This window comes from Macrotis lagotis, chromosome X, assembly GCF_037893015.1.
Source record: "Macrotis lagotis isolate mMagLag1 chromosome X, bilby.v1.9.chrom.fasta, whole genome shotgun sequence".
Classification (NCBI taxonomy): domain Eukaryota; kingdom Metazoa; phylum Chordata; class Mammalia; order Peramelemorphia; family Peramelidae; genus Macrotis; species Macrotis lagotis.
In genome coordinates, this window is record NC_133666.1 from 637,763,690 (window position 1) to 637,898,676 (window position 134,987).

Here is a 134,987-nt window from a genome sequence, read left to right on the forward strand (position 1 = left end):
CCCACCCTTCCTTTTCATCCCCTTCCCCCCACTGGCTCTTGAGTTTCTATTTTTTTTTTTTTTGCCCCCAACCCGCTTCCCGGCCGGCCAGAAGGCGTGGTGATGGGGGCGAGGACCCTAAAAAGCCAGAAGTAGGTGCAAGGGGCCCGCTTCGGAGGTCCGGGGGTTTAACGGCCAGATGCGTGGCTCCCCTCCCCCCCGCGCCCCCTCCCCATCCCGCGAGCACAGCCAGGGGTTGCTAAAGAGAGCGAGTTTATTGTCGGGTCCAGCAGGGTAGAGGGAGGGCCGGCGCCGGTCTTGGCCATCACGGGGCGCCTCCGGGTCTCGTGGCTGCGCCCCGCCTTCGAGTAGGGGCTCTGCGCGCCGCCCGGCGTGCCGACGGCCCTTCCCCCGGGCTCCCTACGCGGCAGGACCCCCCCCTTTTTTCTCGCTCTGTCCCTAGCATCTTGGACATGCCCCTTTCCATACCCGCCCCTCGCCCGGCCCCAGCCCCCACTCCCGTGGGTCCCATGGGGAGGGAGGGGCAGTCCCCTGTGCACGCCCCCGGATTGGGGGACAGGGCGGGGGAGAAGGGAGGAAAGGGACGGAGGGGACGAGGCCAGGCGCCCTCCCGCTCTTCTCCCGCCGGTGCGCCCTCGTGCCGCCCCCCGCGCGCGGGGTCGGGGGTGAGGGTCGCGTGGCCCGGGAGGAGGGGAGGAGGGGAGGAGGAGGAGGAGGAGGAGGACGGAGATGGGGGGCCCCCGCGAGGTGGGCGCTAGCAAGCCTCGCCGCGCAGCCAGCTGTTGCGGGCCACCTGGCCGGCGGAGGGCCGCGCGGACGGGCTGAACTGCAGCAGTTCGGCGATGAGCGCCTTGCAGCGCTCTGCCAGCTCGAGGCCGTCGGGGTACAGGACGCCGCGCTTCTGGCGGCGGGGCAGGCCCGCGATGTCCGAGTCGTCGAAGGGCATGCAGCCGGTGACCATGACGTAGAGCACGACGCCCAGGCTCCACACGTCGTACTTCTTGGGGTCGTAGGGGATGCCCAGGAGCACCTCGGGCGAGGCATAGGCGGCGGAGCCGCAGTAGGTGGTGCTGAGGTCCGGGTAGCCGTGCGCCTGGCGCCCGAAGCCGAAGTCGGTGAGCTTGATGCGCCGCTCGTCGGGGCTCAGCAGCACGTTCTCGCACTTGAGGTCGCGGTGCACCAGGTGGTGGTCGTGCAGGTAGCGCACGGCGCCGACGATCTGGCCGAAGAGCTCGCGCGCCTGCGCGCACGGGATGTGGCCGCTGCGCTGCACCACCTGCAGCAGGTCGGTGCCCGCCGCTTCCATGACGATGTACAGCTTGCCGTTGCACACCTCGATGAACTCGAAGACGTGCACGATGTGCGGGTGGCGGATGCCGCGCAGGATGGACAGCTCCCGGGGCAGGAACTTGTTGACAAAGTCCGGGGGGGCCCGCCGCCGGTCCACCACCTTGATGGCCACCGTGCCCTTGTACTTCTTGGAGGTGGCCACCTTGACTTTGGAGTAGCTGCCCTCCCCGATGGTGCGGCCCAGCTTGTAGCCCAGCTCATTCAAGAGTTTGTCTCCAGACATGATGGACGGGGCGAGAGCGTCGGGAGGGTTTTCCGAATTTCGAATTGGGGCTTAACCCATGGCGCTTGGCACCCACAGACCTTGACCCCCATGTGCCCACTCCTGCCCCGGGCCCCCCAGCCGCCCTTTATCGCCCGGGTAACAATTTCCGCCTTGTGAAGTGACCGGGGGCGTCACGGGCTCCGGAGAGGCGCCCCGGCCTTTCTGGCCTCCGCGCGCCGGGGCCCGGTTTGTGACGTGGGGAGGGGGGCCCTGGCGAGCCAGAGATGGGGTGCCCAGAACCGGAGCCCCGCCGGGACCCCAGGGGAGGCTGGGCGCCGCCGAAGAGTCGGGTGATGGGGACCCCCCCCCGCCCCCCGGCGGCAGCGGGACCCGGACCCAGCCCGCTAGGCCGACCCCCCCCCCGTCTTATTGATGTGGAAACTTGACCCCCCGCTGGGGTTGGGGGGGTCAAGGTCAACCGCGGTTCCAAATCCTAGGGCTCTAAACTCCCGGGAGATTCTTGGACACCCCTGACCCGGTTAACAGAGCTGCCCATCCATCGGGGGAAAAAGTGTTTTGCAAACTTGAAAAAGATCTTAGTATTGTCACGGGTGGGCCTTCCCCTCCCGAGAGTGTGCCCCCTCCCACCCAACGGGCGCATCCGCTCCTTTAAGAAGCGCTCCTCCGGGTGCTTCCGCCACTCTTAAGATGGCGGAGCGTGCTCGCGCCCTTTGACGCCACTTCCGGCCTTTTCCATCCAGGGTTCCCGCTGTCCGGAAGTGTTTTGGGCCGGAAAGATGGCGGCGTCCAAGGTGAAGCAGGACATGCCCCCGCCAGGGGGCTACGGCCCCATCGATTACAAGCGGAACCTGCCCCGCCGGGGGATATCGGGTCAGTGTTTCGCGGGGGGTGGCGGGGCGCGCTCGGTGTCTGGCCGGCCTCCCCCGGGAGACTTGGCCCCGCGCTCTCCCCCGTTCGGTCGGATTCACTAAGAGGGGCCCGGGGGGGAGGCGGCGGGAGGCGGCGGGCAGCGGCCCCGACGGCCCCCGGTGCTTGGCTGCCGGCTCCACCCACCCGCGAGCACCCCAAAGAGACGTCCAGCGGCCACCAGGGCACCCCCCCATTCCCTCCCATTCAGGCCGCACACCCAGCTAGCTCAGGCCATTGAGAACCGAGGACCCCTAGACCCTGGAGATGGAGGAGTCCCGGGCTTTAAAATGGAGATGGGACGGGCTTCGGCCTGGGGAGGGGGTTTCATAACTGAGGACAAGCTTTTGCTTAGAGCTTTGCCCGTCCCAACCGGAGGGCTTGAAGCAGAAATGAATGTGGGAAGGAGATCACAGGTCATTCCGAGGACCTTGGTTAGACCTTATCACCTGGAAAAGGACCTCAGAGGTCATTAGATTCAGGGCTTCATAGAGCTTGCAAATGGGAAAACTTTATTGGCAAATATCCCCCCCCCCCAAAAAAAAAGATTGTTTTCTTTTTAACCTTAGTTACTTGGTTTTGTTTGTGAAAAGCATTTTAAATTTGCACAATTAAAGTTTAGCCGTTCCATTTTCTGTGAATGGTCAAAGGGTCTAGTGAGGTCTGGAAGCGGAGACCTAGAAAGTGTAAGTATATATTATATATGTCTATACATTCAAGGTCACGCAACTTTGAATCCATTGCCTTATTTTTATATTTTAAATTTTTTATATTCATATTTTTATAGTATATTTATTTAAATTTTACATTAAAATTTTTTTATACCTTAAGATCTCCCTCTCTTTGAGGTATTACCGGATCTCTACATCCTTTTTTTTTCTTTAGGTTTTTGCAAGGCAATGGGGTTAAGTGACTTGCCCAAGGCCACACAGCTAAGGTAATTATTAAGTGTCTGAGGTAGGATTTGGACTCAGGTCCTCCTGACTCCAGGGCCGGTGCTCTATCCACTGCAACACCTATCCGCCCCAAGGATCTCAGCATCCTTCAGTGAATTTCTCCTTTCACTTTTATCTACTGCCTGTGTGCCTAGTTAACTACCTACTACTATAGGAAATACTGCCATTAGTGAAGTATAACAGACAAGGAGGGTGGTGAAGTGGATAGAGCAGGGGACCTAAATTCAGAAAGACCCTAGTTCAGATCCCACCTCAGACTGTTTGCTGTATGACCCCTGAGCAAGTACCCTAACCTCTCATTCTGTTTCCTCAACTCATGTGAGAATAACATGAGATATTATTTGTAAAGTGATTTGAAAACCTTAAAGAGTTATATTGTTCATAATGTGGAAAAGACCAGTAATTGATAAGAGAGACAGCAATAAGAACATTAGACATTTGATTCTTTAGCAGGCACAGTGAAATTGAGATCCTAACATAATGAGGTAAATTTGACTTTGTAAGTCATGTCTTTGCAGATGATTTCTAGAATCCCCTAGCCCTAGTCTTTTTTTTAAGTTTTTTTTTGCAAGGCAAATGGGTTAAGTGGCTTGCCCAAGGCCACACAGCTAGGTAATTATTAAGTGTCTGAGGCTGGATTTGAACTCAGGTACTCCTGACTGGGGGGAGGGGGCGCTCTTTCCACTGCACCACCTATCCCTACCCTAGTCTCATTTTGAGAATCTCTAATACCTACTGTGTAAGACATTTCAAGTTGTAAAAATCAGCATGACTAAAAGAGAATTCATTCCTTTCAGTTATCCATGTTTTCCACCTTGGAGTGATCTTTTGACTTTTCCTTGCCCTGAAAATCTATCATTTGCTGATTCTTTACTCTGCCTCCACAGTCTGCACATTCTTTTTTTTTTTTTTTTTTTTTTTTTTGTTGAGTTGTTTCAGTCATGCCCAATTTTTGTGATCCCATTTGAGGTTTTCTTGACATAGATACTGGGTTGTTTGCCATTTTCTTCTCCAACTCATTTTACAGATGAGGAAACTGAGACAAACAGGTCAGAAGATGAATCTTCCTGATTCCTGGATATATTCTGTCCACTGTGTGGCCCTATTCCTCTTATTTTCACTCATAGCCACCATTCTAGTTTCATTACCTTGGTCTTTGGGCCTTCCTGTCTTTTCATTGCTTATTCCATACCAAATGCCAGACCTCTATTCCTCTCATCATTTACCTTTTTCCCTTTTACATACTGCTGAATAGAACTAGAGGAGCCATGCAACTGTACTGATTAGGCATACTACATTTTTGTTAATCTAATCTCAACTGAGTCCTCACTGTAGCAAGGCAGTCCTTTTTTTATTAATGATTTCCTTTCACAATCCTCCTTGAAGCTATAGCAAATCATTTCTGCTCAGGCCTCCCAGACTTTCCTCCTCTCTTCTTTCTGATAACAACCTTGCTTCTGTATTTGGAAAACTGAGGCCATTGGCTGTGAGTTCCTTCTCTTCTCCTTAAAGTTCCCTGAAGTCACTCCTTATTCTCTTTTCCTTTCCTCTAGTCTCTGATAATGTGGCTTAACCTCCACCTGTGTCCTTGTTTCCATCCTGTCCCTTCCAGCTAATTGCCTTCTTATTTGTCAGCTTTCTCTTTCTAATCTTCAGCCTTTTTCTTTTTACTACTACCTTCAAGCTTTTTCTCTAATGCCTGTGCTCTGGTCTTTATTAAAAAAAACCCATCTTTATTAAAAAACCTTCACTAGTCCCTACCACTCCAATTAACTTTAATCTTGTATTTCTCTTTCCTTTCTCACTCAGTTAAAGACCTTAAGGCATCTAGACCAGGTGCCTCTATTTCTTTCCACTTCCCATGCCTTTTCATTCTGGCCCTCTTGACTCCAGATATTTCTCTAAAGTTACCAGTGATCTAATTGCCAAATCTTGGAGGTAATTTGACTGGACCATCAAGTGTGCTTAATTTTTAAGGTAGGGTAGGATAGTCCTGGTTGTGAAAAGTTTTAAAAGTTGACAGAAAATATTTGCTCCTACAGGTAATAGAGAGCTCTTGGTGGCGGGGCTGAGGAGGGAAGAGAAAGAAAAAAAAACTGTTTAGGACACAGTTGCATGTTCTGGTCAGATCTGAACTTAAGGAAAATCATTTTGACAGCTCTGTGGAGGATGGATTGGAGAGCAGAGAAACTTGGGGAAGGAGACAATTAGGAGGCAGTTATTGCAAAAATCTAGGTGAGAGGTGATGAAAGACTTGAATGATGAAGGTAGTTGTATGAGTAGAGAGGAGGAGACCTATCTGAGATAGTTAGAAAGAAATGACAAGGTTTGGTAGACAATTGACCTTGTGGAATGAGAGTGAGGAGTTAAGGATGACACTGAAGTTTGTATGATTGAAACAATGATAGTACCCTACAGTTATAGGTAAATTCAAGTGTGCTTGGGCAAAAGGGAATAAGTTCTCTTTAGGTCCTGATGATGCCTGCAGAACATCTATTTCAGAAAAGCTTCAAAAGGTAGTTTTGTGATGTGAAACTGGAGGCAAGGAGTGTAGCTTTTTCATATGGTTTGATTTTGAAAATGAAGAGAGTTATAATTTTTTGAGGGATAGGGTCAGTTTCTAAGGCTATTCATTGGTAGTAAGAGTTCAAAAGGAGCATTTTAAAGATCTACATAAGTTAAATTCCTTTTATAGATGAATTAAACTTTGGTTCAGAGGTGTTTGGAGAAGACCTGTGTTCATATTTGGCCTCAGATGCTTACTGCTGTGTAATTTTCAGGCAAATGTCTTATCCCCTGTCTGCTTCAATTATAAAATGTGGATAATAGCATGTTTCCTAGGTTTGTTGGAAGGCTCAGATGAATATTTGTACCATGTCCTTGGCAACTAATAGACTTTCTAGAAATTCTTTCTTCCCCAAGGGACATTTGTGGAGTTTATGGGGAGAGTGCATTGCATTTGGGATCTCCCATTCTCAGGGAGAGGTCCCTGGATACTCAAAGCTTAGCAACAGTGCCTCCCACATAGTAGGCAGTTAAAATATTATTAAATTTTACCCTTAGAATATATAGAATATATTAGAATATCTAGTTTCCCCCTTCAAAGTTCAGATCCAGTGCCTTCTTTTCCCACATTTTGCTGATATTCCTCCCATCCAGAAATTACTTTGTTAGTTTTTTCATTTTTTTGTTTAGTTTTTTTTAGTATTTTACTTTTTTTCCAATTACATGTTTTCAACGTTTATTTTTGTAAGATTTTGAGTTATAAATTTTTTACTCCCTCTCTCCCCTAGATGGCAAGCAATCTGATATGGGTTATAGAAACATTTCCACATTAGTCATATTATTAAAGAAGAATCAGAACAAAGGGAAGAACTAGGATAAAGAAAAGCAAAAGCACAGTATAAATAGTATGCTTCTATCTGCTTTCTCTGGATGTGGATGGCCTTTTCCATCATGAATCTTTTGGAATTGTCTCCGATCATTGTATTACTGAGGAGAGCTCAGTCTTATCAAAGTTCAACATCACACTGTTACTGTTATTGTATACAATATTGTCCCGGTTCTGCTCAACTCACTGAGCATCAGTTCGTGTAAATCTTGTTTTTTGGGAATTCCACCTGGTCATCAATTCTTACAGAATAATAATGCTTCGTTGCGCTAATAAACCATAACTTGTTTAGCCATTCTCCAATCGATGAGCATCCCCTCAATTTCCAATTTTTTGCCACTATAAAAAGAGCTTCAATGAATATTTTTGTACATGGGTCCTTTCTCCCTTTTTTATGATTTCTTTGGGATTCAGAGGTTGCATTGGTCCTTTTTTTTGTTTGTTTTTTTGTTTGTTTTTGTAAGACAATGGGGTTAAGTGATTTGTCCAAGGGCACACAGCTAGGTAATTAAGTGTCTGGAGCGGGATTTGAACTCAGGTCCTCCTGACTCCAGGGCTGGTACTCTATCCATTGCACCAACTAGTTGCCTTGTATGCTCTTTTGGGCATAGTCTTGAAATTACTTTGTAAGTTTTGTTTTTATATACTTTGTTTTAACTCGTGGTGCAATTAGGAGGGAAAGTGGACAGAGTGCCAGGCCTGGAGTCTGAAAGACTTTATCTTCCTGAGTTCAAATGTGGCCTTAGACAGTTACTAGCTGTGTGATCTTAGACAAGTCATTTAAACCCTGCTTACCTTAGCTTCCTCATCTGTAAAATAGGAGAAACAAATGGCAGACCACTCCATATCTTTGCTATGAAAACCCCAAATGTGGGATCAAAAGGAGTCAGACACAACTGATGACAATAATAGCTAAATTTACCAATGTTTTTGCATGTTTAACTTGGTAGAATGTAAGTTCCTTAGGAGCAAGGGATTTTTAATTTTTTTTTACCTATAAAACTTTACCATTTAGTTGTTTTTTCAGTCTTGTCTGACTATTTGTGATTCCATTTAGGGTTTTCTTGGCAAAGATGCGGAGATTTGCCATTTCTTTCTCCAGCTTTTATTTTACAGATGAGGAAATTGAGGCAAACAGCAGTAAGTGACTTGTCCAGGGTTACATAGCAAGTAAGTGAGTGTCCGAGGCCAAATCTGGTGAGCCTTCCTTTCCTGACTTTTGGTCTGACACTCTACTCTCTATGGCACCCCCCCCCTTAGTAAGTGCTTGATAAATATTTACTGCAATAAGGTATCATTGAGATTTGGTGAATGAAGATCATAACATAAATTTGGATGTGGAAGAAGATACCTTATTCAGAGAGAACAGAATTAGTTTTAAAAGGATTCAGAGCAGCATCACATATTAAAAATTATATTCTTGGAGAAATCCAGGAGCTGGAGGAGAGAGAAGAAAAGCTTGTTTGAGAGCCATTCTTGTGAGGATCAATGGAGGAAGAAAATTAATATGTCAGGGTAATAATACACAGTACTCTTCTTGCACAGGAGAAGAGAGGGAAGGACTTGTTCTTTTGAAATGATAGGGTGGTCTCAGATGTATCTGCCAGAAGCAGGGCTGCTGCTGAATTTTGTTAACTTCTCAATGATGATTTCATTCTTCAATTGGTAGACAAAACAGCAAGCTGAACTGTATTTCTGGACTTAATTCTAATCAGTAAGAGGAATTAGTTGCTGAAGTAGAAATGTGGTGAAAACTTGTATAGAAAGCGACTGCCCCAGATCAGAATGTGTGCTCAAAACAGAAAAACTAGATATGGTTTGATTCACATCCCAGGTTTTAGATGTGTAGCTTTTCAAAGAGTTCTTAGGAAAAAGGTAGCTAGGATTCTGTGGCCTAAACTTTATCATCAGTACAAGAGAGAAGTGATAGGAATTAAGCACTTAATATAATTTGGTAGGGATTAGGCCTATTTGAATGCCTTGAAGCCCAAGTTATTAGTAATGAATTAACAACTTGGAGGAATGTTGAATTATTTCAATGCATTTGTTTTCATCTTCCCCCACTCTGAAACTATTTCCTCATTTGTTAAAAAAGGGATCAATTAGTCCCCACACAATTGTTGTTTGGAGTATGATGCCTGCTGGTAACATCATTTTTTGGGGGAACCTGAAGCTGAGGTTGTGCTACAGTAGTGCTGAAATCCATTGAGGGTTTGTGCGCAAACCAGAGGCAATGAAGAAGCCTTAGAAAGAGCTAGTTAATTCAGTTCCTGTTCTGATCAATATTGGCATTGATCCAGGAGTGAGACCCAGGCTAAACAGCCATTACAAATTCCAGATACTTATCAGGTGCTTGTCTCAGTTTCCAGGTATGGTAATGGGCATATGGAGTCAAAAAAAAAATGAAATGCTTCTGCCTCTAAGACCCTAGAGTTTATTGGAGGAGATGATGTACTCAGATAAGTTTATAGAGAGAATTTCAGGATGAATGCTTTGGGTGGAGGGCACTAGCAGCTGGTGAGATCAGGAAAAACTTCTTGTAGGTGTTCCTTGAGTAGAGTTTTGAAGGAAACAAGATTCCAAGAGATAGCAATAAGGTGGGAGTGCATTCCAGGCATGGAGGGCTGCTGATAACAATGATGGTGATAAAGATAAAGAACTAACTTTATGTAGTGTTAGCTGTGCTTTAAATACATTTTATAAAGCTGGGTTCTTTACAAATATTGTCTCATTTGCTCCCACAACAACTTTCTGAGGCAGCTGCTATTTTTATCTTCATTTTACAGTTGTGGAAATTGAGGCAGAGAAAGGTTAAGTGTCTAGCTTGTATCTGAGGTCAGACTGAACTTGGATCTTCCTGACTTGGCTCTCTGATTATTTTTGTCTTGTTTACTTTGCCACCTAGCTTCCTAATCCATTGTACTAGAGACTATTTGTACTTTGTCTGGTAGTTAGGGTGGATAGGAACTTAGCTTGGGGCGGGGGGGGGGGGGGGGGGGGGGGTGTCAACAAGACCTGGGTTCAAATCTTGCCTCTGACAAATTCTAATAGGTTTTGTATTTAATGCTTTAGGCATTTTAAAATACAGATGAATGACATTTGTTTCATTGGAGGGAATTTATGTACCCAGTTTTCTACACTGAAATCTAGACCAAAAAAAAAAATGACTCTCTATATTGAGTTACAAGGATTGAATGAGAGACATTGTATTGAAATAATTGTGTAATCTTAGTTTCAATTATTATTAAATTAAGATCTTGTCCTCACTTGACTTTATATTCTGTGGTGTTCTAAGGGCCCTTCTATACTGAGAGCTTGTTTTCCACGGATACATATTTTCTGTTCTAAATCCTTTCTATACTAATAGGTCCTCCTCTGATCTTATTTTTTATGTTCTAAGGGCCCAGCTATCATGTCTGATTCTTAGACACTTCCTCCTTTATTAATCAAAAGCATATCAACAAAAACATCTTGACTGTTTGCCTTGGGCTCTAATATGAAGATCATCATCTATTCTATGCCTTCCCTCCCTCTCTTTTCCCTTCCAGGCTATAGCATGTTTGCTATTGGCATTGGGACGCTGTTATTTGGCCACTGGGGCATTATGAAGTGGAACCGAGAAAGAAGGTATGGTCCTGATCTTCCTTTTCCTGCACTGGTTAATATAGCACACTCTGGGAAGTTGTCTGGTAGGTGCCAGATACTGATCCTTTGTGGCTAAACTCATGTCACAATCTGATGGCCAAAATGTTGAGGTGAGACCTTAGATCCCTATAATGGTCATTAGCTATACTGTCTTTACTGATTTCAGATGCTACCTGCTCTCTCCTTCCTTCCTGATGTTTTCATCTATCCTCCTTTTCCCCCTAATCCTTACTTTATATGACATTGGATAAATTGTTTTCCCTTTCTGTTCTTTATTTACTTTGTAAATTGAGGAAATTTGTAAAAATTGAGGAAATTTGGTGGATGATTTCTAAAGGACCTTCCATCAATCAACTTAGATTTTGGCTTCTTCATCCACAGCCCCAAATCATTTATTTGGACCCAGGTTCCATCAGTTTTTCTCTCTGAGTGTGTCATCCTGAAATAAGGAACACAAATGTAGCTGACTGATGACTTATCCCCTGCATGGGGAGAGTAAGCTTGTTGTATATGGTTCCTGATAGGGGTCTGGAGCAACCCCTGGACATACAGGTTTGTTAAGACAGTCTCTAGGCACTTTGTATCCAAGGCAGTATCAGTAACTCACGTTGTGAGAAACTGCCTGTGACTTACATTGAAAACACAGTGAATTTCTTCTAACTGATGCGAATCTGACATTTAACTGTCAGTGATATTCTCTCATGTTGTTTGCTTTGTGACACATTTATCCCCAGACTTATTTTCCCTAAGTCATAGGATCTGGAGCAAAATCCCTTGGGTACAAATGTGTGTGTTGGGAATGATAACTGCTTTACATAGGCTGAGTTGGTTTCCCTGGAAGACCAAGACTTGAAGCATTGGTTGTGACTTCCTTGTCATCTGAGGAAACCCCTAGTTGCTACTGATTAGATAATGTGTGGCTGTATTATTACTCATCCTCTAGAATGACCCATTATCCATTATGAGTTGGGTGATGCAAGGTAGTCCCTTTAAAAAGATGGGTAGCATGCAGGAAAGTTCTGTTTTTGGACTGTTCATGATTTATTACATTGTCATAATGGGCCTAGATCTTTTGTCTATGCCTCTTTTGTTAGCCCAGAGGGTCCCTAACTATTAAGACTAGACAAATGGCATCTTGCCTAGTTTACTAATAGTTCTGCCATAAGAGAGTCATGTACAATTGAACCTTAGCATTCATTAATCCAGTAATGGGGAATACACTGAAGGATGGCTGGCTTGGTCAAGAGCCTTGAGGGTTCAGAGAGAATCTTCATTTATACTGATTTTTTGGGGAGTGGTCTCTGAGGTCATGATTAATAGAATGCCTCCCATGGCCTACAATTATTTGTGGGACATATTATTGCCCATTAAAGATAGTAATAAACCCTCAGACAAGTTAATGCCCTATGGGGAAGTTAAAAATTGAGAACTAGGTCCATCATTAATCTGGACATGGGACTGTGATGCTATTTTGTTAGTTACAGTAACTGTCAGAGGTATTATTATTGGTCTTTTTAACTTAGGATGGGGCAGCTGCTTCTGTTTAATGATGCTCCTGCCAACTATGGTGTCTGCCTTTGAAAGATCAATGTGACAAGGTCCTGCATGGTTCTTAACCCTCCTCTAATCAGCAAATAGATTATATTGACTCTTCCCCCAAAGAGATTTTTCCTTACTGCAATCCTTACTGTTTTTTTAACATCAAAAAGTTTGACAGTATAGCAGGAACCAGTATAAGGGGCAGCCAGATAACACAGTGGATAGTCATGAAGACTTAACCTTCCTGAGTTCAAATCTTGCCTCAGACATTTCACTAACTGTGACTTTGGGCAAGTTGCTTAACCTTGTTTGCTTATTGTGTGGAAGAGGAAATGGCAAACCACTCCAGTGTCTGCCATGAAAATTGTCATGAAGAGTTAGCTACAACCGAAAAATGACTGAACAACAAATATCAAGAATCATTGGTTTCCCAAACCAGAAATACACTTTTCTTTTAACACCTTTCTTATTTATTTATTTGTTTGTTTATTTATTTATTTAGATTTTTCAAGGCTATGGGGTTAAGTGGCTTGGCTAAGGCCACACAGCTAGGTAATTATTAAGTGTTTGAGGTCGGATTTGAACCCAGGTACTCCTGACTCCAAGGTCAGTGCTCTATTCACTGTGCCACCTAGCCACCCCTAACACCTTTCTAATTTCAAGTACCTTGTTAGGCTGGGTTAAGACTTTTTTTTTTTTAAGGTTTTTGCAAGGCAAATGGGGTTAAGTGGCTTGCCCAAGGCCACACAGCTAGATAATTATTAAGTGTCTTGAGACCGGATTTAACCCAGGTACTCCTGACTCCAGGGCCGGTGCTTTATCCACTATGCCACCTAGCCGCCACCTAGCTGCCCCAAGACTATTTTTCAAGAATGGCTTCTCCCTGGGCTTGGTTGTTGTGACTACTAGGTGGTTGTGGGCTGTAGTTACTGGAACTTTTATGGTTCTTCTGACAAGTTGAATCCACAGAGTTGAAAATGGGTTAATTATTTCTCCTATACTCATTAACCTAAAATCAAAAAATAAAGAGACAAAGAGAAATAGTGGAGCAGTGTGTTTACAATTTCATGGTAGCCGGAGCAGGGATGTGAGGTATCTGCAGTAGAATAGCATTGACTTCTGTTGCTGACATACTGTTATTCTGGATATTGTATTTCTTTCTTTTTTTTTTTTGCAGAAGGTGGATTTTTTAAAAATTTTTATTAAAGATATTGAGTTTTACATTTTCCCCTCAATCTTTACTTTGTTTCCATGTTGTACCTTGTTCCAAATTGGGTGTGATGAGAGAGAAATCATTGGATATTGTATTTCAGTGCCACTCAGTCTGCTTCCATGACAGCCAAGATGGAAATTTTTACAGAACAACTACTTCTCTCTATTGACTCCCTCTGTGTCATTGATCAGGACACCCAACTTATTATTCAAAAGTTCTGAGGTAGACCTTTGCCATCACATTTGCTAAGTTTTCAAAGACTCATTTCCTTCCCCCCCTTTTATTTCCCCCCATTTATGTGGTAAGATAGTTTTTAACATTTGTCCTTTTGCAAGCTATTGAGTTCCACAATTTTCTACCACCTTCCCTCCCCTTCTCCTTCCTCATGACAGTGAACAATTTGATATAGGTTGTACATGAAAAAAAGATCATGAGAGAGAAAGAAACAACATAAAAGTATTATTTAAAAGTGAATTTAGGGGTGGCTAGGTGGCACAGTGGATAGAGCACTGGCCTTGGAGTCAGGAGTACCTGAGTTCAAATCTGACCTCAGACACTTAATAATTACCTAGCTGTGTGGCCTTGGACAAGCCACTTTAACCCCATTGCCTTGAAAAATCTAAAAAAAAAAAAAAGTGAATTTAGTATGCTTGGCTCTCTGCATTCAGACTCTAGTTTTTTATCTGGATATGGATGACATTTTCCATAGCAAATCTCTCAGGATTATCCTTAATTACTGAACTGCTGAGGTGATCATCTCACAATGTTACTGTTAATAGTACTATGTTCCCCTGAATCTACTTGTTTCACTCAGTATCAGTTCATACAAGTCTTTCTAGGTTTTTCCAAAGTTCATCCACTCATTATTTGTATTCCGTAGGAATCATATACCTTAAGCTGTTTATTCATTCCCCAATTGATGAGCATCTTCTCAACTTCCGATTCTTTGCCACTATAAAAAGAGCTGCTATAAATATTTTTGTACATGTGGGTCTTTTCCCCTTTTTATGATTGTTTTGGGATATAGACCAAGTAGTAGTATCTCTGGCTCAAAGGTCATGTTCAGTTTTATTGCCTTTTGGGTATAATTCCAAATTGTTCTCCAAAATGGTTGGATCAGTTCACAAGTCCACCAACAGTGCATTAGTATCAGTTTTCTCATTGTCTCCAATATTAATCATTTTCCTTTTTTGTCATTTTGACCAATCTGGTAGGTGTGAGGTAACTCAGAATTGTTTTAATTTGCATTTTTCTAATCAACCATTTGGCCATTTTTATTTTAAAAGGAGTGAATTTCTTTTTTTCCATTTGTGTCAATTTTCCTCCATAACTCATTTTTATCCAATTTTTCTTCTTCCCCTCTTCTTTGGTTTTTATTTTTCATCTTCTTCCAAGAGCTTTTTGAATTTGATGTCAATTTGAAAATTTCTTTGAGGCTGCATATGTGGGCATTTTGTCACTGCTTTTCATTTCCCAGAATGGTGCTTTTATCATCCCTCTCAGAAGAGTAACTTATATGATTTTGCATTTTTTTTTTCTCTTTGATTTGAAGTCTGCTCCTGGGGCAAAGAGGACACAGTTCCAAGCTTTTTGTATTGGATCTGATAGTTTGTCCCTTGGCTTACTGCTTGCCTATGGCATTACCTTTGGTGTTTAGGTGCCCAGTAGTTCATTCTCTGCATTAGGATTACTTAACACAATCCTGCGTGTTGCCCCTGTGCTGGCCTATACTCTCCTTTTCCCCATGTGAGATAAGACTTTTTTTTGTTGTTTGTTTTTTAGGTTTTTGCAAGGCAGACCAGATTTGAACTCAGGTACTCCTGACTCCAGGGCCGGGGCTCTATCCACTGTGCCACCTAGCCGCCCCTGGGATAGACTTTTACTGAAGTTCCTCCACAATATCTTGAGTTGAGAATTTGTTTTACTCTTTTTTTTTTTTTTTTAAGTAAGTTCTGTCACTTTAGAGTCTGTTTAGGGACTTAAAGTTCTTTTGGGAAAAGCTACAGGAGCTTCTTACCTTTGCATGGCCATGTTGGCTCCACTCCCGGAAATCCCATAGATACTTGAAATGGCAGCTTCCCAATTTGGAACTATACCATTAATATCTTTGAAAGAGGAAAATTATTCAGAAGGACAAAATGTTTATGTCATCAATTTTTCTTACAGAAATAGAAGCAAAGAAGGGAGCCTCTCAATTAGAGAATGACTGAACAAATTATAGTATATGAGCATAATAGAATATTATTGTTTTATAAGAAACCATGAAAGATGAGAAACCTGAGAAAACTTGCATGAGTTGATGTAGTATATGAGTAGAACTAGAAAAACAATTTTTTACTTTAGTTAAAACATTGTAAAGAAATATAATTTTAACAGATTAACCATATGATGGATCTTATACTAATTCATACTTTCTGAGATAAAACTGTTGAATCAGAACTACAAAAGACATTTTCTGATAGAGCCAAAATGAATCTCTTTTGCTTGACTAACTTATTTTTTAGAAGGGAATGTATAGGGGCGGAGCCCAGATGGCGACAAGAAGGGATCAAGTCTTAGGAGCTCTCTGATAAAACTCATCAGCTAAGGACTCTAACTAAACTTTCGAGAGACAGAACCCACAAAGGGACCCAGTGAGGCAGTTCTCCTACTCAAGGTAACCTGGAAAAGAGCAGAAAGGCTCTGCTCCCCGGGGTCGGAGGGGCGGCCTGCCAGAGGGGTGGCCCGCCAGAGCCAAAGAACTTCAGCCTCCCGGAGGCAGCCCCAGGGCGCTGGGAGTCTCAGCTCACAGCTGCAGGGGAGTCTCCTGAGCTGCACCCTCAGGAGCACCAGCACAAAGTGGGGAACAGCAGGGGACCTCTGCCAGAGTGAGCACATGGAGCCCAGGCCTCAGGGCACACAGCAAGCAGCATGGTCTTTCTGCAGCCCAGAGCAGGAAACAGAAGCAGGCAGAGCCGGTAAGCAGGAGCCCCCAGGGTATGAGCCCATTGAGCTGAGGGGGGGAGTAAAGAGAAACTGCTAGCTCGGTCCTCTGCCCCTGGAACAGGACTCTGGGGCTCTGACCACATTGAAATCCTGATCGCAGTCAAGGGCCCCCCCATAGAACAGCAGGGCCTCCCCACCTCAGCCCCGTGGCAGAGGGGGGCGCTTATGGTCATTCACAGACCAGGAGGGAGGACAGAGCCACACACACTGAGACCCTTGTGGGAGTGTCCCAAAAGCTCAGGAAGCACCCCCAAACCAGGCCCAGGCTGGGAAAATGAGCAAGCAGAGAAACAAAAGGAAGACTATTGAGAAATATTTTGCAAATGAGCCCAAGAAGGATCAAAATACTCAGTCTGAAGATGAGGAAGCACAAGCTCCTGCATCTAAAGACTCCAAGAAAAACAGAAATTGGGCTCAAGCTATGACAGAGCTCAAAAAAGACTTTGAAAATCAAATGAGGGAGTTGGAAGAAAAACTGGGAAAAGAAAGGAGAGAGATTCAGGAAAAACATGAAAATGAAGTCAGCAGCTTAGTCAAGGAAATCAAAAAGAAAATGCTGAAGAAAATAGCATGCTAAAAACCAGCTTAGGTCAAATGGATAAAGCAGTTCAAAAAGTTATTGAGGAGAAGAATGCTTTTTAAAAAGCAAAATTGGCCAGATGGAAAAAGAGATAAGAAAACTCTCTGAGGAGAACAAATCCTTCAGACAAAGAATAGAATTCAGGGAGATTGATGAATTTAACAGAAATCAGGAATCAATACTTCAAAAAAAAATGAAAAATTAGAAGAAAATGTAAAATATCTCATTGAAAAAACAACTGATATGGAAAACAGACTTAGGAAAGATAATTTAAAAATTATTGGAATACCTGAAAGTCATGATTAGGAAAAGAGCCTTGACATCATTTTCAAAGAATTACTACAGGAAAATTGTCCTGATATTCTAGAAGCAGAGGGCAAAATAGAAATGGAGAGAATCCACCGATCCCCCAGAGAAAGAGATCCCAAAAAACCAACCCCTAGGAATATTATAGCCAAGTTCCAGAACTCCCAAGTCAAAGAGAAAATATTATAAGCAGCCAGAAGGACACAGTTCAGATATTGTGGAGCTGCAGTCAGGATCACACAGGACTTAGCAGCAGCTACATTGGAAGCTCATAGGGCTTGGAATACAATGTACCGGAAGGCAAGAGAGCTTAGAATGCAGCCATGAATGAACTACCCAGCAAGGCTGAATGTCCTCTTCCAGGGAAAAAGATGGACTTTCAATGAACCAGGGGAATTTCAAAGGTTCCTTTTGGAATGGCCAGAGCTGAACAGAAGGTTTGATCTTCAGATACAGGACTCAGGTGAAGCATGGAGATTGGAGGAGAGGGGGAAAATATGAGGGACTTAATGAGGATGAACTGCATGTATTCCTGCATAGAAAAATGACACTGATAATGCTCATATGAACCTTCTCAGTTAATAGAGCAGGTAGAGAGAGCTTTTATAGTTGAAGCACAGGAGAAAGCTGAATTCGAAGATAAAATATGGTGTAAAAATGGAATCAATAGGAAAAAAAGGGAAATGGAATGGGAGAAAGAAAAAGGAGAGGGGGAATAGTCCAAGATATTTCACATAAGATTTTTTTTATTACAATGAGCTATTGCAGTGATATGGAAGGGGGGAGGCAAGGGGGAATGAGAGAATCTTTGCTCCCATCAGACGTGGCTAGGAGAGGAAGCAGCATATATACTCAATGGGGTATAGATTTCTGGAGTAAGAAGGAGGGGGGGAGCAGGGGGAAGGGGTGGGGATGTGAATAAAGGAGGAGAGGATGGACCATGGGGGGAGAGTGGTCAGATATAACACATTTTCTTTCTTACTTCTTGCAAGGGGCTGGGATTAGAAGGCCTACCCAGGACCATAGGGCCAGGTGGATTCTGGGCCTAAGGGGTGGTATGGGGGCTCAGGGCTTCTTGGCCCCAGGACCAGGGATCTGTCTGCTGAGCCAGTCAACGACCCTACAGCAGAGTCAGAGTGAAAGGAGAGAGACAATATAGTACATGGTAGTGGATAAATAAGAAAGGAGGGAGTTGCGATCAGCAGTGGCAACGGTGGAAAAATATGGAAGTAACTTTTGTGATGGACTTATCATAAAGAATGAGATCCACCCATGACAGAGTTGTTGGTGTTGGAACAAAGACTCAAGCACATTTTTTGTTATTATTTGGGGGAGGGTGCAGGGCAAGTGGGGCTGGATGGCCTGCCTGGGGCTGCATAGCAGGGTGATCTTTGGGTGTCTGGGGCCGGATTTGGACCCAGGTGCTCCTGGCTCAAGGGCCAATGCTCTGTCTGTCACCCAGCCACCCCTACTATTATTACTATTTTATTTTATTTTGGGTCTTTTTTTTTTTCTTCTTTTTGGTTTTTGCAGGGCAGTGGGGATTGGGTGGCTTGCATGTTACATGGCTGGGCGATTGTTGGGTTTACGAGGCTGGATATGGGCTCGGGTGCTTTTGGCTCCAGGGCTGGTGCTTCGTCCATTGAGCCACCTGGCCATACCTACAATTATTACTATTATTTTTTTTTATTTTAATTTTTTTCTCTCCCCTTTACTTTTTTCGCCCAAGCAAGTCTATCTGTATTCATGGGGGAGGAGGGGTATTTTGTTTACTTGTAAACAAGAATATTTTATTAATGTAAAAAAACATTTGTACAAAATGAGAATAAAAAAATAAATTAAAAAAATAAAAATAAAAGAAGGGAATGTATAGGGGAGATTATTGTGTTCTGATAGATAGTTTTTTTCTTTTTGGTAGGAAGCTTGGGGTCATTGAAAACATCATGGAATATTCTATGTAACCTGCTTTCCTTTTTCCATGTAATTCTGGATCTAGACCATTTTTTTTGTCTGAAGTGTATATCCAGAATGCTTTATATGTACCTGCCATTTAATTGTACATTTGAACTTATAAGTTTTCTTTATCCACTTGTTTTTTTCTTGTGTGAATTGTTAGACTGAACTTTCAGGTGACTGTTAATTTCATTTACAATACTACAGTATTTATGCTAACTGTATGAAGTTCTGAATGTCATTTGCAGAGAAATCACCTGGAGGTGATTCACCTGCCTATTCAGACTATGCTAGTTATTTCCTGAAACAATGAAGAAAACCTTTGATTATATGTAATACCTTGTTTTATGTGTCACTGTCAATCAGAGGATCATTGAGCAAAGTCATCCCTCTTGTATCTGTAAAGGAATCTATATAATATAAATATATGCAGGAGAAATAACTTGGTTGAAGAACCCGGGAGACTACATTTTACTCTACTAAAATCAGATACTTTATTTTATTTTATTCTTTGTACATGTCAGTGATGTGACATTAAAGATGTCTGCTATAGGTTTTTTCTTTTGAAATATTTTATTAATGTTCTGTTTTGATGTTATTTCCCATTGATTCCTTTCCATTCAGCAGAATACTCCATGTTGTAAATGAATTTAGTCAAGCAGCACAAATCAGCATATTGGTTATATTTGAAAATGTGTGTGCTTTATTTCAAGCCTAAAGTTGAGAATTGCTTGACATTGAGAAACAAGGGGAGTGTTCGTTATCAATCTTCTGAAATGGTTGTTGAACATTGCATTCACCAGAGATCTTGTCTTTCATTGTTATTGTCCTCTACATTATTATAGTCTTATAAATTAATCTCTTGGTTTGATTTATTTTGTTCTATATCAATTCATACAAATCTCAAGTTTCTCTGAATTCTTTATAGTTGTCATTTTTATGGTGTTAATATTGTTCTGCTATATTAATATACTATTACAGTTTATTCAGCCATTTCTTACTTGATGGACACACCTGCTTTCTTTCCACTTTGCTATTACAAAAAAAGTTATACAAATTGGTTAAAAGATGCAAGTAATGGGAATAGTCAATGTTTGAGGAATTATGAAAAGACAGGCACTCCATTGTATTGTTAGTGGAGCTGATTTTGTACAACTTCTGGAAAGCAGTTTGGAATTATATGAACAAAATGACTCAAGTGTCCATACTCTTTGACCCAGAGATTTCACTACTAGACATTCCCCAAAGAGGTCATTAACAAAAAGAAAGGCTCTGGGGCAGCTGGGTGTCACAGTGGATAGAGCACCAACCCTGGAGTAGGAGGATCAGAATTCAAATCCAGCCTCAGACACTTAATAATTACCTAGCTGTGTGACTTTGGGCAAGTTAACCCTATTGCCTTGCAAAAAGCCCCCTCCCCCCCTCCAAAAAAGGCTCCATAAATACCAAAATATATTGCATTAGTGGTAGCAAAGAACTAGAAACAAAATAGATTGAGGAATAAACAAAATTGTGGTATGTGAATGTAAAGGACTGTTAAGAAACAGTGAACATGACGAATATGGAGGAGCATGAGAAGTTTTAGATGAACATGTGCAAAATGAAGTTAGCTGAGCCAGGCAAACAGTATACACAACAATTCAAACAATGTAAATAGAATAACCACTACAAAATAATAGAACAGAATATCATAAAGTAGAAAGAACAAATTTGGTGGTTTTTTTAAGACTTTTTTTTTTTTAGGTTTTTGTAAGGCAAACGGGGTTAAGTGGCTTGCCCAAGGCCACACAGCTCAGTCATTATTAAGTGTCTGAGACTGCATTTGAACCCAGGTACTCCTGACTCCAGGGCCGGTGCTCTATCCACTGTGCCACCTAGCCACCCCTACAAATTTGGTTTTAAAGAAGAGATATGAGAAGATACTAACTGTTAATCAATTCTAAAAATATTAGTCCAAGGATGTGGAATCTACATATGTCAGGATTTTTTGATATGTTTCACATGCTTGTGATGGCATCACCTCTCTGTGATGGTCTTTGAAAATGAAAGATGAACATCATCAAGATGGTATGTTAAAGGGGCGGCTAGGTGGCACAGTGGATAAAGCACCGGCCCTGGAGTCAGGAGTACCTGGGTTCAAATCCAGCCTCAGACACTTAATAATGACCGAGCTGTGTGGCCTTGGGCAAGCCACTTAACCCCGTTTGCCTTACAAAAAATCTTAAAAAAAAAAAAAAGATGATGTGTTAGGGGTGGCTAGGGGGTGCAGTGGATAGAGCACCAGCCCTAGAGTCAGGAGTACCTGAGTTCAAATCTGGCCTCAGACACTTAATAATGACCTAGCTGTGTGGCCTTGGACAAGCCACTTAACCCCTTTTGCCTTGCAAGAACTAAAAAAAAAAAGTTTGGTAAAGCAAAAAAGATATGTTAGTTTTATTGAACTTATTATTTTATATCTTTCTTTTCCTGAGAGGAATGAGGGGGATATAGGTGATATAAAGACAAAAATAGTATAAAATATATTTTTAAATTTTACTCTTATTAGCACTATTTTTGTATTTATGGGAACTTTCCCTTTGTTTTAGGCCTCCTTGAATTACATGGCTAATAGTAGTATTACTGTGTTTTACAATTATTGTCTCATTTGTTCCTTACAATAGCCCTGGGGGGAGGATAAGTGTTGTTATCATTACAGATGGGGATTTAGAGTTAAAAAAGGTGACTTGCTCACAGCTACTACTAAGTGTCTGAGGCCAAATTTGAACTCAGCTCTTCCTGATTCCAGTCGTGGAATTCTATCCACAGTGCCACCTATTTTGTGTGTATGAATCCTTTTCCTAATTCTTTGATCTCTTTGGCATATAACTGGGTCAAGGATATGCATAATTAAATAATTTTTTGGGTACAGTTCCAAATTTCTTTTTGGAATGTCTGATCCAGTTGAAAGCTCCACCAACACTACATTATTGTACCTGTTTTTCCACAATGCCTCCAGCATTTCTCTTTTTTTTTAAGTCAACTTTGAAAATCTCATAGGTGTTAAATGGAATTTGAATTTCTCTAATTATTAGTGTTTTAGGATATTTTCATGTGACTATTGATAGATAACTTGGAATTCCTCCTCTGGAAACTACCTGTTCCTCTCTTGAGGTGTATGGACTCTCTTGGTGTATGGACTAAGCCCATTTCTCTGTATTTCTGACCATGGCTGTCCCACTCATTTAATTGATAGGCTGTGCTTGTCCTGGAACCATTCCTATGATAAGCCATGAGTGATCTGCATAGGGTGTGTTCTTTTCTGGGATTCCCCTTCTCTGGGAATAATCTATCAGAGATCAGGGAAATTGAGAGAATCTAGAATGGGGAAAGTAGGGAGAGAGCTCACTTTGGTGGCCTCTCTGGGAACAAACTGAAAGGCATCTTGAAACACACATCAGTGCCTGGCAGAGCAGGAAGAGATTTCAGGGATCTATTTTGACTTCACTGTTTTACAGTCACTTGGAATTATTGTTCTTTCACCCCACACTTTTAAGTGACATCACTTCCTCCTTGTGAGTCGGGGTGGGTGTGGGGGGTGGTGGAGAGAATTCTGTAGGTGCTGGGGTGGAGTGTGTCTTGGTTCTAGCTGTATCTTTAGCAGTCAGAGGACTGAGGTCTCACAGGAAGTTTTACTTCTGTTCAGAGACATCAGGGCAGCCCTTAGCACCTAACTCTCTGCTTATATTTGCTGTAGACGGTGGCTGATTGAAGACTTGGAAGCCCGAATTGCATTGATGCCACTGTTGCAGGCAGAGGAGGATCGGAGGTAGGAATCTCTTGAAGGTGGGGATAGGAGAAGGATTTACCAGGGAGAAGGAGGACCATGGCTAGAGGGTTGAGGGGGTTGTCTCCAGGACTGTGGGAGGATCCTGGCACAAGAAAAGACCCAGAAGTGTGATACCTTCAGTACAACCCAGAAGAAGGCTATTGTAAGGACTGGCCTTGACACAGAGATTTCTCTTTTGGTACTATCTCAGACTGAATGTGTTATTTTGCCTGTGATTGATTAAATTTATCTAAATAGTTGAGATTTTTATTTCAACTAGCATGAGACTTCTAGATTTTACTGGTTTTGTTTTTTCCCCTTCTGTGTGGCTATAGCTATAAAATGAAGATGGGACTGGAAATTACAAAGAAAATTCTTTCTGTCCCTCTGAACTCCCAGAGAACAGGGATTCCAGATACTGTCCACTTGCCTTCCTTAGGAAGGAAATTTTTCCCATTGAGGACAGGTAGGAGGACAAACTGGCTGACCAGGTTTAGGTGCCCCTTTCTCTACCAGATCTCCCCTTTTCTCCACACAGAGATTATTTAAAGGGACCAGCAATACTGTGTTAGTTTTGGGCTATAGAGTCTAACTGTTGTCTGTTTGTTTGAAGGAAGCTTCGTATGTTGAGAGAGAACCTGGAGGAAGAGGCTATAATCATGAAAGATGTTCCTGGCTGGAAGGTTGGTTCCTTTAAATTGGGTGGGAGGATCTAGAAGTGGTCTCTTTATTTGACTCTGTGGCTCTAGGCAAATCCATTATTCTTTCTGGGACTGAGTGTCTTTGTTTATAGAATGATGATGTCAAAAAAGATGATCTCTAGATTCCCTTCCAGCTCTTGACATCCTGGGTTCAAAGGTCCCTTTCACCTCTTCCATTCCAGCTTCTAAGGGCTCTTCCAATTCCCTGAGATAGGAAGCAGTATGTTAGAGGTTAGACATGTGCAGTCATGCACAACATAATGAAGGTATTTTTAGGGCATCCCAGGCTGACTCTGTTCTGTTAATATTGTTTGTTACTGTTAATACTATTTTATAAAAGAGGAGAAGGAGAAATGGTAGTCCAAGATCATCCTGCAAGTTTGGTGGTGATGGTAGGACTAAGGCTCATGACTCCCAAAATGTTTTTTTTTTTTTCCTTAACAGCCTTAGGAGAGAAGAGAGGTTAAGAAGTTTGTGGGGCTGAGGGTTGGGTAAGATTCAGAGAATCATAGATTTAGAGCTGGAAAGGACTAGAGAGGTCCTCCAACTGCTCCCTCCAATTTTACAGGTGAAGAAACACTATCCCGGAGAGAATAAATGAGCTCCCCAGGGTGTGAGCAGCTCAGCTGGGATTTGAAGTCATGTCCTCTGACTCCAAAACCAGCAGAGTTTCAGAGATATCCCAGTTAGGATACCCTTGGTGAACCAGGAGTGTAGGAATGTCCACTCACTGTGGTGTAGACTCCATTTGGTATCCATTTGGGCTGGGGACTGGTAATATTTGCCTGAGTTTGGCAAGTGTAGAGTCAGGTATATAGGTATCCCTTGATTGGGGGCCAGTCATCTTCCACAGAGGTTGGAATTCACAGTAACAGCTCTTTCTCCTCAGGTGGGTGAATCTGTCTTCCATACTACCCGATGGGTGCCTCCAACGTTGGGTGAGCTGTATAGTCTCCGGACCAATGAGGAGCGGGTCCACGCTAACTATGGCTTCATGTGGTACACCTAAAGGTGTGCCAAAACCTGTCCATCCCTTGGAGAGATTAAAGGTTCACTTGGAAATCTGTGTTTGTGTATGTGTGTTTGAGGAGAGGGAGGGACATGTCTTGCTATTATAGTAGAAACCTGAGCCTCTTTCCTGCCCTAGGGGACCATATTTATTCAATTCTGGAGTCATTAATATTTCCCCTGGATGAAACACAACTCATAGTGACCCCAATCCCAGTCATAGACTGATAACCCAGCCTTGTCCCATATGAAAATCTTGATATAGCAAAAAATAGATTTCCCCATCACTACCATCCCTACCTCTCCTAGCTCATCTTTCTGATGTTCTCATTATCTGTCTTTGGAGAATATGGAATATGGATAACTTAGTTTTCCTGTTTCTCTGCTGGTCCAGGAATTGGGAGGCACTGGCATCCTGCTAAGGTTCTTATCCTTCTATACTAGGGATGATACTTTAGTAAATCCTCTTTATGTCCAACCCTGATAATCTTTTGGGAGGGTGGGGGAGGAGAGGGGGGGAAAACCTCACTTTGGGTAAGATGATCTCTATTCTCCTATCTTTGCATAAGATGATTGATTACCTTTTCTTTTGTCTGGTTGGGGGAGGAAGGACTGAGTTTCTTCTCTGCCCTTGTGGGTTTCTCCAGATCTAGAAGCCTCACTACTGTCTGAGGCAGCTGCTGGCACCCTAGATGTTGGAAAGAGTGAACTAGGCATTTTTGTCATGGAGCTTGGGCAAAGGAGGGGAGACTGGACTGGCTGTAGAGCAACCTGGGTCTCTAAACCTGCTTGTGGCTTACTTGGTTTGCATTACTCTGAAGAATACCTTACTGTCTGTAGATCTTCTGGCTCAAGAAAGTCATGGGAGTCAGGTTAGAAGAGTGTTTAGAAATGAACTCAGCCATCCTTTTATTTCATAGTGGGACAGACAGATTCAGAAAGGGAGGTGACTTACCAAAGGCCACTTGGTGAATTAGGGGCAGAGCTGGGATCTGGTTTAGAGAATCCCACAGTTCAGTCCTGTTTTCCTTCTGCAGTTACAGTCCCCAAAGCTGTCCCTGGAAATGTATGCTAGGATCATAAATGGGAGCTAGGGCTCTGAATAGTCCAGTTCTCTATCAGAGAATTCTAATAAAATGTATACTTCTTTTCCCAAGGATGCACACCTCCCCAAAGCATGAGAAGTCTGTGGTAGAGCAATCCCTCAGTCTTCATTCACCATGAGAGAAGATGGTGCCTAGGAAGTGTGAAGCATGTTGCAGTACGCCCATTATTGAAGAATGCCTGCTATTTGTAGTTGTTATACCAGGGAGTATATTCAAGAGTAAGCTAAATTTTGACCAAGAAGGAACCTAATATCTGTAGTAGAGAGAGAGAGGAACCTTGGCAAGAGTAGTTGAACACACACTTTCCTTGGGGGGGGAGATCTGATTTCAGTGGTCAGAGAAAAGAGGTAGCAATCAATGACCTGGGAAGCTCCTAAAAAGTTATTTTGAAAATTAGGAATTCAGTGAGGTTGTTTTCAAGGTGGAAACTGTTTAGAGATTGATGAGGATGCAAAGGAAATTAACTCATTGACAAATGATTTTAAAGATAAGTAGAAGATAACTAAGGGCTGACAAATTAAGTGCCTGCTCTATGAAATGCAGTATACCCATGTACAAGAGATACAAAAACAAAATCGAAAATGTGTCCTGCCCTCAACCTACAGAAGAGTTGAAAGATGATTTTGAATTAGCGAATATTAATTGAGCACTTGATATCTGCTGCTTTCAGTTCTTAATGTTTGTAAGTGACCAATAAAATTAATAAAATCACAAAAATTTAATAAATAAAAATTAATAAGACAAAAGTTTGTTGATCGACTGATAGAACATTGAGTGCTGATAATAAAATGGAAAGCTAAAACAATTTGTCGTCAAGGAGTTAACATTCTAAGGGTAAAGAAATGGGTATAGGGACAACTAGGTGGTGCAGTGGATAGAGCACTGGCCCTGGAGTCAGGAGGACCTGAGTTCAAATCCTGCCTCAGACACTTAATAATTACTTAGCTGTGTGACTCTTGGCTGGTCACTTAACCCCAATGCCCTGTAAAAGCTAAAAAAAAATAATCATTAAAGTAGATAACATTTATATAGAGCCTATATGTGCCAGGTCTGGTACCACATGCTTTTTTATCTCATTTGATCCTCACAATTATTCTAGGAGGAAGGTACTGCATTATTATCATCCCCATTTCACCATTATTCAAGATGTATTCAGAGAAGATGGAAGGTGATCTCAGAAGGTAAGGGACTAGCAGTTAGTGATTCTGAGAAAGGCCACCTTGGAAGTCATGGAGTCTTAAGAGGTGGAAGTGAAAGGAATGGGGCTAGGAGACAGTGTATGATAGGTGGGGAATTACAGGAAGGTTAGTTTGACCAAACTGACTAATACCTAGTGAAAAATCTAGAGATATTAGAAGGGATTGGATTGGATTGCAAGGGCCTTTGGTGAAAGAACTTTTTGTTTGATTTTGGAAGTAATAGGGAGTCACTGGGGTTTACTGAGTTAGAAAAATGATATGGTTAGAGTAGTGCTAGCATGGCAGCTGAGGAAGGCACATTGAGTGGGAAGACCAATTTGAAGGCTGCACTCAAACCATAAATATCAAAGTCAAAGAAAAAAAAAGTGACAGGTTACAGGACTGGGCTCTGACAACTCTACCAAGTGTCCCCAGTTCTGTTCAGCTCCCAAATTCAGCTGGCATTCTTACTGGCCCTCTTGGGTAATCTCAGATCTTACCAGCAGACTCTGCTGCCCCTAGTGGGAGGTCAAGTCAGATAATGTTTACATTACAGCCCAACAGCCACCATAACCCTGCTCCAAGCCAGGACCACTGCATTAGGTGGTTCTTACTTCCCATATAGGGGGAAAAGAGGCCTCTTTAGGGCATCTGGAAAGAGGATATTGGGGTGGAAGAGGGGGGACGATGGTCTGATGAGGATTCATCTTGGAAAATGTCATAGTTCTGTTAGAAAGTCACCTGTAGCACAAAGTCTGATTCTGACACTGAATACTCAACCTCTTTACATAGCTTTAAAAAGTTCAAAGAAAAGAGTAGAATGATTTATCAGGCAATGATAGATCCTTTGTTGAGCAGATCAAATGTTTGAATTTTGCTTTGCTGTTGATCTTAGGATTGAGGAGGTTAGGGCTAAAATGGATAAGAGTTGAAAATCAGAATAAGTGAAGAAATGCTGAGAGGCCAATTAGTTGCCTTCACTGATTTTAAGTCATCATGCTTAGAAGAGCTCTGAAACAACTGGTGGAGGTAATTGCTAAGCAGCTGTGTCTAGTGATCTTTGAAGAATCATGGAGAACAGGAGGAAGGTACTACAGACCTGGAAATGGGTAAATGTTTTTCAATAGAAAAAAAAAGGAAGAAGGAGGAGCCTACAAATTATAGGTCAGTGGGTTTAACTTCAATTCTTGGCAATGTCTGAAATGTATGAAAGGGATGGTTTGTAAGCATTTAGAGAGGAAGCAGTTATTGGTAGAGGCCAGCATGGCTTTGTCAAGAAAAGGTCATGCCAGAATAGGCTCATTTCCTTTTTCTGACAAGATTATCAACCTGGTGTACCAAGGGAGTGCTGGATGTCAGGGATCCTTAGATTTTGTTTTTTTTTTGTGTTTGTGTTTTTTCATCTAAAGTTTTTTGATGTGTTTTGTTTTTAAATTTCAAACATTCCCAGGTTGTTCCCATCTTCTAATCAAGTAATAAAATTAAACCAAATTAGCAATGCAGTGACCTCTTTTGAAAATGAATACAATATTCCACATCTGTGTACCAACCCCCTATTTTAAGTGTTTTAAAAAAATTAACAAATCTATTTTCTTTCCCTCCTAACACTAACCCCATTAAAAAAGAAAAGAACAAACATAACAAATATACATAGTCAAGCAAAATAAATTCCCATTATTGGCTACATATAAAAATATACATGTCAAATTCTATACCCTAAATGTGCTGTCAGGAAATGGATAATATGTTTCATTATTAGTCCTCTGGAATCATGTATGATCATTATATTGATACCAGATCTTAAAACTGGTATCTTAAAATCAGCCAGAATCTGCCTTCTCCCCTTCATCTTTCAATTTCTCCCCACCCCCATTAAGAACACAAGAAAATCTATTATTAATCAATCAAAACAAATTTCCATGTTGGTTGTGTCCAAAAAAACTGTCAGGAAGAGGGTGGAATATTTCATTTGTCCTCTGGACAAGTCATGGTTGATCTTTATGATAGTATTTTGTCACATTTATATACCATTCCCAATTTATGAATACCCCCTCAGATTCTTTGCCACTCCCACAAGCTATATTTTTGCATGTTTTGAATGTTTTTCTTAGCATTAATCTTTTCCTTAATGTAGACTTCTTTCTAATTCCATTTCTCCCTTTCCCCACTTTCCCTTTATTTTTCCTGTAGGGTGAAATGTATTTTTATACCCAACTCTATGTGTATGTATGTATATAGCTCCCTTTTTTTGAGTTTCAAGATCTTAGTGACAGTTTGGGGAAACTGTAAACTTTCAGTGTTCCCAGAATGATCTGTTTCAGGGTAAACTATAATTGCTGCCCTTTGGTCAGAGCTTTGCAAATTTCTGATTCTGGATTTTATTCTGAGAAAAAGTAGACTGCTGATAGATTCCTTTCTATTAGCTATCTGGAAAGTTAGCTCTCTTGGTTAAAAGTGGTAGAATTATAGACTCCTCTTCAGTATGGGATTCCTGCCTTGTAATTCCCCCTCACTACTACTGGCTTCTGAACATCTTGCTTTCTCCATACACTATCTTCCCCTGTGGGTTACTAGATGGTTTAGTAAACAAAGTTGAGCTACTCACTAAAATGGCAACTTGTCATTTCAATAAAAACTTTTAAAAGTAAGGTTGGACAGCCCTGGGTTATATAATGGTAGATTTGGGATTAGTTGAATGACCAGACCCAGTGAGTTGTTAAAGGGTTAATGTAAACTTGGAGGAAAGGATTTTTAGCATTAAATGCCTCAGCAGTTTGTTCTTACCTTTATCCTATTCATATTTTTTCAATCAGTGATTGAATGAAAATTTGAAGGGAGGGAATATTTAACGAATATACAATTACAATTACAAATTCAAAAAATTCACATTTATGAAATAATCTCAGTAGTCTAGAATGAAAAACCCAGAAAGAAGAGAGTATCCAGTAGGAGAAGGATTAGAACTGAGAAAAGACCCATTAATTCTGGCAATTAAGAGATGATTAGTGACTTTGAAGAGAAGTTTCAGTTTAATGTTAAAGTAGGTGCTTAGCTTAAAGGAATATAAATTTTGATCATTTGAAACTTTGAAAGATATCTTGGAATTTACAGGAAGGACCATAATTTATACGCCCAAATCACCCTGTCTTTCACTGATTGAACAACAACAGGTCATGGCCCAAGCCTTACTTGGTCATTGTTTGGGTTTTGATGACCTATAGTGAGTACAAATAGCAATTGTTTCTGTTTTTATTTTTATTTTTTGACTAGTAAAAGGGACTACTTTTTGCCTCATTTCTTTCCTAACCTTAATCACTAAATGATCATTATCTCAGGCAAATTGAGACCTAGGAAAGACTTAGCCTAAAAACTCAGCATCTTCCACTGTGTTTGGGCCATTTCCAGTTACCCTAATCCATATTTGGCCAGTGGACCCAGATGACTCTAGAGCAGAGAGTGAGGCTGGTGACATTGCACAGCCCTGCCTCATTTAAATCCAATTCACTTGCAAGTCATGGCATCACCTTCTTGATGTTATGGTCCTTTTTGAGAACAAAGGACAAACAACAGCAATTAATGATAATTATGGAGTTGAATGAATGAAAGAAGAGCAGTGAGAGTAGACAGTTTTTTTCAAGAAGTTTATTTGAGAAAGGGAGGAGAGAGATGTTTCTAACTCTTGAGAAACTGTGATTATAAATGCAATGACTTCCTTACTGGAGTGAAAAAAATTGCTGATCTTGGAAATCCAAAGACTTAGTTCCAGGTCTAATTGGATGTGAGGCCTTGAACAGCCATTTCTCTGTGGTCCTCAGTTTGCTCATCTAAAATGAGGATTTGGGCTAACTAGATGACCTCATTCTTTTCAGCTCAAAAAGACTGATTCCATTTCCAGGCTTGGCTGCTCTGACCTGTGACACTGAATTACATTTTTGACCTTCAGTTATCTAATCTGTAAAATGGATGAAGGTAGGATGTGGGTCTATGTAATCTCTCTTTTTTTTTTTAGGTTTTTGCAAGGTAAATGGGGTTAAGTAGCTTGCCCAAGGCCAAACAGCTAGGTAATTATTAAATGTCTGAGCCGGATTTGAACCCAGGTACTCCTGACTCCAGGGCCGGTGCTTTATCCACTGCACCACCTAGCAGCCCCTCCATATAATCTCTTAAAGGCCCTTTTGTTTCTATGATCTTTGAACTCTGAGGCCTCACTTTGGTTCTGCTCACTTTCAGACTATAGCCCCTGGGACATACTATACTGTTGGTCAAGACCCTTTAATACTCTTCAGTAACTACCAACCTGGTTCCCTCTGGAACAGCTTTCATCTATAAAGTTAATTTCTGGGAGCATCTGACCCCCAAAATTTATCAATTTGGCTGTTTGTTTCCTGAGATTATTTTAGGAACTGGTCTGTTGCACTACCTCAGAGGTGGGTAAAACTACTTGTTATGACCAAGCCTTCATCTCACACCTGCTCTATGTCCTCAAGCTCTATCATGGTTCTTTGGCTTATAAATTTCTCTAGTATTGGAGTCTGTCTTAGCTTCCATCATCTCAGCAACACTCTTTCCTGCTTGGTCTACTTCCTGGTACCCTCTCCTGGACCCTAGCCCTGGTGCCATGCCTGCTTCCAGATGTTCTGCACACTTTAGATTTCCTCTTAGTATTATTGCTGGGACCTCTCCTGGTTTTTGCATTTACCCATTCATATTTCCCTTTGTTATCTAGCTATTCGATGTCAGTGGCCCCTGAGGTGTTCCCCTCCATCTTTCTCACTGCTATGACCTTTGGCAATCCCATTGGGTTTTGCAGACTGTTTTTAAATGCTGTGGGAAAGGGATAATTTAGGGGAAGGTGAAGATTAGGTATATTGAATCTCAATATGGAAAAATCTTCCTAATAATGATGTTCCATAATGGAAAGAGTTCTGTTACTTGAGTGTATAGGGAGGAGCACTTGGTAGGTATATTTTGAAGAGAGGATTTCTACTTAAAAAAGTTGAAGATTGAACTAGATAGAAAATAAGTTGGAGTCAGTGGATCTGGGTTCAAATTCTGCAACAGCTAGTTGCTTTTCTCAGGCAATTCTTAGGACCTATTTGGGCCTAAAATAGCCTCATTTCTAAAACAAAGGTGTTGGACTCATGATCTCAGAAGGCTTGTTTCAGTCCTGAAAAACTTTGGATAAATTGAGAAACTTTGGTTTAAATCTCATTGCTGCCTTTACCGATTTTCTAATCACATTGCTGGCTATTGTAATCTCTGAGCATCAGTATCTCCTCTTGTAAATGGAGACAGTATCTACCTCACAGGTTTTCTGTGAAGATCAGATACCTAGTATATATTTTTCTAAGTCCCAAAGTGCTACAGAAATGATCATCTGTAAAACATGGGCCATAAATCAATCCATACTTTATAGGGTTGTGACTAAACCTCGAGCAAGTCTTCCAAGCCTCAGTTATGGTAAATGAAACGGTATCGTTCACTAAGAGTTGTTTTAGGGAGATGCTTTGTCTTCCCCCAAACTATTAGGGATGTGGAGATTTCTGACTTGGCGCTGGCCCGACCTGCTGCCCCTGCTCAGCTCAGCCTGTGTAGACGGAAGGTGGTAAAAACTCATTCCAGCCAGTGAAGAGTGGTGGTGTTCTCTCAGGAGTGTTGGGAAGAGATCAGGTGGGAGGGTTGGGCTTTGCTAAAGGACTGGGCCGGGGGCTGTGCGGGAGAAAGGGCTGCGTCGGGGAGGTCTCCCTCCTGCAGGCTTCTGATGAGATTCTCCCCTTCGGATAAATTCGGGGTCCGGGATGGGGGCGCTGCCGGGATAGGAGGGGGAGCCTGCATCCTTTCTGCGGGTGGAGGGTTGGGGGCGGGGCGACGCGGAGAGTGCTTTGGAGCCGACCCTCCAAGGCGGCGCGGCCCCCGTCGGGAGCCCGGGAGCCCCGGCCCCGCGGCCCCAGCCCGGCCCCGCGGCCCCAGCCTCGCCGGAGCGTCTCCCATTCACCAGGCTGGCGGCGCCGGCGTCGGAAAGGGTTAAAGGGCTCCCGGCTTTGCGATTGGGCGCCGAGGTTCCGTTCCTCCGGCCGCAGCCAATCGGCAGGCCTCCCGAGGCGGCGGCTGCCTCCTGACTGGCCAGCCCCGCGCCCCGCCGGGGCCGGAGTAGCGCGCTGCGGGGGGCGCACGGCCCGCGCCCCTAGCAAGGAGGGAGGGGCGGCGGGGGGATAAAAGGCGGCGGCGGCGGCGGCGGCGGCGGCAGACTGCTCCGGAGCCCCGCGCAGGCAGGCGCCCCCGGCCGGCATGAGCGGCCCCGCAGCCCGCGAGGGCCCGCAGCCCGAGCTCCCCAGGTTCCTCAGGTGAGCGGCGCCCGCCGCGCGGGGGGCCGGGGGCGGGGCGGCACTGGCCCCCCGCCGGACCTTGGGAACTAAGCCCGCCCCTCCCCCGGGGGAGCCCGGGGGTCTAATAATGCCCGGGGGGGCGGGGGGCGGCAACCCGAAAACCTTCCCGGGGAGAGGCGTGGGGCCCACAGACCTCGTCCCGAAGAACTAAGGGGGGGGGCTTCCTGCGGGGTCCAGTGCCCGGTCCTTCCCCCCGAGGAGCAGCACCTTTGCACACAAGGCTGGGTGGGGGGGAGAACGAGGGAGACGGGGGTCCTCCTCAAGGGGGGGTGGGGGCGCCTCAAGGAGAATTAGAGTGGGCTCGGGTCCATCACACCGGGGAGAGGGGGGCGTTGAACTCTTTCCCCTTCATAACTGTCCTCCCAGTGACGGCCCTAGTTTCAGTTACTCCTCTGCCCACTTGCTAGCCCCAACCCCTTCCCATGGGGATCCTCTTTCCTGGAGACCAATCTCCCCCTTACCCTTCTATTCAGGGCTTTTTGGTCTGCTGTTACTTGGGGGTCCCTCCTCCTCCTCTCCCTCCTTCCCAGAATTCTCACCCGTTTCCTGGGAAACTGCTGTTGCTGCTGTCTCTCCGGTCTCAGCCCCCTGGTGTTTCCTAGTAGGGGAGTGAGGGAGCCCATCCCTGACAACTTCCTGATCTCCCTGGGGCCTCCCCTTCACCCCAGGAGTCAGGATGGGGGGATATTGGTAACCGGACTGGAGGCTTTCCGAGGCGCCCCCCCCCCCCCAGGATCCAGAGCCCTTGGAATAGTGATTCTTAAGAGCTCTCCCTCAGGGCCTAATAGCCTTCTCACTAGGGTGGCTGGTCCCTCTCCTACAAACCTTATTCCAGCCCTGATTGATATAAATTCAGAAAGGTCTTGCAGCTGGTGGAAATCATCAGTCCAATGGATAGAGGGTGAGTCTATAAACCCCGAATTTAAAGAATAGGGAGGAAACAGCAAGACAAAGGGCCCTGATCCAGATACCTGCCCTATCATCCAAGTCAACTGGGGAGAGAAGCTGACAGAGGCACAGGAGTTATTTCTTTGAGCTTTCTCTTGACGAACCAGAGACAGAACGTGGGATTGCCTATCCATCAGCTTTCAGTTAGCTACCTTTCTTTCCTACAGTCCCTCCTCCTCTTCTCCCTTTCCCCTCCAAGGAGAAACCTCCCAGCACCAGGGAGTCCAGACTCCTACCTTTTACCTTCTCTCCAGATGATAACTACTTTTTTCTTTGAGCCCCCTGCCTGGATAACACAGTGTCTGAAAAATAACAATGTTTGTTGATTTGTATCAGAATGCAAAGATGATCCAGACCAGTTATTTTCTCTCTCTAGGCCTCAGTTTCCTATCCTATAGAATGAGATCCAAGTTCTGTAATGTTACATGATAAGCTAAACAGATGCTGTTGTCAGAAGGAAGCAGAGATAAAATTCAGGGCTGGGGAGAGTGGGGGAAGGTGTGACAGAGGAATTATTTTAGAGGAAGGAGTTACTGACCAGATTCCTTCCTCCCAGGATGAATGAGGAGCTGTCCAGGTAGGGATGTTCTGATGGCTACAACCCTTCACCCATGTACGCTATTACATCATGATGTCCATCCACTACCTTGCTCCCACCTCTTTGGAACACTTTGGAAGGTTTATAAAGGAAAGAATCAGAAAACCTGAGATAATCGAATCTTGCTTGATCATGATGTTAACCAGGCCCCAGTTTCCTCATTTGTTCAATCTGTACTTTAAGCATCACATAGCTGTTGTGAGGATCATGCATCAGAAAAGTGGTTCTGACATGTGGCCCTGAAACCTGCTCCCTTGGTATTTACCTGCAAGAAAACTTGGAAACCTTTTAGAGAAAAGAGGTCCTTGCAACACTGGGATGCTTAGCATTCAGGTTTAGCAAAAACTCTTTAAAATGTTCTCATTTGATTCTCAAGACAACCCTGTAAGACAGGTGCTTTGCTTATTCCCACTTTGCAGTTGAGGAAACTGAGACTCAGAGACATTAACTTGTCCAGGGTCACATAGCTAAATATCTGAGGAAGGACTGAACTCTATAGTCTTAACTCCAAGTGTCACCTACCTGCCTGGGCTGAGGGAGTAGAGACTTAGGGCTTGGGTCTCACATTAATTTAAGAGTTGATCTTTCAGAGATGAGTTGAGAGACTTGGCTTTAACAATCTAGAAAAGGAACTTAGAGAAATGTGCCCTCAAGTGGAGGTAGGTGATGCTGACCTTTTGAACCCAAGCTGATCCACTTCTCTGAGGTGGTGCTGAAGAGATCATTGGGATGGAAAGGACCTCCTCAATTCTCTCATTTTCCATGGAATTCAATGGCTTGCCCAAGGTCACACAGTAAAAACCATCAGAAACAAGATTTGAACTCGAGTCTTCTGATCTGTGCTGCTTCTGTTCTTGTGGATCTGGTGGGGTAGAGGACTCAGGCAGGGTTCAGACACAGTGGGAAGGGCTTTTGAATGAGCTGATCTCCTTGCCTGGGGAGCTGAACCAGGAGTGGAATTCCCAGTCCCCCTCCCCACCCTCACTTACAGCCTCCCTTTCTCCCCTGCGTAGGTTGAATTACAACCCCCCACCTATAGTTATTTTGAGGGCTGGTGACGTGTACCATGAAGCTTCATTGTCTCCTGCTCCCTAGGAGCTCCCGCCTCTGCCTCCCCCACAGTTCTCACATGGGATCCCACCTTCTCCACAGGTCTTCAAGCACGGATACCTTTACCACCACTAAAACTTCTTCCTTCTAACTGCAGTTGAGCTAGTCTGCACATTCCAGAGTCACAGAACATCAGCTAGGATGGATAAAGAAAGGGTGACTTGTGTCATTCCTGATGGGCCACAGACTGAGGATGGTTAAACTTACTTTGAGAATGAGAGATGGATGATATTGGGGTTGGTCAGATTTGGAGTGGAATAGGAAAGGGGGAAGTGATTCCTTCAAGATAATCAAAGTCAGCAAGAAAAGAAAACAAAGTATCCTGACCCCCAACTCTTGTGCCTTCCCACAGCCGACTGTCTCCCATATGGGGAATGCTCACTTCTGCCTCCTGGCTTCCCTTGATGTCATCAGACCTTAGCTAAAATGCCACCGTCTGCAAGGAGGTTTTCCTTGTCCCTGAATGCTCTGAATGCCAGTAGCTGCTCACTGAGATGACCTCGTTTACCCCATATAGATCTCGCACATTTCATAGTTGTTTGCATGTTGAGAATTAAAATGTGAGCTCTTTGTAGGCAGGGTCTTGAGTTTTGCCTTTCTTTGGATCTCTAGAACTTAACCCAATATTTGGCACATGATGGGGCTTAATCAATTCTTGTTGACTGACTTCCAGACCAGGGCTTTTCAAGTGCCAGCGACATATCTCTTCCCCCCCCCCCCCCATGGTTCCCTGTGAGTGCTTTAATTACCACTTAAGCAGGGAAATGATTCCCAAATTGGCTGAGGGAAGAGCTGGTGAGATGGTACTGTCTCCTGTCGGCCTGCTCCTCCCTTTCTTTTGTTCCCCCAGAGAGTGGAACTTTTGGGAACAAAGTGAGGGGAGGGGAAGGGAGGCAGGAGCAAACAGTTGCTTTCAGCTCTCTCAATTTCCATCATTCCTCCCCTCCCCCTTTCTATTTCCTCCAACCTAAATTCAGAAGGGAGGCTGGGAAAAGTGGGACGATTAAGTGGTAAGAACTTGGAAAGGTGAGGTTTCTTGCTGCACCTGCTGAAGTTGGCTTCTTTCTTTTAGGTTTTTTTAGGGCTTTTTTTTTTTTTGCAAGGCAAATGGGGTTAAGTGGCTTGCCCAAGGCCACACAGGTAATTATTAAGTGTCTGAGACCAGATTTGAACCCAGGTACTCCTGACTCCAGGGCTGGTGCTTTATCTACTACGCCACCTAGCAGCCCCTGTTGGCTTAGAAGCCCACCAGGAGAAGGGGGTTGGCACCTTGCCTGTGGTCAATGACTCTTCTTCCTGTCCACTGAATTGACCCTTTATGCTCTCCTTTCCTCATCTTCATTCTGCTCTCCAAGTTCAGATGCCCCATAAGGGTTAGTAATCCTCTCTTTCTAGGTGATCTCATCCATGCCCATGACTTTACTGAGTAGATGATTCCCTGATTTTTATTTTTAAGCTTCTGTCTTGGATTTCTACTTCCCTTGATGGATGTCTCTGGAAAGCATCACCTCACATTTGGTTTGAGTTAAGATCATAGATTTCAAGCTGAAATCAACCTGTGAGGTCAACCAGTACAACCTCCTCCTTTTATATATAAGGAACGTGAAACCTAGAGTGACTTAAGTGACTTGCCCAGTTAGTCTAGTTAGTGGAACAGCTGAGATTTTGTGGCTCTAATTTTGTGATTCCTCAAAATGTCCTAAATTGATTTCAGCATCACCCCCTCCCCCACTTCTGTCAAATTTGCTATTCCAGATTCTCTGTTTCAGATGACATCACCTTTCTCCCATTTACCCAGGCTCAGAACCTGTCATCTTAAAATTTTCCTTCATCTTCACCCCCTCACATCCAATCATCTGCTAAATCTCATTGATTTTACTCCCTCAAAAAATCCGTTTGGTACATCTGTCCCCTCTCCTTGGTACAAGCATCCTCATTCATGTTTGAGATTAATGTAGTAGCCATCTAATTGATTAATGTAGTAGCCATCTAATTGATCACCCTGTTTCCAGTCAATTCATTTACAGTTTCTCCTCCAACAGATTCATTTTGGAGCAGCTTGTCAGGAAGTTCTTCCTTATTTTTAGCCAACATTTTTCTCCTTATAACCTCTTCTGGTACACCTCTGCCTTCTCCACCCCCTCCCCTCCCCACCCCATGCCTCCATGACCCTAGTCCTGTCCTCTGGAACCAAACAGAATAAATTAAATCCCTCTTTTCCCATCCCACCCAATAGCCACAAATTCATTTGTGGGGTCATTAGGGAAGGACATTGAATTTATTAGCAGTGTGAGTGGGGAATAAGTCACTTCTGCTAAGGTCTCTATTCTTCCTTTGTAAAATGGGAAGAATCAATGTTGCTATGTCTCAGGGCTGATGGAAAGATAATGGATGGAGAAACACCATATAAATGCAAAGCATTGTAGATCTTGAAGCTATTAGTAGTCATTATTAATCTCTTCTGACCCTTGGCTGCCCAAAGCACTTAGTTCTCAAGTGGGGAGCTTTCCCTACCCCAGACATTATTGCTTCCTAACCTCAGAAAGAGAGACTTCAGATACAGGTCTACTGAGGAAAGAGCTTTTCCTCAAGGGGTCTATTTCAATTCCCAGGATCTTTTTTGGATGAAAGTCAAAGGGAGGGAAAGGTTGGAACCAAATGTAAATCTACTAGAAACATGAGCTGCCTCTTTAGGAGCCATTTCTCAGTGGAATTTCTGTTACTATAGAGAAAAGGACCTGTCTTCACTACCCATCATCATCATTTCCATCTCTGTTTTCTCCTTACCTTCTGATAGTCTGCTGCCCAAATCCTAAGAGGCCCTTCCAACTTACTTAGAGAGATTGGAAAGACAAGAGAACCTGAGGATGTGGTCAGCAAGATTTATCTTTTGCTACTATTCTTTTTTCAGTGGCACCTGGGCTGTGATCTAGACCCTATGTGCTAGCAATGTCTCCCTTTTTCTTTTCTCCTTCATGGTCTTTGGTACCTAGATCCAAGTCTAAAAAGTACTGCACTTTAGAACATCAGCTTCAGAAGCTCAGAACAAGTAGACCTGAGATGATACTCATAGAATTTTAGGACAAGGGGGGAATTATCCAAATCTTCAATAAGTATGAGTCCCTTAATTGATAGAATATTAGAGGTGTTTTCAGGGGCTGGGGTTTTTGGACCTAGCAGTGTGATGAAGTCTTTAGATGTCTTAGAATCATGTCTTTAAATGTATAGAATAAAATACATAGGATTAAAAAGAAAACCAATCACATTGAAATACAATAATCAAAATATATGTAACCCCACCCCCAATTTATGGACTCCAGGTTAAAAACTTAGATATTCTAGTTCATTCCCTTCATTTCAGAGATGGGGAAAACTGAATAGGGGAGGTGACTTGTCCATGATCACAAATTGAGTTGGGGCGGAGCTGGGAGGGTGGCTTATAATTACTGACAAATGGGATTTTCATTGTCCTGGGCAGGATGGGCACAAGATGAGCCCATGAGCTGGTCCTTGGGGCCCAGCCAGTGCCACACAGCTGCTACCAATCCCCTTAATTAGCTAGACAGGAGATGAACAATGTACAAATGACCCCTTTCAGACTCTGGAGAACAAGAGGTGCTGACTGATGCAAAGAATCTAACCTACTATTAGCTTGGGGGAAGAACGTGCTCTTCCCCTTCCCTCCCACTTAACCACCCACCCCTTCCCTCACTCAGTTTGGTACTAGGTAGTCTATTCCTTGGGCCTATCCTCAAAATTCACATTCCTTCATAGAAGCTCAGTTGGTTATCAATTGGATCAGAGGTTATCTGAACGAGAAATCCCTTTCTGTATTCCCAATAAGAAATTTTTCTACCCTCCTTGAAGACCTCTAGGAAAGCAGAATCTGCCATCTCTGGAAGCAACTCATTTTACTTTAGGATGGTTTTCATTGTTAGTATGTTTTCTCTTGAAGTAAGCACAAGAGTCACTTTAACTTCTCCCCACTGAACATCTCCACATGAATGTTCCATTAGCATTGAAAACTGAAATCATCACTCCCTAACTCATACCTCTTCTAATCTGAATGGATTAAAAAAAACATTAATTCTCAGCTATATGAAGGGCACTGTGCCAGGTTCTAGGGATACAAAATACTTAAGTGAGACAGACTTAACTATCCTCAAGCAACTTGCATTCTAATTGGAGGAGATAGCACATAAAGGGGAGTGGTGTCCAAGAAAGGGAATTTTGGTCTAAGATTTCACAGGGATGGAAGAGTTAAAGATTGCCCCAACTTTTCTATTAACAAGGGTGGCATTGGTTTGATGACCATTCTGAGAGGAAGAGGTGGATACTTAGGGAAGTAGCTGACTGAGGATGAGAAGATGGCAAGAGGTCAGGCTGTCCCAGGTTCCTGGTGATTGATTGGACCCCATTATGTAAGTTATATGAATTTGTACTCATTCACCTATCAGGACAGATAAAAGAGTTCTAAAGTTGAATGGTTCATGGTCTTTGGAATCTCAAAATGTAAGGTGGTGTTCTATGTTAGAGGCATCATAATATGCCCACTTATTCAACGTCCATGACTGGGAATCCTCTGTACTGTCACTCTCTACAGCCAGTCATTTGCCAAGTGCGATTTATTCTACCTGCGCCGTATTTCTCACATTCCTCCCTTTATTTTCTCTTAACAATGATAAATTTTATTTTGCATCACATATATTTTTCCTATATCCCTTCTCTTCCTCCATCCTGTCCCTTTTCTATCCAGAGAAGCCACCCTTATAATAGAATTTTTTCTAAAGAGGAAAGACAGATAAAAATCAACTTGTTGAGAAAACCTGATAATATACACAATATTCTATATTTGTAGACCGACCTTCTTCACTCTTCCCCTCAACCTTTTCAAAGGGGCAGGGATAGTGTCTTTTTTCTTTTTAAAAATATTTTTTTTCTCAGTTACATATAAAGACAACTTTTAACATTGAGAATTTTGAGTTCCAAATTTTCTCTCTCCTCCTTTACCCCATCTCTCCCTAAGATAGAGAGCAATTTGTTTTAGGTTATGCATGTTCAGTCATGCAGAACATGTTGAAGGTATCTTTTCATATCTCATCTTTGGGATCAAGTTAATTCTATTCTTTGACCTCAATCCATTTTGATTGATTTGTGGTGGTTATTGTTCTCATTTACATTATTGTAGTTATTATACCTATTGTTTTCCTTGTCTTGCTTATTTCACTTTGTATTAATTCACATAAATCTTTTCAGGTTTTCTGTATTCATCAAGTTTGTCATTTCTTATAGCACACTAACATTCATATATCATCATTTGTTTAAGCTATTCTTAACCCATGGACATCTGCTTTGTTTCCAGCTCTCTTTGCTGTCACAGAAAATGCTGTTATTTTTGTTAATAAATGCCTTGGAGTAAATGGATCAAAGGGCATGGATATTTTATATATGCTTTATTTGCATAGTTACAAATTGCTTTCCAGAACAGTTGTACCAGTTCACAGCTGCACTATTAATATTTGAGTATGTCTATCTTTTCACAGATCTTCCAGCATTGGTTATATCCATTTTGGTCATCTTTGACTCTTTTCTAGGTGTGAAGTGTCGACCAGTAACTGATGCCAGGTGTTGTAGTAATAAGTTTGAATCAATTAGTAATACTTTTTGCATTTCTCTTATTAGCAATTTGAAGTACTCTTTCTCATGCTTATTAATAGTTTGCAATTATTCTTTTGAGAACTGTTATATTCCTTAACTACTTTATTGAGGAATTCCTTATAGATAGTAACCTTCTAAAGCCCTAAATTATGGGTTTGACAATGCCTCTCATATTTGGCTGCAATGGCTCCCTGTTATTTTCAGGCTCAAAAATAGTCTTATTGGGCATTTAAAGTCTTCACAATCTGGCATCAACCTTAGATTTATTATTCTATTCTCCATCACATACACTATGGTACAGCCTTACTGGCCTACTTGTTTCATGCCTCCCTCACCCCAATCCTCCCTACATCCCTATACCCCTTCACACCCATACCCACACCCACCCCTCTATCCAGTTCTCTTTCCTCCAAACAGATGCCACAGGAGACTTCATCTGTCATTCTGAGGCTTCAGAAAGTCATATTTTCCACTTCTCTTCCTGAAATATAAATCCATAATATCTAATCTCTCCTTTTCCTGAACTCTTTTAAAGCCCTTCTCCCCAAATTCAAGTGTGCATGTCAGACCTTGCCTGCCCATCCTCCATCCCAGACTTTAGGAGGGTAGAGTTATTCCTTGACAAGGTCCCCATTATTTTCACCCAGTACCTATCTTTTCCTCAGGTCCATAATAGAATTCTGCCTTCGTTGGTTTCTTGACATTTATCTTTCTAGCCATTTTTTTTTATATATATCACACCCCTCTCTATACAGTCAAATTAGCCTTCTGTTCCTCACATAGGACATTCTATCTCTGACCTTCATGCATCTGTACAGGCCATTCTCCATGCATAAAATACTCATTCCTCAAAGAATTCCTCTCTTCTTTTAGAATTCAGCTTTCCACATGGAGCCTTTCTGGATCCTCTCTAGATACCTCATTTTTATTGGAACTAGGTAGAGAAGTTGGTAGAGTAGAACATCTGAGTGCAAATTCCTTCTCAGGTTGGATGAGTTTATCACTTTCAGCCTCAGTTTTCTTGTCTATAAATGGAAATAATAGCACCTCCCTTACAAGGAGTCAAATGATATATGTATGTATGTGTGTGTGTGTGTGTGTGTATAAATATAAAATATGTTTGTGAGTATGTGCAATATGTATGTTCATGTCTATATACATATATACACATATATAATCTGTAAAATTCTTTGCAAAATTTAAAAGCACTATGTAAATGCTATTTTAATTTTAATTTTTCTATATATGCTTAGACATATATTTATCTTCCCTGTTAGAATGTAAATTCTTGCAGAACAGGGATTATTTCATTGTTTGTACTGCCTCATAATGATATCTACCACATATCTGACTCTTAATAAGTATTTATTGATTGATTGATACCTACTTGCTTGTTTCAGTGTAATCTCCCTTGGGCTTCCTCCATTCCCAATTTTTCTATCCTTTCAGGAATAGAAAAGTATGAGTCTCATCCAAAGAAAGTATTTTAATATATATATATATATATATATATATATATATATATATATATATATATATATATGTATGTTTCTTCTTTTGGTTTTTGCAAGGCAATGGGGTTAAGTGGCTTGCCCAAGGCCACACGGCTAGGTAATTATTAAGTGTCTGAGGCTAGATTTGAACTCAGGCACTCCTGACTCCAAGGCCAGTGCTCTATCCACTGTGCCACCTAGTTGCCCCTTTAATACTTATTGAATGTTGAATTGAGTGGGAGGGTAGGATAGGAAACAGGTCTGTCTGGAAGGAAGGGTAAAAGGACTGGTAATATGGTAATGAGATTGTGTAGGATAGCATTCTCACCTGAGGTGCATCATTCTTGACTGGAAATTTCTTTTTACCTGGCTTCTGTTTGCCAGTCAGTTGAAGCCCTGGGTATAACTACATTGTAGTGGGCCTGGACAAAGGGGCTTTAGTCTAGATTCTACTGCCTCCCCCAATTCTTTTGTGACTGGAGACAATAAAATCTTTATGTGCTTCAATTTTCTCAGCTATATAATGGAGACATTGGATTATATCCCAGAAGATCCAAAAGAGGAGCCACAGGACAGATGTAGCCTGCTTGACCCTAGGGTGCAGTCATCCTCAGATCTTCAGCAAAAAACATTTTAAATCTAATTAATAGGCAAATAGCACCTAATTACACACTCAAGTCAACCAGTAACTGATGCCAGGTGTTGTGGTAACAAGCTTAAATCAATTAGTAATTGCAATTGACTGTAATTAATTATAGGATTAAATTAATTCAATCCAGACATGCAAATTTCTGATGAGATGACCTACTGTATAAACATATGTGCATCCCTGGACTAGAGAAGCTGTGTTTTATGTTCTAAGGGCTCTCCTAGCTCTGATTTTCTATGTTCTAAGGGCCCTCTTCACAGTGACATTCTGTTTTAAGGGCTCTTGTAGCTGATATTTTTATCATCTTAGGAAACAGTCCTGCTGTGATAGAGCTATTCTAGTGCTACCATTGAATAAAATGAATGGAACCACAAGAGGGCAGTAACATCTCGGCTAAGATGGTACAAGGAGCTTGGGAGAAAAGTTGGTTCCATCATCAGCCTTCCTGCTTCAAATTCTGAGCCTTCAGAGTTCCAAGGATTCTCAAAGTTTCTGCCCTTGGGGTCAAGGATCCTGAGGCCCATGGAGGAAGGAGAATTTAGGGAAAATTTGCCCCTAGTTCTGTTCCTCTTGGCTCTGCCATACTTGCTATACTGAAATGTGGGCACCCAAGTATATGATTCTTCAGCATGTGTCATACAAAAAATAGGAAACTTAGATATGGTGGGACTCAAGTATTAGCCCTGGCTTTGCTTTTATCCTATGTTACCTTGAGCCCAAGGAAAAACTCTGAATTTGACCTGAATGACAATCCTGAGACTGCTATTCATCGGTACTTATGTGATGTGGACAATTTCTTGTTTCAGTTTTCTCATTTATAAATGAAGGAGTTGAGATAGTCTCTATAGCCCCTTCTAGCTTCCCCAGGAAGAGTTTGGGAAACAAGTTACATACCTGTATTGGAGGCATGAGATTTTAGTAATGGGGAATAGGGATGAGAGGTTCAGAGTGGGAAGGCATCTTGGTCTGGGGTTCTTTAACTTTTCCTGTATCACTTCTTTCAGGGTGAAACCTCTAGACATCATAGAATCTTGATGAATGCATAAAAATTGTATTACAAAGGAAACAATTATTTTTTAAATTTTTTGAATTTTACAATTTCTCCAATCTTGCTTCCCTCCCCCCACCCCCCACCCCCCACAGAAAGCAATTTGATAGTCTTTACATTGTTTCCATGATCAAAATAGAATGTGTTGAGACAGAAATCATATCCTTAAGGAAAAAACAAAATATAAGAGATAGAAAAATTACATAATAAGATACCTTTTTTTTAAAGGTAATAGGGCAGCTAGGTGGCACAGTGGATAGAGCACTGGCCCTGGAGTCAGGAGTACCTGAGTTCAAATCCGACCTCAAACACTTAACATTTCCCTAGCTGTGTGGCCTTGGGCAAGCCACTTATCCCCCTTGCCTTACCAAAAAAAAAGTGGGTCTTAAATTAAAGGTAATAGTCTTTGGTCTTTGTTTAAACTCCACAATTCTTTCTTTGGATACCAATGGTATTCTCTATTGCAGATACCCCACAATTGTCTCTAATTGTTGCATGAATGAAATGAGCAAGTCCATTAAGGTAGATCATCACCCCCATGTTACTGTTAGGGTGTACAATGTTTTTTTGGTTCTGTTCCTCTTGCTCAGCATCAGTTCATGCAATTCCTTCCAGGCTTCTCTGAATTCCCAACCCTCTTAAACCAATTTTATTTAAATAAAAATCTATTTTTTTCCCCTGGACCCCATAAAGTCAGACTTTTTGCTCGTCTCTGGATTCCAGGTTAAGAACCTCTGTTTTTTTTTTTTTAAACTTCTGTTTCTTAAGTTCAAAATAAAATAAGTAAAATTAAAAAAGAACTTCTGTTCTATTCTAATCTCTTTACTTTATAGATGGGGAAACTGAAGAAGACCCTGAAAGTTAAATGATTTCTGAAATCATACAGGTAGAACTAGCTGTTGAGCTTCTTCATTTGACCTCAAACCCAGAAGTCTTTCTACTGCTCCAGGCTTCCTTCTTCCAAACAAATGTTAAGCAAAATACCTATTAAATCTTCACTTGCCTTAATGATAATTTCAAAATACTTTTTTTTTTAGTTTTTTTGCAAGGCAAATGGGGTTAAGTGGCTTGCCCCAGGCCACACAGCTAGGTAATTATTAAGTGTCTGAGACCGGATTTGAACCCAGGTACTCCTGACTCTAGGGCCGGTGCTTTATCCACTACGCCACCTAGCTGCCCCTCAAAATACTTTCAAAAGACAGAAGAAGGTCCAAAGGGTTCTGAGACTTTGGAACTGGTTGTTATATTAGAAACAACTGGAATCTTGTAGGGAAGTAGTTATTCCACTGTGATAGAGGGAAGAAAGGTGGGTAGAATCTGCCATGCCCACTGAGTTGGGGGGGAGGTTTTTTTTTTTTTTAGGTTTTTGCAAGGCAAATGGGGTTAAGTGGCTTGCCCAAGGCCACACAGCTAGGTAATTATTAAGTGTCTGAGGCCGGATTTGAACTCAGGTACTCCTGACTCCAGGGCCGGTGCTTTATCCACTACGCCACCTAGCCGCCCCTGGTGGGAAGTATTTTCAAAGTGTTCATATAGAATGGTTAGGCAGAATCCTACTAATAGATTATTTGGCAAAGAGGGTCAGGAAGCTTCCAAGAATGAAATTATTAAGGGTGATAGATAATCTACTGAGAAGGAAAGGAGTGATGTGGATGCCCAGTGAACTCAACCAACAATTTAGATTTAAAAAAAAAAATAGGTGGAAGCAAGTACAGATAACTCAGCAGGATTACAAAATATTAGCATAATCCTATGAGAATAGTATCAGAAACATTCAAACAGAGAATAAGTTTAAGATTAATGATGTAAATACAGAAAAGAGAACAGAAGGATTTTTTTTTTCAAAAACTATGTTAGGGACAAGAAAAAAAATCACAAAAGGGCCAAGATCTGAAGGAATGGGACAGTCTAAGGAGGACAAAACAATTAAGAATGACTCAACAGAGTTAAATCTTATTGGGTTTTTGTTTAATCTACTGATAATAATGGTCTTTAGGCTAGAGGTATAGAACAAAAATGCTTGACAGGGAAATGGAACTCAAGATGGAGGAAGATGATAGAGTTCCCAGCCACTCTCTTTGAATTCAAATTACCACACTAAGAAGGGCAATATCCTAGAGCACTGGAAGAATTGGCAGATGTGATTGCCAGCCTGCTGGTGGTGGTCTTTGAAAGATTCCAAAAGAGTAAAAAAGAACCAAGCCCTATTTTTTAAAGAAAAAAGAATGCAGAGTTTATAGATTATAGACCACTGAACTTGACAATATGATGGGGAAAAAAACCTTGATTTTGCACATTAAGAGAGGAAGTGTGGTGATCAACCAGAGCTAATATATATTAAGAATAAGTCATACCAAACTAACTTCATTTCCTTTTTTGACAGGACTCCTGGATTGGTAGATCATGTGAATGCTGTAGACATATAATGCACTTCTGGATGTCACCAAGGCATTTGAAAAAGTTTCTCATATAATACTTTTTGGACCCTATAGAGTGATTATGTAATGGTAAAATGAAGTGAAATAACTGATCGAAAGATTCAACCCCAAAGAGCAGCCATCAGTGGACTGATGTCATCTATTAGTGTGCCCCAGGAAAAGATCCTTAATTCTATTCTATCATTCAAATTATTATTATTATTGTTGTTGTTATTATTAATTATTTTTAAGATTTTTGCAGGGCAATGAGGTTATTAGCCTAGGTTATCTTTTTTTTTTTTTTTTTTTTTTAGGTTTTTGCAAGGCAATGGGGCTAAGTGGTTTACACAAGGTCACACAGCTAGGTAATTATTAAGTGTCTGAGACTGGATTTGAACTCAGGTACTCCTGACTCCAGGGCCAGTGCTCTATCCACTGTGCCACCTAGCCACCCCTTTCATTCAAATTATTAAAGTATTAGATTTATAGATGACACAAAACTGAATGAGACAGTTAACCCCCTGGAGGATAGTGATGAACTGGAATGATCTTGACACAAGAGAATGGACTTTGGTCTAATGAGATAAAGTATAATGGGAAAATTTAAATTACTTCATTTGAGTTCAGAATATCTTCCTCACATGTTTGGGGAAGGTGGGGGAAGCATGGCAGACATTCTTAGAAAAACCATTTGAGTGTTTTGGGGACCCATAAGCTCAATGTAAATGTGTCAGAAAAGTGAATGCAATAATCCTAGGTTATTTTAATAGTATTTAGAATGAGGGAGATGATAGTCCTGCTCTTCAGTGTCTTGGTAAGTCCCCATCTTGGAGCACTGTTTTCTGGGAACCAGTTTTTTTTTTTTATTTTTGCTAGGCAATGGTTAAGTGGCTTGCTCAAGGCCGCATAGCTAGGTAATTATTAAGTGTCTGAGGTCAGCTTTGAACTCAGGTACTCCTGACTCCAGGGCCGGTGCTCTACCCACAGCGCCACCTAGCCGCCCCTGGGAACCCGTTTAGGAGGGAAGTTGACCAGCTGGTCTTTATCCACAAGAAGGGCAACTCGGATGATTGGTCGTACACCATGTATGACAGTTTACAGAGGCAGACTCCATACCAATGTGAGGAGTAACTTTCTAACACAAAAGATATCAAAAGGTATAATTGGATGACTTGGAGATAGCAGGTTCCCCTTCACTGGAGATTTTTGAGTGCTATAGTTCAGATTAGATGTTTTTTGAAATCTTTTCCAAAACTGAAACTATAGGACTTCCTCTGCTTCTGATTTCTGCTAGTGTCCTCCATTGGGAAAGGAAGAAAGGTAGATTCTGTGTAATTTCCATGTAATTTCCCCTCCTTGAGACTCATTTTCCTATATTTAAAATTAAGGCAGTTGGAAGAGATGATCTCCCTAGTCCCTTTTTGTTCTCACTATATCTTTTTTTTCTAGGCTATTTTTTAGCTCTTAAAATGATTTGTTCAGTTCAAGAAATCTTTACTACTACACACCTGTATGTAAAGTCTTTGTTAAATGTTGGTGGTGTCAAGAGATAAATGACAGAGACACTGCTTCTAAGGTTATCAAAATCTAAAGGAATGAAGGACAAATATATAAGTGACTGATACACAGGGGAGGATGATTCAAATGGAAAAGCAAGGGTCCAAGGAAAGGACTATTTAAGGGGGCATTTGAAGAATAAGAGAAAAATGAGTAGTAGTGTAGACCAGGGATAACACACCCTGACAGATTAAAATGTCACTGGGAAATATTCAATAAAATAAAAATACAACAAAGGAAAGGTAATATTACATTTTCAAATTTAAGTCAATTTGTAGCCTGAAAGGCTGCAATTTGGTGGCCTCTATTTCTATTTGAGTTTGATACCATTGCTTTCTAGACAAGATTTGCAAGGTATTTGGCAGTGTAGGGGTGGGGGAGAGAGAGAAGACGATAATTTAAGATGATAGTTTAAAGGAGAGTAATGATAGCTGTTATCTATGTAGCACCAGGACTATCCTCACCCTATTGCAAACATGAGGTTTTTTTCTCCTTATCCTCTTCCCTTATCACCAATCTCCCCAAGCTATTCCAGGTTCAAGTTACCCTGTTGGCTTGTATTCTTCCCAAAAGAATGACTCAGGAGTCCTCTTGGATGTTTACTTTTGCTAGCCAGTCAGTGTACCTAGTTCTAAACAAAGGCACTTTGCCAAAGGGTGTAATAAGAAAAGTAGCAATAAAACATTTCCCCTATAAATCTGTGGCATACTCTATCATAGTCATGGGGGTGGGGGACAGGAGGCACACATAAGTAATATGTAGAGGTTCAAACATAGCATGTGCAGCTGGGGTGAGGTTCATTCCTCTAATGTAGAGATTTACAGAGGTCATCAAACTGCTCTCAGTGAGCTGGCTTCCTGCAAGTCTCCTGGGCTCTGATCCTATGGTTCCAGCTGTTCACTGCGGGGGGTGCCCATTGGACTGGAGACTATGGGGCTTCTCTGCTTCCATCCTGTGGCTTCTGCCTGAGTCCTCAGAGAGGTGGATTCACAATCCCCTGCTACACACAACAGTGGTTCCACACTGCTTTTGTTTCTCTTTAAATCTCCCATAGCAACCTCTCCCTCCACGCTCTCTGCTTAGGATATTACCTCATATCACAGATACACACACACACACACACACACACAGTCATTCTTGGTGAACTCTCACTCTGTCTCACCTGACATCACTCAGATGTCTTTTCCTGCAGTGGATAGAGCACCAGTCCTGGAGTCAGGAGGACCTGAGCTCAAATTTGTCCTCAGACACTTGATATTGACTCTCCTGGCATCCTGATTAATATCTGGTCTCTGGACCCAGAGAACTCTGGAGGAGAAAGTGAGACTGATGACTTAGCACAACCTCCCCACTCCAATTCATTTGTCATGGTATTGTGGTGTTCTTTGAAATTGAAGGCCAAAAAAAAAAATCATCTCATTCAAGGCAAACTCTACTATAGGCCCACTTGATTTCATTCCATCTTATCTTTTCTCTCACTATCCCTACTCTTTATTTTTATTCTCTATCCACTGGCAGCTAGGTGATACCAAAACTACACAAAATGCTGGATCTACAGTCAGGAAGATTGATCTTCCTAAGTTCAAATCTGTCACTTAACACTGTTGGCCTCAGTTTCCTCATTTGTAAAATGAGTGGAAGAAGGAAATGGCAAACAACTCTAGTATCTCTGCTAAGAAAACCTCAAATGGGATCATAAAGAGTAGGACATGACTAAAAACAACTCAAAAATAACACTAGTTATTTCCAGTGTTCATTCCATGATGCTTACAAACACGCCCATGACTTACCCTATCCTTAAAAAATATTCAGTCCTACCATCTTTGCTATATATTTTCCTATAGCTCTTCTTTCTTTCATGTCCTAACTTGAGGAAACTAATTATATTCAATGCCTGCACTTCTCTTTTATCCTCTTCTTAATTCTCTGCAATCTGACTTATAAACACTTTTCTTTTAAGTTTTTGGCAAGGCAAATGGGTCTAAGTGGCTTGCCCCAGGCCACACAGCTAGGTAATTATTAAGTGTCTGAGACTGGATTTGAACCCAGGTACTCCTGACTCCAAGGCTGGTGCTTTATCCACTACACCACCTAGCTGCCCCTTAAACACTTCTTTCAATGGAACCCCTTTTATTTTTTTCTCAAATCTAAGCCTTGATTTTGGTTGCAGATTCACTCAGTTTTGGACTGATTGTGTTAAAAGCAGAGAGGCAGCATCAGCACTACACATAATCTTTGTCCTTGGTGGTCTCCTCTAGACTGGCCAAACCCACCTCTCCTCATCTTGTGGTTTTGCAGTTTTTCAGATAGCATAGCCAGAAGGTACCAACTTGAAATTTCCCAACCCAATCCATCCAGCTGGATAGGGCAGTCATCCTCAAATTTTAATGTGTCTGTTTCATTATTCCAAGATTTGGCATCTCTTTCCACTCCAATCTATCTTCCACGTAGCAGTCTTAGTGATTTTCTTAAATGTAGGTTTGCCCATGTCTTTCCTCCTTCTTTATAAATCCTAGGAGTTCCCCTTCCCCTTCAGAATCAATTATAAAGTCCTTTATTTGATATTTAAAGCTCTTTATAACTGGTCTCTTTCTACTTTCCAGTCTTATACTTTCTTCTCTTCCTTACCCTCTATGATCCAGTTATAACAGCCTATTTGATATTGCTAGAACACAACATCCTACTTTCCATTTCTCTACCTTTGAATGATCTGTTCCCAGGAGTCTAGAAGGAGTCTCCTTCCTCACCTCTGTTTCCCTGGTTTCTTTCAAGATTCAAATCAAATCCTACCTTTTTTCAAGGAAGCCTTTCCTTGTGTGTCCTAATCCCCTCCGCAGCTGCTAATACCTCTCTCTTTGAGATTACCTTTCATTCTGTCTGAATATATCTTGAATGTATCTAGTTATTTACAAAGTTGCTTCATTAGCATGTAAGCTCCCTGAGGGCAGAGACTGGTTCTTTCTTTTTTTTGTATGCCCAGCACACACCATTCCTGGCACATGGTGGGCATTTCATAAGTGCTTGATTGATAACAACAAAAGACACTCTGCATTTGACCCCCCCCCCCCCCAAGTTTTCTTGTCCCAAGATTCTTTTGATTTTTCTCTGCAAATGAAGAGGCAAAGTGATCTACCATAGACAAAGCCTAGTTCCATCTCTTTTTCTTCTGACATCCTTTTTTGTGTGTATAATGCTAGGATTAGACCTTTTGATCCTCACTCTCCATGTGGAACTTCACATGTGCTGGTAAATGTTTTAATAACTAGTTGTATGGAGAGAAGAATGAAATATACTCCATGACACACATTTAAATTTAATTTGCATTAATTATTAACTATCCCTTTCTCAAATCTACATAATCAACAAAACATTAAATCAAGCCTTAATTTATAGCCTTTGCCAATTTCCAAGATATAAATAAATGCTCACCCTGAAAATTTTATAATTGATTTGGTTCAAGCTGACTCCAGCACTTTTAAGATTTGAAATATACTTTATATGTTATTTAAGTCTTTACAATAATCCTGTGAAGTGGATATTTCAGCTGTATTCCTATTTTATGGATGAAGTAACTGAAAAACAGAGGGGTAAAGTATCTTGTCTGTGATTACCCAGCTCCAAAGTATAAATGGCAGAACTGGAACCCAGGTCTTTTTGCCTCCAGGTCTAGCACTGTCTTCTATGGCAGAGGTGGTTCATCTTGTTTGTATCACAAATCTCTTTACCAGGGTGGGGAACCTTTTTTTTTTTTTTGATGTAGGGAGCTAGATGAACTTTTCTCAGAAAAATGTTTTTAAATGCATAAAATAAAACATGCAGGATTACAAAAGAAATAAATTATCCTGAAATAAAGATTTCAAAAAAGCAAACAGACCAAGATCAAGGACTCCAGGTTCTGCCTACTCTGAAAGTTCATTCAGCAGAGTTTTAGCTTCAGCATGGTTGTAGACAGAGAAGGAAGCATATTGAGGAAGACATTAAATTGGCATAAGACAAAGGAAATTGGAGGAATGGGATAAAGGATACATGTGGAAAGGTTAGTTTTAGTTAGGACCAGGGAGGGTGGATAGGAAAGGAAAGAGATTGTGTCCCAGAAAGGTGCAATGATATCCTCTAAATTTTCTGACCTGAGACAAAGTCCTAGTATCCCTACCTTGATGATGACCCTGCCAGCTAGTGGTCACTTAGTCTTTGTTGAGACAAAATCTTGCTTCCTTAATCTGCCCAACCCACTTTGGGCAGCTCTAATGGTTAGAGTGTTTTTCCTAATATCAAATCAAGTCAGCAAGTATTTATTAAGCTCTTACTGTATGATACTTTATGGAAAACTAAAATTATTATGACAAAAGACAGTCTTGTCTTCTAATGAGGGGAGACCACATGCATATATCTATGTATAAACAAGCTACATACAGAATAAATTGGAGATAACACTAGCTGGAGGGAAGACTTCTTGTTGAAGGTGGGATTTTAGCTGGAACTTAAAAGGAAGTTGGGGAAACCCTAAGACAAAAAAGTAAGGATGTGAGAATTCTAGACATGGAATGGCCATGAGAATACCTGAATTAGGGAAAGAGGTTGTGTTGTTCAAGATACATCAAGGAAGCCATTAGCCCTGAATCACAGCATATTTGTGTGGGGAAGGGAGCAGTAAGGTGTAAGAAGATTGGGAAAGTAGTGGGGTCACTTTACAAAGGAATTTGCCAAACTTTGAATTTATCCTGAGAGCAATGGGGAACCTCTGGAGTTTATTGGATGGGAGCTGAATAGAGGGGTGAACTGGAGTCTTTTTGGTAGATTATCCAACCAAAAGGCTTTTGTACTGGTCCAAGTGTGAGGTGATGAGGGAATGCACCAGGATAATGACCAAATCAGAGGAGGATTAAATCGACAGGCCTTGATAACAAATTAGAAGAGTGAGTGAGCAGTTGAGGATGAACTTGGGTTCTGAATTGTGGTAGTATAAAGAAAGTAGTTTAGGGGGGTGGTGGTGTAGATAATGTGTTCAATTTTGGACATGTTGAATTCAGGATGTTATTGGGACATATCCAGAACAAGAGGCAATTGGAAATACCAACCTGGAAATTAGGAGAGGTTAGGACTGGATAAACTAGTTGGAGAATCAGCATAAGATGATGATTGATCCAAGGAAGTGATGAGATCACCAATAGAAATGGTATAGAGGGAGAAGATTCAGGACAAAGCCCTATGGGACACCTACCACTAGCAGTGACCAGATAAAGATCCAGTAAAGAAGACAGAGGAGTGGTCAGATTGGTAGAAAAACCAAGAGAGAAATGTCACAAAATTCTAGAATCAAGGAGAAGGTAATTTTGACAGTGTTAGCAGTTGTAGAGGGACCAAGAAAGGTGATGATTGAGAAAAAAATTAGATTTGGCAATTAATATGATCAATGATAACTTTAGAAAGAGCAATTTTGGGTGAATGATGAAGTCAGAAGCTATATTGTAGAACTGTGAGAAGTGGAAGTAGTTCTTGTAGATGGGCTTCTCGAGGTTAGGAATATTAGTGGGGATGCCTCATTTGGTACCTACTTTTTCTTTAGAGACCTGGCATGGTTCTTTGCATCCTTTTTCTGCATTAATCCCATAATATTGCTTGTTTTAGTTATTTCTGTGACATATTGTGTTATTTCTGCACCAGCCTCAGCTGTCCATGTGGTCTTGGCAAAGAGCAGGACATTTTCAGGGTGCTTGGGATCTTAGCCTCTATATGACCAGTAAATGAATAAAGGGAAGAGACTTGGTTTGTCCTGAATTTTTTGTCTTCCCTGATTCCTTGCTGAGTCTCAGGGCTCTCCACACATTAGGTCCTTCTCAGTCAATAAGCATTTATTCAGTCCCTACTGTATGCCAGACACTGTATGAGGTTCTGGGGACACTAAGAGAAAAGTGAAAACTGCCCTTACCTTGCAAGAGTTTACACTTCATCTGAGGAGATAACAGGGACATAAATGGACATAAATAAGTATAGACACAAAAACACATGTAAGTGTATACATGAGTACACACAGAAGCATACACACAAACACATGTAAGGACATGGATGTTGTATGCATGCATGTATATAGGACATATCTAAGCACACACTGAAACATAAGTATATACATGGGCACATCTAAGGGCACACAGCCATTTTATATATATGTATAGATGTATACACATGGACATCATGTGTATGTAAGTGCATGTATACACACAGACATCTAAATATACACATTGACACATAAGTATACACATACATACATGCACAGACATAGACTTGTGTGCACTGCTCATATATATGAGTATACATGAATGGGTACGTATGCAAGTACACATATAGAGACATAAGTATATACACAGACACACACAGGCACACACAGATGTGTGTCTACATGCAGACACATGCATGTATGCAGATGGACACACACATAAGCACACATATACATATAGAGCACACACAGACACAAGTTGTAGACACCAACACATAAAAGGATCCATACTGACATGAGTATACAGATAGACACATTTAAGCATCCATATGAACACACATGTACACATACAGGCACATGGACATATGTACACATGGCACATATAAGTATACACATCAGACAAAAATACAGATGGACACATGAAAGTGTGCACAAGTATACACACAGATACACACAAATATATACATGGACACACGTGAAACATGCAAGTATGTATACCAACTCCTATATAAGTATACCCATGGGCACATGCAAATATACAGACTGGCATATCTATAACTATACAGGCAGACATTTATAAATCTACACATGGACACATAAGTGCCAGGACACATATACATCTACACATGGACATATGCATGTATATGTATGTACTTATATATGTGCACACATACACACAGACATATAAGCAAGCCTATAGACAAACATATAAACATACACAAGAACATTTGCTGAATTGAGTTGTTTCACCGGTTGACTCTCCATCTGTTTGTGTTCTTCCCTGGTTCCCAGCAAGGTAGAGGCTGTTGCCATGGAGAAGGAGCTCATTGAAGACTATCGGTTTGGGCGGCAGCAGCTGGCAGAGATGTGTGGGTACGCCTGTGCTGTGGCAGTGACCAAGGTAAAGTTCTCACCTATGCCTTCCTCCCTCTTCCCCCTGGGAACCTCTAAGGGTTTGATCATGAGGCAGAGACCCTGTCCATCAGTACTCTGCCTCTGATGGGGAGATGTTGACCTTGGCTTGGGTTTCTCAGACCTAGGAAAAACTATCTTATTTGTCCTCTTTAGTCACCTCCTCTGTTTCCTCCAGTAGGTCCCTAAAATAATCTCCTCTCCTTCCTTGCTACAAAAGCTTTAGGTTAAGAAGACTAAGGTCTTTCTGCTCCTGGGCATCTGCTCCCTTCTCTCCACCCAGTGGGAGCTCCTGGTGTCAGAAGAACCAAGGCCAAGCCTTGATCAGAAGGATGGGGGCAATGAGGATAGACTGAAAAACTGCCTCCCCCTCAGGCAGGAGAGACCCTGGCTAGGTGGAGACATGACTAAGACTGAAGGCTCTCCTAGCAGGAAGATTCACAAGGAAACATGAGCTTTCCCTCTAAAATCTAGGCTTATAAAAACTGCAAAGTTGGGGTTGAAGGAGGAAAACTCAGTCATAACTAGGAATTTTCCACATCTTTTGGCAGAAGGGGCCTGGTTCTGACCTGGGAATTGGAGGATGTGGGTGCTAGTCAGTAAGGTCTCTTTCAGCTCCAATATTCCGTGTTTTAAGATCCTTCCCAGTTCTGATATTCTGTGTTCTAAGGCTCTTCCCAACTTTGACTTTCTGTATTTTGTTTTAAGGTCCCTTCCAGCTCTGACATTCGGTATTCTATTCTGTTCTAGTATATGCTAATGACTCTTTCACCTTTCCCATTTCTAAGGGAGGAGAGTGTTCTGGTTGTCTTCATCAGCTACATGGGCTTTTGGGTACAGACTTCTTGACTGATGGCCCTTGGGTATGGAAAAAAGACCAGATTTCACAAGGCCGGGCAAACAAGTTTAAGATAAATAAACGTTCACTGAGGCTTGACTTGGAAAGGCAAGACCTGTTCCTTTTGTGGCTTGGCAGGAGGCCCTTACCCACAGCAAGGAGAGAATAATAGGATGGGCGTACAGAGCGAGGGTAGTTAGGAACAGGCCACCGCTCCCCGTGCCTCGGGGTTCCTGGGTCTAAATAGAGCATCAGTTGTCATGGATGGGCTAGGGCTGGCTAGGTACTTCGGCCCTTCATCTCTGGGCTGTTCCCTCTCTCTTCCCCCATGTCAGGGAGTAAGCTGCCCGAGGGTGTGGCTAAAGGGGCATTAGGTAAATCTCAACCCAAGAGTGTCTCCTTCAGGCTATAGGGATTAGATTCTGTCTCTGTAAAGTCTCTATGAAGAGGCACTATTATTCCTTGAAGGGGATCTAAGCAACTTCCTTTCTCTTCTTTGTTCCCCCTTCCTTCCCTTCCATCTCCAATCTGGATTATAAAAATTATAGAATGGCAGAGTTAGAAGGTTTAAGAGCATCAGATTTCAGAGTTGGAAAGACTCTTAGAATAATTAATAATAATTATAGTTTATATAGCCTTTTAAGGATTTCAGAGCACGCCCCCCCCTCAAAATCACTAGGGGCTATTTTCATCCTCATTTTATGGTAAACTGAGGTTTAGAGGACTCCTATGGCTTCCCCAAGATTTTTCAGCCAGGAAGAATTGAAGCCAAAGGTCTCAGAGTTAGAGAATGGTTGAGGCTCTGCAACTTGCTGGTTATTTACTCTTAGGTATGAGTCATTTCCCTGTTATGGGCCTCAGTTTCCCTATCTATAAAATCCTATGTGGCCTCTAAGATTCCTCCACGCTCTAACATTCTATAATCCTAATGGCTTGCACCCCATGGAAGTACAAGGATGATGATGGTGTTAGCAATAATTACTACTGCTGCCACTAATAATAATAGTTCAAATAGGATTTGCAAGTGAGGAGAGTCAAGTCCCACCTCTCACTAAGTAGATGGGGAAACTGAGGTCCAGAGTAGAAAATGCTTTGTCCAAAGTCGTGTTGTCAATGTCGGAGCCAGAAGTGGAATTGAAGTCTCTTAGATCTTGATCATGAGCAACAATTCCTCCATCTTGACCTGATTAGGGGCCTTGGAGAGACTTTTTCCTTCCTGATTGCCCTAAAACACTGTTTCCCTTCTTTCTGTCCCTGGCCCTTCATATCTGTCATGCTTACCCATTTCTCCCCATTGTATAGAAGGAGAAAATGTGACCCAGAGATCACAGAATCATAGATTTTAGAATTGGAAGGAAGCTAAGAGGTCAATGAGTTCAGCTCCTTCACTTTCTAGGCAAAGAGAGGTTATGACCTGCCAAAGATTACACAGCTAGACTATGTCTAAAGTAAAATTTGAACCACTGCCATCTTCTTGCTTCCATGTTTCCTCAGCTGACTTTTTCAGCTCATGCAGCAAGATAGCCAAAAGAGTAAAGGCTAGAATCTGAGTCTCAAGGCATTCCCTCTGTAGCCCCTGTCCTAAGATCGTGATTCATAAACATGATCCTGAGGACTGGTGAGATGTATAGCAAACTCAGGATGGAATGCCATTGCATATAAAGACAACTTTGTAGGATGTTTGGCCTTGATTTTGCTTCCTAAGGATCTCCTTATAGGGACAAAAGGAAGTATAGATGCTACCTTACTGTGAAATCTTGAGTTTGCTATTTTCTATGGCCCTCAGTTTCCCCCATCTGTACAATGGGGGGGTGAAGAGAGGCAGGTGGGCATGAAGTGTTGGGTTAGAAAGGAGGACTGTGGGTCCCGGAAGGTTCATCAAGACTCACTCTATCACCTCTTCTCCAGGTGTTTCCTTTGGCTGCCCTTTCCCGGAAGCAACGTACTGTACTGGTAGTGTGTGGACCTGAGCAGAATGGGGCCATAGGATTGGTGTGTGCTCGACATCTTCGGGTGTTCGTAGGTATCAGTGCTGCTGAGAAACCTTAGGGCCCCCGGTGTGACTTCTCTGAGAATTCTTATGACAACCTAGTGTCATCTTTGGGCGGCTTTCAAAATCTTCCAGTCATGTCCAGAGTTTCCCTTTAAAACTACCTCCTCTTATTCCTTGTGATTCCCCAGGAAAGGTACACATTTAGAAGGGCTAAGCTAGATGATAGGATCCCAAAAGGTCTTGAGTCAAATGGAAGAGATAAATGTAAAATTCTACACAGGTTCAAACAATCATTTTCACAAGGATAGAATGCAGGAGGCATGCCTACATCACAGATTTCCTGGGAAAGTCTTAGAAATGTGATTGGGCTGTGACCTTGCTATAAGTCAACAATGTAACATGGTGGTATCCAAACCTAAAGCTAATACAGGGAGAACATGATATCCAGAATTAGGGAGGCAACAGCCCTACTGTTCCTTGCCTTGACCAGACATCTGGAATATTTTGTTTAATTTTGGCTACTGACTTTTAGAGAGAACATTGATGAGTAGGAACACATCCAGAAGAGGGAATATCAAGGGGACTACTGGCCGCATCATAAAAGAATCAGATGAAGGAATTGGAATTGCTTAATATGGATAAGAGATGTCTTCAAGGAGCTGAAGGATGGTCTTGTGGAGGAAGAGTTAGTTTTGTTCTGTTGACCCTAGGGGTTAGAATTAAGAGCAAAGGGAGGAAGTTTCAAAGTGGCAGATTTTCTACCTGTACATAAAGACAAATTTTTGTCCAAAAGTCTGCTGTGAAAGGTTATGAGTTCTCCATCCCTGGGCAGAGGCTTGATGACCAATTTTGAGGTGTAGGGTGAGCTAAAGGATGCTTGCGGGTCCTTCTGATGCTTGACCTGTCATGCTTTAATTCCCAGGTCACTTCCAAGGGATCCACCCTCCCCATTTATATACCAGTCACTCCCTATACTTCATAGAGTCCCTGCCAAGTATAGGGATGACATAGCATGCCTATGCCCTGCCTTTGCCCACCAATGTTCAACTCCCAGGCCCCAGGTTTTCCCAGGGACTTGATTTCCCTGACCTTTTTCCCACCAGGAGTACGAGCCAACCATCTTCTACCCCAAACGCTCTTCAGACTCTTTGTCCAAGGACTTCACCACACAGTGTGAGAAGATGGACATCCCCTTTCTTTCCTATCTCCCTACTGAGGTCAGTCATCAGGTGGTCGCTGCTGAAGGGCAGGACAAGGAGTGGTCTTCCTTGGGTGTAGGGCCTTAGAGAAGCTTCCTGGTCCCCAAGGGGCCTGTGCTTCTGGTAGGACTGCTCTGCTGGGGTAGGGAGGTGATGGGAGGGACTGGTTCAAGCTGGGCAACGATCTCACCTGATTTGGGTTGGGAATTATAGGGAGTGTCTCCCTGCCTGTCCCCACTCTATGCTGGCAGGTATGTTCAGCAGACCAGGTTCAAGTTTCCAGTCGCCCTCCCTCCTAGGCCAGAATCCCAGGACAGAGGGAGGGGAAGATGGACACTTCATCCATCATCTATGACATGCCACACGGGCCCCAGGACGGGGGGAGGACAGTGCTCTCTGGGGCCCTGGGCTGCAGTCTTGGTGGTGACGACTGGGAAAGGCATTACTGAATCACATTTCCTCTCTGCGTTCCTCTGGCGGCCTCTGGCATGTGACCTCAGAACACCGGCCACCTCAGGGGCACAGACACCCACAGCCACGCCTGGCGCCCACCACAGACAGGAGGGGGATGGCAGAGGGAGGGAAAGGCAGAAGGAGGGCTAAAGGGATGGCCAGAGAAGCCTTGAGGGTGTGCTAAGCAGGTCCTGAGGGTTTCCTACCATGCCTGTCCCCTGGGGACTTCCTCAGCTACCTTTCAAGCTAATGACTGACTTCCTAGGGAGTCCTGGACCAGAGTGGAGATGACTCCATGTGGAACTTCTTGATTGCTAGGGTGTAGGAAACAGCTCCATGAGTGGGTGGGAATTCTTTTGTGGTCAAGGGGCACCTCAACCTGCCTGCGTGCATCCTGTTAGACCCATATGGGATGTAGGCAGATTGAAGTGGTCCCTGCTCCAGAGAAGAGGGTAACTTTCCTCCTCGGTCCTCTCATCCCCTTCCCACTTATCCACATGGATGAAACTAGGGTACTCCTGATTCTCACCCCAACTTTCTGTGAATTCCTGTTTCCTTCTTCTGTCTGAGCTTATGAGTTTGCTTCTTTGATAGTATAATGAACATTGAACCTTGATGAAAAGGTAGGGTAAGGGAGCATCTGGTGGGTTCTCCCCTCCAAACTTCCCTTTCTGCTAGGTTCTGGAATTGGGAGGGTGGATTGGCTGGGCCTGGGGTTGTGGCTTTTTTGGTGGAAAGAGGAGTGGAGGCACAATTTTATGAAGAAGGGTGTCTCTATTTATATATTTGCACATGTGGAGGGTAGAGTGGGTGTGGGGATATGCATTCTTGGCGGGTAGGCTTTCATACAGCTAGTGGAGGGATACATACAGGTTCCAGATATGTAAGTGTGTATGCACAGCTGTATGGAAGTTGACACTCTCATCAGTGAATATGTAGGGACAGGCAGTCAACTGGGCAGCAGGGGATCCCACTGATCATTCTTTATGGGAAATAGAGGGAGAGAGTAACCCAGTTGTGGCCCTTATATCCAGCTCCTTCCTTCCCTTCCCTCCCCTGGGTGCCAGAGGCCTTGGGGGCAGTCTAGGGAGAGAGACCAAGGAGGAAGGACCCTGTCAACATGAGGATCCTCACTCTCACAATAGTGTTTCCTTTCCAACAATATTAGATACTCCAGAAAGGAGATTTTTTTGGTCAACATCCCTATTCTCTTTTTCCTGAGCTGAGGAAAATTGACTTTGGTTTGATCACCCCATCCTACAGGTACAACTGATCAATGATGCCTACAGCCTGGTAATTGATGCCATCCTGGGACCCGGGGCAGAGCCTGGGGAGGTCAAAGAGCCCTGCACCAGCATCCTGGCCACGCTGAAGCTGGTCAAGATCCCCATTGTCAGCTTGGACATTCCCTCAGGCAAGTACTTTCAGGGCCAAATTCTATGACTATGGTGTCTGGAGTGCCAGTGGGCAATGGCTAGGACCGAGTGTGTGTATGTGTGTGTATGAAAGCTATGGATGCTCCTGTGCTTCAGGTGTTAGCTATTCAGCATCCCTGAGGCACAGGTAGAGGGAGGGGAAGAAGACATCTACCCTCTGCAGGTGCTCAGGCCCAAAAGGATAAACACGTGCCCGCTTGCTACTGGGCCTCGGCTAGCCCGGCTCAAGCAGGAGACATGATGTAACTGAGCAAACACCCTGCTGGCCTGGCTGCCGCCTCAGTCCCGTCTGCTAGAGCCATTAAGCAGGAATCTAGTAAGGGGGAGAACAAACAGCCCCTGTCCCAGATGGAAAGGGGAAAATTCCCACCAGGATAAATGTACCAGAGGCCAGGTTTGGAGCAAGCCAGCCAGTACCCATGGTGTATGTATGGGAGGGGACCTAGCTTGTGTCTTTTCCCCAACTCATGATCCTTCCTCTGGCATTGAGTAGAGAAAAATAGACCTCAGAGGGTGTCAGGAACGTGGACTGAAGGTTAGACCTCCTGAGGCACTTCCTAATGAAGAAAGGGTCTGGATTGTGTTTCCCAGAGAGACCGCAAGGTTTCCTTCCCTAGGGATTCCTAAAGGTGAAATGGGGGTTAAAAGAGTTCAAATCCTGTCTCTGCCAGTGATTACCATGACCTTGGGCAAGTCATTCACTTCTTTTTCTCAGTTTTCTCAACTATAAAATGAGGGACTTGGGCTCAAGGATTTCTAAGGTATCTTCTATTTCTAATTCCATGACACTACAATTCTCCGCTACTGATTTTGGTGACTGAACAAATCACTTCTCTTTTCTAGGCCTCAGTTGTACTATAGGATCTCCCAAGTCCTTTTCAGCTCTGATAATCTATAAGGTGTCTGCTCTCCAGCCCTTCTGAAGCACATGGGGAAAGCTGTCTTGGCCCCTTTTACATCTGTGACTCCCTGTAACCTTTCAGATGGACAGCTCTCTTCACCTTGTATTAATCTGTCCATTTGTCAATGGGAATGGGCCAGAGCAGAGCCCAGGGCCCCTTCTCCATCTAGAGAAAGAGCAGGTCACTTAATCTCTTTGTGCCTCAGTGTCTTCATTTGTAAAATGGAAACAGTATTGCTGATGGTGCTTACTTCAAAGAGATGTGAGGTTCAAATGATAGTATGTGAGTGAAGCATTTGCAAACTTTGTGTGTGTGTGTGTGTGTGTGTGTAGTATTTGTCTGTCTATCTATCTGTCTGTCTATCTATCTATCTATCTATCTATCTATCCATCTATCTCCATGTCAATGATTATTAGGAGGTGCAGCCTGCCTGGGACTTCTCTGAGATAGCCTTTCTGGTTTAAGGACCAGCCCTTTTAATGCCAGATCAGGAGGGGAGCAAGCCCAGAAAGGAAGGCATTTGGGGGCAGGTATAACCATTAAGGACCCCTCACATTCCACCATCTCCATGAAATCCAAGACATACTTCCTCTGCTGCCTCCATCAGAGGGAACAGCACCAAGAATTGTGTTGGAATCTGGAGTTCAACCAGTGGGGGTTTTGTTTTTAATACAGTATTTTATTTTATTTTAAATTTTTTGTTTATTACACCACTTTCCCTTCCAAATACCACTCCCCCCACCAGCTGCTTCACAACAAAGAAAAACTGTTAAGCAAGAAAAACTGACCCAGAGACTGCAACCATAGCCCAAAACTTCTTCATGAGAGGAAGGACATAATCTAACAGTTGCTTTTATTGATGCTATTTTCTTTGTAAAAATCAATCTCATTGCCTAGTGACTCTTCATTCCCTCCCCTCCCATTTATATCTATTTATACATATATACGTATTTGTATATGTATATACATAATATACATATACACATAATTCTATACCTATATATTTATGTAAAGGTTTTGTAAGTACTTTAGATACATGATCTCATTTTATCCAAGGGCAGTGGATAGAGCACTGGCCTTTGAATCAGGAGGATAGGAGTTTGAATCTGACCTCAGGCACCTGACTCTTACTAGCTGTTGACTATGGGCAAGTCACTTAATCCTGAGTGCCTCGCATCCAGGGTCATCTCTTTCCATCCTGATTTATATTTGGCCACTGGACCCAAATGGCTCTGGAAGAGAAAGTGAGGCTGGTAACTTAGCATAGCACCTCTTAATCAAAATCCAGTTCACATGTTTGTTATGACATCACTTTCCTGATGTGGTCAGCTTGGAAAATGATGGACAAACCATTTTATCCAGCTTAGGGACATAGTGAGATTTAGGTTCTTATTATCAGACTTCAAGTTATTAAGTGACTTGTACAGGGTCAAATAACTAATAGTGGATATATCTGAGTATCTGAAATGTGATTCAGGCTCAGCACTTCCTGGCCCCAACTTCGGTTTCTATTCACAAGCAAAATAAATCATGTTCTTTTTTCAAGATGTAGAATATACAATTTTCTATCAGTCCTTTGAAGCCACAGTTGGATCACTCTCTTGGTCAGAGTCCTGAAATCTTTTGAGTTGTTTTCCTTAATGTTATTGAGGGTCATTGTGTAAATTGTTCTTCTGGTTCTGATGTCTTCATTCTTTATTACTTCGTACAAGACTTCCCAAGTTTCTCTGAAGTCTTTGTTTCTTCTGGTGCAGTAATTCTCCATTATATCATAAATTGGTTAGCCAATTACTCATTGATGGATACCCACTTTTCTTTTAGTCCTTTGAAATTACAAAATGTGCTATTATGAAAATTGTTATATACATGGAGCTCTCCCTTCTGCTTTTGACTGCTTTGAAGTACATACCTCTTAGCAGTAATGCTGTGTCATGGAGTATGTAGAGCTTAGTGATTTTTTTTTTTAGGTTTTTTGCAAGGCAAATGGGGTTAAGTGGCTTGCCCAAGGCCACACAGCTAGGTAATTATGAAGTGTCTGAGACCGGATTTGAACCCAGGTACTCCTGACTCCAGGGCCGGTCCTTTATCCACTGTGCCACCTAGCCGCCCCGCTTAGTGATTTTTAATAAAAGTATAATTCCAAATTGTTTTCCAGAATTGTTTCCAGTTGGGACTTATTTGGAAAAAGCTTAACCTGGAAGGTATGGTACTAGGAGATCCTTCTCAGAGAGGGATTGTCTTTGAAGCCTTGACTGATTCAGGAAGTCTTTTTTTTTTTTCTCTTAACAATGTTGGAGCTGAAATACACCTTAGTTGGAGATGTCTTCTCTAGTCCCTTTATCTGACAAATGGGGAGACTGAGACCCCAGAGAAGGAAAATGATTTGTCCAAGGTCATAGAAGTCAACTAGGACTAAAAATCTAGGTCACTTGGTTCACCAGTCAGGTTCCTTCCCCCTCCCCTCTCCCCCTCCCCCCTTATACCCTATTGGACTATTTGATGGGGGTAGAATCCTGGGGGGGGGGTTGGGGAGGGGTTCAACAACTCATCCTCGCTCCCTTTTGCTCTTTCCTCCTGAAACAGGATGGGATGTGGAGATGGGCAGTGAAGATGGGATCAGCCCTGAAGTTCTGGTGTCTCTGGCTGCACCAAAGAAATGTGCTGGTCGGTTTTCAGGGAAGTATCACTTTGTGGCTGGACGATTTGTTCCTGATGACGTGCAGAAGAAATTCCACCTGAATCTGCCTGGCTACCCAGGCACAGAATGTGTGGTGGCTCTGTAATGAGACTGGGAAGCAAAGGAAACCCTTGGGCTTCTCCCATTCCCTAAAAAAAATAAACATTAATCATTTCAGACCCACCAGGCTGCAATGGAATTTTTCTTGCCTCAGAGGACACCTAAGGGATAGAACAAGAGGGATTGACATAAAGGAGGACCTTCTGAATGCAAAGACTTTGGAATTGGCTTGGGGTTGCCCTGAGATGGACAGGATAATAAGGAACTGGGTTGTCTTGGTAGCTCTGAAGCAGGTGGTTAGTTAACATATGGGTCATTCTCTCATTCCCAGGAGGAGGCTGAACTGAGGGAAGTGATACATCTTTTCCATAGTCAGAATAAAGATGAAAGAGAAAGGGACAGATATACTTTACCAACCTGAGGTTTGTCATTATCTGTAAACTTTGCCTAAGTCTTCAAAGGGGATGATCTTCCAAAATGTACACAAAAAAAGAAAAAAACCCTATTTGTTGGAGTCTGGAGTCAGAAGGAGTCGGGAGAAGAACAGAGGTCTTTGGGTACAGGACTCTGCCCTCCTATATGTAAAAGCTCTTGTTCCTCTAGTGTTTTCAGGTTCTCCAAGTCTTTTTTTTTTTTTTTTTTTAGGTTTTTTGCAAGGCAAATGGGGTTAAGTAAGTGGCTTGCCCAAGGCCACACAGATAGGTAATTATTAAGTGTCTGAGGCTGGATTTGAACTCAGGTACTCCTGACTCCAGGGCTGGTGCTCTATCCACTGTCTCACCTAGCCATCCCTGCTTTTATTTCTGAGGAGGAATCCTTCTTCTCTTCATTCCTTTGTAAAAGTTTTCTCATTTTTGACACAGCCATAAAGGGCTCTCTTTTTCAACAAGTATTGTTACAACTGCATTAACTTTGACTCAGTTCCATGACTTTTTTTGTAGGAGAATCCCACTGTGGAAGTTCCTTCCACAGGTACAGATTGGCCACTTGTTTGTCATTTACTGTCTTTGAGAACTTGTCCGTGTTCATAGAGCTTGCCAGAATGTATCAGAGGAAGGAGTTTAATTCAAGGGCTAATCAGTAGCCAATAGACTTTCACCAAAGGCTCTACAGCCTGAAGATAATGTTTGTCCTCATTTTTGAAGAAGGTCATGGCTATCAGGGAGGTGATGTTATGCTAAGTCACTGGCCTCACTTTCTCCTCCAGTGCCATCTGGGTCAAGTGACCTGATTTGAATCAGCATGGCTGGAGAAAATCCTGGATGTGAGGTAATCAGGATTACAAGTGATTTGCCCAAGGTCACACAGTATCTGAGAGCAGCTTTGAACTCAGGTTCTCCTGACTTCAGGGTGGGTGCTGTATCCACTGTGCCATCTAGATGCCCTTACAGCTTTAAGAAATTGGCTCAGGGAAGGCCTCCTGTTTCTTGGGAGAAATATGCTCCTTATGAGTTTGGCCCCCAAGTGCAAGGATTATTATCCTATTTTATGGATGAACAACAAGAAGGAAGGAGGAGCTCACACTTGAGTTGGATGTTGGAGGGACTAGGTTCAAAGTTCAACTTTTTCCCAGATGTGTGACATTGGGAAACTAATCTTTATGAAAAATGAGAGTGAGTCGTTGATCTTTGAATCAATAATTCTTTTTGAAATGCCTCCCTTAGAAGCTCAAAGTTAGGAAGTTTTGGGGCAGGCCTGGCACCCAGGCTCCTTCTCCTCTACTCGTCTTATCAAGCCACCTGCAGGTGGCTTGTGTCTAAGGAGAAGGCGGCTCTGCACCCCAAAGTTTCTTTCCTGTCCCGGGGGGGTGGGTGGGGTGGGGCAGAGCCAAGCAGGGGAGGGCCACCAAGCCAGGGCTTGGTGTGGGACGTGGAAGAACAGCTGCAATTTTCCTCAGCCGCCAGTACCACCTCCTTCTCATCCCAACCTACCAGCGGATACTGAGAGCCCCCGCCTCGCTTCGGAGAGGCTGCGGCGGAGGTGGGGCGCGCTCATCTCGCACCCGCCCAGAGAGCCTCGGCCAGGGGCTTGGGGCCACACAGCCAGCTGGAGGTGGGGAGTGGGCAGTGGTTCCCTGGGCAGAAACCCGAGATCATGAGCCCTCCAGCCTCCCCAGGCTATGCCCGCCCCCCCCCCCCCGCCCCGGGGGGGAGCTAGGAGGTGTTTGAACCGTGAAACTTCTGAAACGAACAACTTTGAAAAAAAGAAAAAAAACACCCGCATCCCAGAGCCACCCTAACGGGGGGGGGGGGGGGGAGAATCGGGGCGGGGCTAGCGGGCGAGGGAGTAGGGAAAAGCGCTCAACTGGCGGGGCTCGGCCAGAGGTGCCCAGGGTACCGCGGCGCGCGGCGGAGCACAGCTGGGACGGGACAGGAGCGGAGAGGAGGTGCCGCTTCTCTGGGACCGCCTGGAGACGCGCCCAGCTGCCCCCCCAAACCTCCCCCCGCCCCGACGCAAAGCCCGGTCCGGTCCGGCCCATGGCGGCCCTCCTGCCGCTCCTCTGGCTGTGCCTCGCCGCTGCCCAGCTGGCGGCAGCCCCAGGTGAGAGAGCGGCTTCAGTCCCGGCCCCGGCCCCGGCCCCGGCCCCGGCCCCGGCCCCGGCCCCGGTCCTGGTCCTGCTCAGGAGGACGCCAGCAGCGCGCGAGCCCCGGGGCCGGGCTGGGACTGGGGTCAATCGGGCAGCGACCCGACTGCCGCTGGCTTGGACCTCCTGCCTCGTGCCTCCTTTGGCGCTCCCCTCGATCCCCCCCTTCAGCCCTCCTTAACGTTTTTTCCACGTACCTCTCCCTGCGCTTCTCCGGAGCTCCTCCTGACATCTCTGCTCCGGCTTCTCGCTCCCAGGGGTCCAGCTCTTTGCGGCTCCGCAGGCTCGTGACATCCAGAGCTACTCTCTAACCCTTCCATTGACAGATGAGGAAACTGAAGTGCAGAATGGATAATCGCTACCCTCACCGACCCCTCCTTCCCTCCAGCTATCTTCCCTTCCCTCCTACCTTCGAACCAAGGAGAGATGAAGTGTGTGTGTGTGTGTGTGTGTGTGTGTGTGTGTGTGTGTGTGTGTGTGTGTGTGATAGAGACAGACATAGAGGCAGAGACAAAGGGAGAAAGAGACAGACAAGAGAGCGTGAGACAGAGACAGAAAGAGAAAGAGGCAGAGACAAAGGGGGAGAGAGAGAGAGAGAGAGAGAGAGAGAGAGAGAGAGAGAGAGAGAGAGAGAGAGAGAGAGAGAGAAGAGAAGAGAAGAGAAGAGAAGAGAAGAGAAGAGAAGAGAAGAGAAGAGAGAGAGAGAGAGAGAGAGAGAGAGAGAGAGAGAGAGAGAGAGAGAGAGAGAGAGAGAGAGAGAGAGAGAGAGAAAGAGAGAGAGAGAGAGAAGAAAGGAGGCTAAGTCTGGAGTCTGTCAAAGGGTTCTATTCCAGAGCCTTGGTCCAAACAACATTTTGGTTGGTCCCTTGGGGAAAGTCATCGATGATACGTTTGTCAAATTTGGAGACATAGATGCATGCCATGCTTGCCTAACTACAGTTCATGTGGGAAAAAAACCAAACCAAAACAAAGCAAAACCTAGACTGAGACATGTCAGGGAAAAAAATATATATATGATTACAAATCTAGGCTGTACAATGTGCAGGGGTCAGAGAGAGGAAGGAGCTAGACTCTGCCGTCCTTTGTTCTGGTCACACCCTATCTGGAATACTGCGTTCAGCTCTTCCTTCGACATTGCGGGCATGTCTGGAGGAAATTCACTAGAATGGTGAGAGGTCTTGCCTCACCTTCTTCTTGTGAGGATCTGCTGAAAGGATCAGGGGGATTTACCCTGGGGAAGAGAAGATTTAGGGAGCTCTCTTTTTCAACTGTCCAATGGACTGTCCTGTGGAAAGGTGTTCAGATTTCCCATGGCATCGGAAGAACAAAACTAGGCTCTGCCGATTTCATTCCCATCCCCTTTCTTATTCTCTTTCTCAGGGGGATCCCTTTGCTAGTTTATTCCCCATCACTGGAGTGGTTAAGCAAAGATTGACTGATTCCTTGGTAGGGAGATCAGATAGAAAATTCCTGCCCTGGATGGGATGTCTCTTTAGAACCTTCTCAGATTCTTTTCAGATCTGAGATTCTCAGCAAAAGAGGGTTGACTAGATGCTGAAGAATCTTTGGTCAGAATTACTGATCCCTCCAATGTACTGGGTGCTATGAAATGAGTAAGAGCCAGCCTGCTGCTATCAGGAAGTTTCTAGTCTAATAGGTGTTTGCTGTATGTACAAAGTTAACTACATAAGACAGGATGGAATAAGAGACCTTAGAAGAAGACAGGACAAGGGGTGGTGGTGGGTAGATTGGCAGGAGAGCAGCCTGGAGAGGAAACTCTTGCTGTAGTCTACACCTATGACCAAGTTCAGTCTCACTGTATTTCAGCACAGGGTATGAGAGGCAGCTAGGGGTTACAGATGTTTCCAACCTTGATTACTTGTTCAACAACATCAGTCACAGTTTAAACCTTTGAATGTCTCTATACTCTCAGAGGGAAGTTTCAGACCTTACTTTTCCCTTACTATCTCTTACTATCACTGGTAGCATCACTTACACAAGCCCCTTTTTCAGCACCAGCATAAGCCCATGTGTTGTGTCCCCGAGTCCTCCTTTTGATTGTGTTTCATCTATTAGGCTCAGAGGGTTAAATATTCATTTTCAAGTCCTTCTCATTTTACAGATGAGAAACTGAGGGTTAGAGAGGGAAAGGAATATGCCAAAAGTGAACTGGGACCCCTCTGATTTTCCACAATATTCTTATAACATAGGTTGTTTAAATCTTGTCTCCATTTAATAGATCAGGAAGCTTTGGTACAGACAGGGCCAGTTTGGTATTGCAGTGGGTAGAATGCTGGGGAGTGAAGAAGATCTGAATGCAAGTGATGTTTGGCATATTTATTGGCTATGCTCCTGTGTAACCACTTCTTGATTTAGTTTTCTTAGCTATAAAATGCCACTCAGTGGCAGAGTTGGCCCTGAAACTCTGGTCTCCTGACTATAAACTCTTGTATTTTCCATATAACAGTGCCTTTTCACATTCCCTACATCTATTCTTTCCCCTTTATGTCTTTCAGACTTCTACTTTTCTTAGGGTTGAGTTCAGAATAGCTTAAAGAAGATGGGACTAGGGACCAGAACACAAGGGCAGAATCTGGCAGGAGACATGGGCTAGAGTTGAAATAAGACTACAATTCATTCTTTTGTATTTAGAAGAAAAGAAGTAGCTCTAGAACAATCCTGGGCATTAGGGTCTGGATGATAGCTAGTGGGTTGCATTGAGGAGACTAGAAGGATCTAGTCTCTTGTTCACATATTTTCCCTAAGCAACTGGAAGCTAGATTTCTAGATTCAGTGGTTAGCATGTTGGATTTCCAGGCAGAAAATCTGAGTTCAAATCCAGCCCCAGACCCTAGCTTGTGACACTGGGCAAATCACTATTCTCTGCCTTTCTCAGTTTTCTCTTCTGTACTATGGGGATAATCATAATAATACCTACCTCCCACAGTTGTTGTGAGGATCATGCTTTGCAAATTATGAAGTGCTAGGTAAATACTGGCTATCAAAATCATCATCACCACCACCACCACTACCACCATCATCATTGCTGTGTTATTGTTGCTGCTTTCCTCTGTTTCCACCTTCTCCATCTCAAAATCCTTGGAGCCCCAATCCTACTTTTGCATAGTGATGGTATGAGTCTGTGTCCAGGAAGCCCTGGGTCACAGAGAGTTAATGGATTAGTATGACAGTCACTCCCCAGGAGTGGGACGCTCCCAGTTCTGGTCCCTGCTCAGTTAGAAGCCCCGGAAAATCCCAAGCCCCAGACCCAAGCCTTCAAGGTTTCCAGGAATGGAGACAGAGTGTTTATTGAACGAGGGATGACTCACTGGCCTTGCTGGGCTCAACTCTGCCAGCCAGGCCAAAGCAACCCCACTGCCCTCTCCCTTCAGCCCCCGCCTGGTGTCCTCCCTGGAAGAGAGTTGTCTCTAGGCATCTTGCCTGCGGAGGTGGAAGCAAAGTCAGGAGTTTTTAGGAGGAATTCAGTTCAACCCCTGGTCACTAAGCAGTCTGTTTTTCTGCCTGTATGTTTTTTCTCTGGATTTTGATTGCCTAGGAGAGAACCAGTGATGGAGAAGACCCCATGTCTACTCTTTGAGCTCACATTGGGAGCTCAAACATGGGGATGGGGTAAAGGCCATTAGAGTAGAGCCTAATGGAGCTCAAAGGGATCCAGGCATTCCAAGAATTTCAAACTCATGGAATCTCAGAAGTGGCAGGAAATCCAATGGTCATCTCATCCAACTGATACCTGAACTTGGAAGTACCTGTGTGAGATCCCTGTGAGGTCATCCAACTTCCATCACCTCCTAAGGCAGTTCTATCTGGGAACCATAGTCATGATTAGGCGGTTACTCTTTGGAGTCAAGATTTATATCTGATTTTTTTGTCATTTTTATTTGTTTTTAGTTCTGTTCTCAGGGGACAAGCAGAGCAAAGTGATAGGTCTTATCCATTATCCACAGACCTGCTCTGCAGATCTTTGAAAAAAGCTATCTGGTTCCCCTCATCTCCTTAAGGTTTTTTTTCCTTCTTCAGTTGATGTTCAAATGGTCTGGGAATTATAAAGTGAGGGTGGGTTTTCAATTAATCAGCTGACCAATTAGCAAATATTTATTAATTATCCATTATGTGCCAGACACTATGCTAAGTAAGTGCTAGATACGGAGAGAAAAAAATAAGAGTACAAACTTACTGTACTCTATCAGAGCAAACAGCCCATTCACATATAGATATAAACAAAGTATATTGAATAGGTGAATATTATAATAACTTGCTCATTAAAATACTATTGCTTATAAAGTGCTGAAAGATTTGCAAAACACTTACAATGATTTCATTTGATGCTAACAACAACCCTAGGAAGTAGGTACCATTTATTTATCCCCACTTAACAGATGACAAAACCGAGGGAGAGAACAATTAAATAATCTACCCAGGGTTACATTGCTAGTAAGTGTCTGAGGCTGAATTTTGTTGTTGTTTTTGCAAGGCAATGGGGTTATATGACTAGGTAATTATTAAGTGTCTGAGGTCGAATTTGAACTCAGGTCCTCCTGACTCTAGGGCTGGTTATCTATCTGCCCCCGAAGCTGAATTTGAACTCAGTTCTTTCTGATTCCAAGGTGAGCACTCTGTTCATTTGGACCTGTGCTTTAGAAAGATTGCTTCAATAGCTGGGTAATGGATGGACTGGAGTGAGGAATGATCTGAGGCAGGGAGATGAGTCAGCAGGCTTTAGGTACAAAGTGATGAAGGTAGTCAACCTGCAGTGTCTTTGGTGAAAAGGTAATACTTATGAGTTGTTATGGAGATGGGGTTTAGAGTAAAGAATTGAAGATGACAGGTTTCAAGCCTGAGTGCCTGGGAGGATCATGGTAAACTCGACAGTAATGGAAAAGTTGGGACGAGGAGAGACGATAGGGCAAAGCTGATGAGTTAGTTATGTTTTGGACATGGTAACTAGGAGGTGCCATTTGAGCATAATTGAGCTCAATCTAGTTTCAGATACCTTACTAGCTGTGTGGTCAAGGCATGTAACCTTTGTCTACTCAGTTTTCCCATCTGAAAATGGGAGTAATAATAGCATCTATCTCCAAGCGTTGTTGTGGCACATGGCAAGCGCTATATAAATGCTAGCTAATATTTTTGAGTTTAAAAATGTCTAATAGGCAGTTGGGACATGAGATTGGAGATCAGGAGATAAGATGAAGCTGAATAAGGAGATTGGAGAATCATTAGCATGAAGAGAAGACTGTAGAATCTATGGGAGCTAATGAGCTCACCAAGTGAATTTGTATAGAAGAGGGAGAGAGAAGAAGGCACAGGACAGAGCCCTTGGAGGACACTCAACTTGAAGTAGGGACTCAGTGTTCTCCCCCATCTCGTCTTTTCTTGCCCAGGACAATGGTGCCACCTACTGCTCCCCATTTCCTTTTGTTTCACCCGTATCCTTAGGAACCAGGCTCCTTCTCCATCTTCCTGGGTTATCAAGTCTTGGGCTTGAAACTCCAGAGGAAGCTATTCTTGCAACAGAAGTTGCCTCCCTCTCTCCCTCTGGTTGAGGTCTATCCTTTTCTTTCTCTTCTCCCCCTAAGGCATTAGAAAACCTGAGGGAACCCAGAAGCCAGAAGTACCTTTCCTTTAACTTCTTTCCCTATCATGCCCACTTCTCCTTGTCATCATCCAGAAGGGTTTCACTTACACTCTTGGAGACCTTTGTTTTTTTGTTTTTTTAGGTTTTTGCAAGGCAAATGGGGTTAAGTGGCTTGCCCAAGGCCACACAGCTAGGTAATTATTAAGTGTCTGTCACTGGATTTGAACCCAGGTACTCCTGACTCCAAGGCCGGTGCTTTATCCACTATGCCACCTAGCCGCCCTGTCTTGGAGACCTTTGAGGCATAATCAACCAACCTATCAATAAGCATTTATTGAATAACTTATATGCTTAGCACTGAGAGTCAGTCTTTGCCTTGGAGGAGCTTACTATTCTAATTAGACAGAGATAGCATGCAAGCTAAAATATACAAAGCATTCTATATACAGCATGAATAAGAGATAATTGGCTGGGGGAGGGAATTAGAATTAAGAGGGACTGGAGAAGAATTCCAGAAAAAAGATGGCATTTTATCTTTTCTCCTCTCTTCTTTATTCTTTGGACTCCTAGCTTTGTTTACCTGTAATGGTGAACACTGCTCCCTGGCAGCTGGGTGAAGACAATGACACAGGAGCCAATAAATAGTTGTATTCCCCCTTCACAGAGGTTCCGACCAAGGAGGATGCCCAAGGAACCAGTCTTGCTCCAAGTCTATCTCAGGGGAAGGTGACCAGGCATGTGTCTTACCCAGAGGACCATTTGGAAGGTGAGTCCCCTCCCCTCCATCCCAACCCTCTTCATAGTTAGAGCTTCCTTGGGCTTGGTTGGGAGAGGAACTGGTGCAAAGGTGAGAAACCCTGTTCCCTCCCATCCCTGCTGACATCTCTAGGACAAGAATATCTTCCTCTGGGTGATTTGAGACTGGCAATGCCCCTAGAACCTTCTCTAGAACAAGGGCTGTCTCTCTCCCCAGTCCACACCTCAGTCCTGGAGGCATTAAACCTCCCTTAACTGGGATTCTGATCTCGAACTCTCCAGTTTGGACACCACAAATATCCAGGTGGATGAACACAACCAAGCTAGACATCTTGGTGGTTTGGCAGGTAGAGCACTGGATTGGGAGTCAGGAAGACTTGATTCCAAAGCCAGCTTCAGACACTTAATAGTCAGGTGCTCCTGGGCAAATCACTTAATCCCCATCAGCCTCAGTTTCCTTATCTCTAAAGGGGAGACTATAATAGTAACTGCCTCATGGAAAGTGCTTTGAAAACCTTAAGAGTGCTTTTGGAGGTAGCAGGCCCAGGCTTCTCCTGATGTCCCAGGATCCTAACTTTTCAGACTGACTGATGAAACCATCTCAGTTGTCCTTTCCTGACCAGAGAGGAGCACACGCCTGGAAGCTGTGATTTTTCTGTTCAACAATAAGAAGCACAGCACGTCTTTGTGTGATTCCGATATGACACTCATTTTGGCAGATGAGACTTGGATGGCTGAACTTCACACAATTAATCAAGGGGCTAAGTGGGGACTCCAACTCAATTTGTATCTCATGTCAGGGTAGGGTGGAGGAAGCTGGAGCTGAAGGGGGGGGCTGACGCTTTGGATTGACTGATTCTTGGCCACCCCACCAGGCAGGATGGTCTAGGTACCTCAGTTCCCTCTCTGTCGCTCCCGATTCTAGTTTTGGCCATTTTCTATCCCCACAGATGGCCTTGCAGAGTGGACATCCTGGTTCAATGTGGACCACCCTGGTGGGGATGGGGACTTTGAAAGCCTGGAGGCTATTCGATTCTACTATGGTGAGCGATTGTGTGCCCATCCCTTGGCCCTGGAGGCTCGGACCACTGAATGGGAATTGCCTTCTGATGTGGGTGAACGGGTGCACTACAGTCTTGAGAGGGGCTTTTGGTGCCTCAACTGGGAGCAGCCCGAAGGAAAGAGTTGTTCCAACTACCATGTCCGATTCAAATGCCCACTGGGTGAGTGTCTGGACATCCCTGTGGGATGGGGGGGAAATGGGGGGGAATGGGAGAGGGACAAAGGAACCTTCTGAGGATCCCTGTTACACAGTGGCAGGCCTGGAACTAGCAATGGGACAAAGGGCATGGGATTGAGGGAAGAACTCGGGGAAGTCACTTCTGGGGGAAGGGGCTGCACTGGGGAGGAACTCCTTTGTGTTACAAACCCCTGGGAAGGGAACGCCTTCCTGGCAGCTCCACGTTTTAACGAATTATTCTTGCTAACTAAGTGCTAAGTCTAGTGGTTTTTGTACTGTAGAAGGAGTACAGTGCTGCCAGTGCCCGGGGGCAAAGCTCTGATCTCCCCACACTAATTATAGCTCTTTACAACTGGGAGTCTATTGTCTCTTGCCTCTGGGCCAAGTAGCCCAGGTCCAGAGCAAGAATTTCTCTATTTTTTTCTTTGACTGTTATTCTTTCCTGGTTTCTCTTTCTCTTTCCACTGTTCCTTGAATCTGTCAGCATCTGTTTCTTTTTGCTTCTTTCTTTGTGTCCGTTTTCATCCCATAACTATTTCTTGTCTCTTTGTTTCCTCCTCTCTGTTTCCTTCTGTCTCTTTCTCTCTCATTGCCACATCTCTTTCCCCTCTCTTGAATCCTCCAGTATTGGGGATGGGGAGAGAGGGGTGGCAGGACAACTGGGTTTATTGTTATAGGAAATTGGGTAGAAGACTTCCTCAGGATCCAGCCTTATCTGAAAGGCAGACTTAGGAAAACTTGGGCTTCAGGAAGAGGGGAAGTTCAGCCCTTTCTAGCTTTTCTCACATTCCACCAGAACCAGTGGCCTGGTCTGCCTGGTCAGCCTGGAGTCCCTGTAGTCAATCAACCTGTGGGGTCCAGAGTCGTGGGATCCAGACTCGCCAGCGCCGATGTCTTGGCCCTCAGCCCCTCTGGCTTCTTCAGCAACCTCCGTGTGCAGGACCATCTGAAGAACAGAAGCCCTGCCCTGCCCCTCTTTGCTCAGGTGAGTGCCTCCTCGGCCTTTAGGATCCACAAGCTGCCACTCACTCTTGGCCACCTCAAGACTCTTTTTTTCCTCTAATAGCTTATTGATTTGTTAATTATCTTTAACAAATTTTGCTTACATTTCTGTAATCAATTGTTTAGTCTTTTATTTTCAATTTTGTTTAAAACCATTACAATACATATCTCTAAAAGTTTGTTATCTATGATGTGTAGGGAATTTATACATTAAGACTCTTTCTTGCAAGGCAATTCAAACTTGTGATATCCACAAACTATATCTTATAAATTGTTCTTTAATTGAAACTCTTTTTTATCATCTGTAGATTCCTTGGGGTTACCTGCCCCATAGGTTGCATTGTGAGAGGAAAAGCTTGAAATCTATTACAAACATTATTGTTTTGGGGGGCAAATAAATGGTTTAGGAAACTGTGAAGATGTTGGTGTTGGCCTCTGTTGGTGCAGATGGCAACCCCTTTCACCTTAGCAGAGGGTTTCTCCAGTGGTAACGGCCAATCCTCTGATCTTGGGCTGGTCCATGGACACCAGCTTGGCAGAGAGTCCAGCAGAGCCATTGAGAGCCCACTGCCATCTCTGATGCTTTCAACCATATAGAGTAAACCATGAATATTTAAAGTCCTCATTTTTCAGATGAAGAAAATAGTCTCAGAGAAGTCTAAAGTTACACAGCTAGTAGGAAACTGGGACCTAAAAGCAGATCTTCACAGCTCTCAGCTTGGTGTTCTTACCCCTAGATATTTATCTATAGGTGGTACAGTGGATAGAGCACCAACCCTGAGGTGAGAAGGACCTAAGTTCAAATCTGGCCTCAAACACTTGACATTTACTTGCTGTACCTTGGTCAAATCACTTGACCCTGATTACCTTGCATCCAGGGCCATCTCCAGTTGTTTTGATTCATATCTGACCATTGAACCCAGATGACTCCAGAAGAGAAAGTGAGGCTGGTGACTTAGCATAGCACCTTTCCACTCAGCTCCAATTCATGTGCATGTCATGGCATCATCTCCCTTGATGTTATGGTCTTCTTTGAAAATTAAGGACAAAACAGGAAGGTGAAGTAGCTCCTGAAACACCATTCCATGGTGTGTATGTTCCAAAAACTGGAGGGAAATTGTTTTGATTACCCATGGCTTGTGCCAGGTTCCAGATCCTCTCTGCTACTTTAACAGGCAAGGTTAAAAATGTGGAAATTTCTTCTTTGTGTTCCTCTCCTATGTGACTCAGAAGGGAACTGCCAAGGCCTAGCCCATGATGACCTGTGACCTCTCCTTCATCTTCCAGGTGCTTCATGGAGTGAGTGGGGATCATGGGGGTCATGCTCTGGGAGCTGTGGGCCAGGTCGTCGCCTCCGCCGCCGGCTCTGCCAGGGTGCCAAGAAAGACTCTTGTATAGGACGTTCTGTGGAAGCTCAGAAATGTGTGCGGCCACCATGTCCAGGTACTGTGCCCAGGTGTTTGGAGATTGCTCTGTGTCTAGCTATTGGGGGAGGTATGTGTGTGACAGAAGAAGTATTGTACCTAGGCACTGTGAATGGGGGCAGTGGGAAGGAAAGTAGGAGGGTCCTAAAACAGTGGAATGTAGAGAACCCTTTAAAAAGTAAAGGTGGTACATCTGTAGAAGATGACACCTGGGTCAACCAACTGGTCTTTCTTCATGCCTCTTACCCCTTCTCTTTTGCTCAGAGAGGAGTTGGTCAGGGAAATACAAGGTATTCAAATTCTCATTGACTGTTTTTCTCCAGATTCACACAAAACTGTGGGGAGGGATGGAGGTGGGGGCACTTCCCTCTGTCTGGACTTGGAGGTGCCTTCAGCTCTGGGCCCCTGAGTTTAGAGCTACTGGGGCTGGCCTGGTGCAGGAATAGTTTCCAGTGGAAATTTCCCTTTTCTATGGAAAAAGTGCCAGGATTTGGAAGAGGAGGGGTTGGGTGGTAGAGAGGAGGTAGTGAAAGAAAGACAGGAGGTTCTGAGTCAATGAAGCTGGGTTGGCCACCTCTTTCCTCTGGCTACAAAGTGGCTGGGCCCATTTGTATATGCAGCCCTCTCTGTCCCTGTTAGAGCTGGCCCTGAGGAATTTCTCCCCTTCACTGAGCCTCCTATTTCTTCCTTAAACACCCATTCCCTTCACTGAGTTCCTCATTTCCCCCCCCCCCCTCTGAGCTTCTCTCTTGCCCCATCCACCAGGCCTAGGTCTGTGGAAGACGTATTTTGAGTATCCATGTTTTAAAAGCCCTCTCCCTAAAGATAATGCCTATGATACTAAATCTGTGAAGCTGTTTATAGCCTTTGAATCCTTCTCAAGGTTCATTTTTCAGACCCAAGGCTCTTTCTAGCCTTTGGGGAAGTTGATTCAGATACTGCAGGGCTTCCATATACTTTTCTTTCTCCAATGGAGGCCCAGCTAGAGATGCTTTCCTTACCCAAGGCAGCTCTTTTCTAGAGTTTGAGGCAAGGGTACATCTTGTCTTATTCTTCTTCTTGTTTCTTTCCCTGGGACTCCAGTAGAGGGAGGATTCTTTCTTTGGAGGCTAGACTCCCATTGCTCCCTGTCCTGTTATTCTTTCCATCCCCATCTCCCCAAGGCATAGTCATTGGGTACTGGGAGTTAAGACAGTCCTCAGTCTCAGGCTATCTTTCCAGGTTGCCGATGGAACTGTGGCCCAGGTGTAGCCAGGAAGAACTGCAGTGGCTGTGTCTGCCAGGATCATGTTCTCATGGGTTCTGTGGTCACCCCTGCTGGTCGGCCTCTGCCTGGGGCCCGTGTGACCCTTAAGGGTCGCCCTAAACCCATCCTGACCACCACAGATGCCCATGGAACTTTCCGAGTTGCTGGCATCTGTTCCAATGGCCACACCAATGTCAGTGTCCAGCTGGAGGGCTTCGCACAAGGTGTTGGCCAGGCTGTGGCCAACAACTCCACCACAGCCTCTGTCATGGTCGTTCTCCAGACTCTGGGTAAGGAGGGGCAAGTGAGGGGTCCTTCAAGGTGCCCAGGGCAAAGTCCTAGGAAGTAAAAGGGTGAAAACTGATCTAGGTCACTGGGAAAGGAATGAGATGACTGGGTTGATGCAGTCTCTGGGGCTGGCTCACTCTGGAACTTTGGACTAGTTCCCTCATGGATGAAATCAGACTTGCTACCTGGTGAACTCCATTTAAAAAACTAGGACCAGTTAAAAATGAATCATGTTACATTAAGCAGACTGCTGTAGAGGGAGGGTTGGGTCTTTTAGCCTTCCTATGCCTTCTATCCTTTAACCCCTTCTTTCCTCCCCAGAGAAGCCCTATCTAGTGAAGCAGCCAGAATCCCGGATCCGAGAGGCTGGACAACATGTGATGTTCTGCTGTAAAGCCCTTGGCACCCCTGTGCCTAAGAAATACTATTGGTGAACTAACTCCCCTTCTTAATTTTTATTTTATTTTTGGACACAATTGGGGTTTAGTGACTTGCCCTAGGTCATACCATTAGTAAGTGTCTGAGGCTAAATTTAAACTCAGGTCTTCTTGACTCCAGGACTGGTGTTCTAATCTATTGAACTATGTAACTCCCCCTCCCTCCTTAACCTTTTTCAGAAAATTATCCCCACAAAAGAGGAGTTTCTGAATTGCCCAACCTCTCAAATATCCTTCAGATATCTGTTCACCTGTTGGAGAAATTGTGCTCCAGAAGCAATAGCACTGGGTTTGGATTCAGAAGACAGACTGAATTGGAGTCCAGACCCAGCCTTGCAATTTATAAGGCATACTTTTTCCCCTATAGGCTTAAATTTTCTCATTTGTAGAATGAGACTGCATGATCCTAAAGTTACTTCAAACATTACTGTCTCTGATTCTTCAATTCTAACTACGATTTAGAATCACAGAATGACTTTCAAAGCTAGAAGAGACCCCAGCAGTCACTCATCCTAGCCATACCTGGAATATTCCCACCATATCTCCAAGGAGTGGTTAGACAGCAACTGTTCAAAAACTTCCAGTGTCTGACTTGAGATACTTCCTAGCTTTATGACCTTAGGCCAATTACTTTACCTCTTACTCAATTTCCTCACCTATAAAATGGGGATAATCATCTCACTTATGTCCCAAGATGGTTTTGAGAAATCAAATGGGATATTGTTTGGCTTTTTTTTTATATCTTATTTATTTATTTTCCCAACTACATTCAATGATAGTTTTCAAACAATCTTTTTTTGCAAGGTTTTGAGTTTTACATTTTCTCCCTCCCTCCCTCCCCCCTTCCTCTGGCAGAAAGCAATCTTTTGTTTTGTTTTTTAGTTTTGTTTTTTGCAAGGCAATGGGGTTAAGTGGCTTGCCCAAGGCCACACAGCTAGGTAATTATTAAGTGTCTGAGGCTGGATTTGAAGTCAGTTACTCCTGACTCCAGGGCTGGTGCTCTATCTACTGTGCCACCTAGCCACCCCAGAAGACAATCTAATATAGGTTATACATGTATAAATGGAATAATATTTGTAAAATACTCAGTGTGGTGCCTGATAAACAGAAGGTGCTTAACAATTGTTTATTTCCTCCCTTACTCAACTGTGGCTCCTCAAATTGACCATAGTACTCCAGATATGATCTGAACAGGGCATTTTTTTTTTAGGGACCTCTGCCTCTCTTAAAAGAACTCAAGATCATGTGAGCTTTTGACAGTGGGGGTAGTTAGGAGAGTGAGACCTCCATGCCACACTGTTGACTCCAAGAATTCTGTAGCTTATAAGAAGGGAATTAGATCATGTATCCCCCTCCTCCAACCCCTCTCTCCTCTGATTCACAAAAGCCACCTAAGGATCAGTCAATCAATAAGTCGATAAGCATGACACTGCTAAGCAGACAAGAAGTAGTGACATGTCCCATATTTCCTTGGAAAACTTGTCTTGGGGATAGGGGCTGATAGGACTGATGGGGACTCTGAGCCAGTGAATAGGAAGTGCCTCCTGTGAGTAGGGATTCTTTTGTTGAATGTTCATATTACGTCAAGACTTTGGATGGCTAATTCTTTGACATGATCAGTGTTAGTAGAAGAAATGGGCCTAGGGTCAGAAAACCCTGGTTCTAGTCCTTGATTGCCATTTATTCAGTAGACATTTATTAAACGTCTACTATACACTAGGTGCTGGGGAAGTAAACTTGGAAAAAATGACACAGTCCCTGACTTCAAGGTCCTTATATTCTAATGGGTTTTGGGTAGGAGCATAATGTGAACAGAAATAAATATAATAGAAAGGGAAATGCTGAGAACAAAGGACATATCCAGACAAAATACTCTAGGAACATGAGGTTGAAGAGAACACTTTTATCTGAGTATCTAGGAAGGCTTCTTGGATGAGGTAGCCCCTGAGCTAAGACTTGAAGCAAGGGTGTAGATATCAAAAGTCAAGATGAGGAAGGAAGGTATTCTCAGGCTAGAGTATAAAGAGACAGAAAGAAAGGAGGTAAGGAGGGAAAGAAAGAGGGATAGAAGGAGAGAAAGAAGGAAGGAAGAAAGAGGAAGGAAGAGGAGGAAGAAAGAAGAAGGAAGAAAGGAGGTGGGGAAGGAAGGAAGGAGGGAGAGAGGAAGAAAGGAAGAGGAAGGAAGCAAATATGTATTAAGTACTAGACACTGATAAACACTTTCCAAATATCACGTATTGTATTCAGGGAGGGAATGGATAGGAGTCTATTCTGGTTAGGACTTAGGGGATGTCAAAGGAAGTGACATGAAATAAGACCAAAAAGTAAATTGGAGCCAAACAGGTTGAATGTGGGCTAAGTCTAAGGATTTTTCATTTTCTTCCCCTAGTGGCAATAGGGAGCATCTGAAGAGTTTTGAGCAGAGGGAGTGACTTGATTGGAACTGAATCTTACAAAGGTATTTCTAGCAGTTTTGTAAAGGATAGATTGGAGAAGAGAAAGGTGAATCCAGTTGACCAGGCAGATATCAGAATTCTCCAGGAAATAAGTAATGAGGGTCTGAATGAAAGCGATGATCACAGGAGTGGAGAGAAGGGATATCAGAGATGTCTCAGAAGAAAAATGACAGGTCTGATCAACTGCTTGTATATGGGTAGTGAAGAAGAGGGACAAATCAGAGAGAGTTCATTCAAATCAAGGCAACAGATTTTTTTAATTGACATTTTATTTTTCCATTTTCATGCTAGGATAATTTTTTTTAACATTCATACATTGGCAAATGTATAAGTTATACATTTTTTCCATCCCCCTCCTTTCCCTCCTCCCTGTCCCTGGCAGTGAATAGTCTGGTAAAAGTTGAACATGCCTGTTTGTATTTAATATATTTATATATTAATCATTTTGTGCAAGAGGAATTAGGACTAAAGGAAAAGAAAGAAAACCACGAGATAGGAAGAAAAAAACAAGAGAAGTTCTAAAAAAGTGAACATAATATACATTTAAATTCTGTGTCCCCATTTTCCCCCACCCCCCATGTGGATGGCATTGTCCATGACAGGTCTCCCAGGATTGTCTGTGATCTTTGAAACTGCTGGGAGGAGCTGCATCCATTATTGTTGATCATTTCACAATGTTGCTATTAATGTGTACAATGTTCTCTTGGTTCTTCTTCCTTCACTCAGCATCTATTCATGTAATTCTTTCCATGCTTCTCTAAAGTTCAATTACTCATAATTTCTTATAGAACAATAGTACTCTTTAACATTCATGTACCATAACTTGTTCAGCTATTACCCAATTATTGGGCATCCCCTCAACTTTCTTTGCCACTACAAAAAGAGCTGCTATAAATATTTTTGAACATGTGGGACTTTTCTCAATTTTTATAACTTCTTTTGGCTATAGGCCTAATATTGGTATTGCTGGATCAAAGGTAATTATCTGTTTTATTGCTCTTTGGGCATATCAACAGATATTCTTAAGCCCATTAAGTGTTAGGAACTGCATTAGTGCTAGGGATTTAAAGACACAAGTGAAATATTCACACAAGTGAAAAATTGCCCCCATGTAGGTTGCATTCTGACAACCATCTAATCACCTAGGAGATAAGACAAGGGCTGGGGAGTCAATAAGGTGGGTTTAGGAGCCCCTCCTTCCTCCTTTTGTCCCTTGCCATGATGGCCTCAGTTCTATGTCCCTTCTCTTTCCCAATCCCAGCTGATCCACTCCCTCCTCCATTACTCCCCAGGTATCACAATGGGAGCCTGTTGGACAGGAAAGTCTACAAGTATGACAGCAACCTGGTTCTCAGGAACTTGAACCTGGATCAGGCAGGCACCTACCACTGCAAAGCCAACAGTGATGCTGGTACCATCAAGTCCAACACTGCTGTCCTGACTGTATTGGGTGAGCATCTTTTGTCCTTCCTGGGACCCATTCCCTCCCTTCAATTTCTGGACCTAGAGCTAGTGTGTTTGGACAGGAGAGGACCAGACTAGAATTCCCCTAGGAGGGAAATTTGGGTTATAGTAGAGGGAGAGAAGGAATTTTTTCTTTTTGGCAAGGCAGTGGGGAGTTAAATGACTTGCCCAAGGTCATAAGACCAGGTAATTATTAAGTGTCTGAGGCCAGATTTGAACTAGAGGTTCTGGGTCTGGTCCTCCTGACTCCAGGGCTGGGGCTCTATTCACTGCACCACCTAGCTGCCCCTAAGAAGGAATTTTTCTGCTGGAAAATTTTTAGGGAAGTTTTTGAGAACTGGGCCTGTTGGGTACTGTGGGCTCAGGGTAAGCATTCAATCTTCTGAGGATAGGTACCAAAAAAGTTATATTTTTTTTTTTCAGGGAGGTAAGAAAGGCTCAGACTTTAATTCACAGGTTGAACAAAAGTTTACAAGCTACTATAAAAGTTCACAGATTACTATATAAAGTTCACAGGTGACTACAAAAATTTCACAAGTTCTTTGGAGAAGCAGCAAAATAGTTTCTTTTTTAAAATTTTTTTATTTAAGGCAATGGAGTAAGATGACTTGCCCAAGGTCACGCAGCTAGGCAATTATTAAGTGTCTGAGTCCCGGTTTGAACTCAGGTCCTCTTGACTTCAGGGCTGGTGCTCTAAACACTTCACCACCTAGCTGCCCTTAAGATAGAGTTTCAAAAGAAGTATGAAGAAGGTGGGAGAGTTTGGGGAATCATGCTCCCCAGAGTAGGTTGATTTTTCCCACAGGAAAACAAATCAGTAGGGGATAAGCTGTAGAGAAGAGTAAAGGGGAAGGGGATCATGCTTCCCCAGAGTGAGCTGCTCTCCAAAAGCAGAGGAGCCAAAAAAATTTATTCTTTCCTGGATATGCATAGTAGAGCTTCTGAGTCCAGTCCTGGATTTGTCCAGTCCTGGCCTTGAACTGCATCTCTATCCTTGACCTTGAACTGAAACTTCCATCTTCATTCAACTCATTCAACTCATTTGAGTTGCCTACCCTGACCTTGGACTGAGGTCTTAGTTCTATACTGAGCCCCCAGTCACAATTCTAGACTCAGTCCTGACTCATTTTCTAGGCTGAATTCACCTCAGTTTCAGATTGAGCCCACTTTCTCAAGTCATGGACCCTAAGTCTGGGCCCAAACATAGTTTTCAACCTTAGTCCTAGTCTGAGACCCTGAATATAGAATGAAGCTTTGTCCTAACCCTACCCTCAGCCCCAGATTGGCCTCTTGATCCCAATCTAAACCCCTGATCCTGTTAACTTATTTCTCCCCCAGCTCCAGGACAGCAGGTCTGTGACCCTCAGCCTCTTGAACATCTTATCAGGTTGCCAGATGACTGCCACCAGGCTGCTTCAGGATCTGCCTTCTATAATGTGGGTCTCTGTCCTGATACCCGCTGTCCTGGCCGACCTGGCTCCAACCTTCGGTGTGGGGAGTCTGGTGACCGATGTTGTTCTGTGAGCCGCTTAGAAAGTCGAGAAATCCAGTGTGCAGGCTATGTCTTGCCTGTGAAAGTGGTGGCCAAATGTGGGTGTGAGAAATGCACACCCCCTAAGGTACTGGTGAGGGGCCGAGTTGTGGCTGCTGACACTGAGGAACCCTTGCGCTTTGCCCAGATCCTTCTGGGGAAAGAGAAAACAGGCTTCACTGGTTATCAAGGTGATTTCACCATCGAGGTACCCCCTGCCACTGAGCGCCTTGTTGTGACCTTCATTGATGGAAATCAAGAGTTTGTAGATGCAATCAAAGTCTTGCCTTTTGACCCTCGGGGAGGTGGAGTTTACCAGGAAGTAAAGGTCATGCGGAAGAAGGAGCCCATCAGTTTGGACACTGGTAAAAGCAATAGCATTCCCCTGGGTACAGAAGCAGGTAAGGACCCCATAGGAGAGATTGTTATGCCAGCCAATGTCTTCTACTATCCGAATGGAAAGCCCTATAACGGGACTGTACAGGCCAGTGTTACTTTCCTGGACCCAAGAGATCTTGCCACAGCAGGTGCTGCTTCTAGTGACCTCAACTTTGTGGATGACAATGGGGAACTGACCCCACTGCGAACCTACGGCATGTTCTTAGTGGATTTGCGAGCTGCAGGCTCTGGGGAAGAGCTACAGACAGGACCAGTGGAGGTGCGTGTGGATGCTGGGCAAATCCACATGGCTGGGCATGCTGAGGACATGAAGCTGTGGTCCCTAAATCCAACTACTGGATTATGGGAAGAGGAGAGTAACTTTCACATGGAGACAGTTGGGCACCGGGTCCGGAGGGAGGAGAGGACATTCCTTATAGGAAATGTGGAAATCCGAGAACGGCGCCTCTTCAATTTAGATGTGCCAGAGCGTCGTCGATGCTTTGTCAAGGTGCGAGCCTATATCAATGACAAGTTTATACCCAGTGAACAAGTGGAGGGGGTGGTGGTGACCCTAGTCAATCTGGAACCTGCCCCGGGTTACTCTGCCAACCCCCGTGCCTGGGGTCGCTTTGACAGTACTGTCACTGGCCCCAATGGAGCCTGCCTCCCTGCTTTCTGTGATGCTGACAGGGCAGATGCATATACTGCCTACATCACAGCTGCCCTCGGGGGTGAGGAGCTGGAGCCTGCACCTTCTAGTCCCCAGCCTCATCCAGGGACTGTGGGCGTGACCCAGCCCTACCTGGGCAAACTGGACTACCGAAGGACAGATCATGATGATCCAGCTTTGAAGAAGAATGGTTTCCGAATTAATCTGGCCAAACCCAACCCCAACAATTTGGATGAGATTCAAGGCCCCATCTACCCTTGGCGAAGTTTGCGTGAGTGTGAAGATGCTCCAGTGACAGCCAATCACTTCCGTTTCTCCCGGGTGGAGGCAGACAAGTATGAGTATAATGTAGTCCCTTTCCGGGAGAGTGAACTAGCTTCCTGGACTGGTGATTACCTCTCTTGGTGGCCTAACCCCCAGGAATTCCGTGCCTGCTTCATCAAGGTCAAGATACAGGGGCCCCAGGAATATATGGTGAGGTCTCACAATGCTGGGGGCAGCCATCCTCGCACCCAGGGCCAACTCTATGGACTTCGGGATGCACGCAGTGTGAGGGATATGGAACATCCTGGCAATTCAGCAGCCTGTGTGGAATTTAAATGTAGTGGAATGTTGTTTGACCAACGCCTGTCAGACCGGACCCTGGTGACTTTGATACCCCAGGGTAGCTGCCGACGCATATCTGTCAACAGTCTCCTGAGGGAATACCTGGCTCGCCACCCACCAGTGGCCCCAACTGATGACACCACAGGCTTCTCCATGATTGCTCCTGTAGATCCCTTGGGCCATAACTATGGCATCTACACAGTGACAGACCAGAATCCCCGCCTGGCCAAAGAGATTGCCATTGGTCGCTGTTTTGATGGTACCTCAGATGGCTTCTCAAGAGAGATGAAAGCAGATGTAGGCATAGCTGTGACCTTCCAATGTCAGGAACGGCCAGCTGGCCAGCGGAATCTTTTCCAGAGGCTATTGGAGTCTCCTAGGACTGCATTGGATGATATACGCCGTGAAATGGGGGGACTTGGACGTAGAAGCCTGTCTCCTTCCTCTACTCGTAGAGTTCCTGGACGCCGAAGGAGGATGGAAGTGCTCCAGCCTGGGGCAGGAACTGAAACCTTGACCCAGAATTCTGAGGATACCCCCTGAACCCAAGGAAATTCCTCCGAACTCCCAACCCAATGATAACACCTGATGCAAAGGAATACCCTCAGATCCCTGGCCCCAGGGATGACCCTCTACCCTCATTCCCATCTCTAAAACCCCCAACCCTAGAAAGATTTTCTGACTTCAAAGCCCCCAGTCCTAGAGAGACTTTCTGACATCTTAGGGGTATCATCAGCTCCCACCTTTCTTTTACCTTCACCCCAGCTCAATCTCCACTCATTATCCAGTTCCCCTACCCTATTTGTTGCGTAGCAAAAAGTCTAGATTTCCATGGGGGGGACTAAGAGAAAGTGACTATCTGTACCTTCCACCCCTACCCCACTTGAGGAGTAAAGAGGGTTCTCCTATCTTTCACATCTCAGTTAGCTACTGGGCCAACTTTTAACTCATTTTTGCCTGAGTTCTAGAGGCCACCCCCCAGAAGCAGTAGCAGTTCTCCACTTCTACCCACTATACTACAGGCCCCTTGGTATTAGATCTCAGGGCTAGTTTGGGCTAGATCAAGAGAAGGAAGGGGCCCGTCTGTGAAAAAAGGAACAGAACCAAGATGGTGTGGGATTGGAAGAAAAACCCTGAACAGGATGATGGGGACCCAGCTTCTATTCTCAGCCTTGCTAACTCATTTGTGAATCCTTGGGAAACTAATTTTTGCACTAGACAATGCAGTATGACATGTTGGAAAGAGAACTGGCTTCCAGTCTTTTCTGTGGCTGATTCACGGTGTGACCCTAGGCAAGTCACTTAAACTCTCTTGGGCTCAGTATTCTTATCTGTAAAAGTGAGATGATCTTTAAGGACCCATTTTAGCTCTGGAATTCTTGGGAGTATGGAATTAGTGCCTAGTCTTGCCTAGTCTTTCCCTATAGTAGCAATGTCAAAATCATTTCTCTGGGCAAAAATTGGCCAGTGTTTGATAAGTTTTCAGATAACTATTTATAGACTTGTTCCCATGAGGAAATTTAGTACCAGGGCTTCAGGGTCCCAGAGCATCTTTGGCCCCATCCTCCTGGCAGTGCCACACAATAGCTGGTGACTATGGATTTCTGGGCCCCACTTCTAGTCAATCCAATATACATTGAGTATTTCTGCTATTTGTGAGACATTGTGCTAAGTGGAATAGAATAGGAAAAATTTCATTTTACACAGTCCCTGCCTGCCCTCATGGAGCACATAGTCTGTTAAAGGGGCAAGAAACAAACAAAGTATAATACACAGTATTCATTACTTGATAAGTGTATTATTTGAAGGGTAAGCCAAGTGCTATATCAGGTCTGTGAGGGTAGTCCATTACCAACCAGGAAGCTCAAGGAAGACTTCCTGGAGAAGGTGACAATTTGACTGAGTTTTAAAGGATGTGTTGGAATTCCATAGGCAGAGAGAAAGAGGGAGGGTATTCTGTGTATAGCCCAGAAGAACACAGAGTGTGGTTTTGGTGAGGGGGAAAGGAGGGATTTGTAGTTTTCCAGTTAGGCTAGAGTAAAGAGCATGTAGAAGGGAAGAATATGAGAAAGTTGGAGTGATTGGATGGATCAGATGGCAGAAATCTTCTAATGCCAAGAAAAGGAATTTGAACTTAACTCTGTAGGCCAAAGGGAACTCCTAAAATTGGTAAACAGTAGACTAATAGTACTGAGGAAGAAGGGGTGGGCTTCAACTCTTGTCCTCATCCACCCCAGTCCAGTGTACTCCTTATCCCCAGGATTTCTCTTTGATCATCTTGGATATAGGACCCAAGGCAAACATTTTCCTATATAGTCTCACCCTTCCTCATGGGGGGCAGCTGGGGACTCCTCAGCTCATCATCAGAGGAAGAAGGGATGTGAGCTGGCTACCCTTTCCAGAGGAGGACCACCTCCCCCACTCCCCAAGCACCATTTTTTTGGTTACTAAAGAAAAATATCTTCTATTTTTTTCAGTCTGTTAAGGCTTCTAAGAAATTTTCCCTCTCAACAGACCAGTGACATAGATAAAGTATAAGTATTATTTTCCCCATTTTACAGATGAGGAAACTGAGGGTCAGGGAGATTGTGACTTGTCCAACTCAAACTGTTGAAAAGTGACAGTGCTGGGCCCCAAACCAAGGTCTTCTGATTCTAAGATACAATACTGTTTCCATTTCATCCAGAGGTATGTTGTGGGAGGTCTTGGGGACCTTGACCAGAAGAAGGGATTAGGGTAAGGAGTTGGTGCATTAAGGTTCATATTCCCATCCTTTCCTCCCTGCCCTTCCATTGCCTGGTTCTTTGATCATCTCTTCCTTTGGGCTGACCAGCCCTGCTTCCAACATTTTATTCTGTTGGGTCACTCCTGTCTACATCAGCCATTATCTCCTGTCCTGTTAACATTCCTTGAAAAGGCAATGACCTTTTCAGGTCTGAATTCTGTCTCTTTAAGGCTCCCTTCCCTGAAGTCTAGGGTAGGGGTGCATGGAAAAGATTTGACCATTTTGTGGGGAGGGGGTGGAGAGGGTGGGAGAGGGCTAGGTTCAGTCTTGACTGAACTGATTTTTGAGACATTTGAATTCCCTATTGTGGGACCATAGGGCTCATTCATTTGGTGCTTGGTGATCCGGAGGGTGGAAATAACTAGGTGCTCATGATTAAATGCTTCATTAATAAACTTGTGGCTTAGGGGTCTTGTTGGGTTGTTTGGGATGGGTGGTATATAAGGTTGGATGGGGAGTGTAAGTATCATTCCCATTTTATAGATGAGAAAACTAAGTGAAATCTATGGTCACACAGTGAACTTAGGAAAAATCTGAGACTCTAAACTAGATTTCCTATCACAAACTCTTTGAACTGGTCTCTTCTGATTTTGGATGTTTGACCCAACCATCAAACCAGAGATAGGAGGATAAGGAGTCCTGTTCTCTTCTTTCTGTCCTTCCAAAACTCTCCTAGGGCAAGTTCTTCCCTGACCTCCAGTGGTAGGGTGGGTGGGGTGTTCAGACTAAAGGTCCATCTGGAAACACAGATGGCCATAGCCATGTACTTAAGGACCTGCACACACTTATATACCTGATTATCCCTATAGAAGAGAATATAAGACCTATAGTCACGTATCCCCTTACTGTCCTGTAAACACATGTCTGTCTAATAGAGCCCTTGACTGGTAACAGACTGGTAACTAAGAATTTTTTACCTAGAACAAAAATAATTGGGAGTGAATGGGAATTAAAGGGGGCCTCAGTGGAGTGTAACGGGCTGTCCAAAAGAAGTGGGGGTGTATCTCATTGCTCATAGAACTAAGCCTGAGCCCCAACTCTATAGAGTGGGAAAGATGGTGGGTTCTAGGAGAAGAATGGCATGGAAATGAGACTGCAAGGGTGATATTCCAGGACCAGATAAAGAAATTGTGAGGCATGTTTTTGGTGGAGGAATTTTGGATGCCAATAGGCACAGACTGCCTTAAAATTAGTCTAGAGGAAGTTGACCTCAAACCTCAAACCATGTTAGTCTCCTAGGCTAAAACTTCAGTTATCTGGCACTAGTTTTAGCTCTGATTGGGAGTCAGGAGTTGACTTCTAGTCCTGATCTGGCATTAAATCATTTGATTTTCTAAGTTACCTCGAACTATAAAATGAGGAGGTGCTGAAATAAATAGTCTCTTAGTTCCCTTTCAGCTTTGATGTTCTGTTTTATATTCTAGAATCTCTCCAAGAGCTGACATTTTGAGTTCTAAGACCCTTCTCTGCCATTAGCTTTGTATGTTTCTGTTTTGATATTCTATGGTACTTGGTGTTTTTGCTTTGATATTCTGTGGTCTCACTTCCTTTCTGCCATCAGTTTTGTGTGTTTTTGCTTTGATATTCTATGGTCTCACTTCCTATCTGCCATCAGTTTTGTGTGTTTTTGCTTTGATATTCTGTGGTCTCACTTCCTCTCTGCCATCAATTTTATGTGCTTTTGCTTTGATATTCTATGGTCTAACTTCCTCTCCACTATCAGTTTTGTCTGTTTCAGCTTTGATATTCTATGGTCTAACTTCCCTCCTAGCTCTAAAATTCTTTCTTGCAAGGTTCTTTCTAGGTCTGGTATTCCCAGGTCTCCTCAAACACTAACATTCTTGGCTCCAAGACCCTTTCAGTCTTAGACATCCCAGTATTTCATGTCCACATGTGTGAATCTGTGAGCAGACACACGTGCACACACACAGACAAACATGTGCAGAGCTCCCCCAGTGGCCCCATTCTGCAAACACTTGTTGAATAGAAATGCTGCCCTGAATACAGTAGCAGCCACTGACCTGGCTGAGCCTCTGCTTATTCTGGACTGCATCCTAGGTAGTGAATGGGGTCTAGAGCAAATATCAGCTGGCCTGAAAGGGAAGGAAGGGAAGGGAAAGGAGAAAGGGAAGGGCCTATTGCTTCAGGTTCTAGTAGCTTGTTCTGAGTTGAGAGTATAGCCCTCGTAGTTTTGCACCCAGCGAAGGGCAGTGAACCTAGGAATGAAAAATGAAAGGTTTGATCTTCTGAGCATATCGATTTATTAAGTAATGGAAGGTAAGTAATGCAACTCAACAAACTGGGACCAGACCTCTTTAGTTTAAGCTTGGAAAGACCTGACTCTGAAAGGTTCGGGTTCCCCCCAGATCATCAACTATCCTGATCTGTATAGGTCACTAGACTCATATGGGATAATGAGAATGGCCTCTTTGCACAATGCCTCCCTCCCCCCACTTCTATATCCTTTGCAAGTCATGATATCATTTTCCTGATGTTGTGATCTTCTCCAGTACTGAAGGATAACAACTGCTACTACCTTAAATACAGGGGATGACAGACTTTTATCCATTAAATCCGATAAAATAAGACAAGTTAATTAAAGGAAACAATACAACAGTAGGCAAGCTGACTTCGAATGGGATAAAAGATTCGGGACTTTCCAAGATAGAAGGGGGAAAGTGAATAGGTTCAAGTCTCTGAATTTAGAAAAAAACAGTTGTACCATTCCCCCCCCCCTTAATATCTGTAAACAGTCAAAGGAACATAGAAACAATGATTGATTGATCAATATAGACTAGGTTTCTTTTTTCTTTTTCCAGATTCTGTTAGAGGCTTTATTTTAAAAAAAAATCAAAATAAAACTTCATTGAATAGATAGACACCCCAAACAAAGTGGGATAGTTTTCAAATAAGACATGTGGGTTGCTTCAGATGTACAATTGTGGGAAAACTCCTCACATCAAACTTTGGACCTGCCTGGCTTTCTGGTAAGCTTAACCTAGGTTCTTGAGGAGGTTCACTGGCTTCTCAGTCATGCAGGACTGATGATGACTGTCCTTTGTTCTTGAAGAAGACCATGACATCAGGGAGTTGATGCCATGACAAGTATGTGAATTGGATTTGAGTGAGGGGGGAGGCTGTGCTAAGTTACCAGCCTCACTTTCTCCTCTGGAGTCCTCAGGGTCCAGTGACCAGATATGGATCAGGATGACTGGAGATGGCCCTGGATGTGAGATAATCAGGGTTAAGTGACATGTTCAAGATCACACAAATGGTAAGTGTCTGAGGCCATATTTGAATTCAGGTCCTGGTGCTCTATCCACTGTACCATTTAGCTGCCCTAGGTTTAAACAATGCAATAAGATTTTGTTCCAATTCCCACAATTGAATCAGATTTTCTCACAAGATAGATGTTGAACTAGAACCACAATTAATTAGAAAGGGCATTGAATTAGCTCCAGAATTGAGTCACAAGATGGAGTCAGTGTGGTTTATTCTGCTCCCACAATTACCCACATGTTGTCCTAATCTCCTCAGGTCATTTCTCTCACTATCCCTGAATGGAAAGTGGATCAGAACTTCCTGAGCTTTAGGAGATCAAAGATAGACAACCAGAGCTAGTAAAGACCTTAGAGGTTTTTGAATGCCCTAATTTTACATAGGAAGAAAATGAGGACCAGAGGAGGCACAGAGTTTGCCCACAGACTCAGGGACTGTGGATGGGACTAGACTGACCAGTCAACCAGTTATCTGATTAGGCAATAGACAAATATTTCTTTTTTTTCTTTTTTCTTTTAGGTTTTTGCAAGGCAATGGGGTTAAGTGACTTGCCTAAGGCCATGCAGCTAGGTAATTAAGTGTCTGAGGAAAGATTTGAACTCAAGTACTCCAGACTCCAGGGCCAGTGCTCAATCCACTGAGCCACTGAGCCACCTAGCCACCCCCCCCCCAAGCAGTTCTTTTGTATCAGGCACAATGCTAGCTGTGGGATAGAATTGACAAATACACTCAAGAATCAACATTTGAACTTATCACATAGTCTTGGATTGCAGATATCTTGAGTTGTAATGGGAAGGTACTTATTTTTGACTTAACTTTCAAGGGTATGGTTTAGATGATCTCTAAGGGCTCTCCCAGCTCTGACATTTTGTGTTCCAAGGAGAAAATAGCAGACACTGAGGTCCTTTCTCAAGTTAAACTGCCTAGCAACATTACTGCAGAGAGTGCAGGTCATGTTAGAATGCCAAAAGTACGCTTGCCCAAAAGACTATTCTATGGAGAACTCCCACAAGGGCAAGCACTTACAAGGGGGTCAGAAGAAGCAATACCAAGACATCCTGAAGATTTCTCTTAAGAACTTTGGAATTGATTGTGCAGCAAGGGAGACACTGGCACAAGACAGTCCAGCATGGCATGCCCTCATCAGTGAGGGTGCTACACTCTATGAGGAAGGCAGAATTGAAGCAACTCAAAGGAAGTTTGAGTACCCATAAGTTTAGAGTAACCCCCTCCCCCCAACAAGGTATTCACATAGACTATTTGTGCCCAACCTGTGATAGTGAATTCTGAGATTGCATTGAGTCACAGTCGTACACACTGTCATTTGTCTCAAATATGATAATTTTGGTCTTCTTCAATAATGATTACTTCTTTGCTAACCACAAGAACCAACCAATTGTCTAGCTTACCTCTATTGATCTAAATAGAATGATAAATAACATTAAACATTTTTCATATGCTTTGCTAAAATCTATCACATTCTCTAGGTCTACCAAAGCCTTAACCCTGTCAAAAAAGGTTTGCTTATTATATATGGCCTGTTTTTTTTTAAGAAAGATTTTATTTATTTTGAGTTTTACAATCTCCCCCCCCCCCCCCAATCTTGCTTCCCCCCCCCCTCCACAGAAGGCAGTATGTTAGTCTTTACATTGTTTCCATGGTATACACCGATCTAAGCTTAATGTGATGAAAGAGAAATCATATCCTTAAGGAAGAAAAATAAAGTATAAGAGATAGCAAAATTGCATAATAAGATAACGTTTGTTTTTCTAAATTAAAGGTAATAGTCTTTGGTCTTTGTTCAAACTCCACAATTCTTTCTCTGGATACAGATGGTATTTCTATCCCAAATTGTACCTGATTATTGCACTGATGGAATGAGCAAGTCCATCAGGGTTGATCATCACCCCCATCTTGCTGTTAGGGTGTACAATGTTTTTCTGGTTCTGCTCACCTCGCTTAGTATCAGTTCATGCAAATCCTTCCAGGCTTCCCTGAATTCCCATCCTTCCTGGTTTCTAATAGAACAATAATGTTCCATGACATACATATACCACAGTTTGTTAATCCATTCCCCAATTGAAGGACATTTACTTAATTTCCAATTCTTTGCCACCACAAACAGAGTTGATATGAATATTTTTGTACAAGTGATGCTTTTACTTTTTTTTCATAATCTCTTCAGAGTATAAACCCAGTAGTGAAATTGCTGGATCAAATGGTATGCATATTTTTGTTGCCCTTTGGGTAAAATTCCAAATTGCTCTCCAGAAAGGTTGGATGAGTTCACAGCTCCACCAATAATGTATTAGTGTCCCAGATTTCTCACATCCCTTCCAACATTGATCATTGTCTTTTCTGTTCATATTGGCTAGTCTGAGAGGTGTGAGGTGGTACCTCAGAGATGCTTTAATTTGCATTTCTCTAATAAATAATGATTTAGAGCAATTTTTCATATGACTATGGTATGATATGTTTTTGATAAAATCATAATGTTCTAGTGATCAATATTTCCTTCCCTCTTCCCCTTTTTTATTTCACTTTATTCACATTTTTCAGATAGAAGCAGATTGAGGTTAAGTGACTTGCCTGGTGTCACACAACAAATAAATGTCTGAGACTGGAATTAATTCAGATCTTCTTGATTCTAGGCCCAGTGGATTTTTCCACTGAACCACTAAACTGCTTTGTTTCCATTTCTAAATTCAATTAAAGAAGCAACTATGTTACAGACATTATGAGAGGCACTAAAGAGGTTTCACAGTTTCTTTCTTTTCTTTAATTAATTAATTAATTTTGATTTTTGTACAAATGATTTTTTTAATAATTACTAAAATATTCTTGTTTAAGAGTAAACATAATACTCCTCCCCCCAAAGAATATAGATTCTCATGAGAAATAAAGTAAAGGAAAGAGAAAAAAAAATGTGCTTCAGTCTGTGTTCCAACACCACCAGCTCTCTCAGGTGGATCACATTTTTTATGATTAGTCCATCACAAAAACTACTTCCATATTTTTCCATCATTGCCATTGCTGATCACAACTCTCTCCATTCATACCTCCCCACTACCATATACTATATTTTCTCTCTCCTTTTACTTTGTCCCTTTTCTAAAATGTCCTGTCGGATAGCTGAGTGGCCCAGCGGCCTGATCACCAACCCTGGGGCCAAGAGTCCCTGAGCCCACATACCACTCCTAAGGCCCAGCAGCCACCCGACCCTGTGGTCCCAGACAGGCCACCCAATCCCAGCCCCTTGCAAGAAGTAAAAAAGAAAATGTGTTATATCTGACTACTCTCTCCCACAATCCACCCTCTCCTCCATCACTTACACCCCCATCCTTCCTCCTGTCCCCCTTCTCTCTTTTTTACTCTAGATGTTTATACCGCATTGAGTGTATATACTATTTCCAATCTGAGCCACCTCTGATGAGAGTGAAAGTTCCCTCATTCCCCCTCGCCTCCCCCCTTCCATATCATTGCAATAGCTCATTGCAATAAAAAATCTTATTGTACAAAATATCTTAGCCTATTCCACCTCTCCCTTCTCTTATTCCCATTACATTTCCCTTTTAGCCATTGACTCCATTTTTACAATATATTATATCTTCAAATTCAGCTCTCTCCTGTACTTCATCTATAAAATCTCCTTCTACCTGCTCTATTAAATGAGAAGTTTCTTATGAGTATTATCAATATAATTTTTCTATACAGGAATACATGCAGTTCACCATCATTAAGTCTTTCATATTTTATCCTTCTCCTCCGCTCTCTATGTTTCACCTGAGTCCTGTATTTGAAGGTAAAACTTTCTGTTCAGCTCTGGTTGTTTCAGCCGGAACAACTGAAATTCCCCTGGTTCATTGAAAGTCCATCTTTTCCCCTTGAAGAGGATGTTCACTTTTGCTGGGTAGTTGATTCTCAGTTGCATTCCAAGCTCTTTTGCCTTCCAGAATATTATATTCCAGGCCCTACAAGCCCTTAATGTAGTTGCTGCTAAGTCCTGTGTGATCCTGACTCCAGCTCCATGATATTTGAATTGTGTTCTTTTGGCTGCTTGTAATATTTTCTTTTTGTCTTGGGAGTTCTGGAACTTGGCTATAATATTTCTGGGGGTTGTTTATTTTGGATCTTTTTCCAGGGGAGATCAGTGGATTTTCTCAATTTCTATTTTTGCCCTCTGCTTCTAGTATATCTGGACAATTTTCCTGTAGGGATTCTTTAAAAATGAGGTCAAGGCTGTTTTCCTTATCATGACTTTCAGGTATCCCAATAATTTTTTAATTATCTTTCCTGAATTTGTTTTCCAGATCAGTTGTTTTTTTCAGTGAGATATTTCATATTTTCTTCTAATTTTTCATTTTTTTGGTGTTGAAGTATTGTGTCTTGATTTCTTGCTAAGTCACCAGCTTCCTTTAGCTCCATTCTATATATGAAGGATTTGTTTTCCTCCGAGAGTTTTCTTATCTCTTTTTCCATCTGGCCAATTCTACTTTTTAAAGCATTTTTCTCCTTAGTAACTTTTTGAACTGTTTTATCCATTTGACCTAAGCTGGTTTTTAACATGCTATTTTTCTTTAGCATTTTTTTTGGATCTCCTTGACTAAGCTGTTGACTTCTTTTTCACGTTTTTCCTACATCTCTCTCATTTCTTTTCCCAATTTTTCTTCTAGATCCCTTATTGATTTTCAAAATCTTTTTTGAGCTCTATCAAAGCCTGAGCCTAATTTCCTTTTTTCTTGGAGTGTTTAGATGCAGGAGGTTGTACTTTCTCATCTTCAGATTGAGTATTTTGAACCTCCTAGGGATCATAGACAATGTACTTCACAATGGTGTTCCTTTTTTCTCTGTTTCCTCATTTCTCTATCCTGTGCCTGGTTTGGGGTGCTTCCTGAGCTTTTGAGTATTATGGGGACCCCTCCCCCAAGGATCTCAGTGTGTGAAGCTCTGACTTCCATCCTGGTCTGTGAATGACCACAAGTGTACCCCTCTGCCACGGGACTGAGGTGGGGGGGCTGTTCTATGGACAACCTAGACTGTGATCAGGATTTGAATGTGGTCAGAGCCCTAGAGTCCTGTTCCAGTTACAGAGGACAGACCTTTGAAGTCTCTCTCCACTCCCCTGCCTTTGGTGGGCTGAGTACTCTAGGCTCAGTTGCTTAGGGGCTCCTGCTTCCTAGCTCCATGCCTGCTTCTGTTTCCTGGATCTGGGCTGCCATGTGGCCACTGCTGCTGAGCTGACCCATGCTGACTGCTGCAACTGCCCTTAGGGTCTGGGCTTCGTGTGCTCCCTCTGTCAGAGGTCCCTTCTGCTGATCCTCCAATTTGTGCCTGGTGCTTCCCCTGGGTGTAAGTCAGGAGACTTCTCCCAGGTGACCCAGGGCTGTATCTGGGAGGCTGAAGTTTCTTCATTCTGGCAAGGCCTTCCCTATGTCACCATCTTGTCTCTGCTCTGAAGTTTCACACTTTCAATGTATAAATGACACATTGAAAATAATCATTGGGGCGGTAAGGTGGTGCAGTGGATAGAGCACCGGTCCTGGAGTCAGGAGTACCTGAGTTCAAATCTGGCCTTAGACATTTAATAATTACCTAGCTGAGTAGCCTTGGGCAAGCCACTGAACCCCATTGCCTTGCCAAAAAAATAGTTATTAAGGATATTTGAAAAATGATTTGCTATCTGCTTTAGGCAGAGAGAGAGAACTTGGTTATCTGGATTATCAAGTCCCCCATGATTGCAATACTACACATCTGGGCCAGGATTGTGACTTCTTTTCCAAATTATTCATCTATTTTCTCTTTCTGTCCAGGTAATCTTTTTCTAGGAGAGCCTATTAGGAGAGTTACTACTCAGAACAGAAGATACCAGACCTCTGTAAAAATCTCTATTAAAATCTATTATGCTCATCATTCATTGAATTATCTATGAGGTCTGGCTAGATGATCATTTTAGTTCCTTCATTTATTCATCTATATTGATGTTGTACTTCTAGCCTCTCTGTCCTTTTATTCCCGGACCTGGTGCCCTTGCACATAGTTAGCAAATGTTTAATGAATTGAATGGGGTCTTCTGTGATTCTTTCTTTCTTGCATACACTCTCTTTGGGGAATGACGGAATTGATACTAGGTGTTTGGTTCATCATAGGAGAGAATCATAACTTCCTAGAAGAAATCTCTCAATATTAATGTTCCATCTCAATGTCTTTTTGCTAGTATTGAATCCTTATTAGTCATTTTCATTCCAGATTTTCCAGACCATGGATTATCTTCTTTGGAAGTGGAAAGAGTCATAAGATAAGGTTTTCTAAATGCTTTCACAAGAACCTGTGAGGAATAAGATAGGACATAAAAATATGAAGTATTTACTAAGAGGCTGTTTATTATAAGGATAGCTACATAACATTCTCCCCAAAAGCCTAGGGTTTATTCTCTCACAGATATATACAGCATCAGTAGGAAGAGTACTAGTATATATAAAGGTTGCATGTAGCCTAATCAGTTCATACCCCTGGCACTGAAGGATCAGATTGTCCTTTTTTTTTGATGTCCTTATGCTTTTTCTTTCTGGGCAAGGTGTCCCCTCTGGAAAGGTCACTTAAGTGGGCTCTATAGGTCTGCTCTTTTTGGCTGCTTGACTTTATACTTCCTGGGTTCGCTCTTTTCTTCCATAACTAGTCTCTTCTGAATTTTCTCTGATGACTCTTTCCTCTTTGACTCTTCTTGGTACAGCATCTGTACCTACTAGCTACAAATCAACCTGGGTAAAGGAAAAGAGAGAAATTCCCTCTATCCAATCTGTCTCTTGGTAGGAACAATAGGTCCCAGGTGAAGCTCCACTGGATCATTGTTTTGGACCCTGTTTGGTTCAGAGTGAATGTAAACAGCAATTGGTAAGAAACCCTGAGGGTATTCCCTACTCAGATTAATTTTTTTTTTAACTAAGTAAAAGAGGCCATTCCTTGCTTTATTTCTTTCTTAGTTTTAACCACTGAATGAGCACTATCTCAGTCAAACTGAGACCTGTTAAAGACTAACTTAAAAAGATCAGTGTCTCCCATTGTATTCAGGGCCTAAGTCACCCTGATCTGGACCCAGATGATTTCAGAGGAGAAGTTGAGGCTGGTGACTTTGCACAGCTTTTCCACACTTAAATGCAATTCACTTACATGTCCTGGCATCACCTTTCACAACTTGTCTGCGTCTCCCTCTGAATATGCTTTCCACCCTCTTCCATATTTTAAAAAATATTTCATTGAGCTTTCTTTCTCCTTTGCCTTCCTTCTCATCCTCCTTGTCTTCTTAAGCTTACTCCTCCTGTGTATCTGTCCTCCCATATCTTCTCCAAAAAGCTGTATTTTTAAAAAATCAGCTTTACCATTCTGATGGAATCTCAGAATTATTTTAATTTGTTTTCCTCTTATTATTAGTGTGTTTGAGTATTTTTCAGATGGTTTTTGACAGTTTGTATTTCTTCTTTTGAGAACTGCTTGTTTATATCTTTTAATCATATATCTGTTGGGTAATGACTCTTATTTTTATATATTTGAATGAATTCCTTTTATATCTTGCACATCAGTCCTTTATCAGAGAAGTTTTATTCAAAGCAATTAACTATTTCCTGTCTTATTTCATTTGTATTGATTTTGTTTGTGGGAAAACATTTTAATTTTATCCAAAAAACTGTCCACTTTACTCTCCTTTGAGTATTTCCAGCTTTTGTTTAATCCTCCGCATTAATAATTGATGAATAGTAGCTGTGTGAATAGAGAAAAGGGGACATATATAAGAAATGTTGTGAAGGAATAAATAGTAAGGTTTGTTGACAGATTAGAGATAGAATGAATGAGAGTGGGGCAACTAGGTGGTATAGTGGATAGAGCTTTGGGCCTCAAGTCAGGAAGACTGAAGTCAAGACTAACATCAAACACTTATAAAATTTGTGACTCTGGGCAAGTCTCCTACTTGCCTCAGTTTTTCTATCTGTAAAATGATCTGAGGAAGGAAAGGCAAACTGCTCTAGTATCTTTGCCAAGAAAACCCCAAATGGGATCATGAAGAGTTGGAAACTACTGGAAACAACTGAAGACAAATGAGAGGGAGGATTCAAGATTTGTATTATAGCAAGGTTTTGGGTGATTGGAATCATGATAGTACTCTAGATAGAGTTGGGAAAGCATAAAAAAGGGAAGGATTTAAGGAGAAGATAGTGAATTCAGTTTTGGACATGTTTGCCTCCTGGAGGCTTTCCTGGAGATGCCTCCAGGAAGTACAGTTTGAAATGACCACATGGCAGTGATTATACAAAAACATGAAAGGGCATATAAAGAAAGCATCTCCAACCTCAACCTTCAGGCACACTCTCTCACAAATCTGTACTATGTCAATGGAAAAAGTGAACACCCATGGAATTCAGGGATAGGTAGGCATACATATAGGGAACTTATATGGCCAAAGTGTATGTGAAGAGGGGCAATTCATGTCTCTCATCTCCCATATACAATAAGTTGCCAACACCTGTAGAATTTACCTTTGTAATATCTCTCAAATATGTTCCTTTCTTTCCTCTGACATTCTTGCCACCCAAGTATAGGCTTTCATCTTCTGAACTATTGCAGCAATCTACTGGTTGGCTGCCTGCCTCTAGTCTCTTCTTGCTCCACTCCATCCTCCTCTCACCCATCAAAGTGATTTTCTTAAAGCACAGATCTAATTATATTTCCTCCTCTCCCCCACTCCACAAATTTCATTGACTTCCCTTCAACAAAATTCTCTGTTTAATGTTCAAAACTCAGTAAAACCCATCCCCACCTTTCCAGCATACTCACCTCTTCCTCCTTCCCCCAAAAAAGCAAAAACTAAATCATTTCCCCACATACTTTGTGATACAATGACCCAAGTCTCCTAACTCTAGAACTCCAAGCTATCCCCCACGCTTCTTCCTCTTCATCTTGAAGTACAATATCAATATTTGTGTAATCCCTGTATAGAAGGGGTCCTTGACACCTTTCTGGGTCTGGAGAAACTCCTCAGAAATATAACTTTGGCTAGGTGCCTTTGGGTCTGAGAATAATCTGACAGGACCCAAATGCTTGACTCTGGGGGGTCATGAGATATACCATAAATTTGACTGAGATACACAAAGAGCTCTTGTTAACCTAATCATTATACTGTATCTGTAAAATTCCTGCTTTCTCCCAAGACTGCCTCCTCTTCCCCCAGATGTACCTGGAACCATAAGATAGTAAATTCCACTCGCCTTGAACCTGTGGGAAGCCTGTGAATATGTGACTCCCTCTGTCTCGAGAAACATGTTAAAACATAAAGATCTATACTAGGCCATATGTTTGCATGTGTTTGTAATAGTCTGACAAGGAAATCTATCTAACTGCTGTCTCTGCTTCTGTATCCTGCTTGCTCACAATCCACCCCTCCCAATACTATAAAAACCTTGTTCTCTGAACGCTATGTGTTTTGAGGAGGTATCCCCACATAGTCATTGGCAATAAAATGTACTCCCCAAAATTCATAGCTTGGTCTCCATCTTGCTTCTTTGGGTTCAGCAATCTCTGCCTTTGAGTCCCAGCTAAAATCTCAAGTCATTCAGGGGGAAGATTGCTTAGAAGTTAGAAAAATTGAATTTGAGTCCTACCTTGGGTGGGTCAGACAGTTCCTTACTCTGGGTCTCACTTTCCTCGCCCATTAGATGAAATCATTCCCATTAGAGAAAACTTCCCAATCCCTCTTAATTCTGGTGCCTTTTTTTCTGTTGATTCTCTGTTGTCTCCCCATTAAATTGTAAGCTCCTCAAGAGCAGGGATTGTCTTTCACTTTTCTTGGTATCTTCAGCTCTTAACAGAGTAGGCTCTTAATAAATGTTTAATGGCCAACAATGATGTTGATGCTGCAGAACTGCTAAAGCCCTTCCATATTGTTCCTGCTGACCTTAATCTCAATTTCTCATAAATACTATTTGATTATAGACATCTTTGCCTCCAGCTTCTGAAATCCTGATTTGGGAGTGACTCTACAATTCCAATTCCGGTCTACCTGCTTCTCCCCATCATGCTTGGCTTGACATGAAGATCTGATGTCTCAGATCCTTACTGGTGGTATAACCCTGTATAGTTCACTTCTGTAGAAGTCAGTTTCTTCATCTGTAAAAAAGAGGGGATTGAACTCAATGACTTCCCAGGTCCTTTTCAATTCCAAATCTCAAATGCTAGTACTCCAAGAGTACTGTGTTCAGTTTTATGAAGAACTCTGATATATTAGAGAGCATCCAAGGGATGGTGAAAATTCTTAAATTCATATTATATGAGTAGTAATTGATGAAGCTGGTGATATTTAGTTGGGAGAAGAGAAGGCTCAAACCTAGCCCTTATCATAGGGCATGAGAACCAGGTTCAAAGACTGGAAGGGCCATCACAGGAAAGAGGATTTGGGCTCTGTAAGACCCAATGGGGCAGGGGACAGTGGTGAAGTGGGATGGGAGGATGGGAAGAAAAGATGTGCTAATTGTGCACCGACTGTGTCAGGCACTTTGTTGTCTCAACAGCCCTAGAAAGTAGGGGCTATTCCTATTCCTATTGCAGAGATGAACAAAGAGAGATAGGAATAGGTTTAAATGAGTCATATAGCTATTAAGTGTCTGAGGCCATATTTGAACTCAAGTTATTTTGACTCCTTCAGGCATCATAAGATCATAGAATATTAGATTTAGAATTGGAGGGAACCTTAGAAGTCATTTTAGTCCTGCCTGTTCATTTTACAGATGAGAAAACTGAGTCGTGGCTGAGATCCCAGGAGTAGTAAGTACGAGTCAAGACTCAAACGTAGGTCCTCAGACTCCATATTCAGCATTCTTTCCTACCACTTCTTCCTCAATTTGCTGTATTTCATCCTTGTGCACTTTTGATTCTCTGGTCCATGATATTCACTTTTCCATCTCTATGTATACCTTTGTTCAAGCTGTCCCTCATACTTAGAATTAACTCCTTCCTCACCTTCCTCTCTTAGGAGTCATATCAAGGCTTAGTTTCAATGCCACCTCTTAAATAAGGCATAACCTGATCCTACTGGATGCTGGTTTCTCTTATCACTCTCTTACTAGATGTGTGATCTAAGCATCTGCCCAGACTTGACATATTTTTCTACAGATATCTGAGGCCATGGACTTTATTATTGCTAGGTGGTTGAAAGATGAATGATGGCAGTGGCCAGGGTTGGAGAAAATTGACTGAGGGATGGTTGAAGGTCATTTTCCACATTTTTGAGGCATTTTATTTCAGTTCTATTAATGGGCAGTACTTAGGGTTGGGGATCTTTGTGGGGTGTCAATTCTTATAGGTTGGAATGAGAAGAAAGTACCTGGACTGGAGCGGGAAGGGGGAAGAGTGAAGATGGTCTGTGATGAAGGCCAGGGTCTAGCTGTGGGTTTGTTCAGTTGCCTTACATTGTGGGTTGGTCAGTGCCTGGGGATTTAGGTTGGTCATGGTCAATTTCTGGGGTTGAGAAGTGGCTGGTTGAAGCATTCATGGTTGAGAAATATTTAGGACATGTGCCCAGCACTTGGACAGTATCTTTGTCTAGGACTGGTGCCCTTGTGGGAAGTGGTCCTAGGCAGTGTCTATGTTTGGGGAATGTGTCTGTTGTCTGTGATAATGAATAATAATAATAATATTAACAGTAATAATAATTTCTCATTTATCTGTATCTTCTATGTGTTGTCTTTCTCCATTAGAATATAAGCTCTTGAGGTCAGGGTCTTTCATTTAACTGGTATTTATAACTCCAGTTCTTAGCATAGTGTTTGATCCTTACTAAATGTTTGTTGTCTGTCATCTTCAAACAGATAAGTATCACAGGGCTAAGTCTGTAGTCAGGAAGATCTGAATTCAAAAGTAGCCTCTTTCTGTTTGCCTCAGTTTCCTTGGCTGTTAAACAGCACTTCCCTTCCTCACAGAGTTATTATGAGGATCAAATGACGTAATTTTTGTAAATGAGGAATATCTGACATATAGTGGTTGCTACATATTTTCTTTCCCTCCTTAAGGGTTTTGTTTTTGCAAGGCAATGGAGTTAAGGGACTTGTCCAAAGTCACACAACAAGGTAATTATTAAATGTCTGAGGCAGGATTTTAACTCAGGCTCTCCTGATTCCAGGGCTGGTACTCCATCCACTGTGTCATCTAGCTGCCCCTCCTTAAGGTTTTAAAAGTGCCCTACATACATCTTCTCATTTAAATGTCCTGGCAACATAGCTGGGGCACTAAGTGTTCTTTTATAGATGAGAAAATTTCAGCTCAGAGAAGTGAGTGATTTATCCAGGGTCACACAGTAAGTGTCTGAGGTGGGATCCAAACCTAGGTCATCTGGACTTCGGGTCTTGTACTTGATCCACTATGCCAGGTGGGGTCAGTGCCAGTGGTTGGAGAGTGATGCAGTGCTTGGAATTGGGGTGTGGTTGGGAGAAGTGTCTAGGGTTGGGGAGTGTCTGGGGATAATGCCCAGTCCTGGGGAGTGGTCAGGGACAGTCCCCAGGATTGGAGGGGAGAGTGCAGAGACAGGGGTTGGGGATAACTGGGGACACTGTCTGGGGTTGAGGTTAGGGGCAGTCCTCTGAATTGGGATAGAGTTGTAGGCAGTGCCCATTATTAAGGAGAGGCTGTGATAGTCCTGAAGGCCTTTGGGCTGGGTGTGAATAATACTTAGGGTTAAGGGCTAATAGGAGACAGGGCAGGGGTTTGGGAAGGTTAGAGGGAGTTCCTAGACATGGAAAAGTCAGGGAAAATGTCTGGATTTCAGTGAAGAGAGGAAGTCCTTGGGATTCAGCACTAGGGGGGAGGGCTTGATGTGGAAGTTGCTTGGAGACAGTATTCAGATTTGGGGGATGGTCAGGGAAATTCCAGGGCTGGAGATGGCTAGGGGAAGTGTTTGTCATGGACAGGGTTTGTCTGGGGGGACAGTAACTAGGATTTGGGAAGAGGAGGGGTAATTGGCAATGGGGCCTAGATTTAGGGATTAGTTGGGTTCTGTTCTGAGCTTGGGAGGTGGCCAACATTAGTGCCTAATATTGGTCAGTGATAGCAGGCTATTCCTGAAATTTCCTGATAATGGAAAGGGGGTCCTAAAGTTGGAAGACTGATAGGCAAGGCCAGCATACAGGGGTTAAGGAAAAGTGACTATAGTTGGAGGTTGACTAGGGACAGTGGGGAGTGGTCTGGGTAGTGTCTGACTTGGGAGGGATGGAACAAGTATTTGAATGGTTGTTACATGGAAGAAGGATTAGACAATGTTCTTCTTGAACCCAGAGGGCAGTGCCAGGAGCAAGGGATGGCTGTTTCAAGAGAGGCAAATTTAGGCTTGAGGTAAGGAAAAACTTCCTCCTAATCATAAGAGTGAGCCAAAAATGGAACAGGCTGCTTCTGAAAGTAGTAGCTTCTTCCCACTTCAGCATAAACTGAAGGACTGCTTGTGGAGTCAGGAAGACTGACTTCAAACTCTGCCTTAGATATTTACTGGCTAAGGGACTGACCCTCTCAACTTCAGTTATCTCATCTGTGAAATGGGAATCATAATATCTCTTATCTTAAAGGATAATTGTAAGAATCAAAGGGGATGATGTTGGTCAAATACTTTGCAAGCCTAAACTGCTTTTAAACACTAGAGATGATGATAGTGTTGTAGCTTAATAATAATAACAATTATTGTTATATTGACAGTTGGCATATAAATCAACCTTTATGTTTTCTATGCTTTCATATAGTATCTCACAAAAACTCAAGAAAGAAGGTACTATTATCATGCCCTATCATCATCATCATCATCATCATCATCATCATCATCATCATCATCATCATCACCTTGATAGAAGAACTGAGGCAGAGAGGTTAGAGGACTTGTCCAGGATCATACAACTAGTGTCTGAGGCAAGATTTCAAATCAAGTTTTTCTGACTCTAAGTCAGGCACTCCACATTATTCAAATATGGGTTGGCTTTCAGCCCCTCTGTCTTTTCCAACTCTGAAACTCTGTGACCCTGTCAGGATTGGAGTTGAAGGATAGTTGGAGGCTAGTGGCAGTGTTCATGCTGTGAGTTGAGTGCAATGTCTATGCTGGGGGGCAGTGGCAGTGTTCTTACTGGGGACCTGTGACTGTATCTGTGTTGGAGAGTGATGGCAATGTCCGTGTTTGGGAGTGGGGCATGAATGTGTCCATACCAGGGGGGAATGGCAGTGTCCATGCTTGGGGGCAGTGGAATGTACTTGCTAGGGTGCAATGACAGTTTTCTTGATGGAGGGTGCTGGCAGTGTCCTTGCTGGGGAGTAATGGCAGTGTCCTTGCTGGGAGGATAGTCTAGAGCAATGTTTTAAGTTTAGGAAGCAGGAGGGGGAAGTGCCTAGGACTGGTGATGGCAAGGGGCAGGGCACAAGAGAGAGGTTTCAGAAGTTGTGTCTGGAGTTGGTGGGTAGCTGGTTCTCTGGGAGTCAGCAGCCTGAATGTTGGTGTTTGAGGGAGGGGGTGCTCCTGGGACCACAGCCCAGTTGGATGGACTCTCTTTTCTTGATGGCATAGAGCCGGGAGTAGCTTTATGAAGTGTTCTGGCAAAGGGGCCCATCATTTAGAAAGCACTTGCAGCTGACTTCTGGTCCAAGTTCCACCCCCTCCTTTTCTCCGAGTTGCAAGAAGAAGAGGGAAGTCCAACTCTGCTGCTCCAGGGAATAGTGTTTGCTTATGATTCCTCCTATCTCATTGCTCTGCCCCCATTCCTTAGGTTAGTAGACTCAGTTTTGGGAATATTCTTCTGGAAATATTATGCCTTTTTCTCTATTCTCTAGGCCCCACTACCAGCCTTTCCTTAGCCTCTGTCCCTCCAGCTCTTTCCACTTCCATTTCCTCAGCACCCTCATTTTCCATTTCCTCCATCCCCCATCCTCTGATTTCCAACCTCTACAATCCCTTGTCTTTCCTTCCTCAGTCCTTTCTCCCAAATTTCAGAATAGAAAATGCAATAGAACCAACTTTAGGAAGGTTTCTTCATTTCCCCAGAGGGTACCCCTCATCTCCCCAAGGCCAGGAATCTCAGCCCCCTCCCACTCCCCCCCACACACAGTTAGGCCTCAGGCATCTGGCCCCCTCCCTGGTCCCTCCCTCTCTCTCTGGTCTGGCTGCCTCCCTCCCCGGAATGTGCTCTTTGGCCCCCGACGGTGTCTGCACCTCCTGGCCTGGAAAAGAGATCACGGCGCCACCAAGGAGGCCTGTTAAACCCATCCCTCTCCCAAGGCCAGTAGTTCTGGGGTGGTTGACAGACTTCTCCACTCCTTTATCAACCCCTTACCATGGCCCCTTGGGAAAACCAGGGAGACCAGGTCCAAGGCAAGGAGATACCCTGCCAGGGCACCTTCAGGGGCTTCTGAAATAATTGTCTACATTTTAAACAGAGGTGGATATTTTATTGTGCTTTCAAAATACTGTAGCTTTTACATTTAAATTCCAGCAAAGACCCTTTCACTGGGGCATCATTCATAAATTCATTCTTTTTTTTGAGGATAAGGTATTCTCTCACCCCTTTGGAAAGAAGAGTGAAAGAATTGAAGTGGGTAAAGTCCTTTACAAATATCTCATTTGATCCTCATAGTAAGACTGGAAAGTAGATGCTATTTCAATTTTGCAGTTAAGGAAACTGAGGCAGATAGAGGTTGAGTGAATCAGAATCGCACAGCATCAAAGGCAGGATTTGAATTCAGATCTTTCTGACTCCAACCCCCCTGCTCTATTCCCTGCATGCCGAGAATTAGAATAAGTGATAGGTAATAGGTTTCAGAGTCAGGATTTTAAGTCAGATCCATCTGACTCCAAATCCATTTCTTTCTTTAAAAAAAATGACTTATTTAAGGTAATGAGGTTAAGTGGCTTGCCCAGAGTCACACAGCTGGCAATTATTAAGTATCTGAGGCTGGATTTGAACTGAGGTCCTTCTGAGTCCAGGGCTGGTGCTCTCTATCCACTGTGCCACCTAGCCACCCCCATCCATTTTTCTTTGTATTTTGCCATATTGCTCAGTTTCTTCTTCTATAAAATGGGGATAATAATACCTGTAGTGACTGTCTCATAGGGTTGGGGTGAGACAAATGAAATCATGTTTGTAAAGTACTTTGCAAGTACCATATAGAAATCAGATATTGTTATGAGTATAATTATTATAGCTATTGCTCTTGATTCTTTCTGAATCCAGTCAATCCTAATAGTTTGATACAGTAGAAAGTCTCCTGGACTTGAAGTCAGAACTTGTGACTTCCAATCTAGTGTGACCTTGAGTAAGGCATTTCTTTTCTCAGTTTCCCCATCTCTAAAATAGGGAGGTTGGTTTAGAACAGGGATGGAAAACCTCCAACCTATAAGCTGTATTGATCTGATGTTGTCAAGGCAACTGCAAGTGGGACTTGAAATTCAATAAATCTAGATACTTTTTAAGGGTGAATTAATTCAATATTTGACCATATATAGCCTGAGAATGATCTTATAAATATCCAAATGACCCTTGGCAGAAAAAGGTTCCCTACCCTGTATCTAGAGGATTTCTAAATCCTACTCTGAATGTGAAATCTCTAATTGATCTTGTCCTGCTTTGCCCCTTTCTTACAAATGTATCTAGACATGATTCCTCAGCCTTGGATCTTGGGTTGAGTAAGTAACCATGCTTAAGAAATGTTTGCTAAATGGAACTAGGTTTAGAGATCTAGTCTTCCCAGTTTCTGGTTGGTTATGGACTCCTCTTCTGGACAAAGCTCAACTCTACCACCCATAACGTGCTCCCTCTACCCTGACTGTCCCTATTGGCTTGTAAGTTTGAGTCCAGACACCAGCCAACTCTGAAGGAGGATGAGAAAGACAAGGAGAGACAGGCACAACTGAGAAATGATGGAATGATGAATGTCTCTTGGTGGGGGATTAAGTAAGACAGGATATATGGAGTCCATTCATTTTCATTCCAAAGGGCCTTGAATGCTAGGAGAGAGAAGGAACATGCTGAGTGGGAATAATGGGCATGGGCCCATTAGAAGATCTGAGTTTTAATTCTACCTTCCTTACTAATAGGTAAGAGTCTATGGTCCACTCAGTGTTTTCTTTTTCTTTTCTTTTTTAAAAAAAAATTTTATTTAAGGCAAAGGGGTTAAGTAACTTGCCTAAGGTTACACTGCTAGGCGATTTTTTATTTAGGTTTTTGCAAGGCAATGGGGTTAAGTGACTTGCCCAAGGCCACACAGCTAGGTAATTATTAAGTGTCTGAGACCAGATTTGAACTTTGGTCCTCCTGACTCCAAGGCTGGTGCTCTATTCACTGAGCCACAAGCTGTCCCCTCACCAAGTCACTTAGTTGTCCCTTCAGTGTTCTTTTTTTTTCCAACCTCAGGTTGCTCATCTGTAAAATGGACATTATGATGTCTGTCCTGTCTACCTCATGGAGGTGATGTAATGAGAATGACATGAGATAATACATGCAAACCATAAAGTGATATAAAAATGTGAGTTACCATCATCAAGATTTTTTTTTTTTAGGTTTCTTTTTTCTTGCAAGGCACTGGGGTTAAGTGGCTTGCCCAAGGCCACACAACTAGGCAATTATTAAGTGTCTGAGGCTGGATTTGAACTCAGGTACTCCTGACTCTAGGGCTGGTGGTCTATCCACTGCGCCACCTGGCCGCCCCTAAGATTATTTTTAAGAACAATAATAATTGATAGTACTTGAAGGTTTGCAAAACACTATGTGCATCATCTTTTTTTGAGACTCAGAAAGAATTCTGCAAAGTAAGGATTATAGATGTAGATCTATGTCTTCCTCTTATAGGTAAGGAAGTTGAAACAAGAAAGGTAAAGTTGACTATGGAACCTAGACTTTCCCCTGCAGAAAACGGGGAGCCAGGGAAAGTGTCTGATCGGGGAAAGGTTTGTAAGCAGAATGGGACTTTGGGAAGATGACTCTGATAGCCCATATATCAGGGGCTAAATTTGGAGAAACTAAAGAATATTGTCGGGATCATTCTTTAGACATTGTCCCAAAGGCTAATAGAAGCCTTTAGGGTAATGAAGTTACTGTTCCCTGTACTTTCTGGACTGCTAGGCTTGTCTGGACTGTTTCTCTAGGGATGTAGATGTCTCAGTTCCTGGCTAGGTTTGGGGGTTGAGAAAAACCAAGAGATGAGCAGAAAAAAGAATTGGAGGAATCTTCAGGGGAGGGCTTCCTGAGCTGTTTTTTGGCCAACCTAAGGGCTACTCCATTGACCTGGGAAATCTATTTGTTTCTCTTCCTAGAACACTCCTCCTACCATCACAGAACTCCAGTCTCTTTCCTTTCCATCTCTTTTGCACAAAATGGCCACAGTCATTTTCTCAGTGCTATCTCTGAGCTTAAGAACACTTGAATCTCTGTTCTCCTAGCATGGACTACAAAACTTTGTCCCTAACAAGTCCTTTATACATGTTTTCTGAATTTATTGTTGAATTCTTGACCCTCCATTTTTCCTTACTTAGGGCCTTGCTTCATGGATCATTCCCTGTCTACCTCATGATAGGGCTCCTACCAGAGCAGGTCACCCTGAGAAGACCCCACAGTCTGGGCCTTCTTCTCCCCTTTTTCAGGGCTTTGGGTCCCCCCCCTCCATGTCTCCTCATCCAGTTTTGACTTTGTATGTGTTGGGGAAGTAGGGGAAAACATATGGGAGAAGAGGGAAAATGGTGGGAGCTACAGGTTTGGGGATAAGAGTATGTAGCAGGAGTGAGGAAGAGGGGGCCTCAATTTTCTCTTTCAGGGAAAAATCCTGGAAACTAGGTCGCTGAGTCAGGGCCCTGAACTGGGGTGGGGGGAGGGTCTTGGATGCTGATGTGGCTGGACAGGCACACTGGAAAAGGGGGTAGGAGGCTGTTTGAAGGACAGGGAAGGAGGGAGCGCCCACTCGAAAACCTCAGGTATGTCCTACTGGCTTGGCCAGGGTGGGGGTGGAAGCTATGAGTCTTATTAGGCTCCAGATGTAACCCCCTCTGCCAACTTCCCCCTCCTAGTTTCCCCCTCTGGGACCCCAGCAACCTATGGGGCCTTTAGCCCTTCCAGATTCTCTTGCCCTCAGGCCCAACCCAAGGCCTCTGGTACCACGTGGTCCTAGCCTCTCCACCCAGGTTCCAGTTCTGCTCCCCTCCCCCACCTTCTTTTTTCCACCCAACCCCTCTAGCTGTTCCAGGCCTTAGGCCCTAGCACTTTCTGGATCCATCTTCTTTAGTCTCATTCCTCAGGCCTTAGCTCCCTCCTCCCCAGGTCATAACTGTCCTTGGGTTCAGCCCTTTTTGGACCTGGAGCCTCCAGTTTTCTAGGTCCCTTTCCTATCCCCTCAAGCTCCTTGGCTCCCCCCCCCCCCCCCCCCCCCCCCGTGCCTCCTCTCCCCAAGCTCCAACTCTCTCACAGATCTAGTCTTAACTCCTCTTCCCCATCTCCCTTCCATTCTCTCCAAGTTCTAAACTCTTTGCCAGAGTGCCTTCTAACCCCAGGTTCTCCAGCCCCATAAGGCTCCAGCGTGTTTAGGGGACCACGGATAGGACTAATCTGCAAATAAATTTGGGGAGCTGATGGAGTTTGTCAGTAAATCTCTTATGTTATGGGCATACAAAAAAAAGGCCCAAGAAGACACATGCTAAACTAAAGGGGGAGATAATATGCAAATAAATCTTTACAAACAAGATATAAATACAAGATAAATAGATAACTATCATAGGGAGGCACCGGGATTAAAGGGCATCAATAAAGGTTTCCAGTAAATCAATGGAAAGGTGGGATTTTTAAGAGGTCATTGGAAGAAACCAGGTGATGGAGAAGAGAAGGGGACAGTGTCTTGTGGAAGTTCCCTGGGGCAAGGTCTCATTATCTCCTGTCTGGACTTTGGTAGTTGCTGGTAACTCTGCCTACCACAAGACTCTCTCCACTCCAACCCATCCTTCTCTCAACTTCTCTATGTGGGGTTCAAAGCCTTTAGAACTTGGATCCTTCATTCCTTTCTATTCTGTATCTCCCCTAATTCCTAGGTGATCTTTAATCCAGGGACCCAGGTCCATGAAAACCCCAGTTCCTGACTGGGTATTTTTTCCTGACTGTTTTCCAGGGACCAGGGCCAGCACCCAATTTTATGGGGACTGGGGTAAAGTGCTAATAGTCTCTCTCCTTCCTCATCTCATCCTCTGGGCTTCCCTGACTTCCTTTAAATTCCATCCTCTATACTATAGAGTCTATAGGAAGCCTTTTTCAGTCCCCCTTAATTGTATTGTTTTCCCTCTGTTGATTATTTCTGTCTATAGCTTATTTGTACATAGTTATTTGCATATTGTCCCTCATTAGACTATAAGCTCCTTGAAGACAAGGACTATCCTGTACCATTTCTAACTCCAGTACTTAGTATAGTCTTATTTTTTTATCTATTATTCTCCTTTTTAAAGAGATCTCTAGTCCTGAAACATCTTTGACCATTTAGTCCCTCAGCTGGCCGGGGTCAGGCAATAGGCATCACGAACAATACCAATATGGCACTCATGTATCAATTATGGAAATATGGGCTAGGAAGTCCTTGCTAGAGGGATCTTAAGGATACCTGTATTTCAAAGATAGTATGAGAACTAAGGTTTGGGGTCCCTAGGAGAAGCTATCTTTCACCTCTTGCAGTGTAGTTGAAGTGATAATGGGAGAGAGTCAGGAGATCAGCTCCAGATAACAAGAAAATAGTCAGAGGGGTCTTCCAGAGACAATAACCCAAGCACTGGATTTTTAGGGATAGGTAGGGCCTCCTTTTGAGCAGGGCTTTGCCTACCTATTTCCTTGGAAGTTACTAAGGAGAGTGTTTTCTGTACCACATCAATTGGGATTTGTCTTCTTATTGGCCCTTAGCTTATGATTTGATCCTAGAAAAGAATATAAGACTTTGGTAAGAGAGAGAAATTGGGACCTAGAGGGCAGATCTCTGGATCTGCATTTGAATTTCAATATATTATGGGACCATGTTTTTCCTACTGGAATCCCCCTTATTTCCCCATTCATTGCCTGGGAGAGGAAGTTGGGAATTCTGGGATATCTAAAGCCTTGCCAGGTGATTTTACTTTCTTTGAGATCCCCAGGACCTAACTTTCCAATGACAAACCAGAATCACTATCTCAGCACTTTTTCTCCAGTCCCCATAAAGTTGGGTGCTGGCCCTGGTCCCCTGTACTTAGAGCTTCAGTGGAGGACTCGTAAAGATGACTAAAGATGCTAAGTCAGCCTTGATGAGGCCTTTGAGGGTAACTCTGTTACCAGGCTAGCCAACCTAGTGGAAGATGACTGGGTGGGGAGCCAATGGTGGTTTCTTAGCACGATGTATACACATGCAAGGATAGAAATATATAGCATATGTGGACGTGCAAATGTGTGCACAAAGATGTATAAATCCAAGATAAATGACTTAAGACCCATAGACCCAGTGTGTTCTCATTCACCAATGTGAAGCTCTGACCCATTGAAGTGAGTCTTTCTCTTACCTTCCTAAGGGAAGACTGTGTCCAACCTGCTTCTGCTTTTAAATATATGAATAGAAGATGGAATCAAGGACCAAAAGTGAAAGATTAATTTAAAAAATGAGTATCATAGTCCTTCTGGAAGAAGAACTAACATCCAGAATGAACCATAGATGGTGAAGCATGTAGAGGAGAGTAAAAATGTTAATGTTTGGCTATGTTTGGACAAGGAAGATCAAAGAAAGGATAGGACTGCCATGTGGACAGCAACTGAACATGGGTCATTTGGTCCTGAGAGACAGGTAAGTGCCATTCTAAAGGGACTAATGATGGCCTCTGTTGTTCTTGGGCCAATCGAAAAAGAATCAGGTTCAGATTCCCAAATCTAGAGTGGCAGAGACAGGCACCTAGGGGTGTCCAGTGAGGTGATGTGACTGATCTTGTAGAAGTTGATGGGAGCCCCAAGGGGGTTCTTTTTTCTTTGTAAAGGGCAGGGCCACTCTGAAAGGGCTCCTATAGAGTCTGGTGAGCTTGAACCAGGAGAGTGGGGTTGCAGAACTGAGCAGCATAGCTCTTTGTGTGACAGGTTAACCTTGTCTGACTGTTGAATGCTTGTCATCAAATTGTACCATACTAATGAGAGTTTGACCTTATTGGTGAAAGACTGGTGTCATAAAATCCCCATACTGACCATAAGACCATCTTGAGTCAGACTTCCATGTTCTGGGTTGTCACCAATTTGGCACCAGAAATTCATATACTGGTACTTTGACTGGCATTATTGGAGTGCCATAGTGCCTTGCTGATATGGGAGGGATCCTCATCCATAAGACTAAGGATTCCCACAGCATCTAGGCCATCACCAGAAGTTCTGTTTCTTTTTAAACTAGACCATGGGCAAAAATGATTCTGGAAAAGACATCAAGAAGGGTGTCTTTGCACAACATTTTCCTCACTGCAATCAACATAATGTGCATGTCATCCATTTGATGTTATGGTCTTTGATTACAAAGATCAACAATCATCATCACAAACAATCAGTACCACTACCTGCTATCTGAGAGGGTGATGGCAACAAGTGCTTCTGTTTTTTTCTTCCAGACATCAATAAATATTTATTAAATGCTGAGTCAGCTAAGTGGTGCAAGGAGCCTGGAAAACATCTTTTTTTTATTTAATATTTATTTATTCTCATTTTGTACAAACAATGTTTTTTATACATTAATAAAATATTCTTGTTTAAGAGTTAACAAAATACCCCCTCCTCCCAAAAATATAGACTCACTTGAGCAATAAAGTAAAGGGGAGAGAAAAAATAAAAATAAAAATAAAAAATAATAGTAATAATTGTAGGTATGGCCAGGTTGCGCAGTGGATGGAGCACCAGCCCTGGAGCCAGGAGCACCCAAGTCCATATCCAGCCCGTACACCCAACAATCACCCAGTCATGTGACATGCAAGCCACCCCAACCCTACTGCCCTGCATAAACCAAAAAAAGAAAAAAAAGACCTAAAATAAAATAAAATAGTAATAATAGTAGGGGTGGCTGGGTGGCGGACAGAGCACTGGCCCTTGAGCCAAGAGCACTTGGGTCCTCAGACACCCAACGATCACCCTGCTATGCGGCCCCAGGCAGGCCACCCAGACCCATTTGCCCTGAACCCTCCCCCTAATAATAATAATAATAATAATAATAATAATAATAATAATAATAATAATAATAATAAATGTGCTTCAGTCTGTGTTCCAACACTACCAACTCTGTCATGGGTGGATCACATTCTTTATGGTAAGTCCATCACAAAAGTTACTTCCATATTTTTCCACTGTTGCCATTGCTGATCGCAACTCTCTCCTTTCGTATTTCTCCACTACCATGTACTATATTTTCTCTCTCCTTTCACTGACTCTGCTGTAGGGTAGATGAGTGGCGCAGCAGACAGATCCCTGGCCCTGGGGCCAAGAGTACCCGAGCCCCCATACCACCCCTTAGGCCCAGTATCCACCTGGCCCTATGGTCCCGGACAGGCCATCCAATCCTAGCCCCTTGTAAGAAGTAAAAAAGAAAATGCGTTATATCTGACCACTTTCCCCCATGGTCCATCCCCTCCTCCTTCATTTACATCCCCCCCTTCCCCCATCCCCCCCTCTCCTTCTTACTTCAGATATCTGTACACCATTGAGTATATATGCTGTTTCCTCTCCTAACCACCTCTGATAAGAGTGAAGATTCCCCCACTCCCCCTTGCCTTCCCCCTTCCATATCATTGAAATAGCTCATTGTAATAAAGAAAAATCTTATTATATGAAATATCTTGGCCTATTCCCCCTCTCCTTTTTCTTTCTCCCATTAAATTTACTTTTTTTCTATTGACTCCATTTTTACACCATATTTTATCTTCAAATTCAGCTTTCTCCTGTGCTTCATCTATAAAAGCTCCTTCTACCTGCTCTGTTAATTGAGAAGGTTCATATGAGTATTATCAGTGTCATTTTTCTATACAGGAATACATGCAGTTCATCCTCATTAAGTCCCTCATATTTTCCCCTTCTCCAATCTCTATGCTTCACCTGAGTTCTGTATTTGAAGATCAAACCTTCTGTTCAGCTCTGGCCATTCCAACAGGAACATTTGAAATTCCCCTGGTTCATTGAAAGTCCATCTTTTTCCCTGGAAGAGGGCATTCAGTTTTGCTGGGTAGTTGATTCTCGGTTGCATCCTAAACTCTTTTGCCTTCCGGTATATTATATTCCAAGCCCTATGAGCTTTTAATGTAGTTGCTGCTAAGTCCTGTGAGATCCTGATTGCAGCTCCATGGTATTTGAATTGTGTCCTTCTGGCTGCTTGTAATATTTTCTCTTTGACTTGGGAGTTCTGGAACTTGGCTATAATATTCCTAGGGGTTGGTTTTTTTGGAATCTCTTTCTTGGGGGGAATCTGTGTATTCTCTCCATTTCTATTTTGCCCTCTGCTTCTAGGATATCAGGGAAATTTTCCTGTAGTAATTCTTTGAAAATGATGTCAAGGCTCTTTTCCTGATCATTACTTTCAGGTATTCTAATAATTTTTAAATTATCTTTCCTAAATCTGTTTTCCATATCAGTTGTGTTTTTCAATGAGATGTTTCACATTTTCTTCTAATTTTTCATTCTTTTGGTTTTGAAGTATTAAGTCCTGATTTCTCATAAATTCATCAATCTCCCTGAGTTCTATTCTTTGTCTGAAGGATTTGTTTTCCTCAGAGAGATTTCTTATCTCTTTTTCTATCTGGCTAATTCTGTTTTTCAAAGAATTCTTCTCCTCAATAACTTTTTGAACTGTTTTATCCGTTTGACCTAAGCTGGTTTTTTAGCATGCTATTTTCTTCAGCATTTTTTTTTTTGGATTTCCTTGACTAAGCTGCTGACTTCATTTTCATGTTTTTCCTGCATCTCTCTCCTTTCTTTTCCCAATTTTTCTTCTAACTCCTTCATTTGATTTTCAAAGTCTTTTTTGAGCTCTGTCATAGCCTGAGTTCAATTTCTGTTTTTCTTGGAGTCTTTAGATGCAGGAGCTTGTGCTTCCTCATCTTCAGACTGAGTGTTTTGATCCTTCTTGGGCTCACAGGCAAAATGTTTCTCAATGGTGTTCCTCTTTTTTCTCTGCTTGCTCATTTTCCCAGCCTTTGTATGTTTTGGGGGTGTTTCCTGAGCTTTTGGGACACTCCCACAAGGATCTCAGTGTGCAAGGCTCTGTCCTCCCTCCTAGTCTGTGAATGACCATATGCACCCCCCTCTGCCATGGGGCTGAGGTTGGGGGGGCCTGCTGTTCTATGGGGGGACCTAGACTGTGATCAGGATCTGAATGTGGTCAGAACCCCAGAACTGTCTCTGCCTGCTTCTGTTTCCTGGATCTGGAGTGCCTTGGCCATGCTTGCTGTGTGCCCTGAGGGCTGGGCTTCACATGCTCACTCTGGCAGAGGTCCCCCCCCTCCACTGCTGTTCTCCCAATTTGTGATTGGTGCTCCCTGGGCCATAGGTCAGGAACCTCCCCCACTGCTGTGAGCAGAGGCTCCCAGCACCCTGGGACTGCCTCTGGGAGGCTGAAGTTCTTTCGCTTTGGCGGGCCACCCCGCTGGCAGGCCTCCCCTCCAACCCCTGGGAGCAGAGCCTTTCTGCTCTTTTCCAGGTTACCTTGAGTAGGAAAACTGCCTCACTGGGTCCCTCTGTGGGTTCTGTCTCTTGAAAATTTAGTTAGAGTCCTTAGTTTAGAAGTTTTATGAGAGAGCGCCTAAGACACGATCTGCTCTTGTCGCCATCTTGGCTCTGCCTCCTGGAAGACATCTTACTATGTGTGTGACCCTGAGCAAGTCACTTCATGCTATGTGCCTCAGTTTCCTCATCTGTAAAATGGGCTGGAAAAGGAAAGCCATTATGGTATCTTTGCCAAGAAAACCCCAAATGGGTCATGGAGAATGACACTAAACTGAAAAACAAATGAAATGGCGATATGAACAAAAAAAAAAAAGGCAAAAGATGGTTTCTGCCCTTAAGAAACTTAAAATCTAAGGGAGAAACAACATGCAAACAAGTATCTACAAGGCAAGCTATATATATGATAAATAAGACATAATTAACATTGAGAAGATAATGGAATTAAATAGGATTGGGAAAAACTTACTGTAGAAGGTGGGATTTTAGTTGTGACTTAAAGGAAACTATGGAGATCAGTTGTGAGGGAGTAGGAGAAGGGAAAAGGTATAGGAAACAGCCAGAGAGAATACTGGTGGCAGAGTGATAGGGTGTCATTCATGAACCAACAATCAGAAGTCCAGTCACTGAATGGGAGAGTTCTCTAAGAAGACTGGAAAGGTAGGAGGGTCTAGGTTATGTAGGAGGGTTTTATATTTGTTCCTGGAAACAACAGGAAGCCACAGTAGTTTACTGAGTAGGAGGATGGCATAATTGGACCGGCACTTTAGGAAAATCACTTTAGTGGGTAAATGGAGGATGGATTAGAGTTCCTAGTGGGAAAAGTAGATAAAAAAATAACTAAGGGAAACATGAAATCCAGGGTAAGTGAGGAACTGATAATGTCATTGTTGTTCAGTTATGTCCCCAACTTTATCAACCTCATATGGGATTTTCTTGGCAAAGATTCTGGAGTGATTTGCCATTTTCCTCCCCAGTAGATTAAGGCAGAGGTTAAGTGACTTATTAGGTTCACATAGCTAGTAAATGTCTAAGGTGGATTTGAACTCAGGTTTTCCTTACTATAAGCCCAGGATTCTATCCATTGATCCACCTAGCTGCTGTCTAAGATAACACTAGCTGCCCTCAACTTCTTCAAATCACCAATCCTAGAAGAATGGCAGCCTATGGTACTAAACTACCTGGAGCTCATGATTGCAGTTACTGAAAGACTGTGGACATTGGGAGCATTGTCCACAGCACTAGATATGGGTGAGAACTAAAACATGGTAAGTGTTTTAGTTTTCACATGAGGAAGAAGGAAGAATCTTCAAGCTACAGATCAAATTTGAGTTCCATTTCTAGCAAAATTTTAGAAACATTAAAGTTGTGGTTTTTGATTATTGAGAAAGGATAGCATTGACCACTAAGAATCAGTTTGGGTTCATCAATAACAGATCGTGCCAGTCTAGTTTCATTTCCTTTTTGGATAGAATTGCTATTCAACTTTGTTCAATTACATGTATAATTTATTAAGTACTTCCTTTGGGGGGAAAAATCTATGATAGACACTTGGGATATAAAGATAGAAACAAAATGATTGTTGCTTTCTGAAGAAATAATGTAGAATAGATTGGAAAGCTAGGTGGGCAGTCCTAATCGGGAAAGCTTTCAATGTCAGGCTAAGGATTTTGTGGGAAGTAGGAAGCCATTGAAGATATTTAAATAGGTAAGTGACATGATCAGTTCTCTGTGGTAAAAATGTCAATTTTGGGTCCATGTGGAGGAAAAGAGACTAATCAGGATAGTATTACAATGGTTCAGGCAAGAGATGAAGGGGATACGGACTAAGGTAGAGACTGTGGGGAAAGAGAAGGAAATGGATGAGATATCAAGGAGGTAGAACTATGAAGGTGGGGCAACTGACTGGATATAGTGGGGGAGGAGAGGGAATGTGAGAAAGGGAAGTATCAAGGATGATTCCAATGTGATAAACTTTGTTGACTGGGGGATGCTAGTATTCTCAGCAGAAATAGAGAAATTTAGAGGAGTTTGGTTATAATGATCTTTTTTTTTTGAACATACTAAGTTAGAGCTGCCTATGAGATATCCAGGAAAGGCATCCAGGAGGAGGTAAGTAGCAGACAGGGATGACATAGAATTAGAGTTTAGAAGAAATAGGACTAGGTTTGGGAGTCAAATGCATAGAGATAATAATGGAACCCTTGGGAACTGATAATATATAGAGAAGAGTAAAGGCTTAAGATAGAACTTTGGGGGAATGCTCTCCAGAGTATGTGGGGAAAGGATGACTCAATCACAAAGGTTATAGAAAGGGAATAGTCAGACAGGTAGGAGAACCAAGAGAAAGGAGAGTCAACAGTATCATCAGTATCAAAAACTGCATAGAAGTCAACTGAAATAATAAGGCCATGGAATGTATCAATTAAGAGATCATTGGTAAACCTGTTCTGGTTGGGTGGTGGGATGAGAAACCCGAATATGAGGGAATTAGAAATAATAGCCCACAGGGTGGCTAGGTGACGTAGTGGATAAAGCACTGGCCTTGGAGTCAGGAGCACCTGGGTTCAAATCCGGTCTCAGACACTTAATAATTACCTAGCTGTGTGGCCTTGGGCAAGCCACTTAATCCCATTTGCCTTGCAAAAACCTAAAAAAGAAAAAAAGAAATAATAGCCCAGAAAATAATGCCAGTGAATATAGAAAACACTTTCTATAATTTGGCCTATAAAATGGAGGAGGTATAGGATGATAACTTGAGTGAAGACCTGGTATACTGATGGACTATGAAGAAAGTAAATGAATAAGGAAATTTTGAAGAGGAGAGAAAAAGAGGAATTAATGAAGCAGTAAATTCTTGGAGGGGATAGGGAGGGATGGCATCAAGAGTATAAATGAAGGGGTTGATGTTGGCCAGGAGAAGGACCTCTTTTTGCTTTGAATCTGAAGCAAAGGAGGAAAGAGAGAAAGGATTTTGAACTTTAGCCCAGGGAAGGGGGAACTAATGATGAATGGCTTCTAGTAAAGTAGGAAATGAGATCCTCCACTGAGGAGTAGAAAGGAGGGGCGTAGGAAGTTTGAGGAGAGAGGATAAGGTTACAATCACATTGTGGAAAATGTGATAGAGAATCAATCAGGGAAGAATAAAAGTATCATAATGCAGAATCAAAAGCCTAGTTAAAATAAAATAATAATAATAACCAACATTTGTATAGTGCTTTGAGATTTGTAAGGTTCTTTACAAATACTGTTTTGTTTTATCCTTACAACGACCCTGGGAGGTAGGTGCTATCATTATCTTCATTTAACATATGAGGAAATGGAGGCGTTCAGAGGTTAAGTGACTTGTCTAGGATCACAAGCTCAGTGTCTGAGGCCACATTTGAATTCAGATCTTTCTGATTCTACCTTAAGTATTCTATCCACTGTATCACTTAACCACTAACTTGAATTTTCAGTAAACACTTAATTAGACTTTTGTGACTAGAAAATCATAAGAATACCTTAGAAACAGAATTTCTAGATTTCTTTAAAACATTTGACTAAGTCTCTTGTGTGAAATCCTTGTGGACATGATGGAGATTTATGGACCACATAGATAATATTTTTAGAAAGGGTTGAATGATTGACCCCAAAGAGTAATCATTATTGATTGGGTGTTAAACTGCAGGGAGGTCTCTAGGAGAGTGATCCAGGTAAATACTCTTGGCCTTGTGCTGTTTAGGATTTTTATCAATGGTTTGAATAAAGACATAGACTGTAGGCTTACACAGTTGGCAGCTTCCATGGAACTGGGAGGGACAGCTTATATGAATAGCAGAGTCAGGATCTCAAAATAACTCATTGGGCTAGAATACTAGGTTGATTTTAATAAGATGAAATTTAAGAGGGACAAATGGTAAAAATTTTACTGGATTTCAAAGGTGAACTTCAGAAAGTCAGGATGGGGGAATCGTGGCAAGACAACATGTCATGTGAAGGAGGCTTCTGGTTTCAGTGTTCAGTAAGTTTGAAGCTAATCAACAATGGCAGCTAATGGCTATGGTAGCCAAAACATCCAATATAATCTTGGGCAATGTTATGAGAGGAATACCATCTAGAATACAGAAAGTGATAGTCCTATTAATACTTATTCTGCTTTTCTCAGACCACATTTGGAGTATTTAGGTCAATATTGGGCATCACTTTTTTTTGGAATGACATTGACAATCTAGGCAACATCCAGAGAGGGGTGATTCGGATGGTCATGCTGGATGATACAGTGGAACACTGGTTCTGAAGTCAGAGGATCTGAGTTCAAGTCTTGTCTCGAACACTTGACACTTTCTAGTTATGTGACCTTGGACAAGCCACTTAATCCTGATTAGCTCACATCCAGAGTCATCTCCACTTGACATGATTCATGTCTGGCCACTGGACCCAGATGACTCTGGAGGAAAAAGTGACACTGGTGACATTGCACAGCAACCCCCTCACCCAAATCCAATTTACATGCATATCATGACAGCACCTCCCTGATATCATGGTCTTCTTTGATAATAAAGGGCAAAACATCATCATCATCATCATCATCATGCTATGTAAAGACTGGCTAAAGAACTGAAATTGTTTAGTCTGGAGAAGAGAAGGTTTATGAGGGTCATCATGAAAACTTTGTGCAAATAGTTGAAAAGCGGAGGATGTTCTGTTTTTGTCCCAGAGGACAGCAATCAGGGCAATGAATAGAAGCTGCAGAAGCAGATTTTGACTAGCTATTAAGTTGTTTAAAAGTGGAATGGATAGTTTTAGGGCTCTGGATCCTGTTTCACCAGCAGAAGTTGGATTATCAATCATTAGGGATTGCTGTTAAAGGGTTAGATGACATGACCTCTGAGGTCCTAATGCAACAGGCTGGGAACCGAGGCAATAATAGCTATACTCAGGTGATGTTATAGTGAACTGGCTGCCTCCAAGACATTCTAGATGTCTGGATCTCAGCTTCTTCACTGAGTCCTCATGCCTAGCTGTAAAATATGGACACTGACCCTGGCTAGAGCCCTGAGCACATTCCTGCCAGGATCATACTGTAAATACCGACCCTGGCCTGTATCTGAACACATTCCTGTTGGATGCCAACTTGGGTCCTTGAGCTTATTCCTGACTGACTTTAACCTGTAGACATTGATCCCAAACTCTGTGTTTGGCCCCAATTTTGCCAGGGACTTGCAATTGCATAGGAGCCTTTTGAGACAACACCCCCATACTTGCTATCTGACCCTGTGAAAAGTCCAGCCCTAACCCTTAGGCCTTCTTTCAAGTGACCTTTGTCCAGGGTTCCAGCTCTTCTTGAGAGCTGGGAAAGATTGACTTTAGCTTCATAATCTTTACCTCTCTGAGTGTGCTTAACTTTTCTTTGTGTTATGGACCCATTTTCTTGTGGAAACTGTGAAAAGTATTTATAAAATACATAGGATTACTAAGAAAATCACTTCAACTGAAATTGTTATCAAATTTTTTGTTTGTTTCTTAAACCAAGCTCAAGAGCCCCCTGGCCAAGAACTCCTGACATTGTTTCTTTATCTCTTTGATTCCTGAATTCTGACCTTACACACACTAAGACCCAGTTTCACTGAGGTTTGAGCAGGCTTGGGTTCTAGGGTTCAGAAATCTGCCTCACTTTCTCCATCTTTGCCCTTTTTTCAGTTGCTGCTGACATATTTTGATGCTTGCTTTTGGTACGTTTCTTTGTCTTCTTCTCCTCATTCCTCCTCCCAAATCCAGATTATAGGTTTTCTTGGATGTTTTTCACAATGGAAAAGAAAATAGAAATAACATTCAGAAATAACTGAGTGGAAAATCATTAGAAAATGTTGAAGAAGGAATTCATCTACTAGCAGATTGGGACTTTACTTTACTTCTAAATTATATTCATCTATCTACAATTCTCCAGCCCTAGCTTGGCCCAGCCTCCTTCCTTCTCGACCAGTGTATGTATGTAACTGGTGTCTTTTGGCATATAGATTTAGAATAATTTTTTGTCATCCTATCCCTAAACTGATTTGAGGGTTCCCCCAGTCAAGGAGAATCATTGGGGATGTTAAGCCTGGGGAAGAGAAGATCTGGAGCAGACATGATCACTGTCTTCGAGTATTTGAAGTTTTCCTATGGAAAAGAGTTTTAGCATTGTTCTGCTTGGCCTGAAGGCCAATGGGTAGAAGGTACAGAGAAGCCTATTCAAGTTTGATAGAAGAAAAGACTGAAGTGGAAATTCAAAGACTGCTTCCATTCCCCTTGGTAGATATCCTCAATCAAAGACTGGATGACCATTTGGTGGGGGAGCCCAATGGATAGGGCAATGGAGGTGGAGTCAAGAAGACCTGAGTTCAAATTCAACATGACCCTGGGCAAGTCACTTAATCTCAGTCTACTTCAGTTTCCTCATTTATATTAAAATGAAACTAATAATAATAGCACTTATTTCCTAGGGTTGTCGTGAGCTTTGCAAAGCATTATATAAATGCTAACTATTATTAGAAAATCTTCAGTTGCAGGTTGTAACAGAGGCTGCGACTGTCATTTCCAACCCTGTAACTGTGAAATATAGCAGAGGCAAGATTTTATTTGTTTCAAAAAAAGTCAGAATAAGTCAGCCTCTCATATCATTCACCCCCAAGCTTCCCCTACTGCCCCATCACTTGCGGGGGGCACTGGTTTTTGGCAGGGGAAGGGTCTTCCACCAAGGCTCTCCTTTATTTCCCCTTTATTTTATTTGCATCTTCTTTAGTGGGGATTCGAACCCGGAACCTTGAGGAGTGACTCCGGGCTGGGGCCAGCGGTTGCCAAAACCCGGGCTGCTTTTTCCCCTCAGGGCGGGTGGTGAACATCCCTGCCCCAGCCCAGCCCAGCCCAGCCCCAGCCCAGCCGACCCCAAATACTTGGAAATTGCCGACTGAGCGGAATCATTGTTATTGACTTCTCGTTCTCCCCACAGAGGAAACGCCTGCAAGGAAAAAAGAGAAAGAATGAGGCCGGGGGAAAGGCACCAACTAGAGGCAGCCGCCGCCGTGTTAAATTTCACCGCAGAAGTGAACAGAATGTGAAGCAAGCCCAGCCGGGAGCTGCCAGGAGCCGAAAGAATGTTGGCTATTTATAGCCAATTAGAGAAGAATCAATTTGTCTTGTGGCTCTGGGCTCAGCCCTGCTGGGCTGCCTTCCCGACAGAGGCCCTGGACTGGGGAGGAGAGGCCAAGGACCCTCCTCAGGCCCCCAAGTCTTCCTCCATCTCTCCCTTCCTATCCGATCCTGGGGGACACAGGCTTGGGGACAAGCAGGGTGAGGGCGGGTAGGCAAATGGGACCTCAGCCTCAACTGGCATAGGACTGTCCACCCGACAGTCCTGCCAGAACCAAAGTCCTGAAATTGAGAGCTGGAAGGGACTAAAGAACATAGAATGTCTGACTTGGGAGGGACCTTAGAACTCTGAACAAACTGGGAGACAACTTAGAACATAGAATGGTCAGAACCTGGAGATACTTTTTTTTTTTTTTAATTATAAATCTATTTCCTCTCCTCACCTTGGTAGTGGAGTTGGCATTGGTGCAAGATCCCCAAATTTGTCCTCCCTCATCCAAATCAATATCCCTATTCCAGAATGGAGAAAAAAGAAAACCTTTTTCTTTTTCTAACAAGTAACAAGCATACATATTCAAGCAAAAAAAAAAATTTCCACATTGGACAGTTTAAAAAAAAATAAGCTTCTTAATTCTAGTCACTTCTCTGTTAGAAGGTGGGTAGCATACCTCACCATCCTGGTCCTTATAAGCCCTGGTCTTTGTAATGATCAGAGTTCTTTTTTTTTTTTAAACCTATTTGTTAATTTTTCCAACCACATACAAAGATAGTTTTCAACAATTATTTTTTTCTAGTTTTGAGTTTCACATTTTTCTGCCTCCTTCCCTCCCTTCCTTCTCCCCTCCTTCTGACAGAGAGCAATCTAATACAGGTTATACAAGTATAACTGTGTTAAACATATTTCCATATTAATCATGTTGTGAAAGAAGAATCAGAACAAAAAGGGAAAAATAATCATGAGAGGGGAAGAAAAACCACAAAACATAAAACAAATTTAAAAACCTGAAAATAGTAAGCTTTGGTTTGCCTTCAGATTCCATAGTTCTTTCTCTGGATGTGTTATTTTATTTTCCATCACAAGTCCTTTAGAATTGAGTGATCAGAGTTCTCAAGTCTTTCAAAGTTATTTATCTTTAAAAATGTTGTTTTTATTGCATAACTTGTTCTCCTGGCTCTATTTACTTCATCCTGCATCAGTTCTTACAAGTCTTCCCAGGTTCCACTCCTTTTCATTGTTTCAAATTGCATTCACACATGCCATAATTTTTTCTATCCCCTAACTGATGGATACCCATTTTGTTTTCAGTTCTTTGCAATTACCAAAAGAACTGCTATAAATATTTTTGTTTATATGGTCCTTTTCCTCTTCTTTGATCTCTTTGGAGTAGAGCTACTAATATTATTGCTGGGTCAAAAGGCACAAGCAGTTTACTTTTGGGGCATAGTTCCAAATTGCTTTCTGGAATGGTTGGACCAATCATAGCTCTACCAATGGTGTATCTACATACCTATTTTCTAGGAAAAGACTTTAGATAAAACACTTCAGAACTGGAAGCAACCTTAGAGATCTTCACACTATGAGGCAGTGGAATGATTAGAATGCTTACTTAAGAATCAGAAATCCTGGATTCAAATCCAGTCTTCAACCATCATAGGCAATAATAATTTGTAAGGGCAATGTGATCATGTAAATCTCAATTAATTTCCTAAATTCCTCAATAATATGAGATTATAGGTTGTTGGGGTTCTTTTTGGAAGGCATATGAGGGTAATCACCCTTTTGAACATGCCTACTGGCACTGTTCTGATGGAGTTTCAGAGACTGGTGCATTTTTCTGGTTTTTGGAAGGCCTATAATCAACTGCTCCTTCCCATAAGAGACTAAAAATGTGATAAAAACTTGCGGAATGTAAAAGACAATTTAAACCAACTTTATATTAAGAACTTAAAAGAACACAGTTCCAATGTTAAAACTCATCTTTCTTCCTAGTCACCATAGGATAAATCGACTGGAACAGGAAAGTTTGTCTTCAAGCCAAGGCAAAATTTTTGCCCATTTCTTCTTTCTACTTCAAACAGCCCAGGACAGAATGAATGTGTGTGTGTGTTGGGGTGGGGGGAGAGGAAGAAACTTTGGTTGAACCTCAATAGTACTTCTACCCAGGGATGTGGGGAGAGGGGGCTGCAGGTGAGGTAAATTTGAGTCTCACTTCTGATTGCAAAAGGGTTGAGTGTATATATCTGGTGCACCTTACCCTATGTCCTTGTTATGTAAAAACAAAAAAACCTCTTAGCTCTCAGTGATGAAGATCTAAGCTTTGATGGTTGAACTCTACCTTTTAATAAGGAAACTTCTTAAATGAACTTGAGCTTTCTCTCTTGGTTGAGCTGAGATCTCTTTCTCTAAAGAAGTCATTCATTTTTGCATATATTCCAATATCTTTTAAGCTGTTATTCCAACTTCTGTTTGCTATTTTCTTAGATAAAAGGATTTATTCACTTTTTGCTATTTGTGATGGTTTCTTGTGAAACCAGAATCAGCTGAGGAGTCAAGCAGGGGATGGAAACTTCGGACTACCCTTCTTCTTAAGGGTGAAGAGAGAATCAGCTTTCCTTCTGAATTGTATTTCTTCCTCCCCCCATTCAGATCAGAGATTCAAAACCTGCCTCTAGACTGGATATATTTGAGGGAGGCAGATAGATATAATTCTAGTCTGGTATCCATTACAGAGAATGATGAAAAGAGGATTCAGCCTTGAAATGTTCCTGGGACCTCCCTGCCTCTCCCTACCTTCCACAAGCTAACTTGACTCAGATTTCAGAAGTATCTATACTATTCATGAGCTATACTCAAACATTGACACAACCTGTGTTGACACACATATCTTACATAGGCACACATGTAACTACATAGGCATAGAAATATGCCACTATATTCAGGTGCCATGAATTGCTTAGTTATTCTCCAGGCAATGGACATCTTTCGGTTTCTAGTACTTTGCTATGTTGAAAAGTGTTGCTAGAAATATTTTGGTTGTTTATGGAGCCTTTCTTTTCGGTCAGTGACATCCTTGGGGCATATGCCTAGTAGTGGAATATTTGAGTCAAAGAGTATGGACATTTTCGTTGCTTTATTTACATAATTCCAAATTGCTTTGACTGGTTTGCTTTTAAAAGGCCATTATGTGGGGTGTGCCCGATCCACCCTATAATTCCATTAAGTTGATGGAGGAATTTCGTCATATTTCCTAAAGAAACAGCAGAGTGATCCTAGGGTCATAGATTTAAAACTGAAAGAGAGCTTGCAAGTCATCAGATCTACTCCCTTCATTTTACAGATGGGAAACTGAGGCAGGCAAAGAGTCAAGTGCCTTGCTCAGGATCACACAGCTAAGTGCATATCTGAGTTGGATTCAAACCCAGGTTTTCCTACATTCTGGTCCACTGCCCTATTAATTACACTCTGTTGCCTCTCCAACACTTCTAAAAAATATTTCCTTTGCTATCAGGGAATGACCCTCTCTTGGTTTCATATGCTTGACATCTAAAGAGTAGTCACTCAGGATGTGAGTTATTGAGGTCTCATATTTTAATAAGGGACAAAAGGGACAAAAATGTAATACCTCTTGACCTCTGTGTCTCATTAACCTTAGTGACATCCTCAATTCTTCTCTTTCTCTTACCTGCTATAATTAATCACTTGCTAAACTCTCTCATTTCTACCTTCCTAATATTTCTCAACCAGCCCTTCTCTCTGACACTGCCAATACCCTGAGGTAGAGATTCCTCACCTCACATCTGGACAAGTCATAGTCCAGTAACACTGGTCTCCTTGTAATTCTTTGAAAAAGACCCTCCAACTCCTACCTCTGGATATTTCTAATTGCTATTCCCTCCTCTTGAACGTTGTCTCTCTCTTCATTTCTGGTTCCTGGCTTCAGGTCTCAGCCAAAGTTCTGCCTTCTGCCCAGTACCTTTCTCAGGCTTTCCCTCCAAGATGACCTCCAATTTCCCCTGTCTATATCTTATTTTGTGTTTGCTGCATATTGTGATGCAAGGACTGTCTTATACTTTTCTTTTTTGTATTTCCAGGTTTACAAAGTTGCCCATTTCCTGTCTTAATAATGTTTGTCAATTAAATGATTCATCAGATGAACTAGAGGAACTTGGTCAGGGGCCCTACTACATTTGGAAGCTGGGGACTCTGTTGTTCACTTTGAAGATTGCTATGAGTTTAACTGAGAATTTTCCAGAGACTCTCTAGTCAGAGCCAATGAACCAGAGAGAAAATGGCCCATTTGAGCTCAGCTCCAGAACAAAATCTAGTCTAGTTATGAGAGACCTTGGGTTAGGGACAGCTAGGTGGCATAGTAGATCTCAGAGTGCTGTTCCTGTAGTTAAGAAGACTCGAGTTCAAATCCAATCTCAGACCCTTAATTGCTATCTGCTTTAGATTCCTCAATTATAAAATAGGGTTATGATAATACTTATCTTCTAGAGTTGTTGTGGGGATCAAATGAAATGATATTTGTAAATCACTTAGCATAGTATTTGGCAAATAGTAGGCACTTAAATACTTGTTCTCTTCCCTCCTGTTTCCATAACCTTTTTTTTTTTTTTTTTTTAGGTTTTTGCAAGGCAAATGGGGCTAAGTGGCTTGCCCAAGGCCACACAGCTAGGTAATTATTAAGTGTCTGAGACCAGATTTGAACCCAGGTACTCCTGACTCCAGGGCCGGTGCTCTATTCACTGTGCCACCTAGCCTCACAATAATACTTTCCATAACCTTTTAAGGGTTATAAAGCACTCTTCCCACAATACTTTTTCCACAATAAGGACCTGTGATGTAGTTCTGGAATGATAGTTATCCCCATTTTATAGATGGAGAAACTCAAACTGAGGTCAGAGTGACTTTCCTAGGGTCATACTGCAGTGAACTTCAAAGTGTGACATAAGTGTGAACTATTAGACTTGTCTGGCTGGTCAAAGCTCATATATAGCTAGAAACACTGAAAGTGACCTTCAGAAAGGGACAGAAGCCTCTTGCGGTGGTAGGGTTTATTACAAGGATACCTATAAACAGGAAACAAACACAGCAGTAGTCAGGTCACTCTGGGCCCTAGAATTCCTGATCCTGGGATACATAGTAGGCTGTACTAACCAGGAGGGATCTGGTGTCATTCAAAACTCTTAGAACTGAGTGACCAGTCTCTAAGGAATTAGAAAAGGAAACAGGACAGTAAGAGCCAAGGATTGAAGGCAGAGAAAGACTCTGGAGAGCCTTCCAATCATGAGCAATAGCCTATTCAAGGAGCATGGAGGAGGTAGATGGAATGGTGAGATTGGGGAATATTCTAGAGGAAGCTGCTCTCATTGAAAATTGAGAGTTTGGCACGATGGGAGAAAATGTGCCAAATTTGAATTCACAAGAGAACTAGGTCTCAAATTCTGACTCTTTCAGTCACTCCTTGTATGCCTTCAGTGACTTATATTTCCCTCTGGGCCTCAGTGGAGAGCAACTGAGGTCAGATTATGAAGGAACCCCACTTACCCATGAGGGTGGGAGTTGGGATAAGGACCTCCCCGATTTATAAAAGGTATATATAGGGCTTAATTAGAGGTAAAGATGGCATCCTTTGCATATGTGGGGACCCACAGGAAATGCCCCCCAGGATTTCCATTATTGTCTATCCAAGCTTCTGGAATCTACTACAGAAAACAAGATATCTGTAGGATAAAGTGATAATTTCAGAGAGAAGGCAGTAAGATGATGGAGGATGGGGGAAGTAGAGTGGAACTTTATTGGAGACTTCAGGGAAGCCAAGAAGCAGAGATAAGAAGAGAGGGAGATCCAGACAATGGGAGACATTGAAAATGTCTGGAGGGACAGCTAAGTGGCCCAGTGGATAGAACACCAGTTCAAATCTGAGATCAGTGTGTTCAAATCTGGCCTCATACCTTTACTACCCGTGTGACCTGAGCTAGTCACTTAACCCTAATTACCTTTTCCCCTTCTCCCCCACAAAAAAAGAGAGGAAAAGGAATTAACTGGGACAATGGATAGAGAGGGCACAGTGGATAGAGCACCAGGTCTGGAGACAGGAGGACCTGAATTCAAATATAACTTAACATTTACTAGCTGTGTGACCTAAGCAATTCACTTTACCCATCACTGTCCACCCCTGACCCCCCCCTCCCAAAAGAATTGACTGGGGCAAGTAGGTGGCATAGCCTGGAGGCAGGAGAACCTGAATTCAAATGTGATCTCACACACTTACTATCTGGGTGATCCTGAGCAAGTCATGCATCCCTAATCACCTCTCTCTCCTCCTCCTCCTCCAAAAAAAAAGAGAGGAAAAGGAGGCACAGAGGATAGAGCAACAGGAGTCAGAAAGATCTGAGTTCAAATTTGAGATTAGATACTAGCTTACCCTGGGTAAGTCACTTAACCCTGATCACCTTGTTTGAGGAGCAGCAAAGAGGCTAAAATCACTGGATGGAAGAGTATGTGGTTGGGGTGTAATATGGTATAAGGGAATCAGGTTATAAAAGGACAAAGCCAAACAGAGGAGTTTAAATTGAATCTTGAGATTCCTAAGGTGGTCATTGGAATTGGTTACATCTGGGGGTGATTTGGTCAGAAGTTCAGTTTATGCTTACAGATAGATGGATTGAATTGAAGCAAGGAGACTGAAGAGCAGAATATTGCAATAATAGTGGCATGAAGTAATCTGGATGTCAGAATCAGAGCATGTAAATCAGAAGGGATCTTAATATACAAAATAAATAAATAATTTGTGCCTTCCTCCCATTGTGCCTTTGTCTGTGCTTCTTCCTTGGCCTGGACTGCTCCCTCCTCTCTTCTCCACTTATTTATAGAGTGGTGCATTAGGAAGACATGTGTTTATTGGGGCTGAAGAGCTGGGTTTGAATCTTGGTTCTGCCACTTGCTACCTGTGTGGCCTTCTCTGGGCAGGTCAAGCAATCAACAGGTCAAGTAACCTCCTGGGGCCTTAGTTGAAGAAACCGGTAAAATGAGGAGGTTAGATTATATGACCTGACAGCATAGTACATGCTGTGTGTGTGTTCCTACCTCTGGACCTTTGCTAAGGCCTCTCCCCATTCCTGGGATGACTTTTCTCTTTCAACAACTTGATTGAAATGATGAGACACTATGATGAGATACTATGATACAGAAGAAACAGGACTGGACCTGGAGTCAGAAACACAGAATGAGACTCTTGGGGTAGAAGAGTCCCCAACTGTCCTCTAGTCCAACACCTACCTGACTTTTCACAGGCTTGATAAGACTTGCAGATGAGGGGAAACAAGCATTTATTTAGCTCCTACTACATACTAGGCTATACCACAATATCATACATTTTATGCCTTACAGCACTGGGAGGTTGTTTCCACTATCCCCATGATGCAGATGAGAAAGCTGAAGCAGACAGATGAAGTGACTTGCCAGAGTGACCCAGCTCATAAGTGTCTGAGGTTGAATTTGAACTCAGGTCTTCCTGATTCCTAGCGGTGTCCCCTGTGAGTATGGAACCTCTTAGCTGCCTTAGAGGGTAGACCTAGGTGGAGAAGATTTCATAAGAGAGAACTTAGGTTCAGTGTTAGGAAAACCTTCCTAATATTTGAATTATCCCAAATTGGACTAGACTGATGTGGGAATGATTTGCTTCTCACTCTTCACACAATGACTAGATAACCACTTGCTTGGTATGATGTTGTTGCTGAATTTTAGCTGTGTCTGGTATGTTGTGGAAAGTATTATTTTCCAGTTATAAGTTGGGCTAGATTGAAGTCCCTTTTTCTGACCCTGAGTCGGTTCTTTTCTTTTGTTATCCAAAATGACATCATTATGTTTGAGACAAATTACAGTGTGTCCAACTGAGGCTGACCAGATGAATATGAGGTCATAATGCTCTACCACAGATTAGGCACAAATAGTGCATGTGAACAACTGGAATGGGTACTCTAAACTTAAGGATGTCATGTTTCCTTTGAGCTGCTTCAATTCTGCCTTCCTCATAGAGTGCAGCCCTCTCATTGATGAGGGTATGCCATGCTGAATAGTCCTGTGCCAATGCCTCCCAGTTCTAAAGTTCTTCAATGAGACCTTCAGGGTATCTCAAGTATCGCTTCTTCTGACCCTCTTGTGAGCACTTGCCCTGTGTGAGTTCTCTATAAAATAGTTTTTTTGGCAAGTGAACATCTGGCAATCTAACAACCTGTCCAGCCCATCATAGTTGCACTCTCTGTAGTAATGTTGGAATGCTAAAGGCAGTTTAGTTCAAGAAAGAACCTCAGTGTCTGGGATCTCTGCCTGTCAGGTGATGTTCAGAATTTTCCTATGAAAATTTAAATGTGGGGGCGGCTAGGTGGCACAGTGGATAAAACACTGGCCCTGGAGTCAGGAGTACCTGGGTTCAAATCTGATCTCAGACACTTAATAATTACCTAGCTGTGTGGCCTTGGGCAAGCCACTTAACCCCATTTGCCTTGCAAAAAAAAAAAACCCAAAAAAGAAAATTTAAATGTAAGTGATTCAGTTTCCTGACATGGCACTGCTAGACTGTCCAGGTTTCACAGGCATGAAGCAATGAGTACAGCACAATGGCTCTGTAGACCTTCAGTATGGTAGTTAATCTAATACCTCTTCTCTCCCATACTTTCTTTTGGAGCTTCCAAGATACCGAGCTAGCTCTAGCAATGTGAGTGTCAACCTCATTGTCAAAGTGTACCTCCTTGGAAAGAACACTGCCAAGGTAAGTGAACTCATACACAGTACTTCAAATTTCTCCATTTGTGTAATCAATGGTTCCACATATGGATGGTGTGGCTGATTGATGAAGCACCTGGGTTTTCTTAGTGTTAATTGTTAGACCAAGATGAGAACAAGCAGCAGAGAATCGATGCATATTTTGTTGCATCTTATCTTCAGAGGCTGCATTAAGGGCACAGGCATTTGCAAACAGAAGATCATGCACCAACACTCCCTCCACTTTG

General features: G+C 42.9%; 4 protein-coding genes across 20 annotated transcripts; 3 read left to right on the forward strand and 1 right to left on the reverse strand.

Annotated features, from left to right (window-relative positions):
* Positions 1-235: 235 nt before the first annotated feature.
* On the reverse strand, positions 236-1,726 carry TSSK6 (testis specific serine kinase 6). Its single transcript, XM_074204234.1, has one exon. It carries the CDS (start codon positions 1,571-1,573, stop codon positions 755-757), a length of 819 nt encoding a protein of 272 aa, XP_074060335.1. The 5' UTR covers positions 1,574-1,726; the 3' UTR covers positions 236-754.
* Positions 1,727-1,957: 231 nt separating this feature from the next.
* Positions 1,958-24,618, forward strand: NDUFA13 (NADH:ubiquinone oxidoreductase subunit A13). The gene is made up of 5 exons (XM_074204235.1): positions 1,958-2,446; positions 10,378-10,456; positions 22,784-22,855; positions 23,469-23,538; positions 24,446-24,618. Exons 1-5 carry the CDS (start codon positions 2,353-2,355, stop codon positions 24,563-24,565), a joined length of 435 nt encoding a protein of 144 aa, XP_074060336.1. The 5' UTR covers positions 1,958-2,352; the 3' UTR covers positions 24,566-24,618.
* On the forward strand, positions 24,518-65,510 carry YJEFN3 (YjeF N-terminal domain containing 3). Of its 17 annotated transcripts, none has more exons than XM_074204215.1 (8): positions 24,518-24,605; positions 25,722-25,888; positions 26,770-26,851; positions 55,719-55,827; positions 58,585-58,695; positions 59,773-59,886; positions 61,585-61,735; positions 65,243-65,510. In XM_074204215.1, exons 2-8 carry the CDS (start codon positions 25,795-25,797, stop codon positions 65,440-65,442), a joined length of 861 nt encoding a protein of 286 aa, XP_074060316.1. In that variant the 5' UTR covers positions 24,518-24,605; positions 25,722-25,794; the 3' UTR covers positions 65,443-65,510. The 17 variants fall into 17 exon arrangements, with proteins under 17 accessions (XP_074060316.1, XP_074060318.1, XP_074060326.1 ...); XM_074204217.1 differs by having other exon boundaries at positions 25,722-25,825; XM_074204219.1 differs by lacking the exons at positions 24,518-24,605; positions 25,722-25,888; positions 26,770-26,851 and adding exons at positions 33,096-33,192; positions 45,572-45,624; positions 47,122-47,198.
* Positions 65,511-67,873: 2,363 nt separating this feature from the next.
* On the forward strand, positions 67,874-90,072 carry CILP2 (cartilage intermediate layer protein 2). Its single transcript, XM_074202198.1, has 11 exons — positions 67,874-67,937; positions 68,152-68,267; positions 71,217-71,382; positions 74,241-74,342; positions 75,283-75,555; positions 76,369-76,557; positions 77,862-78,017; positions 79,220-79,534; positions 79,854-79,962; positions 83,718-83,875; positions 85,228-90,072. Exons 1-11 carry the CDS (start codon positions 67,874-67,876, stop codon positions 87,618-87,620), a joined length of 4,041 nt encoding a protein of 1,346 aa, XP_074058299.1. The 3' UTR covers positions 87,621-90,072.
* Positions 90,073-134,987: the final 44,915 nt, after the last annotated feature.

Bases quoted from the DNA above. Each gene is read 5' to 3' on its own strand.
- CILP2 (XM_074202198.1), top strand. From the start codon at position 67,874: ATGGCGGCCCTCCTGCCGCTCCTCTGGCTGTGCCTCGCCGCTGCCCAG. The intron at 78,018-79,219 runs GTACTGTGCCCA...CTATCTTTCCAG, and splicing joins TGTGCGGCCACCATGTCCAG to GTTGCCGATGGAACTGTGGC. The intron at 79,535-79,853 runs GTAAGGAGGGGC...TTTCCTCCCCAG, and splicing joins GGTCGTTCTCCAGACTCTGG to AGAAGCCCTATCTAGTGAAG.
- YJEFN3 (XM_074204215.1), top strand. From the start codon at position 25,795: ATGGTGCCTAGGAAGTGTGAAGCATGTTGCAGTACGCCCATTATTGAA. The intron at 25,889-26,769 runs GTAAGCTAAATT...CAATTATTCTAG, and splicing joins ACCAGGGAGTATATTCAAGA to GAGGAAGGTACTGCATTATT. The intron at 61,736-65,242 runs GCAAGTACTTTC...CTCCTGAAACAG, and splicing joins CAGCTTGGACATTCCCTCAG to GATGGGATGTGGAGATGGGC.
- TSSK6 (XM_074204234.1), bottom strand. From the start codon at position 1,573: ATGTCTGGAGACAAACTCTTGAATGAGCTGGGCTACAAGCTGGGCCGC.
- NDUFA13 (XM_074204235.1), top strand. From the start codon at position 2,353: ATGGCGGCGTCCAAGGTGAAGCAGGACATGCCCCCGCCAGGGGGCTAC. The intron at 2,447-10,377 runs GTCAGTGTTTCG...TTTCCCTTCCAG, and splicing joins GCCCCGCCGGGGGATATCGG to GCTATAGCATGTTTGCTATT. The intron at 10,457-22,783 runs GTATGGTCCTGA...TATTTGCTGTAG, and splicing joins AAGTGGAACCGAGAAAGAAG to ACGGTGGCTGATTGAAGACT.